We start from the raw sequence: 130,449 nt of genomic DNA, 5'->3' as shown, positions 1-130,449 counted from the left end.
TTTATGTGTGGTACAATTTGAGCCATACATTTTGTATGGCTCAAATCGCCCCGCATCCACACCAAAAGAGTCCAGTACCCTTCTTTTTGTCCGCACCAGAATTGGATTGCATGAGTGTTCACCCCATATGATCTGATTTTGCACATTGCACCGCATTTTGCGAACCAATTTCAGGGTGTTGGTAACTTAAAATACACACCCGCAGCGGTTCGCATGAACAGGGTGCAATTATGATGTGCGGAAATTGCACAGAAACCGGTGTGAATTCCGCACCGCATCAGTGTGAACCAGGGCTAAAAGCCTTAACAAGTCACCACTTTAGATTTACAGAGGAGGTCCAGTGCTAGAATTACTGCCCGTGATCTGTCGTTCGTGGCAATACCTCATACGTGGGACAATCGATATTTGCACGCGTGCGGGACTGCTGTGTGCATTTGGCTTTGCATAAGGGAACGGGCACTTTAATTTATTTTTTTTATTATTTAATATTTACTTTTTTTTTATCTCCTTTATTTCAATCACAAGGAATGTTAACATCCCTTGTGACAGCAATAGGCACATGACAGGTACTCTTTATGGAGCGACCTGGGGTCTATAAAACCCCAGATCCCTCCTCTGCCCTCAAAAGCACCAAGATCTGTGTTTTTGGAACTCTTGATTTTTTTAAAAAAGCGCAGATGACGTCCGGGTAAACTGGAAGTGATGCAGGTCACCGATACTGGGTTACCATAGCGGAGACCCGATCAAAGCCAATCCCAGATTTGTTCAGGTGTCCGACCAGCCAGTGGACATGCCACCTGGTTGCTCAGGTTTCCCGTTGGAACGGGAGAGCCTGAGCGAGCGGTGGGTAACATCCCCTCTCGCTGCTTGTACAAGCAAATGAATGGCTAGTTATTCACTCAGATTGTCTGTACAAGAGAGCCGACCACTGACTCTGAAAAACGGTACCAGGGTAATGCCTGCAGCTGCAGGCATCACCCTGTTATAACCACTTGAAGTCAAGCAACGTACCCACACATTGATTGGCGTCAAGTGGTTAAGAAGTGACAGTGCTAAAGCCGTGAAATTCTTCTATATTCAAATTCATGCAAAACACTCTGTGCTCCTCTCTTGCCCACCACACTCACCAGAGCTACATGGCACCCTATGCAGCATAAGTGGGTCTCAAGAGCTTTCAGATGTGTAATCCTGTCAGGAACCATAAACAAGGTGGAGACAGAAAGTGCAGTTAAAATCACACCTTTAATGAAATAGCAAAATAACACAGTTCAGGAACGTAGTCAAAAGCAGAAGCCAGGGTTTGGATACCAGAGTAGGTAATCAGACGAGCCGGGGTCAAGAAACCAGAAGTTAGCGTAGCCAGGAGCAAAAACCAGGAATAGGAATCTTAAGAGAAGTTAACTAGACCGAGTTGTACACAGGAATACACTGGAGTTCACAGACCATGCAAGGGCAAGGAGAAAATGAGCTAAGCTGCTAAAATAGCAAAAAGAGCTGGCTGTGGGTTGGACTAATGAGGCAGGTAATGGTATTCAGGTGAGTAAGGCTGGCCATACATTATACAATTTTTTTAAAAAATTTGCTTTAGATTTACCAAAAACCATATAATATGAGCTCAAACCTAAACAACACTTTCAATTGTATCCAATTAGGCAGGCCCTTGCACTATATAATTGAAGGTAAATCTATAGGAAATTGGACAGAAAATTGTATAGTGTATGGCCAGCCTTACTGTGGAGATGAGTAGCTGGTAATTAAGAGACAGTTGAACAGCTTCTGAGCACTAAAAGAAAAGAGCTGCTCATTGAGTAGCAGGAGCCCAGCCCTGACAAATCCCTCCTACATCTTGCTCCAGTGTCACCACTGTGAAAGGTCTCTTCACAGTTTACTCTCTAATTTCCATGCATAAAAGAGATATAAAAAAAGAACCAGAAGGCAGCCTCCAATAGAGTAATTCTGTTTAAAAAGTAAAAACAATTAAAATCCACTTACTCCACAGTAAGTACAAGTACAAGCTAACAGCGCATGTATTACTTCCTGGAACCAATTGCATTCCACCGACCAGAAATACAAACCTGGAGGTGGCATAACAAGCCCTACCCAAAGCATTTCATCACACTGACTTCAGCAGCAGCCTTATTTTTTGGTAAAGGTGAACTAACCCTTTAACAGTGTACATGAGCAACCCTGAACACAGATAGTGTGTTCTTGGGGCTGCTCACCTGCAAATCTGTCAAATAAAGACAAGCGTCTGTGTCCATGCAGCTAATGCGTCCTTGTATATTTACATCTGCCTACATGCAGTACCTGGTGATTCAAGCTATATAACCGCACAGCTCATTCACAGAGTACGGGTCTCAGTGCCTATGTGAATGAGGCCATAGGCAGCCAGTTCAAATGAATGGACTGTCTTCATGCACAGTATGTTAACGTGTTATGTTATTGCACCGCAATACTGTGAACCCAGCCTTAGGTCACATGCACACATGTTGAGGCATAAACTATGACTAGCTTAAAAGGTTCATTAATCTTCACAAAAAAAATGCATATACAGATGTAGCCAGGTGCCCTTACAGCTCTGCACCTGCTCTCCCCACTCGTACCCACCCTTGTGGCAATTACTAGTTGTTGCCACTAGAGTCTAAGCCATTAGGAACTACCCAACCAGCTACGTTAGAGCCCTATAACTGCCAGCTGAATTAAGAGATTGGATCGCAGATACCACTTGGAACCCTGCAGCGCAAAAAAAGCCAGTTCCGCCAAGGGCTTTCTGAACAGGTAAAGGATGAGCTTGCCAGAGTAGATATTCCTAATGATCTTGAGTAATTCATCCAATTGTGTATCCGAATCGATCAAAGACTTACAGAAAGGAGGAAGGAGAGGCTGGGAATGTTTGGAAGTAATAAGGGCATGCATCTCTCTGCTAGTCCATTTGTTCAGCTGGATCAAAAGTCTCTCTGGGTTCTAATACTCCTGAGCCTATGCAGGTTGATGCTATTAAGAGGTCCATTTCCATTCAGGAGAGAGAGAGAAGACGTTCAGAGAACTTATGTCTATATTGTGGCGACTCTGGTCATTATGCAATTAATTGTCCTAACAAGGTTAGAAGCACAATTGCTGTGACTGATATGATTGTGCCTGAACAAATAAACTCTATAAGCCAGTCTGTCTCCCCACTGATTCCTAAGGAGAATAAAGTGAACTCACTACTCTCTCATTTTGTCATCGCCATTAAACTTGTATCTGAGGGCCGTGAAATCTCCTGTTCAGCTATGCTGGACTCTGTGGCTGGGTGGAACTTTATGGATATAGAGTTTGCCCACAACAATAATATTCAAGCAAGAAATACATTTACCCCTATTGATATGGAGACAGTTGATGGGTCACCCTTATCTTCAGGACCTGTTACCCATAAAACGGTTCCCCTGGTACTGTTGTTTGAGGCTGACCGTTGTGAGACCATCAGCTTTCAGCTGATTACATCACCCAAGTTTCCCATCATCCTGGGCATTCCTTGGTTCTCCACTCACAATCCTTCCATCAACTGGGGAGCACGGACTATAGATTTTACGTCCTCCCACTATGAAAAATATTGTAAAAAATTTTGCCAACCAAGTTCGTCACCGGCCAAGCAATCACAAAGTGATATAGTGGCTATTCAGTCATATGACAATTTGCCCCCACAATACCATGAGTTTCGGGATGTCTGTGACAAGAAAAATGCAGATCAATTACCCCCTCATCGCCCATATGATTGCCCCATTGAGCTGCTCCCAGGGGCAGAAATACCTTTTGGCTGCCTTTTCAATCTGTCAGAACCTGAATTAAAAGTACTCAGGGTGTGGATCGATGAGAATTTAGAGAAGGGCTTTATTAGACAATCAACATCTCCTGCAGGAGCAGCCCTGTTCTTCCTTGAAAAGAAAGACTCCACCTTGCGTCCATGCATTGACTACAGAGACATGAATAAAATCACTATTAAAAACTGCTATCCATTACCCTTGATCTCTGAAATGTTGGAAAGAATTCGTTCTGCAAGATCTTTACAAAACTTGATTTACAAGGGGCATATAACCTTGTCCGCATTTGTCAAGGAGACAAATGGAAAACCGCCTTTAGAACCAGGTATGGGCATTTCGAATCCTTGTTGATGCCGTTTGGACTTTGCAATGCCCCTGCAACGTTTCAGCATTTCATCAATGATGTTTTTCGTGATCTGTTGGACCAATTTGTAATTGCCTATCTGGATGATATCCTTATCTTTTCCAATAATTGGGAGGAGCACCGCAAACATGTTTGCACTGTCTTTGAAAGATTAAGGAAGAGTAGACTTTTCATTAAATTGGAGAAATGTGAGTTTGAACAAACCCAGATCCAGTTCTTAGGCTATATCATTTCTCCAGAGGGAGTGAGCATGGATCCTGAGAGGATCAAAGCAGTGGTAGATTGGTCAGCCCCTGGAAATGTTAAGGAAATTCAACGTTTTATCGGGTTTGCCAACTTCTACAGAAAATTTATAAGAAACATTTCTAAAGTGATAGCTCCAATCACACAGCTGACAAAGAAAGGGGTACACACAGGCTGCGTTTCAAAAGCTGAAAACTCTTTTCACTTCTGCACCAATTTTGGTACATCCCGATCCTGAAATACCCTTTATAGTGGAAGTGAATGCTTCCAATTCTGCCGTGGAAGCTATCCTGTCTCAGCGAAGTGATGAAAAAATGCAGCTTCATCTTTGTGCCTATTTTTCTCGTTTGATGTCCTCAGCCGAAAGGAATTACAACATTGAGAATAAAGAGCTACTGGCAATTAGGGAGCCTTTTCTGAATGGAGACATCTGCTAGAAGGGGCTAATCATCCTGTAACTGTTTTCACTGACCATAAAAATCTGGAATTCATTCGCTCGGCCAAGAGATTGTCTTCTAGACAAGCACGTTGGTCTTTATTCTTTTCCAGATTCAATTTTATTATTTCATATCAACCTGGATCGAGGATTGGTAAGGCCGATGCCTTATCAAGGATGCTGTCTGAGCCTCCCCAGGAGGACAACTCAGAATGTTCAATCTTAACTCAAAAGAACTTCCTAGGGGCCACAAGTGCAAAGACATTCTTGAGTCTTCTCAAAGAGCGGTATGAGAATGACCCACTTCTCAGTGATCCTTCTAGGGACATTAACCTTGAGAACAAGAACGGCTTTTGGACTCTAGCACATCATCTCTATGTACCTGAGTCTGCTCGGGTGGAAGTCCTCAAATTAGTTCATGACTCCAAACTTGGCGGGACATTTTGGGATTTCAAAAACAGATGACCATCTGTCACATTCCTTCCGGTGGCCTAGATATAAGAAGGATATCAAACGCTACCTGGCCTCGTGTATGACGTGCGCACGTCATAAGACACCCTAAACTTCTCCTTTGGGGTTGCTCCAGCCACTTCCTGTTCCATCAAGACCTTGGGGGTCAATTTCTATGGACTTTGTAGTCAAATTACCTCTACTATCTTGGTAGTCTTCGAACGCCTTATTAAAATGGCTCATTTCATACCTGTTAAGGGGGTACCTTCTGCTGAACAAACTGCGGAGTTGATGGTTCAAGATGTTTTTAAATTACATGGAATTACTGATGATGTGGTATCTGACAGAGGAGTACAGTTTACATCAAAATTTTGGAAAAGCTTTTGTTCAGCTTTAGGGGTAACAGTTAACCTGTCCTCTGCTTTCCATCCACAGTCTAATGGTCAGACCGAGAGGACCAATCAAACTTTGGAACAGTACCTTCGGTGTTTTGTCAGTTATCTTCAGGATGACTGGGTGGACTATCTACCTACGGCAGAGTTTGCCTATAACAATGCCAAACATAGCTCCACCTCCCAAAGCCCCTTTTTCCTCAATACAGGGTATCATCCAGTTTTTATTCCTGATCTCCCTATTGCAACTCAAATTCCTGCTGTTGCCAACAGATTAACTACATTGCAGGAGATTCAGGCGAAGTTGATCGAGACCTTGGGGGAGGCTCAGGAATAGTATAAAAGGACTGCTGACAGTCATCGCAGATCACTTCCTACCTTTCATGTGGGTGACATGATTTGGCTATCTACCAAAAATCTGAAGGTTCATGTTCCATCTGCAAAGTTGGGCCAAAAGTTTGTGGGACCTTTCCAGATTTCTGCTCAGATCAACCCAGTCACCTTGCGCTTGAAACTTCCTGACAGTATGAAGATTCACCGTTTTTCATGTATCACTTTTCAAGCCATTTCATGAAAATCCTTTCTCTGGAAGAATTCTTCAACCTCCTCCACCTGTTGAGGTACAAGGTGAAGAAGAATATGTGGTGGAGAAGATTCTTAACTATAGGATGTTTAGAGGAAAATTGCAATATCTTGTCCAATGGGAACGATATGGGCAAGAGGAGAATTCTTGGGAGCCTGAGGAAAATGTTCATACTCCTAGATTAACAAGAGAATTCCACCAGAGGTTTCCCCACAAGCCTGTCCTAAGACGTCAAGGGGACATCCTGTGAGGAGGGGAGTACTGTCAGAGCTTGGGTTCGAACCTGGGCCTTCTGCGGTGAGAGGCAATGTTTCTTCTTGCTGAGCCACCTGGAATGCTGGACAGCTCCATTGACAATTATTTGGATGATCCTACCTTGAGACCTTGTTTATCTTGAACCTTGAACCCCTTGCTCCTCCCATGAACTTCCTGATAAAAGCCATGTCTCTGCATTTCCTGTTTGTCAGATTATTGTGCCTTCTCCAGCCAATATCCTGCTTGTCTCTCCTGCTGCCGTCTATATCTTCGCTACCGACCTTTGGCTTGTGCCTGGACTATGATTCTGCCTCATCCTCATCTACTACCGTTTGTGACCGACCCTTGGCTTGTTGACTGACTCCGCTTCTGCTTGATCCCTAACCTATTCGATCTGCTATTGGATTCCGGCTTGCTCATTCCCTGGTGGGGTGATCCTGAGATCTGCGACTTGGTACTAACACGCAGCCAAATCCATCTCCACCATTAGGAGCCTTCAGGTAAGCCTTAACACTGCTATAGCAACTGGTCTCTGAACCTAACCCAGTCCGTGACAGCAAATTTAAATACTCCCCTTGATTTTTTGGAGCTGTTTTTCACAGAAGATCTGTATGCATTGATTGTGGATCAATGCAATTCATATGCACAACAGTTTATCGCCTCCAGTCCAAATTCACACTTTGCCAGACCATTTGCATGGAAACCCATTACCTTTTCCGAATTTAAAGTTTTTTTGGGCCTAACCCTCAACATGGGCATTACTAAAAAAAAATGAATTGCGGTTTTATTGGCCTGATTTATCATATGCCCGTGTTCTCTGCTGCCATGGCCAGGCATAGATATGAAAGTATAATGCGTTTTATGCAATCCAACGACAACACACTCTGTCGTCCTCGGGGTGATCCTGAATTTGACCGGCTCCACAAAATTCGGCCCCTCATAAATTACGTTAACCAAAAATTTGCAGATGTCTATACTCCCCAGCAAAACAGCTGCATTGATGAGTCCCTCATTCATTTTTCTTGCTGCCTTGCATTCAAACACTTTTTCCCCAACAAGCGTGTCAGATATGGGGTCAAGATGTATAAGACCTGAGAGAGGGCAACAGGCTATACATATAAGTTTCGAATTTACGAGGGAAAAGATAGTCCAAGGAGTCCCACCGGATGCCCAGACTACATGGGGAGCAGTGGCAAGATAGTTTGGGACTTGGTGTCATCCTTATTCAATATGGGGTACCACTTATACGGACAATTCTTATTCAAGCATGCCACTATTTAGACATTTGTACAATCTTGGAATTGGTGCATGTGGCACCGTGCAACCTAATCGCCGAGGCTCCCCTCAACGGCTTGTAAATACCCGTCTTAGAAAGGGGGGAAAAGCCTGCTTGAGAAATGAGGAATTGCTTGCAGTGAAGTGGAAGGACAAACGTGAAGTTTTCATCCTGTCTTCCATTCACGCAGACACTACCATCCAAATTGCCATGGCAGTTGGTGTTGTAGAGAAGCCCCTCTGTGTCCACGACTATAACCTTAACATGGAAGGGGTGGACTTCAACGACCAGAGGATGAAGCTGTAGTTAGTTTCCCGAAAAGCCAGACGCTGGTACAAAAGAGTGTCTGTTTATTTTATTTCAATTGGCTTTGTATAATGCTTTTGTGCTTTACAAAGCAACTGGATGAAGTGGATCCTTCCTAAAATTCCAGGAAGAGATCATCATGGCCGTTTTGTATCCAGAAGGTGCTGTGGCCCAAACCCCAAACCCAGATGCAGTTAACCGACTGCATGAGAGGCATTTTCCCGATGCCATTCCTGATACCCCAACCCAAAGGACATCCCAAAAAAAGATGTTGTGTCTGTAGCAGACATGGAATTAGGCGTGACACCCGCTTTTTTTTGTCCCTCCTATTGCAACTCAAATTCCTGCTGTTGCCAACAGATTAACTACATTGCAGGAGATTCAGGCGAAGTTGATCGAGACCTTGGGGGAGGCTCAGGAATAGTATAAAAGGACTGCTGACAGTCATCGCAGATCACTTCCTACCTTTCATGTGGGTGACATGATTTGGCTATCTACCAAAAATCTGAAGGTTCATGTTCCATCTGCAAAGTTGGGCCAAAAGTTTGTGGGACCTTTCCAGATTTCTGCTCAGATCAACCCAGTCACCTTGCGCTTGAAACTTCCTGACAGTATGAAGATTCACCGTTTTTCATGTATCACTTTTCAAGCCATTTCATGAAAATCCTTTCTCTGGAAGAATTCTTCAACCTCCTCCACCTGTTGAGGTACAAGGTGAAGAAGAATATGTGGTGGAGAAGATTCTTAACTATAGGATGTTTAGAGGAAAATTGCAATATCTTGTCCAATGGGAACGATATGGGCAAGAGGAGAATTCTTGGGAGCCTGAGGAAAATGTTCATACTCCTAGATTAACAAGAGAATTCCACCAGAGGTTTCCCCACAAGCCTGTCCTAAGACGTCAAGGGGACATCCTGTGAGGAGGGGAGTACTGTCAGAGCTTGGGTTCGAACCTGGGCCTTCTGCGGTGAGAGGCAATGTTTCTTCTTGCTGAGCCACCTGGAATGCTGGACAGCTCCATTGACAATTATTTGGATGATCCTACCTTGAGACCTTGTTTATCTTGAACCTTGAACCCCTTGCTCCTCCCATGAACTTCCTGATAAAAGCCATGTCTCTGCATTTCCTGTTTGTCAGATTATTGTGCCTTCTCCAGCCAATATCCTGCTTGTCTCTCCTGCTGCCGTCTATATCTTCGCTACCGACCTTTGGCTTGTGCCTGGACTATGATTCTGCCTCATCCTCATCTACTACCGTTTGTGACCGACCCTTGGCTTGTTGACTGACTCCGCTTCTGCTTGATCCCTAACCTATTCGATCTGCTATTGGATTCCGGCTTGCTCATTCCCTGGTGGGGTGATCCTGAGATCTGCGACTTGGTACTAACACGCAGCCAAATCCATCTCCACCATTAGGAGCCTTCAGGTAAGCCTTAACACTGCTATAGCAACTGGTCTCTGAACCTAACCCAGTCCGTGACAGCAAATTTAAATACTCCCCTTGATTTTTTGGAGCTGTTTTTCACAGAAGATCTGTATGCATTGATTGTGGATCAATGCAATTCATATGCACAACAGTTTATCGCCTCCAGTCCAAATTCACACTTTGCCAGACCATTTGCATGGAAACCCATTACCTTTTCCGAATTTAAAGTTTTTTTGGGCCTAACCCTCAACATGGGCATTACTAAAAAAAAATGAATTGCGGTTTTATTGGCCTGATTTATCATATGCCCGTGTTCTCTGCTGCCATGGCCAGGCATAGATATGAAAGTATAATGCGTTTTATGCAATCCAACGACAACACACTCTGTCGTCCTCGGGGTGATCCTGAATTTGACCGGCTCCACAAAATTCGGCCCCTCATAAATTACGTTAACCAAAAATTTGCAGATGTCTATACTCCCCAGCAAAACAGCTGCATTGATGAGTCCCTCATTCATTTTTCTTGCTGCCTTGCATTCAAACACTTTTTCCCCAACAAGCGTGTCAGATATGGGGTCAAGATGTATAAGACCTGAGAGAGGGCAACAGGCTATACATATAAGTTTCGAATTTACGAGGGAAAAGATAGTCCAAGGAGTCCCACCGGATGCCCAGACTACATGGGGAGCAGTGGCAAGATAGTTTGGGACTTGGTGTCATCCTTATTCAATATGGGGTACCACTTATACGGACAATTCTTATTCAAGCATGCCACTATTTAGACATTTGTACAATCTTGGAATTGGTGCATGTGGCACCGTGCAACCTAATCGCCGAGGCTCCCCTCAACGGCTTGTAAATACCCGTCTTAGAAAGGGGGGAAAAGCCTGCTTGAGAAATGAGGAATTGCTTGCAGTGAAGTGGAAGGACAAACGTGAAGTTTTCATCCTGTCTTCCATTCACGCAGACACTACCATCCAAATTGCCATGGCAGTTGGTGTTGTAGAGAAGCCCCTCTGTGTCCACGACTATAACCTTAACATGGAAGGGGTGGACTTCAACGACCAGAGGATGAAGCTGTAGTTAGTTTCCCGAAAAGCCAGACGCTGGTACAAAAGAGTGTCTGTTTATTTTATTTCAATTGGCTTTGTATAATGCTTTTGTGCTTTACAAAGCAACTGGATGAAGTGGATCCTTCCTAAAATTCCAGGAAGAGATCATCATGGCCGTTTTGTATCCAGAAGGTGCTGTGGCCCAAACCCCAAACCCAGATGCAGTTAACCGACTGCATGAGAGGCATTTTCCCGATGCCATTCCTGATACCCCAACCCAAAGGACATCCCAAAAAAAGATGTTGTGTCTGTAGCAGACATGGAATTAGGCGTGACACCCGCTTTTTTTTGTCCCTCCTGTCCTGGCCAACCTGCCTCACTCAAGTGGAATATTAGTATAGGGTACAGCATAGAACAGTTCAGGGCACATATTTACACAGGGTCTTGAAAGATGTTAGGTAGTCAGGAAACTGGTCATCGCAAAAAAAAAAAGGTACAAATCCCCTCCAAAATTAAAAATTTTAAAAGTCAAAATTATAGTTTTTTTTGTTGTTGTTACTGTTCTACTGTTACAATTTTACTGTTTTGTTGTTACTGTTTTATTGTTAACGATTGCTGTTTTCTTTGCAGGAATGCCATTCAGCTGCAGCATCGACTTGTTTATTCTGACAGCAACAGGGTCTTGCTCTCAGAATATACATAAGTAGGTGTGTGTAGTGCTGTTGGATGAGATTTTTCATAAAAAGCGCATATATGCCAAAGCATGGGGGCCTGGGGTGGCCGCTGGGTGTATAGCCGCTATGCTTCGGCATATATATTTTATAATATTTTTTGGCACATTTAATGTGTGCCCACCATTAGAAGTGGGTGGATGCAGGGCGGTATATTCTAATGGTGGGCATACCACACACTTTTCCTGGCAGAGATTTCTTCCCTTTTTTTTCATTCAGCCCACAGGCTGCATACAAAAAAGAACATAGTATATACACCCAACAAGGACCAGCGACGTACTGGTACATCACTGGACTTTGAGTGGTTGTACCAGGATGATGCCTACATCTTCAGGCATCATTCTGGTATCGTTTTTTTCAGCCAGCGATCAGCAATCCTAGTGGCTAGTTAGCTGCAGGATTGTTTTTACAAGCAGCCGGAGAAGATGCCCCCATCCCCCGCTGCCTTCCACGGCCTTCTGGGGCAGTCCCATCCCATCGGGGGAACCTGAGAATTCAGCCAGTGTTTCTTTCAGCTGACCATAGAGCTGATTGGAGTTCGGAATGGCGTCAATCATCTCTATAGTCTAAGAAATCGGAAGCTACGAGCATTTCATCACTTCTGTTTTGCAGGATATAAACGGCTTCATTTGTAATGGGAAAGCATCTGATCTCACTGATCTTGGTGAGATTAGATAATGTAAGGGCAGAGGAGATATCTAGAGTCTGATAGACCCCAAATTAAAAAAAAAGAATATATGACAATGCCCATTGAAGTTATAGGGGATATTTGCATTCCCTATGATAACATTAAAAGTGGTCAAAAAAATGAAAGGGACAGTGTAAAAATAAGAAAAAAAAAAAAAAACTTAAAAAAATAAATAAAAAGCACCCGCGTTCGTGTGCACCTGCGTGCGCAAGCGTTGACCCCATGCCAGTATGTAAACAGCAGTCGCACCATGCATGAGAGGTATCGCCACGAATGTCATATCAAGGGCAGAAATTCTAGCACTAGACCTCTGTAAATCTAAAATGGTAGCTTGTAAAGGCTTTTAAAGCGTTGCCTATGGATATTAAAAATGTATGCAGTTTGTCGCCACTGCATGGGGCATGTGCAGTTTTTTGTTTTTTTTTATATTAACAATTTTTATTGGTTTTCAAGTAAATCAAGTGTTACAGAAAACAAAGGGAAAATAAAACAAGCAAAACATAGAGGTACATCGATGGCTAAGATTACATTTGGTCAAGACCAGTGGACTCATATAGTAGCAATGCAAAAAAAAATCATGGTCTTACAATTTGGGCTGGCATAGAGGAAGAGAAGGTATCCCACGGGAGCCAAATCATCTCAAATACAGCAAACGAACCACTATGTGAAGCAGTCAAACACTCCATCTGTCTTACATCGGTAATAAGTTTATACAAAGTTGGCAATGAAGGTGGGGTAGAGGATAACCAACACATAGGAATACTTCTCCTGGCCGCGGTTAGCACATGTGCAGCAAGTTTTTTGGCTAGTTTAGATAGACCCGGGAATGGCAAGCCCAGCAAAAAATGCAGTGGGTCAAATGGGAGAGAAACTTGCAACAATGATTGCAACAAGGAGCGGACCTCTTCCCAAAAAGGAGCAATGGAGCTGCAGGTCCAAAAAATATGATAAAGAGAGCCAGAAGCTCTACTACAGTGCCAGCAGGCAGGAGAAGCACTCGGATTATAAACATGAAGAACTTCCGGTGTTTTGTACCACAACATCATAATCTTGTATATGTTTTCCTTAAAAACCACACAAATAGAGGATTTAGATGCATTATCCCATATTTTCTTCCACGTTAATAAGTCAATATCACGTTGTATAAATTGAGACCACCTACGCATATAAAGGTGAGCGTCATTGGACAAAGGGGGGGGCCTCCATAAGAAGTTTATAGGTGCTAGAGACAATATCCCTTTGATGGGGACCTTCCATACATAGACGTTCGAAGGGGGTAGGTTTCCCCAAGCTCAATGAGGGTGATAGAGTAGAGAAAAAGTGGCGTATTTGAAGGTATATATATAGATGACGAGAGGGTAGAGAGGCTTTCCTCTGGAGATCCGAGAATGAATGTAACTTACGAGTCACCGGGTGTACCAGGTGACGTAGTTGAAAGAGGTTAGATACTACTCAGAGAGACATCCGGGACATGGCCATATTGTCTGGAAGATTAGGGTTATAAAGGATATTTGTCAGTGGGGAGCATTGAGAAGCCAATGTGAATTTAGCCTTACATTTCTGCCAAACAGTCAATGAAAAAAGCATGGGGCCTAGGAGTAAGTGGCGAAAAGAATGGACATCCACCGCCGAGGTCGACCAGAGAAGGGAACACGTATGAACTGGGGACAATTGTAAAGACCCGATCTCAGTCCATGTATTGGGAGGGTAGTGAATGGACCATGACATAAGAAAGCAAAGGGGGGTTGCAAAATAGTATGTTATTATATCCGGTGCTCCCAAGCCTCCCCTAGAACGTGGGGAAAGCAGAACAGAACGAGCAATCCTGTGCCGCCTGTTGTGCCAAATAAAATGTAAGAAAGATTTCTGAAGGGAGTGAAGCTTGGACATAGGAACGGGTACGGGGAGGGTTGCAAACAGATATAAAAGTTTGGGTAGCACGGTCATTTTTAAGACATTAATACAACCGAGGAAAGAGATAGGCAAGGCATCCCAGTGTTTCAGGGAGCGAGAAATTGTTATAAACAGTGGGGGAAAATTGGCCTCGTATATGGATTGGTAAGAGGAAGTAAGGTTGGTGCCTAAATATTTTAAAGAGTGGGTGCACCACCGGTAGGGAAAGGTTGCCTGAAGGGAGGAAAGAACAACAGGAGAAACATGTATTGGAAGTGCCTCAATTTTGGACGTGTTGACCTTATAACCTGATAAAGCCCCAAATTGTTTCAAAATTTTGTGCAAAATCGGTAAAGAGGTGTGGGGACTCGTAAGTGTGAGGAGGATGTCATCTGCAAATAATGATAATTTGTACTCATGAGAATGGGATTGTATCCCCCAGATATCCGGATTCGACCTGATGGCAACAGCCAATGGCTCCAGACAGAGAATGAACAGCAGGGGAGAGAGTGGACATCCCTGACGAGTGCCATTTGACATCTGAAAGGGGGGTGAGAGAAAGGAAGCTAATCTGACCTGTGAGAAGGGGGATGAATAAAGGGCCTTCAAAGCTGCTACAAATGAACCCCTAAAACCAAATCTCTCCAAAACCATGAACATGTAAGGCCAGCTTAAACGGTCAAAGGCTTTTTGGGAATCCAAGCTCAATAACACAGTAGGGGTAGAGGAACGGTTGACCAGATCAACCAGATCAATAGATCTCCTGGTGTTATCTGCAGCCTGTCTGGCAGGTACAAAGCCCACCTGATCTCTGTGTATGAGCTTGGAAATAATACCGGATAGTCGATTGGCCAAGATTTTAGTAAAAATCTTATAATCGGAATTAAGTAGGGCAATAGGGTGATAGTTATCTACGATAGAGTGATCCTTATCAGGCTTAGGAATAACCGAGATATATGCACGGGAGAAGTCAGTCTGGGGTATGATTCCCTTAAATAGATCTCGGTAAAGGGATAGGAGATGAGGGGCCAGAGTACCAATAAAAGATTTATAGTAGGAGTAGGGCAGTCCGTCCGGTCTCGGGGCTTTACGAGAAGGGAGGTGTTTAATTGTATCCAATAATTCCTCTAGCGTAATGTCCGCATTAAGAGCGTCAATGTCTAAGGGTGATACTCTCGGAAGTAGCAAGGGGTCAAAATATCAAACAATGGTTGTGTGAGAGAAGGGTGAAGGTCCGGGGTCAAACAGTTATACAATTTGCCATAGAATGAGCCAAAAAGGGTTGCCATGGCCCGAGGATCATAAGTAGAGCTTCCATCTGGCTGTATTAGAAGGTCGGGCATCGTGGAGGGGGAATGGGCTTAGAGTAAAGTATGTATCGAGTCCCCGTGACAATTCATCCCTAAGATGGTCTGTGGAAAGAAATGTCTCATTAAGGCGCCAGTGACACGGTTTGGGCATAGCAGGGGGAAACAAAAGATTTAAGGTCAAAGAGGCATGGTCAGACCAAGTGATGGGATTGATTTCAGAGGAAACCAGAAGTGGGAGCAAAGAGGCAGAGATGAAAAAATGATCTAGGCGGGAATAACTACGGTGAGGGTTGGAGTAAAATGTAAATTGTTTATGAAGAGGGTGTTTAATCTGCCAAGCGTCAAAGAGACGATGCTCCCTAATCAATTTACGGAAAGATTTTGAAGAGGAGCATTGCCGCTTCGAGGGGGTGGACTCAAAAAGCACTTTCCTGTCTTTATGGGGGGAAACAATCAGATTAAAATTTCCCCCTACAATCACCTGTGAGGTAGTAATAGAGTCTAGATTAGCGAGCATTTGGGATAGGAATTGCAGTTGACCTGTATTGGGAGCATATAAATTCAACAGAACAAGGGGAGTCTCGCCATGCATACACTCTAAAATAATAAAACGACCCTGATGGTCAACCTTGGAGGAAACAACCCGAAGGGAGCAGTGTGACCCAATAAGGATTGCCACCCCGGCCTTCCCAGAAGGATTAAAGGCCGAGTAGGCTTGGGGAAAAAATCTCGAGGCAAAACGAAAAGAGCCAGTTGATTTAAAATGGGTTTCTTGGACAAAAATAATGTCTGCTCCAGAGGATCGGAATACCCTCAAAGCCATCCACCGTTTTTGAATGGAGTTGAGGCCCTGGACGTTATATGACAGAAACCTCAACGCCATTATGAAACAATGACAACTGACCTACATGTAATAGCATTAAAAATGAATGGACTACCATCGATGTAATATAGTGAAAAACAAAAAACATAAACAGTTGAATAACACAGTACAGTGCAAAGTAATAGTATAAAAAACAAAAAACAGAGAACTAACACTAATAAGTATCCGCAAGGATATAAACTCGGGGGTAACAATGGGACCCAAGTCGTCTAGGCCTATGGCTAGACAAAGTCGGGAGCAACACGACAACCAGGACATCGGAAAGGTCGTCAAGCCCGGCCAGAAAAGAAAAACAAACATGAAAAACACCCGACAATTTGGCCGGACAGATAAGGTAAACCTGTGGGAAACCTGTGGGAAAATTATGTAGAGACAAAAAGAACCAAAAACCCAGGAGGGAAGGTTCATCACCGGATTCAGAAGGGCGCCCCAGAGAATCGTCAAGCAGGTGGATCAGTTGACCCACGTTGTGGGGTACGGGAAAGTCTCTTCCGACCTCTGCGAACTGGGGTCCAGATCTTGTTGGGGGTGGCGGATGGACGAGACAGAGTTGGTGGCAGTGGGGATACATCTTCAGACAGAGGTGGAAGTCCCAGGCGTTTTAAGAAGGAGTCCGCCTCATGAAGATCACGGAGCACAACTTGGGTATTGTCCCTAGTTACGATCAGCCGAAAGGGAAACCCCCAGCGGTAAAGGACACGGTGTTGTTGAAGGTGTGTGGTGATCGGTTTCAGATCTCGTCGTTTAGCCAGTGTAATCGGGGACAGGTCGCAGAAGAGTTGGAGTCTGTCCCCCTGAAATTCCAGAGACGATTTATGGCGAACAGCAGAAAGTAGAGCTTCTTTGCTTTGAAAAAAATGAAAGCGAACAATAACGTCGCGAGATCTGGTGCCTTCAGCAGGTTTTGGGCCCAAGGAGCGGTGAGCCCTATCCATACGCCAATCTGCCTCTGGAACCAAGGGGGCAGTCACGGTAAAGAAGGACAGAAGATGATGGTGCAACTGTGCGTCTGCAATAGACTCGGACATACCGCGGATACGGATATTTTGACGCCGTTCCCTATTTTCCAGATCCTGTTGCTGGAGCTGCATTTGGGACATGGAGTGCTTCAGATAAGCGTTATCTTCCTCCAGCACGTGGACGCATTGTACCAGATCATCAAACTCATTTTCCAGTCTGTCCGTGTGGTCTCCAATCTGGGTAATTTCCCCTCTAAGATCCAAGGCCAGCTTTCCAATTTCAGCGGATATGGAAGCGGTAATGTTACGCAAAAAATTTTGTAGCTTGTCATCCAACGCTGACAATGTGAGGGAAGGTGACTGGGTGGCCTGTTGAGATGCCTGGGTGGAGGGAGGATGCTTCTCTGAGGCAGAGTGCTCCGCAGCCCTTGCAGTAGCATGGTGGGGCTCATAGTCCTCCAGCAGGGAGTGTGTCAGGGCAGAGGCTGGAATGTCTGTGGGTGCAGTACCCTCCGCGACCACCGGGGGGCCGCGATCCCTCCCTGGGCTCTCAGTCATACTTGAGGCTGGGGATTGTGGCCTGGAGAGGAACCTCCGGAGCGGCGAGGGCCGTGGGTCACGTGGTTGCGGGGAGGGGGGCCTCCAGCGCCCTATCTTCCCCATCAAGCCTCCTCTCAGGTGCCGGGCCGGGTGCAGAGTACGGGTGACTCACCCGCAGCGGAAGAGGAGCGGAGGCGAGTTTTGGGTGAGTCTTCGCTGGCCGGGATGAGCGGAGCTCACTTAAAGTGCGGCCGCCATCGTCCCTGGCCGCGCATGCGCCCCCATGTGCAGTTTTAAAGTATGTCATGTTTGGTATCTATTTACTCGGCATACCATCATCATTTTATATTTTACCAAATAATTGATCAATATATTGTGTGTTTGTGCATTAAAAGTAAAAAAAAGTGTTTTTTTTTTTTGTTTAACTGCGTTTGAAAAATCGCTGCATGAGTACTATGTGACATAGAAAATTGCAGCACCCACCATTTTATTCACTAGGATGTCTGCTTTAAAAATCTATATAATGTTTGGGCAGTTCAGAGTAATTTCCTAGCAAAAATTACAGATTTTTAGCATGTGAACAAAAAGTGTTAGAAAAGGCTTGGTCTTCAGGTGGTTAAAAGCGTGAGTGATGTGTGGCATAAACTTCTAATGCTGGGCATAAAATGCCCCCACCCCCCAAAATGACCCCTTTTTGGAAAGTAGACACCCCAAACTATTTGCTGAGAAGCATGTTGAGTCAATAGAAGAGTTTATTTTATTACCACAAGTTTTGGGAAAATGACAAAAAAAAAGTTTTGTTTTTTTTACACAAAATTGTCAGTTAAATGATTTATTGCTCACACATGCCACGGATATATGTGGAATTACTCTCCAAAATACATTCTAATACTTCTCCCGAGTATGGGAATACTACATGTGAGAGACTTTTTGGCAATCTAGCCAAGTACAGGACCCCAATATCCAATAAGCACCTTCAGTCTTTTAAAGGGTTTTATTTCCTCATTACACTTCCCGACTACCTATCACAGTATAGCACCAAACCCCCACCAAATGACCCCTTTTTGGAAAGTATACACCCCAAGTAATTTGATAAGCATGGTGAGTATTTTGCAGATCTTGTTTGTTGCAACACGTTTTTGGAATATGAAGAAAGAAAACAAAAAAGCACTGACACTGTACTAATGGCACTGGGCAGAAAGGGGTTAACATGAGTGGCCATCAAAGGGTTAACTGTGTGCTGGGAGTGTTTTACTAGGGGGCGGTGTCAGTGTGCTTCACTGTAATTGCACTGCTTTGGATGGCTGTGCTGTGCCATCCAAAGCAGTGTGCCCGAGCTGACAGGGAGGAGAACTGTTAGTAAACATAACAGTTCTCCTCCCCGTCGGAGATTGTCAGAAAGCGCTGGGTGCCGGCGAGTAATCACCGGTCAGACTTGGTGATTGACAGCTGCGAATGGCGGTGCGGGTAGGGTGCGCATGAGCCCCCTACCTGGAAATGCAAAATCACGTACAGTAGATATACGTGATTTTGTGCACTCGTGCCACCCTGTAACAATATTTCTGCTATAGGGCGGTCGGGAAGCTGTTAATTAAGAGGTCATGGATGATTGATGAGTGAAATATATTGTCTTATGGTGGTGGAGCACAAAGGATCTGCATGGAGCAATTTATTTGGCACTAGAGGATTATGCACCATTGTTTTTTATCTACAACCTTGTGTGGGACTTTTGTCCTTGTTTTTGTTCTTGATTTTTAACTAACTAATTTATATCACTTTTAAAGGTCTTTTATGTTTCTTTTATTATTATTATTACTGTATATCTTGTATTACTTTTTTACAAAAAAGAAAAAAACACAATATAGCAAACAGTTTAAAAATACAACTTTTACATAGATTTACCTCATCCCTTACCCTCCACCCTCATTCCACCACCTCCCTAATTGAATTTCCCCATTCCATGTTCTATATTCACTTCCCTCATTCTTACCTCTACTCTCTCTAACCCTCCTACAAAATATCGCTGCAATCTCTTTAAACTCTCCCTGTACTTTATACTCCGACCACCTCCAGGTATCTTTTGGATCTTTTAAACTCATACCATCTACGCCATACTTTTCAAAAGTTTTTAAATTTATCTTCATCTATATGATATAATTCCTCCATCTTATATATATATATTCAACTCTATTTATCCAATCCTTTATCCTAGGGGGCTCTTGTACTTGCCAAAATTTGAGGATAAGTCCTTTAGTGTTAATTACATGATATAGCACCCCATTCTTGTTTTGTTTCACTGGGATCTCAGATTTATGAAATAAACAGACCCATGGATTTATGAAATAAAGAGACCCACGGATTCTGTATGATGATCCCAATTTCTACTGTACTGTACGTATTGAATTATTTCTTGCCAAAACTTATGTATTTTAGGACATTCCCACCATATATGTGGCATTGTTCCCTTAATCCCACACCCCCTCCAACACAAGAATGAAACTTCTGATCGTTGTTTATATGGTACATTAGGTGTAATATACCGTTTCACGAAACATTTATAATTCATTTCAACTGTGTTCATATTCATCACCCATGTGTTAATTTAAATATTTTGTTTTTTTGTTGCTCATTCAATTTTGTTCCAAGCTCCTTTTCCTATTTCTCTAAAAACAGTGGAGGATCAGATCCAGCCAATTCAGGGACTGATAGATCCTAGAGGTGACATCTTTGTGAATTGTATTTGAACTCAACTTCTTTCAAATGGATACATGTCCTCAGCCGTCCTCAGTGGTTCTGGAAGCACTGCAACAAAATGTCCTAGTTGATAATACCGCCACTCATGTGAAAAATAAATCTTTTTTACTCTTTAAATCATGAAAAGAACATAGTTTCCCCTTATCTATTATATCCTTTAAACATGCATTTCTATCTTTTATCCATTTCCCTGAGATATTATCTTTCCCTGGTGGAAAAAACACTGTCCCCACCAGAGGAATTAATATTGAATTATACTTCCATCCCATTTACTTGTGCATTGCATCCCAAACCCTTAATACCATCCCTGTCAAAGTGCTAGTATTTTCATCCATTATACGAAACCTATGTGGCAACCAGGTAATCCTCTCTAATTGTGCCTTACTTAATGTACCTTCCATTTTTACCCAACATTTCCCTTGTGAATTATGTGTCCAATCTACTATTCATGATAATATCACCAAAATATAATATAATATAACTAAAATTAGTAAAGTTGAAACCCCCTTTCCCTTTATCATTACACAAAACTTCATATTTAACTCTTGGTTTCTTATTTACCCATATAAACCTGAATATAATTATTTTTAATGTAATATAAAAGGTGCGGTGCTAAAGTAATGAATGAATCAAATTAAATACTTCTATAACATGTGCATATACATAAATAAATGATGATAAGGTAAATTAAAGTAGCAATAGGATGAATAGCAGCAATATTAAAAAGCAGACACAGTGAGGCGCTCTGATCAGCGCTACCAGTCTAAAGTGTGAGACTTCATGAATTATAAATATAGCACTAATTAAGTGTTCTTGCATGGCAAGACCACTTACTGTTATCTCACATATATATTCTTATTATTATAGCCATATTTACCACCCTAACTCCTCCCACAGTTTTTATACTACATAGACAGTAATATACCGAAATGTGCGGATTGTTCCAGATTGGTGTGCTATTACTTTGTGGAATGTTTCGCCGAATGGTTCACGAAATATTGGCGTTTTTGTGGTGAAATTGGTCCCATAGGAATGAATAGCGGAATGTTCAAAACTAGAGTGGGAGCTGACAAAAGCTAGAGTGTGAGCTGAAAAATCAGGACATGATTTCTAAACTGCCTGTCAGGGATGCGGTTGTGACCAGAAGTGTGTGGACTGACACAGGGAAACGTAGGCTTCAGATATAGTAAATAATATAATTTATTGAGACTAACAATACAAATATAAACGCAGTGCACCAAACCCCAAGCTAACACAAATACATACAACAAGGTGAAGCAAACCCAAACCTAAACTGATATAGATACACAGGTACATACACATATAGAGCACAACGTAGTCAGGCAGGCCGGGTCGATAACTATCGGGCAGGTAGGTACAGGAGGAGCAGGCGGAGAGAATGGTCAGGGTCACAAGCCAGGGATCAAACAGGAGAAGTCAGCAGAGGTCAGGATCAGGCAGGGTCGGCAACAAGTCAGGCAGAAACAGGAACAGGAATGCAGGTTACAAGATACAGGGGCCCATGGAAAAACACACACCAAGGCCCTGACTGTGAGTCTGGCCATTCCTTAAATACAACCCCTGCAATCCAAGTGTTTTGGCTGACTGCAGGGGTGAGTCTCTGATTGCTGAGAGCACCCACTGGCCAGCCCTGGTACTGCACAAGGCAGGTGAGTCCCACCGTTATTGGCAAGTCCATTCCTGACACTGCCATCACTCCCTCATTTTCAAGCCCACCTACACAAATGTTATATCAAAATGTTCAGCTATCCCTGCTGCCACGGCTAAGCCATAATCCTGATAGTTTTCACAATATGACCATTTGTTTGCAACTCACGCCACCCATTGACATTCATTGAAACTCCACTCTAGCCACCTCAGATTTGAAGGGCAATTTCTAAACTGCGACTGTGCCTTCATTTTTAATATTTCAGAGACATACTATGCATCAAAATGTAGGTCTGGGTCTTATATATATAAAGCTCTTCACTGTAGGATTTATAGTTTTTAAAACTACGACCATTTGAAGATGCCAGTGAAGTGAGCAATTTGCAGCAGTTTGTTTTTAACCGCTCTTCTCTGCCCTATTTGAAATGTAAATTTTGAATTCGTGACAGTTTGGCCGGCTTCTGGTTAAAGGTTTGGAAATAAGTTTTTTACAGTAGAGAGTATTTGAGGTGATAATGCTGCTAATGTTTTTATAAATGTATGTTTTAATGTAACTGTGAAGCACTTTGGGCAACAACATTGCAATAAATGTGCTATATAAATAATTAAAAGTTGAAATGCATTTCTCACTCTATCAAGCTTGCCATGTGCACTTTTTAAATTTGATCAATCAGTTGGTTAGTGTAATCTATACTCACTCCAAACACTCCACACAGTTACTCTGCCCACTCCATAAAGTTACTCTGCCCAGTCCAACCTTTTCACAGTTACTCCAGCCACGCCAACCACACAACAGTTACTCAAGCCACTCCACCCAGTTACTCCGCCCACTCCAGTTGTAGACTACTGGTGGAGGCAAGAACACTTCACACAATTTCCCCAGAAATTGTAGCTTTTCTAGTTAATATACTGATAAGTGTAGTAATGGTATCTATGACACTGAGTGGTCAGCATTGGGTGATATAAAATAAATAGTGACTTATAGTGAACATATATCAAATGACACAATCATTGCATCAGCAAGGGGGGTCCTCCTCTGTATGTACAGCCTCTTCCTCTTCCGCAATCCCTCTTTGTTCTCCTGAGCCTCTCGGGACTCCAATTACCGTCACATGGACGGTCACATGGGTGCTCCCAGCGTCTCTCTCTCCTCGGAAGCCGCTGCCTCCTGCTCCTGGTCCACCGGGGCTATGGGATTCCTCCAACCACCGGCTACTGAGGGCTCCATACAGGCACACAGCACAGCACCTTACCAACCGGGACTTCCCATCTCAACTTGCCTCCAGAGGGGCCCTCAGTCCACGGGTATACACCGCCAAATAGACCGGGTCAGGTAGGTTCCAGGTATTTCTCATCTGGACCTAATGGCGGGCCTCACAGCTCCATGTTCAGGCCCCTCCCCTGGCAGTTGAAAAAAAGCTTTATGTTTTTTTATGTTTCTATCACAGTTGGAATATTGTTCTTTTATTATGTATGTTTAGCACCATACCTTATTATATGGCCACAAGTGATTTCTCACTCCAAGGGGCAACTAACATTTTTTGTATTATTTTTATTTTTGTTGGCACACTAAATGCTTGAGTAATTATTTATATTTTATTGCATAGAAGATACACTGTTTGTGTAAGGTAGCATATATTACTTTTTGCATGTAAAGTTTCTCACTAAATTATTATGGTTACCATTTCCTGAATGCAATTCCCTTTTCTCATCACAAGATGGAGGTTCATTGGACTTTTGATTCTTTCAAGCCGGAACACTGAATGTTGGGAAATGTAGTTTGGGCCAGGAGAGATACCAATACTATTGCAAGCAAGAGAAACTACAGGACCTAGTGTGCCTGGAGGCAGGAGGAGCCATATAAACAGAAAAGGCCAGGAAAAAGCAGGGGCAGTTGGGAAGTAGCTGATGATGACTGAAAAAGGGAAGGACTTGTTGCAGAGAGCAAAGAAGACTGGTTAGAGACTGAGTGCTGTACCAATAGTGTGACTTATCAGTTACAGAGAACAGGGTGATCTGCTGCATACCACTGGACTGAGTTAGAGATGGAGTACTATTTACTGCTGTGGTCAAGTTCCGCATCAAGGCCTATCACTTGTGTCATCAGGGGATCCAGCGCACAGAACCCAGAATAGCTGATTGCTCTCACTGCTACATAAGGCCAAAATGGAGATCACTGATAATTCTGCATTGCAGAATTCACCATCCATCTGATTGCTGCAGGAAGCCATCTGGAACCAACATCATCTTAAAGGAGGCCCTCCATGAAAGGAAGTCTACTTCAACAGATACAGTGGAGCTGGTGAGTGGATCATAGATCATTGTTTGACTTATGCTTATTCATCTGGAGAACTTTATTGATCTTTACCTTTACTGACATCTCTCATTTGCTTAATACTGAGCACTTCTAGTCCTGCTGGCCAGAGTATACATCTGTCATCATATATCAGAGTCTTAACTCTTGTCTGGCACGGATATCCCTCCATCCAACAAGGGCCCCAATGTAGCTGGCAAAACACCAGACTTAGAGACTGTACATCGTTTACCTGCCATTGAGTACAATACTCATCACCTTACCAATTATCTTTTCAAAGTCCTAGGCTTAGCATCCTTATTGTAAGAGTCCAAAGGCAATGTATCCCTAATTCGTGTTTGTCATGGGCTGTGTGAGGAGAGCTACAGTTTATGCTGGTCAAGTCCAAATTGCCTGATTACATCAAGTGAGTCTTTGTCATGTTATATGCTACAGAGATTTTAGCTGTTATGATTTGCTCGTCTGAGTGTTATTTGACATTATACTTTATTTGCCACGAGGTCTCGAGTCTCATTTCAGGGTGACCCTAAGGCATCAACCAAACACAATTAATAAATTATCTCAATTACTGTGTGTACCCAAGGTGTCAGTGGTGCTGAGGCATTTGCTAAGGTCAAAGTAGGAGCAAAGGACCTGGCATAACCAGCAGTGTTAATTTAGTTGACTAATAATTTTTCGTCAGTTTTCGTCAATTACCGTTTTTTTCAGTGACTAAAACTAAATAAAAATTTATGGTCATTAAAACTATAACAAAAATCTATTGACATTTTTGTCAACTAAGTCCTCATGCACACTGGACGTTTTGATAACGCTGGTAATGTTAGCTGTGTAAAGTCACGTTAAAAACTTGAGTTTTTCAGCTTTTTTTTAGCGTTTTTGCATTAGCGTTTAGTGGTGTTTTCCAAAGTTTGCAATATTTAGTGGGTTTTTTTAGTAAAAAAAATGTCCAAAAGCGCTGGTTTGCGGCGTTTTATTACGGTTTTCAGCATTGGAGCATTTTTACAGCTAAAAAAACTCCTCTAGAAACCCACTAGTCCTGGGTTTTTTTTTCAGCCAAAAAACATCCCAGCCTAAAAACATTGATTACAGTCTGTGTGCATGGACACATAGGATAACATGCTGGGGGGTTTACTGGCTGTACAAAAAATGTCAAAAGACAAAAACAGCAGCTGTAAAAACGTCAAGTGTACATGAGGACTAAAATGTCCTCCTCTTTGGCAGGTACCCCCCCCCCCCCCCGCTCCCTCCGCACAGCATTTGATTAACAATGGCGGTAGCTATTGGCTCTCAATCTGCCCAGGGAGGAGGGAGAGCTGCTGCTCTCGTGCACACTGTTGGACCGAATCTGGCTCAGGCAAGAATAAGGGGGGCTGGAGGGACTGTGCAGCACAGAAGATTTTTCACCTTAATGCATAGAATGCATTAAGCTGAAAAAGCTTAATGCTTTAGAACCACTTTAAGTCTGTGTCTGTATTGCTTGTTCAAACCTTAATAACATAAGTAATAACAGGTTAGTAGATATTTACTCCAGGAATATATCATAAGATTGGAAATTCTAGGGAAATGCTTAAATAATGCATCACACTTTAACTAAACCTATTCGATTTTACTTGACTAAATCTACTGTAGATTTAGTCGACTAAAATCATATATTTAATTGACTAAAACTCGACTAAATCTAAAAAAAATTAGACTAAAATGTGACTGAAACTAAATGCATTATAATCAAAAGACTATTACTACAACTAAATCAAATTTAGCTGTCACCACAATGAAAACCAAGGGCTCATAAGTGGTCACCAACCCTCTGTTCTCAGTTGCACAGGGAACTAAGAGAGCTGGGGGAGGGGAAATAGCAGTACACTAATCTTCTAAGTCAATGGCTGTGCGGCCTGTACATGGGGGGGGGGGGAGGGGTGATTATTGGAGGAGATCACAACCAGAAAACTGAAAACTGACCACTCTCTGCTCTCATGCCTAGTGTGGTATGGTCAGTTTTTGATAGGAAAGAGCTGGCAGGATCACCAGATATTTCAAACAAAGGAAGCAGTACAAAGAGAATAGGATTCTTTTTCATACAAGTACATGGTACAGAAGGCACATATCAGGAATACGAAATGTTAAGTTAACATATTCTTTAAGCTGGCCATAGATTGGTTGAAATTCACCAATTCAGCTGAGATCAGCCAAATTTTGATCTATGTATGGTCATTCCCACTTGACACTGTTGAACAGGAATGTTGGAAAACTTTTGCCGATCAGCTAGTGCCACCAATGATCAGCATATTCTGACAGAGAAGTCCCACTGTTAGAATACAATGGCACAGCGGAGGAGATACCTAGATCCATCTCTTGTGTGGATGGAGGAATTCAATTGTTTTTTGTTTACTAAAATATAATTGCAGCACCATTCCAATACTGTACCAATGTGCTTGTAAATAAATATACATAAAGTGCTAAGTGTCTGTTGGACAAAAATTAATACAAAGAAATGTATATACGGTAATAATCAAAAATAAAGTGCTAAATGTGCAGTTGTGCAATGATTAAATCTTCAAATGGTGACAAACCAGTGAAACAATCACTCAAAGTCACTGTAAGTCTCTTGGTGTGCAAAACATAAAATAACAATAGTGATCTTGTATCTGTGTCATCCACCCCCACAAGCATTCAATCCTGATCTGCAACCAAATCTTCCAGTGTATATCCCGAAACCAAAATCGAGTGAATGCAACACATACCAGAGCTATAAGTGTAAAGCACCCACAAGTAATCACTGGATGCCTTCAACGCCTCTCCTCCATTCCACCATAACAGAGGGATTTCCACATCACAGGTATGCTGTGATATGTTCCTCATATACAAAGAAAAGGAAGCATGTCCATAGTGCTGTATCCTTTATTGTAAACTCATAAATTACATGTAAAAACATGTGCCATAAAAACAATCTGTGTACCTCACAGAACAAGCCACTGTCCGTATCCAATGACAGCTGCGTGAGGTCAGTGCATAAGCTCTGCTCAACACATTTCATCTGAAACAATGTCCTCAGCATACCTGTGAATGTGGGAGACATCTCTGTCCCCTACCCCTGGCTCACTGCAGTCGAAATGGACAACTGCCACACACTAAACTGCTGAGGAGACTTCTGCAGGGTGACACCATCTAGCAGCCCTATAATCTCGGTTTCTTTAGAAGTTTAAAAGATTGACACAATCTCAGTAGAAATAGTGTTACAGATTCCTCCCCATGCTGGTAAGCAAATCACCAATTCTATCAGCGTAAGATACAGTATATGGGCAGATACAGGTATATGTCCCCCTATGCCCAACTAGCCATCCTTATTTACAATCTTCTGTTCCCTGCAGGCATCACAGATTCAAATCACTTTCATTGGTGGGTTTCATGGGGGCTTTGGTTCATGAGGCCTTAGATTGCTCCTTATTGACCCTTGATAAATTTGTGGCCCAAAATATGTAGAGGGCCAGAGGCTTCATGGAACCCAATATCCCCTCTCCGCATCTGGTTTTCCCATTTCCGCCCCTTTGGGTCTTTGGTGGAATTAGTTTTTCCTCTTTATGCAGCTCTTACAAAGCCCCAGCATTGGAGATCTTCCTTTAATTACAAGTTAGGTACTTTTTCATTTGCACTATCATTAATTTTTTTTCCTTACAAGTCTCAATGCCATTTGACCATATCTGCTGGGTCATCATATCTACTATTCATAATTCATTACTTTAAGGTTAGACCTCTAACCCTGTTCCGTACATGTAACATTTTGAGAGGGATTTTGGGGGCGCTGCTGAATCAGGAGGATTGGAAACAAATTTGAAAAAATCAAAGCCCATTGTGAATGTGAAAGAATGTCAAACACACTCCACTTGGCTGTTTATGCAGTATTTTTAATAAGCAATGAACTGACTTTCCCTATCTTTTTTAGCAAGCCAGGGGCAGTTAAACACATCAAGGAAGGTTCGGTTTTAGGTGAAGATATTGTTGTTATTAAAAAAGACTGCAAGAAAAGCTAAGTGGAGTGCATCTGACTTTCTTTCAAAATCTCAATGGAGAGTCAAGATGGACTGCTATGGCCAGCATCCAGGTTGTCTATGTACAAGAGAGGCCAGTCTGGAGCAGAGCTATGGATCTGTGTGTAATAAGAAATAGTGTCGCGCTCCTCTACAATTGCAAAAAAAGTATAAATAAATAAATAATGATCCAGCTTCACAAATATGCATAACGATATCTCTGCAATTATATTATTGCTACAAACATGTCCTTATTAAATCCTTGATTTTGACACTTCTCCCAGTGCTGCTATACAAAATTATTAACTGTGCAGTTCAGCAATCATAAGAAAATTTTGTACACCTTGACCGGTTGTGCTCTCACCTGGTGTATATGACCAAACCGTTAAGTGAGGTCATAAAAGACTTGTATCCCTTTAATGGGACTAAGTGATAAATGAATGGGATGATCCCTCTTTCCCTGGGATGGATGGATGAATGAACGGAGTGTTCCCTCTTTCCAGCAGGAGGTCTCCTTGTTTCCTTGTGGGTTTTCCTGGAGCAGGATAGGTGGATGGGAGTATCCCTCTTCCCACTAGGGGGTCTCTTTGCTTCCTTAGGAACTTTTCTCCATAGGTATAATGGCCATGGAATGTAATTAAAAATATAGTGCCTTATCCTTTTTAAAACAAAATTTATTAAATATAGTAGTGCACTCACATGTATTACAAGTTAAAACCACATTGAAATGTTAAAGTTCGAATCCACAGTAAAGTTTTCCAATCTTGTTAAATACTTGCTGTATGTTGCTTTAAGCGTCGTGATGTCGCATTATGCACATTTGTGAAGCTGGATTGTTATTTATTTATACTTTTTTTTGCAATTGGTAGTGGAGCACGACACTATTTCTTATTTCATTTTCTATGACACAATGTTATGAGTATGTGTAGAATGTAAGCGAACCACTAATTTTCACATATTTATTACACTATTTTATGATATTTTATTTTATTATTGATTTTACTACACAGCATTGGTATTATTTTAAAAAGTGTAGCATAGACCATAGTAGCTCACAAGACCCCACATTTCAGTATGGATCTGTGTGTGTTTCTACCACAGCCTATTTCCCCATCAATGCCTTAGCAGTGTAGTCCACCTAAAAACTGCTTATGCATTGATAGGTTGTTCCACGTCACCTGACAATGTTTACTCTCACAGCCTCCACCTCATGTTTCAGAATATCCCAACCTCCAGATACAATACCTCCATATTAACATATGGTGAGAATGCCCCAAAAGTAGAAGATATTGTACCAGCTTATATCAATTGGTCTGCACTCTCCTCGACAATGGCATCATGAACTGTCTCTTAAATCTGAACCCAAGTAATGTACCAACATCCACATTCCTCTGTTAACATTTCTCTTTACTGCAGCAGAGTAGTTGCACCCTAAAACGTGGTGGTCCTCATCCGCAGGATAACAAGTGAAACAAAAGATGACATAAATTTCCATTATTGAAAATAATGGCTATGATTCTTAATTACTCAATGCACATATTTGAATGCAGTTAGACCCCCTAGACCGAACAATATTATTATACAGACTTTATATAGCGCCAACAGTTTGCGCAGCACTTTACAATATAAGGAAGACAGTACAATTACAATATATTTCAGTACAGAAGGAATAGGAGGGCCCTGCTTGTGGAGCTTACAGTCTAAAGGAAGGGGGAGGTGGTATAAAAGGTGACAGCTGTAGGCGATGTTCTGATGGAGGTGGCTCCAGTACAGTTCTTAGGTAGAGGTGGGGTAGGCTTCCCTGAATAAGTGAATTTTCAAAGATCGCCTAAAGGCAGACAGGGTGGGGACTGACCAGACATGCTGTGGTAGGGAGTTACAGAGGATGGGAGAGGCTCTGGAGAAGTCCTGGAGGCGAGCGTGGGAGGAGGTAACGAGGAAGCTAGAGAGCAAGATGTCTTGAGAGAAGTTGAGGAGGTGATTTGGACACTATCTGCGGATAAGGTTGGTGATGTAGCTAGTGGCAGTGTTGTGGATGGCTTTGTATGTTGTGGTTAGTATTTTGAATTTTATATGTTGGGTTAGTGGAAGCCAATGAAGAGATTGGCAGAGAGGGCAGCAGTCACTGATCGGTTGGTAAGGTGTATGAGTCTAGTAGCAGCATTCATAATAGACTGAAGGGGGGATAACTTGTGTAACGGTAGACCAGTGAGGAGGGAGTTGCAGTAATCAAGGCAGGATAAAAGCAAGGCATGGATAAGTTGTTTTGTGGTGTCATTAGTCAGAAAGGGGCAGATTTTGGAAATGTTCCGGAGATTGAGGCGGCAGGATTTAGCTAGTGATTGGATGTGGGGCCCAAAGGAGAGGTCAGAGTCTAGGATTGCACCTAGAACCCTGGCATGAGGAGAAGGACAAATGGTTGTGCTGTTGATCTTAATGGTAAAGTCATGAGTGGGGAATCGGGGAGGAGGAAATATTACAAGCTCAGTTTTGGAAAGATTGAGTTTAAGGTAGTAGTGTGACATCCATGCTGATATGTCACATAGTAGATTTGTTATACGTGAGTTGATTAAGGGGGTGAGCTGGGGGGGAGGAGAGATAGATCTGGGTTTCATCAGCATAGAGGTGGTATTGGAAGCCATCAGAGTTTATCAATTGGCCCAGGGAGGAGGTGTAGAGAGAGAAAAGTAGGGGCCCAAGGACAGAGCCTTGGGGTACCCCAACAGAAAGAGGGAGAGGAGCAGAGGAGGAGTTGTATGTGACACTAAAAGTGCGCTGAGAAAGGTAAGATGAGAACCAGGAGAGAGCAGAGTCAAGGAGGCCACGGAGTGGAGTTTACTGAGGAGGAGCAGGTGGTCGACTATGTCAAAGGTAGCGGAAAGGTCTAGGAATATGAGTATGGAGTATTGGCCATTGGATTTAGCAGTTAGTAGGTCATTAGTGATTTTTAGTAGGACAGTTTCAGTGGAATGTCGTGGGTGGAAGCCAGACTGTAGGGGATCAAGAAGGTTGTTGTCGGTGAGGTAGCAGTTTACATGGTTGTGAACAAGGTGCTTGAGAAGCTTGGAGGCAAATTGGAGCAGGAAGATGGTTCTTAAGTTATTTAAACAGGTGGGGTCCAGTGAGGGTTTTTTAAGTATGGGGGTAACCAGTGCATGTTTGAGCGGGGAGGAAAAGGTGCCCATGGAGAGTGAGAGCTTGAAGATGTGGGTTAGAGAGTTTAGAATAGAGTAGGAAGAAGGCTGCAATAATCGTGAGGGGACAGGTGGTGAAATAAGCCTTGGAAAGGAGTTCGGTAACTTCCTTGTTGGTAACAGGGTCGAAGGAGGAGAGTGTTGAGCATGGTGTTGAGCCTGGTATGTTGGTTGTAGGAGGAAGCCTGACACTGGAGATTTCATCACAAATTGTGTCAAACTTGTTCTTGAAATGACTGGCAATCTCCTGTGCAGTAAGTTGGTGGGTGGAGGCAGTGGGGGGGGGGGGGTGGAGTAAGGAATTAAGGGTAGAAAAGAGTTGACGAGGATTGGATGAGAGGGTTTTGATGAGGGTGTTGTAGTAGGTTTGTTTAGCAGCATGGAGGCCAGAGTTGTATTTGAGAAGGGCGGATTTGTAGAGGGTATAGTCTTTCAGGGATTTCAGGGAGGCTGCGTCTCTTGAAACTTCTGGTGTCTGCTTGCCAGGGTTGTGACAGGTGAGGCCTGGTTCTGTGTGTGGAGAGAGGAAGAAGTGGGTCCAGGGAGCATGAGAGATGGTTGTTGTAGAAAGATGTGGCCAGGTCTGGGCAGGACAGGGGTGCAATTTTATCATAGGGGCACTTAGTAGCAGAGGGAAGAAGGTCAGGGCTGAGGTGATGGAGGTTTCTACAGGTAGCGGTTTGCTGGTTAGAAGCATAGGAGGTAGGAGACAGAGAGAGTGTGAGGCTGATAACGTTGTGATCAGAGAGAGGTGTTAGAGAGGTTACAGGGACTGCATAGGTGGGAGAATACAAGGTCGATGGTGTTGCTGTTAGAGTGGGTGGTGGATTGTTTCTATTGGGTTAGATTAAAAGAGGAAGGTAAGGTAAGTTAAGTTGAGTAGTTGAGAAGGGGCTGAGGTGTTAACATTGACTAGGATGTTAAAGTCATCGAGGATGATGGCAGGCACCTCAGAGGAGAGAAAGTATGGTAGCCATTTCGAGAAGTCATCAATAAAGCGTGAAACTGGGCCCGGAGGCTGGTAGATGATTGTGATACTCAGACAAACAGGAGAAAAGAGACGAATACAATGCACTTCAAAAAAACAGAGGGACAGAGAGGGAGGCGCAGGAAGAACCTGAAACGTGCTTTGTGGGGAAAGAAGAAGTCCAACTCCACCCCCTTTTCGTCCACTGGGTCTGGGAGAGTGAGTACAGAGGAGGCCACCATGGGAGAGTGCAGAGAGACAGAGTCGGAATCCTGCAGCCAGGTTTTGGTAATAGCAAGTAGGTTGAGGGAGTGAGAGATGAAGAGGTCTGTGATAGTTGAAAGTTTGCTAGATTTGCCAACAGACTTTGATTGCTCCTTATTGGCCATTAATACTCTTACCCTTTGGGGAACACCATATTTAGAAAGCCAGGGCCTACATGGTAGATACATGCTAGATACATTGTACTTAGATTAAAAAAAAAAGGACACTGAAGGGTAGACCTCCCTGAAACAGTTTTCTGCTACTTGATCTTTGTATGTGATTTGTGAGCAATGAAGAATGACCCTTACAGTGGTGGTCAAATGGCAACCTTACAGACAGCTAAAAAGATCATTGGTGTTATTCTGCTGGCTGCACCTTGTAGTGTTGGACCCAGAACTATGCAGCACCATCAGATGGGATGTCAATCAGCCACAGTTCAAGAACCCCTCAACAGCCTATGGAGGAACTATAGGGTTCTATGGAACCCTAGTTGAGAATGACTGATCTGTATTTTTATATTGTAACCTCTTATGAGCAGGGTCCTCCTAACCCATTTGTCTTGAATTGTTCTGTAACTGTACTGCTTCAATTTATTTTGCAAACTGTCCATGCTATGTAAATATTGTATTATAATAATAATAAACTCCTGTTTGCTCCTTCCCCAGCAGCTATGGTACATAAAAATTTGTGTAGATTGTAAGCTCCAAGGAGCAGGGCCCCCCTAACCCTCTTGTATTGAATTGCATTGTTGCTGTATTGTCTCCAATTATAGTGTAAAGCGCTGAGCGAACTGTTGGCGCCATATAAATCCTGTATAATAATAATGTAGGGAGGTAAGGGGAGGGACAGAGGAGCTGGGCTAGCATAGAAATATATAGACAATTTTTCCTTAGAGTTTATATTGTCATTGCTCTCTAATTGTTTACTCATTGTTTTCTCCCTTTTTGTTTTTTTTTTGTTTGTTTTTTTTATATACATGGCACTTAAGTATACAGTTTAATTCTATGTCTCCCCACCAGTACATATTCTGGAATATTCCTCGAATACCTTGTATGTCTTATTTTTGTTGGTCAATGCATTTGTTTTTGACTGATTCTTTGCTCCTATCTATTCTATAATAAAATTCTTTGTAAAAGAAATATCTAGACACACTGAGAAGGCACATAATAATTTTTATAATAATTCTTGGAAAAGAAAAACATATATATTTTTCATGGTAAGGACTCAATCACACTAGCGGTTGGGGGAGAGCGTTAAAATGCTAAGGCTTAGCCATGCTTTTGCCGCCACTCAACTGCTATCCCCTTTGGCTGCAGAGGCAGCAGCCAGGGGTGAACACATGCCTTGCACCCAGTGCTTTGCTTTGCAGCTGTGGCATTCAAGTGAATGGAACCACTCTGCAAAAGCCCCAGAACCAAGTGCAATGCATATAGTTTTAGCACACAAGAGCATGGCTCTAGTGGTTAAAGCAGGCAATACAACACCTCCTCACTGTCTGTCAACTGCAATTTGGAGAGCAATCTGAACACACAGCCCTGTAGTCTATGGGGGCAACGCACTCCAGTCCTCCTCCTCTCCCTTCTCCAAGCTAACAGACTGGCTGGAGACTGTACTGTCAATTGTAAACTCTTTCCTGTGATGCCCAAAAGATCAGGGAAGCAGCACTGGAAGAGTAGGAACCAAAATCATTGAAAAGTTGTAAACTGCAAGTGCTGGGGTAAGAATTTTTACAAATAGTTTACCGAGGAATGTTTATTTTATTGTGATCGATGTGTTGAACTAAAATATGTTGAGGGTTTAATATTACTCTAAGGGTGGTTTTGATTGTGAAAAGGTGGAGCTTTTCTAAAACATGATGCTGGGGACACATCAGGAAGTTATTCATGTAGACTAAAAGTTACTGAGAACAGGTCCATTTTAACCACACGCTACACAACGATGGACCTGTATGTCACTGGGTTTGAGTGGTTATACCAGGGTGATGGCTGCAGCTGCAAATCTGACCCTGGTATCTTTTTTTTATTTAAACAGTGATGCTCTACAACAATGTAAAAGTGATCTGAGTGGCTAATTAGAGGCTACCCCTTGTGCTGCCTTCCTTCCACTCTCCTGTTTCATATTTTATATTTTACCAAACAATTGGGTATTATATTCTGTTTTTTTGCATTAACCTCCTGCCTGGGCCTTGACGCCGAGCGGCCGCACATTTGCGTGCAATTAAGAAAAACATATGTGCTGAGAGCGTGCACCCTGCGCGCTCCCGACACACATGTCCAGTACTCACGGAAAGGTCCTGATCTCTTGCGATAGGGACCTTTCCCGATCATGTGACTACCGTGACAGCGAATCACGGCGGTCACATGACCCTAAAACCCAACCCCGCTTCGCAGCTTCTGAAACCCTTAAATGGCCGGGAGGTGCCAGCGCCAAGGGGTCAAAGTTAATTAAAGTGTATTTTTTCAAAAGAAAAATTGTGTTTGAAAAACAGCTCCACAAATAACGTGTGGCATAGAATATTACAACACCAACCATTTTATTCTCTCAGGCCTCTACTTAAAAATATATAATGTTTTGGAGTTCTAAGTAATTTTCTAGCGAAATGAAATACTGATTTTTTTACATTTAGAAGAGGAACATCAGAATTGGCCTGGTAGGCAATTGGTTAATTATAGAGGGTGGAGCTTTTCTGAAACATGATGGTGTTGATACATCAGGAATTTATTGATGTAGACTTGTAAAGTTACTGATGACAGGTCCACTTTAATACTCACAATAACTATAGTAAAGCCAATAACATAACACCATATATCATAGCACACACTACGTATATATATTAAACTCATTTAGATAAATTTACATGTTAACAGTTGTGGGATAATACGAGAGGTGGATTAAAAAAATAAATTATGCAGGTACAGTCAGCACCAATATCTAGTCACTGCTAAACTAGCTCCTGTATCTTCCCGCAAGGTTTGCAGTGAGCACTCCATACATTAGAGGGCGCTGTTGTGACTAGGCGTCATTCGCACATGCCACTCTCGTATAGGGTTGCAGTGAGCACCTCACACGCTATAGAGGGCGCTGTGTAACTAGGCGTATTGGCACATTTTTATGTAGACGAGGTTTGCAGTAAGCACTACACACATTAGAGGGCGCTGTTGCGACTAGTTGGCAATCATGAGCACCTCACACGCTGTAGAGGGCGCTGTGTAACTAGGCGCCAACTTGTATTAGCACATTTTTATTTACACAAGGCTTGCTGTGAGCACTTCACACACTAGAGGGCGATATTGTAGCTAGGCGCACAGCTTTCCTATAGTACGTCTGTCAACACAAGGCTTGCAGTAAGCACTTCACATACTAGAGGGCGCCGTGTCTCTATGTAAACTCACCTATCAACCATCCAATCCTTGCTAGGGAAAGGCTCAAGTGACGCGTCAGAGGAAAGAGGACAACGTCACGTGGGCCGGCAATTAGGTAGTGACGCATCCGGGTCCCGCCCCCCGTTGTCCTCCATTCATTCGGTGTGTGAGGAACGGCGGGAGAAGATGGTGGAAAAAGAGCAGGCGGTGATAAGCGAGGAGGAGGCCGCGCAGTACGACCGCCAGATCCGCCTGTGGGGGCTGGAGGCGCAGAATAGGTGACTGGACCGAGAACACTGCACGACCAGTCTTCTAGTACTTTACATCAGTACTAGTCGTTGTGCTGGGACTACAACTACCAGCATTCCCTGCGGGGCTCAGGTCCTGAGTTCTGTGCTCTGGCATGCTGGGAGTTGTAGTTTCACCTGAACAGAGCATGCAGAGAATGGTGATCCTTCCAGAGGGGGACAGTACAGTCCAGGCTGGGACTTGTTTAACATGTGAGGAGTGTTCTCCGGAAAAGCCCAGCCTGGGAGCATACACCACCAATGGTCTGTCCCAGGAGAGCCTTGTGTGGAGCAGTGTGTTCACTGATTTAGGTCTATTTTGTTACCTCTCTATATAAACTTGGTGTCATGGCTGAGCTGTGCCACCTGCCATTGTACTGTCCAGTCAGGTTACCTCAGCAGCCGGTAGAGACACTCTGATTGGTCAGTGGGTGGCGCTTAGCCTTGAATTAGTTGCAGCTTTGAACTAGTTAACCACTTGCTTACCGGGCACTTTTACCCCTTTCCTGCCCAGGCCACTTTTCAGCGCTCACACTTCGACAATTGTGCGGTCATGCAACACTGTACCAAATTTACATTTTTATCATTTTTTTTCACACAAATAGAGCTTCCTTTGGTATTTAATCATCATTGGATGTTTTCTTTTGTGCTATAAATGGGGGAAAAAAGAGCAAACGGTTTTCTTTTTCTATTATAAAATTTAGCAAACAGGTAATTTTTGTTCTTCACTGATGTGCATTGATGAGGAGGCACTGATAAGGCGGCACTGGTGGGCATTGATGAGGAGGCACTGGTAATGCTGCACTGAAGGGAACTGACTGGCACTGCTGAGCACTTTTGGGGCTGTACTGATAATCAGTGCCGATGTCTGTTTTGTCGGTTACTAGCAGTACTTTCCTCACTCTGTGACCGTGTGAGGAAAGTACTGCCGATAACCGGCAAGTGTGTTAACATAGTGATCAGCTGTGATTAGAGTGTGTGCACACTTATGCAACCACATTATTTTAGTTTTTCTCCCCCCCCCCCCAAAAGATTTCATTTTATTTTTCAATTGAGCTGTACAGTTTATAGGTCACATTAAAGTTGAAAAAGTTCTGACATGATTAATGTTTCTCTTTTTTTTTTTTTTTTTTTTTTTTTTACACACCACAGAAACCTGACATTTTAACGGGTGTGTAGACTTTTTATAGCGCGTGTGTGTGTGTGTGTATAGATAGACACCTACCAGCATGTCTTTGGAGTGTGGGAGGAAACCAGAGTACCTGGAGGAAACCCATGCAGGCACTACGACCCTTGTACTGCCAGGTGAAAGTGATAGATATAGATAGATATCTCTCTATCTATAAGAGTATTGGATTCAGGTGTTCCAATCGCCTCCATGGCCACGGGTATATAATATCAAGCACCTTAGTGAATCAAGCAGTGAATTCATGCGTGGTACTGTGATAGGTTGCCACCTGTGCAATAAGGCCATCTGTGAAATTTTCTTCCTTCTAAATATTCCACGGTGAACTGTTTGTGGTTTTAGAACAAAGTGGAAGCAACTGGGAACAACAGCAACTCGGCCAGGATGTGGTAGGCCACGTAAAATGATAGAGTGGGGTCAGCACATGCTGGAGTGCACAGAAGTCACCAACTGTCCGCAGAGTCGATGGGTAAAGACTTCAGTACTTCGTGTGGCCTTCAGATTAGCACAACAGTGTGTAGAGAGCTTCATGGAATGGGTTTCCATGGCCGAGCAGCTGCATCCAAGCCTTACATCACCAAGTGCAATGCAAAGCGTCAGATGCAGTGGTGTAAAGCATGCTACTACTGGACTCTAGAGCAGTGTTCTCTGGAGTGATGATTCACGTTTCTCTGTCTGGCAATCCTATGGACGTGTCTGGGTTTGGTGGTTGCTAGGAGAACGGTACTTGCCTGACTGTATTGTGCCAAGTGTAAAGTTTGTTGTAGGGGGGATTATAGTGTGGATTTTTTGTTTTTATCAGGGGTTGGGCTTGGCCCCTTAGTTCTAGTAAAGGGAACTCTTAAGACATCATCATACCAAGACATTTTGGACAATTTCATGCTGCCAACTTTGTGGGAAGAGTTTTGGGATGGCCCCTTCCTGTTCCAACATGACAGTGCACCAGTGCACAAAGCAAGGTCCATAAAGACATGGATGAGCAAGTTTGGGGTGACCCAACCAGATAGAACACCTTTAGAATGAATTAGAGCAGATGCTGTAAACCAGGCCTTCTTGTCTGACATCAGTGCCTGACCACACAAATGCACTTCTGGAAGAAAGGTCAAACATTCCCATAGACACACTCCTAAACCTTGTGGACAGCCTTCCCACAAGAGTTAAAGCTGTTATAGCTGCAAAAGGTGGGCCAACTCAATATTGAACCCTATGGACTAAAACTGGGATACCGATAAAGTTCATGTGCGTGTAAAGGCAGGCGTCCCAGTACTTTTGGCAATATAGTGTGTCTGTGTGTATATGTATATACATACATACACGTTTTAACTTTCATCTATAATTTTAAACTGAATGGGTTGTTTTGCATAGTGAGGGTTTACATATAGTTTAAAGTACAATTCCAGCCATTCCCCACCCCTTCCTTCTTTTTTTTTTTCTTTATTTATTGGAAGTAGAGAATACATGAGATTCTTGACTGTTTCTGGCGATGTCACAATTCCAAGCAATGAAGATTTTAGCATGTGCCAAAAAATGTTTAAAATTGCCCCTGTAGGCAAGTGGTAATGTTCTCAGTGTGCTAAATGGCAATCATGAGGTGTTTGTATTATTTCAGGAAGCGTTTATGTACAGAAAGTGTTTATGAAGTCTGTTTTTTACCATTTACTTTTTGTTGTCCCCCTCTTTTAGGCTTCGCAAATCCAAAGTTCTTCTGGTTGGCATGAGAGGTTTGGGTGCTGAAGTGGCAAAGAATCTTATCTTAGCAGGAGTTCAGGAACTGACTTTACTGGACCATCAGCTGGTGGGTGATGCCACAAGTGTGAATTTTTTTTTCTTTTTTAATTGTGTTTTTGTTTTTATTTTGTATGTTGTATTTTTTTCCTCAGTACTTGTGGCCTTAACACTTGTGTGGCTGAAGTAATTTTCTGTTCTTACCAAGAGCCTGCAAAATGTACATTTAGCACCAGGACTCTCTCTATTGGGAACTTCTGTCAATTGACTAATTGCAGTGCAGTAGTAGTAATGCAGCATTTAGACTTTCAAGACCATATCTTTGACTAGCATTTCTGGCTTTGCAGCCAAATTTACCACTCATACTACCTTTTAAAAGCATTCAGAGAGGGGTTAGAATGACTGGGAATTTTATTACCACCTTTGTCCACTTTTGTGGAGTTTTCCGATCCCTTCCAGTATTAAATCCAAAAGCAAATATTTATTATATTGCAGCTTACCAATTCTTATATGTGATGAATGCATTCATTTTTCTTTTTTAATGCAGACAGGGGTTCTCACATCGATCAATTTTTATTTAAAACCTTTGTATCAAAAAGATAGGATAAAATGTGAAACATGTTAATTTTTGCTATAGTGTAAAACACTTATAGGTCTCTAGTTATCAATGTTTTCACACAGCTTTCAACCATGATTCACACATTTTTCTTATTAGGTTTATTTAGAAAAATGTGGGAATCTTGTGTGAAAACTATATAAATAGACCTCGAAGGCATTTATTTCTAGGTAAGAGGTTAGACATTTAAACGTTGTTTGTAATGTTCTCTCTACCTCCAGTTAGAAAATTTGTAATGGTGAACCAAGAATTTTGCTTGAAGTTAACACTTGCTTAAAAATTGCCCAAAAATTGTATACAAATCAGCAGGTGGATCAAGCCTGCCTTTTAGTTACACAAAGCCATAGGTTTTTATTGTGAACAATTACAACCTTCAAGCCGCCGGCGTCCTAACAACCAATGATGCCATCAGTTAATATGGAGGATGTTGGTCACCTGCCCAATCTGATGGTATGTACATCCAAATTGGAGGAAGGGTTTAGGAATTACAGCTCTTAAGAGTAGCCGTCCATCCCCCTCTTTTTCAAGGGACCAAAAGTAATTGGACAATTGAATCAAAATCTGTTTCATGGCCAGGTGTGGGCTATTCCTTCGTTATTCTTCAATTGAGCAGGTAAAGGGTCTGGAGTTGATTCTAAGTGTGGTATTTGCATTTAGAATTTATTGCTGTGAACCTACATCATGCGTTCAAAGGAGCTGTCCATGCAAGTGAAACAGGCCACTGTAAGGATTCAAATATGAAACAAATCAATCAGAGAGATAGCAACATTAGGAGTGGCCAAATCAACAGTTTGGTACATTCTGAGGAAAGAAGAATGCACTGGTGAGCTCAGCAGCATAGAAAGGCATGGATGTCCACGGAAGACAACAGTGTTGGATGATCGCAGGATCCTCTCTATGGTAAAGAAAATCCCATTCACAACATCCAGACAAGTGAAGGACACTCTCCAGGAAGTGGGCATATCGTTGTCAAAGTCTACAATCAAGAGAAGACTTCATGAGAGCAAATACAGAGGGTTCACCACAATGTGCAAACCATTCATAAGCCTGAAGAATAGAAAAGGCATATTAGACTTTGCCAAAAAAAAATCTAAAAAATCCAGATCAGTTCTGGACAGATGAAACTACAATTAATCTGTACCAGAATGACGGGAAGAAAAAAGTGTGAAGAAGGCTTGGAAACTGTTCATGATCCAAAGCACACAACCTCATCTGTAAAACATGGTAGAGGCAGTGTGAGTGCATGCGCATGCATGGCTTCCAGTGGCACTGGGTCATTGGTGTTTATTGATGATGTGACAGAAGCAGCTGGATGAATTGTGCAGTGTTTAGAGATATACTGTCAGCCCAGATTCAGCCAAATGCAGCAAAGTTGATTGGACGGCACTTCACAGTACACATAGACAGTGATCCAAAACACACTGCAAAAGCAACTGAGAAACTTTTGAAGGAAAAGAAGTGGAATATTCTGCAATGGCCGAGTCAAGCACCTGATCTCAATCCAATTGAGCATGCATTTCACTCGCTGAAGGCAAAACTAAAGGCAGAAAGACCTACAAAGGACAACTGAAAAGAGCTGCAGTTAGAGCCTGGCAAAGCATCACGAGGAAACCCAGTCTTTGGTAATGTCCATGGGTTCCACACTTCAGGCAGTCCTTGCCAGTAAAGGATTCTCAGCAAAATAATAAAAATGAACATTTTTTTTTTCTTTATGATATTCATTTGTCCAATTACATTTGAGCCCCTGAGAAAGGAGTGACTGTGTATAAAACTGGTTGCAGTTCCTAAAATGTGTACTTTATACTTATGTTCAACCCCTTGAATTAAAGTCTGCACCACAAATTCATTTGGATTTTCGTTTTAATTTATTCTGGTGGCATACAGAGCCAGTAAGTGGGAAAATTGTGCCTGTGTCCAAATAAAAAAAAAAAAAAATAATATTAATATATATATATATATATATATATATATATATATATATATATATATATATATATATTTTTTTTTTTTTATATCGCATATACAATTGAGACACAACTCATATTGTAATTGTGTACAGAATGCCCACCAGAAATGTAATTTCTTGCTTGAGGCTCACTGATTTTCCCAGAAGCCTGCACTAAGATACAAGTCAAATTTTGGGTAGCCCCTGCAACAAACATGTCATTTTTGGTGATTTACTCCTAAAGGGAAATCATGTCTTAAGGGATGCAGACCCTGCCACTTTCCTCATTAAAGCCCTGCAATTGCAGCATCTGATAATAGTCAATTACATTAACTTTGCACGTGGAGACAGACAAGCAAACAGCTGTTTTTGCAGAATAACACAATTTAGGAAACCAACAAAATTTTGTTAAAACCCTACAATGTACATAGATCACCCAGAGGAGAATTTTTTTTTTTCCTCAACAAAATTGGAGTTACTCTTTAAAGTTCAAACAGCCAGGGAAATTGTATTATTATTATTTATTTATTTTTTTAAGGGGTAAAGATTAACAATGCACATTTCTTTTACAAAAAGTGCACTGAGTGAAACCTTAATCCTCAGAATACGTACTTAGTGTTAATAAAGGCAAATATGTTTTAATTAAAATAATAAACATGTTCTGTTCACCTGTTCTGTGCAGTGGTATTGCAGAGAGGCCCTAAATCTCCTCTTCTAGGGTCCCTCGCTAGTGATCTAGGCTCCTCTTCTGTGTTCCCATAGTAAGTCACTTGCTATGGGGACACACAGTTTGTGCTCACTACTGAGCTGCGTGTCTATGGAGCTTTAGTTATTTTTGGACTTTATTACTACTTTAAAGCGTAAATCTGCCTATATTTTTTTCCCCTCCCAGCCCCACCTCATTAAGATATTAGTGAAGTTATGAAATCCTTCTGTTTTTATTGCATACCCAATGTTAAACTCAGTCATATCATCACTGGGTCTCTGCGCTTCTCTATGCAATCAATGCAGTAGATCATGGCTGGTGGAAAGGGCTGGTAGGATCCTGCACATAATTTCCTGAAACGGGAAACTGCTAATGCCCATATGTGATGCTGAGCCTCTATAATTGAAAGAATTGAGATCTAGTGAATGAATGGGTCATTGACAGAAAGGTTAGTCACTAGAAAGTGCTAGATGGTGCTGAGAGTCTTTCAGGCAGGAAATGGCGTGGACTCTATCTGACTTGCAGCAACTCCTAATTTATACTATGGGAAGCACACTATATCTGCAATGAAATGAGAGCAATGTCAGAAGAGTGGAGAAGATTATAGAACTGCAAGACTGGAGGTGAGGCTGGAGTTCGCCTTTAACTACCTGCCGAGCGCAGATAGCCGAATGATGGCTTCACTGCGGCCGGCCAGTTCTGAGTGGACGTCATATGACGTCCCCCCAGAACGCGCTCTCCTGCGCGCCCCAGGGGGCGCGCACCCGGCGATCTCCGTGATCGCTGTGTCCTACGGACACAGCTGATCACGTGATGTGGTAAAAGGCCAATCACAGCGGCCTTTTACCACCTGATTAGCGGTGTCCAATGACACGCTGATCAGAGGGAAATGCAAGTGCCGGTTCTCGGCTGCACTTTCCTCACGCTGTCAGATCGTGAGGAAAGTACTGCCGAGAACCAGCAGTTGTCAGAGCGGGGATCGGCACCGATCATCAGGGCACTGATGATCAGTGCCCTGATGATCGGTGCCCAGCAGTGCCACCCGCAAGTTCCGCCCACCTGTGCCCAGCAGTGCGCCCACTAGCTCCGCCCACCTGTGCCACCCACCTGTGCCACCCACCAGTGCAGCCCAGCAGTGCTGCCAGTCAGTGCCACCAGTCAGTGCCCAGGGGTTGTGCCAGTCAGTGCCGCCAGTCAGTGCCCAGCAGTGATGCCAGTCAGTGCCGTCTATCAGTACCCATCATCAGTGTCACCTATCAGTGCTGCATATTAGTGCCGCCTATCCGTGACACCTCATTAGTACTGCCTATCAGTGCCCTTTAGTGCTGCCTATCAGTGCCCATCAGTGCTGCCTCAACGCACATCAGTGAAGGAGAAAAAATGCCTGTTTGAAAAATTTTATAATAGAAACAAAGAAACTTTTTTTTTTTCAGATTTTTTGCACTTAACATTTCATTGCATTTATAGCGCAAAAAGTAAAGCGCCCAGTGGCGATTAAATACCACCAAAAGAAAGCTCTATTTGTGAGAAAAAAATGATCAAAATTTCATATGGGTACAATGTTGCATGACCGTGCAATTGTCAATCAAAGTGCGGCAGCGCTGAAAGCTGAAAATTGGCCTGGTAAATAAGGGGGTATAAGTGCCTGGTAGGCAAGTGGTTAAAGCACATTCTCCCATACCTGTCTTGAAGACAGTTTGTACACCCACATCTAATTCCTAGGGACATCTATTAAAGTGTTACTAAACCCACAACAGTAAAATCAGTCTGTATATGCAGTAAAGCATGCTTGTTATACTGTGAAATCACTATGGAACCTGAGGGATTAATCCTCTGCATTGTGTAAAAAGGCCATTTGATCCTGTTATAAGTGATTTTGTGTTTCTGCGTAGGGGGCGTGCGCCCTACCCGTGCCGCCAGCCGCGGCTGTCAATCATCGGGTCCTGGCCGGTGATTACCAAGGTTCTCTGACGTGGAAGAGGGCTGCTTTGTTTACTAACAGTCCTCCTCCCTGTCGGCTTGGGCGCACTGCTCTGGATGGCTGTGCACAGCCATCCAGAACAGTGTGCTCACAGTGAAGCACCAACACACCGCCCCCCAGTAAAACACTCCCGGCACACAGTTTACCCTTTTGATCGCTCTCCTATTAACCCCTTCCTGCCCAGTGCCATTAGTACAGTGTCATTGTTGTGTGTTTTTTTTTTTTTGTTTTTTCCAGCACTGATCTCTGTATTGATGTCAGTGACACCAAGTCAGTTCCCCCCGTGTCAGAATGCCTGCCGCAGTCCTGCTATAAGTTGCTGATCGCCGCCATTACTAGTAAAATAAATAATTAAAATCCCAGTGTATATATATCGCCATTTGTGAATGCTATAACTTTCACATAAACCAATTAATTTACACATATTGGGATTTTTTTTTTCTTTTTTTAAGCAGATGTGTAGCAGAATACATTTTGGCATACATTTTTATGACTAAATTCTGATTTTTTTTTTTTTTCTTTTTTTTGTTTTGTGTTTTTTTTTTTTTTACTGGACATGTTTTAATAACAAAGTCAAAAATAGTTTTGTTTTTCTCATATTTGTCGGTCTTTTTTTTTTGTTGTTGTTAAAACGCACAGGCAATCAAATTCCACCAAAAGAAAACTCAATTCGTGGGAAGATAAGGATGTAAATTTAATTTGTAGGCAGCTTTGCATGACTGTGCAATTATCAGTCAAAATAACGCAGTGCAGTAACGCAAAAAATGGCCTGGTCGGGGAGGGGGGGGTAAATCCTCAGGAGGGCCAGTGGTTTATTTGTTTCTACCTGATAAACATTTCATCTAGAAAACCACCATGGAATATTTTTTTGTGCCAAACTTAAAGCGGAGTTTCACCCAAAAGGGTGGGACGATCGGAAGCGGAAGTTGTCATCTTACCCTCCCTCCCCGTAGTCTTGTGGGACACGTGACAGGTCCCAGAAGACGATGGAGCCATTCAGTAACCACAGCACTTCTTGCGCATGCACAGTGGGCACCTGGCTGTGAAGCCACAAGCTGTCACAGCCAGGTACCCACACTGAAGATGTCGGCGCCTGGAATACAGGACGGCCAGTGAAATGGGCTACGGTTGGGGCAACTCAGGATCGTGGGACAGGAGAGTGGTTGTTAAAGTCAGCGGCTACAGTTTTTGTAGCTGCTGACTTTTATTTTTTTACAGAGTGAGTGGAACTCTGCTTTAATTATTGCATTCAGAATTCCCAGCCATAACGAAAGACGATGAAACCAACCCGGGCCTTGAGTTTAGCCAAGAAATTAATACTTTTTATAAGATAAAACCTGTTGATTTGAGAATGCAGTTCTCCTTTTTGCTCAACTGATTCAGGTCCTTTTTTACCTGAACCAGATGAATGTGACCTGCAGTAATCTTCAGCACCTCTGGCCTAATTCTTACTTGCCCAAGCTGATCCTTTCCCTGTCAGTCCACATAGATGTCTGTGGGGCTGTCTCACGATACAGGAGATGCTGAAAAGAGAGCCCAGTAAAAGTATAGTATGCCCAGGGTAAAGGAAGTGTTCTTCCCAGGTTCTGAAGATCAGCACGCTACTCTGCATTTGCTTTTTTTTTTTTTTTTGTTTCGACAGGTTTTCAACACTCAATCCCAAGTAAAGTTTTGAGACATTTCAATTCATTTCCTGTCCCATAGCAAAAACAGGAAATCCCACCAAAGTGAGGGAAAGCATGGTTGTCACCAGAACTAGTGTACCCATTGGAAGATTCCCCTACTTCTGTTTTGGTGACAATCCAAAAATAATTTTTCACTCTTGGTGATGATGGTAAACAGGACAAATAGAGAGTGTTAATCTCGCTAATGGGGACACAGACAGCAATAAAAACCTCACTGGTGTTTTAATACCCCGTCCACTCTATCAAAAACTAAAATGTTGGTTATACTTTAAAGTGGAACTTGGGTCTCTCAGTCAGCAATGACTATTTTTAATCCTTATGCCTCTATCATTAGTAAATAGAAAGATACAATGTTTTATGTTTATTTGTTTGATTTATTTATCTCTTTTTTACATTTAATCAGTTACTTCCTGGTCTCCATGCCTAGGCAAATGCCATGCATCCCTAGAGACTTCAGGAGGGGTTTTCTAATCTAAGCACACCCTCCTGCCTGCATTGCTGAGCTAAGGGCAGATGGATTCCAGGAAGTAATCTATACGAATCATCTACATTTACCCAAGTTGGCCACAGGCAAAAATGCTATGGGGTGTTTCTCAAAGTGATTTCTCATGAAGACCTGAATCGATAGGGAAGTTTACTTTGGATATTAAAAATGAATTAAATAGCATTTTTTGTTTGTCGTGTTTAGATGTAGTATAGTTCCACTTTAAAAAATTAAGATGACCTATACAATATTTGGGCTCCATGTGGGTTTTTTTTATTTTTTTTAAATAAGCTCAAAAAAACAAGCTGGATGAAAGATGCTAATAGTGTTCTTGTGCCAGCTTGTAGTCATGTTTTTACAGTACATGTAAGAGAGAGGGGGGGGGGAAGCTGTTAGGTGAGTGTGTGTGTTTCTGCTGGGAAAAAAGCTCCTAAAAACCTCTAAAAATACATTTTTATTATTTTTTTTTTTTCCTGCTAAATGCTGAATCTTGAAAAACTCTTAATAGCCTAAAATCGTGTCCAAGGACACATAGGATAACATTGTTCGCTTCTAGGAACCTAAAGAGAAACCAGTGTGCATGGAACCTTACAGATACTGAATTTCTGTGATGTTTTTTTTGGGGTTTTTTTTTTTTGTTTACTGTAGAATATCCTCCTATAAATGCGTACTGTCCCACCAACAGGTTATGTTGTTTGTGAGGTTTAGGTGTGTATAGACCTCCTAGGTGCATTTACATTCAGTGGTTGAAGATGTCTGTTGAAGAATGGCCATTCTGCCAAGACCCTGTCTTGATCTCCGCATATGTGCCCAATATAAGAGCTGGTGAATACAACGCAGTCCAGGGCATGTCGTCAATAAGGGTTGTGTAACTACAGTGTGCCATTGCCTTTTTGGTGCTGCAGAAGGACCAATGTTTTTCCACGTACACATCCTTTAAAAAGGAATTCCAGGTGTAGGTATAATATACAGTTACATTGGGCCAACTTGGACCAGTGTAACTAAGTAGACACCACTATTTCAGTGTTATCCACTTCTGGGTCCCTTGCTGAGCTGTGACAGGGTCTACTTTGCTTATTTTCAACTTCCAGGGGATCAGTCAGTTATGCTATACAGTTACAATTGTCCAAGCTGGACCAATGCAACTATGTGTAGTATAGACGTGCCTGAAGTTATCCTTTAAGGCAGGGGTGTCCAACGTGTGGCCCAACACAAAATTGTAAACTTGCTTAAAATGTAGATTTTTGTAAAAATGCGTTTATGCTTAGTGAACACATGCAGCCAAAGAAAAATTTGACAGTGTCTCTTTTAATGGACTTTTTTAGAAGCTTTATCTTCCCATAGAAAAATCTCCCACTCTTCACAATCACATCTTATTCATGTCCTCCGTTTTTGGCAGCACCTATATTTGTGAGCAACTATTTTCAAGGATGAAGCACGCGAAGGGCAAAATTAGAACCAAAATATCTGATGAGCTCAGAGGAGAACATTTCTATACTGAATCATTGTACTGTATACTTTTAATTTACTGGCCAGTGCAGAGTTCCCCTAGTTGTTTTGTGCATTACAAGAATACGCACTGCCTTCCTTTTTTTGCACTATTTACTTCACATTTTTTAACAAATGCAGTACTTGGCACACATTCAATATTTTACTTGAATTTGACACTTTTATTATTTCATGCAATATTTCTGAAAAATTGGTCATGTGACCTTCATAACACATGCAAAATCCTTTAGCAAATCTGTGTCAGCGATCATTAACTTGTGATCTGTCAGACATTTTCTGCTCCTGAGCTATCCTTATTGTTAGTGTATTTTATGTGTGGCCCAGGACAACTCCTCTTCTTCCAGTGTGGCCCAGGGAGGTCAAAAGGGTGGACACCCCTGCTTTAAAGTGATACTAAAGGTCCCAATATTATAATAAAAAATACACACACACACGTACACCATGGTTGCCGTACGTTTTGGTTTACAAATTAAAATCCATTGAAAATAATGCCTTGGTTTATTAATTTTTTTTTTTGCAAAACGAAGTGTATCTCCGTGCCAATTTTTTAAATGCAATTGCCGGCTTTTTTTTTTTTTTTTTCTTCACTATAGCTCACAGAATTGGTTGTCACTTTAACCGGAGCTAAAGGATACTTTTCGGCTTTTTTTTTTTTTTTTTCTTCACTATAGCTCACAGAATTGGTTGTCACTTTAACCGGAGCTAAAGGATACTTTTTCTTTTATCTCGGGAAACAAACTAAAAGGGAACTTTCTTTCTTTTAGCTGGGGGGAAAGTGACAGTTGATTCTCTGAGCTATAGTAAAGAAAAAAAAAAAAAAAAAAAAAGACGGTAATTACATTTAAAGACCGGCACTGGAGCAGCCCTGATCTTCCTTTTCTCAGGTCCGCCGCCGGCACTCTTTGTGCTAGCTTCAAAGCTGCCTCTGTGTGTCTTTATAAGAGGGCAGCTTGGCCCCGCTCCTTCACTGAATATGACTGACAGCAGTGGGAGCTGCTACTGCTTATGGGTGTCAGCCAGTGAGGAGGGAGAGACCCCGGAGAGCTCCTGCACATCGCTGCTTTGAGATTGGGCTTGGGTAGATATAAGAGGGGGCAGCTGCACACTGCATAGAAGGTATAAGGTAAAAACCATCATCCTTTAGAACCACTTTAAAGCAGAGCTCCACCAAAAAGGGGAAGTTCTGCTTTAAATCTTTTGTCCCCCACTCCCCATTAAGGATTGGCACCTTTGGGGAGAGGGTACCCACTTCCGCTGCAATTGCCTCAGGCGATCGTAAGTGTAAGTTGTCTCTCCCACCCCCCTCCCTGTAGTCTTCTGGGACACAACAGGTCACTTCTCACACATGCGCAATGGGCACCTGGCTGTGAAGCTGCAAGCTTTCACAGCGGGGTGCTCACACTGGAGATGCGGGAGCCAGGGAGAGAAGACGGTTGGTTAAACCAGACGTGGTGGGGACACCGCTGGACTGAGGGACAAGTAAGTGACTGTATTTTAAAAGTCAGCAGCTATAGTTTTTGAAGCTGACGACTTTTTTTTTTTTTTTTTCAGCTGGAACTCTGCTTTAAGGAATCTTCTTTTTCTACTGTACAATAATGCATTGCAATTGCATTCTGATTACCACAAGGTGGCAGTCAATCTCCCTTCTGTAGATTTTTAAGTGACTTAATTTTTTTTTCTTACTACAGGGCAATGAAGTCATACAATAAACCTTATGTGACCCCTTTGCCCACCTTGGCATAATTGCATTTCTGTAACAAAAACGAATATACAGTTTGTTTACGGCACCCCAACCTGCACAGGCTGGGCATGTTTTTAAATCATATGAAAGCCAGACACTTAGGATTAAAGCACTGTCTGACCCTGCGCAGGCTGTGTTAGATTCAGCATTCAAAGTTTGTTCTGGTATTTCTGAATACACTAATGAGAAGGAAATGGGGCTAAATAAGTGCACTTGCCCTTTATAAAAGGCTTTCTCATTTTTAGGACACCTGAAAAACGCTATATTTTTTTTTTCTCCAGGTGTCAGAAGACGACTCTCGGGCCCAGTTCTTAATACCTAATGGATCACTTGGTAGCAACAGAGCAGAGGCTTCTGAAAAGCGGGCTCAGAATCTCAACCCAAATGTCAAAGTGAAAGTGGACACAGAAAACATTGAGGCTAAATCTGAGGACTTCTTCAAACAATTTGATGCTGTGAGTATCTTTACAAATGTGAGAACTTGGAGATAGCCCCACCCATAACTGTTATTTAATTCCTTGGTTGGTGCTGGCTGGTTGAACCAGTTGGCAGATTTTTGTACCTTTTGCAGACTATAGTGACCAGATGTTGGTTTTTGGATTCCTTGGCCTGGCTGTGTCATGACATCAGTTCAAAGACATCTTGTGTAGTCTATGTACACACTGATCTCATTTGATGAACTGATTGTTTTTATGAGCGAATTTAGCAAATATTGATGGCTTCTCACTTCTGCTATCTTTTTTAGAATGATTTCACATCGAATTAAAGTATAACTAAATTGAAAGCAAAAGAAAACCACAGTTTTTGGGTTGTCTCCAGAAAAGTAATGGGGGTGAACTTCTAATGGGGACACTAATTCTGCTGACCTGGGGGTCCCTAAAAGATTGCTTTAATTTGTAGGGATTTCTTCTCACTTGCTGTTTTGGCAATAGGACAAGAAGTGAATGTAAATCTCCCCGAAGGGACAAAGAGGGCAAAAATAAACTTTACAGGGGTTATAACCCTGCATTACAGTTGCAAGAAAAAGTATGTGAACCCCTTGGGATTACGTGAAGTTTTGCATGAATTGGGCATAAAATGTGCTCTGAACGTCATCTAAGTCACAACAATAGAAGAACACAATCTGCTGAACATAATACTACACAAACATTAGATGTTGCCATGGTTTAATTGCACATAACATGTAAACATTCACAGTGCAGGGAGGAAAAAGTATGTGAGGCCCTAGCTTAATAACTTCTCCCAGAGCTAATTGGAGCCAGGAGTGAGCCAACCTTGATTCCAATCAGTGTGATGATATTGGATGTGTTGCCGACAGCTGTCCTGCCCTTAAAAAACACACACCTGTTTTGGGTTTACTGGTTTCAAGAAGCACTGTCTGATGTGAACCATGCCTCGCAGAAAAGAGCTCTCAGAAGACCTACGATCAAGAATTGTTGACTTGCATGAAGCTGGAAAGGGTTACAAAAGTATCTCCAAAAGCTTTGATGTTCATGTGTCCACGGTAAGACAGACTGTCTACAAATGGAGAAAGTTTAGCACTGTTGCTACTCTCCCTAGGCGTGGTCGTCCTGTAAAAATGACTGCAAGAGCACAGCGCAGAATGCTGCATGAGGTAAAGAAGAATCCCAGAGTGTCAGCTAAAGACCTACAGAAATCTCTGGCACATGCTAACATTTTTGTTGACACATCTACAATAAGGAAAACATTAAACAAGAATGGAGTACATGGGAGGACACCACGGAGGAAGCCATTGCTGTCCAAAAAGAATATTGCAGCACGTTTGAAGTTTGCAAAAGAGCACCTGGATGTTCCACAGCACTACTGACAAAATATACTGTGGACAGATGAAACCAAGATTGAGTTGTTTGGGAAGAACACACAACACTATGTGTGGAGAAAAAAAGGCACAGCACACCAACATCAAAACCTCATCCCCACTGTAAAACATGGCGGAGGGAGCATCATGGCTTGGGGCTGCTCTGCTGCCTCAGGGCCTGGACGGATTGTTATTGATGGGAAAATGAATTCCAGAGTTTATCAAGACATTTTGCAGGAAAACGTACGACCATCTGTCCGCCAACTGAAGCTCCCCAGAGGATGGGTGATGCAACAGGACAATGACCCAAAGCATACCAGTAATTCAACAAAACAATGGCTGCAACAGCACAGAATACGCCTTCTGGAGTGGCCCAGTCAGAGTCCTGACCTCAACCCGATTGAAATGCTGTGGCATGACCTTAAGAGCGATTCACACCAGTCTTCTCAAGAATATTGCTACACTGAAACAGTTTTGTGAAGAGGAGTGGTCCAAAATTACTCCAGATCGTTGTGCAGGTCTGATCTGCAACTACAGGAAACGTTTGGTTGAGGTTATTGCTGCCAAAGGAGGGTTAACCAGTTATTAAGTCCAAAGGTTCACATACTTTTTCCTCCCTGCACTGTGAATGTTTACATGTTATGTGCAATTAAACCATGGCAACATCTAATGTTTGTGTAGTATTATGTTCAGCAGACTGTGTTCTTCTATTGTTGTGACTTAGATGACGTTCAGAGCACATTTTATGCCCAATTCATGCAAAACTCCACGTAATCCCAAGGGGTTCACATACTTTTTCTTGCAACTGTACTCGATCCGAAATGGGGTAAAAAATGTTTTTCCTATAGTTCTACTTTACCAGTTACCGACCGCCGCATATTTTATATCATATACTGTGGCAAGTCAGCCTCTCTGCATTGGATCACGTACATGTACGTGATCCAGCCCTTCTGGGTTTTCTGTTTTTTTTTTTTTGGTTTTTTTTTCTGTGCAAAGCAGGAAGTGAAAACACCACACCCTAAACACATTACACATTGTTAGGCACCCACAGTTGACCCCTTTGATTGCCCCTGAATATTAACACCTTCCTAGCCAGTGTCATTAGTACAGCGACAGTGTATATTAGCCCTGATCACTGTATTGGTGTCGCTGGTGATGTCAGTTAGCTAGTTCCAACAAAGTGCCAGATTGTCCGCAGCACTATCACAGTCCCGCTATAAGTTGCAGATCGCCGCCATCACTAGTAGTATTAGAAATTAAGGTATATCCAGTATATATCCCATATTTTTTTATAGATGCTAAAACTTTCACGTATACCAATTTATTTAGGTTTATTGGGTTGTTTTGGGGTTTTTTTGTTTTGTTTTTTTTAATAAAGGTATGTAGCAGAATACATTTTGGCCTAAAATTTATCAAGAAATTTGATAATAATTTTATTGGATGTTTTCTAGCAGAAAGTTAAGAAAAGTGATAGAGAGATATATACCGTATTTTCCGGCATATAAGACGACTGGGCGTATAAGACGACCCCCTACTTTTCCTGTTAAAATATAGGGTTTGAGCTATACTCGCCGTATAAGACCACCCCTCTTCCAACGCACACCAAATAAAAATGAAAAAACATCCGATTTGATTTCAATATGGTATGCTATTTCAGTAAGGTATTCCAATGATGGGGTGCTATTCCTCCCACTGACACCAATGATGAGGCACTACTCCTCCCACTGACACCAATGATGGGGTACTATTTCATCCACTGACACCAATGATGGGGCACTATTCCTCCCACTGACACCAATGATGGTGCACTATTCCTCCCACTGATACCAATGATGGGACACTATTCCTCCCACTGACACCAATGATGGTGCCCCATCATTAGTGTCAGTGTGTGAGGAATAGTGCCCCATTAGTCAGTGGGAGGAATAGTGCCCCATCATTGGTGTCAGTGGGAGGAATAGTGCACCATCATTGGTGTCAGTGGGAGGAATAGTGTCCCATCATTGGTGTCAGTGGGAGGAATAGCGTCCCATCATTGGTGTCAGTGGGAGGAATAGCGGCCCATCATTGGTATCAGTGGAAGGAATAGCACTCCATCATTGGTGTCAGTGGGAGGAATAGCACCCCATCATTGGTGTCAGTGGGAGGAATAGCGCCCCATCATTGGTATCAGTGGCAGGAATTGCGCCCCATCATTGGTGTCAGTGGGAGGAATTGCGCCCCGTCATTGGTGTCAGTGGCAGGAATTGCGCCCCGTCATTGGTGTCAGTGGCAGGAATTGCGCCCCGTCATTGGTGTCAGTGGCAGGAATTGCGCCCCGTCATTGGTGTCAGTGGCAGGAATTGCGCCCCGTCATTGGTGTCAGTGGCAGGAATTGCGCCCCGTCATTGGTGTCAGTGGCAGGAGTTGCGCCCCGTCATTGGTGTCAGTGGCAGGAGTTGCGCCCCATCATTGGTATCAGTGGGGAGAATAGTGCCCCATCGTTGGTGTCAGTGGGAGGAATAGTGCCCCATCATTGGTATCAGTGGGGAGAACAGTGCCTCATCGTTGGTGTCAGTGTGGAGGAGGAATAGTGCCCCATCATTGGTATCAGTGGGGAGAACAGTGCCTCATCGTTGGTGTCAGTGGGGGAGGAATAGTGCCCCATCATTAGTGTCAGTGGGGGAGAGGAGCGGCTGCTCCTTCTTCCAGTTCGGCCGCTCGATTTTCGCTCCGCCTCCTCGCCGGTGATTGGTCGCCTGTGTGCCTTTCCAGTGCTGGCGCCCAATCACCAGTGAGGAGGCGGAGCCGAGCGGCCGCGTGACCATCGAGCGGCCGAACTGAAAGAAGGAGCAGCCACGCTTCCTGGACCGGATCGTCGTGGGACCGGAGCCAGGTAAGGTACAGCAGCCCCTGTGCCCACCCCTGTACTTAGTGTCCGTTGGAGGAGGAGGGGGTGCGGCGCCGCGCCACCCCTCGAAAAAGTGCCGCCCTGACGCCAGCTCGCACCGGCGTATAAGACGACCCCCGACTTTTCAGAAGATTTTCAGGGGTTGAAAAGTCGTCTTATACGTCGGAAAATACGGTAGATGGAGAAATTTAGGCTAATAAATGGGGCTGTTTTTCAGCATATGGTACTGGCAGACTTCATATCATTGAAGGAAGGATAAATGGAAAAATGTACCAAGACATTCTTGATAAAAATCTGCTGCCATCTACCAGGATGATGAAGATGAAATGAGGGTGGACATTTCAGCAAGACCATGATCCCAAACACAAAGCCAAGAAATTCTCAATTGGTTTAAAAAAAAAAATGAAACTGCTAGAATGACCCAGCCAATCGCCTGACTTGAATCCAATAGAAAATCTATAGAATGATCTTTAGTTCTGAGTTCACAGAAGAGACCCACGAAACCTTGAAGACTGTGTCGAAGAATGAGCCAAAATCGCACCTGAGCAATGCATGCTACTAGTTTCTTCATAAAGGAGTTGTCTTGAAGCGGTCATTACCAACAAAGAATTCTGTACGAAATATTAAATGTCATTTAGCATGTTTAATACGTTTGCCTCGAGTCATTCCATATTGCACATTACTTAATTTCTGAATTAAGAATTACATCGGTTGTTACCGAGCTGTGGTAAAAATTTCATCTCAATGGCACCTTATATTTTTTTTTTTGTTTTTTTTGTGGTGTTTTTTTTTTTTTGTTTTTTGTAGAGGATCTGCCAAGAGGAGTGGGCCAAAATCCCTCCTGAGATGTGTGCAAACCTGGTGGCCAACTACAGGAAACGTCTGACCTCTGTGGTTGCCAACAAGGGATTTGCCACCAAGTACGACGTCATGTTTTGTGAAGGGGATGAAATACCGTATTTTTCGCTCCATAAGACGCACTTTTTTCCCCCCAAAAAAGGGGGGAAAATGTCAGTGCGTCTTATGGAGCGAATATGGAGCGGCCGGTCTGGTATTTCCACCGCCGCCGTGCAGAATACCGGGCCGGCCGCTCAGCTCTGCAGCGGGACCTTATAGAGATGACTGCTGACCTTTGGGGAGGGGGGGGAGCGGGTACCTGAATTTGACAGGTACCCGCTCCCACTTCCGTGGAGTTGTTCTTTCATCTTACCTGTTCCTCTATCCAGCGGCGCGCTGTCTTCCCGGCTTCTGTAGTGTAGGCATGACAGCCGGGTGCCAAGTGCGCATGCGCAAGAAGCGGTGCTTTTTGTGAATGGTAAGGCGGCACCTGGGACACATGACAGATCCCAGAAGCCGCCGGACCAATCACAAAGCGCAAGTGCTTCTCGCTCATGCGCACTGGGCACCCGGCTGTCATGCCGAGCGCCATTACAGAAGCCGGGAAGACAGCGCGTGGCTGGATAGAGGAACCGGTAAGATGAAAGAACAACTCCACAGAAGTGGGAGCGGGTACCTGTCAAATTCAGGTACCCGCTCCCCCCCCCTCCCCAAAGGTCAGCAGTCATCTCCTGTGCTGTCCGCAGTCTCTGGTCATCCCTGTGCTGTCCGCAGTCTCTGGTCATCCCTGTGCTGTCCGCAGTCTCTGGTCATCCCTGTGCTGTCCCCGCAGTCTCTGGTCATCCCTGTGCTGTCCCCGCAGTCTCTGGTCATCCCTGTGCTGTCCCCGCAGTCTCTGGTCATCCCTGTGCTGTCCCCGCAGTCTCTGGTCATCCCTGTGCTGTCCCCGCAGTCTCTGGTCATCCCTGTGCTGTCCCCGCAGTCTCTGGTCATCCCTGTGCTGTCCCCGCAGTCTCTGGTCATCCCTGTGCTGTCCCCGCAGTCTCTGGTCATCCCTGTGCTGTCCCCGCAGTCTCTGGTCATCCCTGTGCTGTCCCCGCAGTCTCTGGTCATCCCTGTGCTGTCCCCGCAGTCTCTGGTCATCCCTGTGCTGTCCCCGCAGTCTCTGGTCATCCCTGTGCTGTCCCCGCAGTCTCTGGTCATCCCTGTGCTGTCCCCGCAGTCTCTGGTCATCCCTGTGCTGTCCCCGCAGTCTCTGGTCATCCCTGTGCTGTCCCCGCAGTCTCTGGTCATCCCTGTGCTGTGTCCGCAGTCTCTGGTCATCCCTGTGCTGTGTCCGCAGTCTCTGGTCATCCCTGTGCTGTGTCCGCAGTCTCTGGTCATCCCTGTGCTGTGTCCGCAGTCTCTGGTCATCCCTGTGCTGTGTCCGCAGTCTCTGGTCATCCCTGTGCTGTGTCCGCAGTCTCTGGTCATCCCTGTGCTGTGTCCGCAGTCTCTGGTCATCCCTGTGCTGTGTCCGCAGTCTCTGGTCATCCCTGTGCTGTGTCCGCAGTCTCTGGTCATCCCTGTGCTGTGTCCGCAGTCTCTGGTCATCCCTGTGCTGTGTCCGCAGTCTCTGGTCATCCCTGTGCTGTGTCCGCAGTCTCTGGTCATCCCTGTGCTGTGTCCGCAGTCTCTGGTCATCCCTGTGGTGTGTCCGCAGTCTCTGGTCATCCCTGTGCTGTGTCCGCAGTCTCTGGTCATCCCTGTCCTGTGTCCGCAGTCTCTGGTCATCCCTGTACTGTCCGCAGTCTCTGGTCATCTCCTGTACTGTGTCTGCAGTCCATTAGTTCAGAATTTTTTTTTCCTGTTTTCTGCCTCTAAAACCTAGGTGCGTCTTATGGTCAGGTGCGTCTTATGGAGCGAAAAATACGGTACCTATTTCCCTCATGAACATGCAAATCAGTGCAGAATTTGTTAGACGTGCATTTCTTTAAAATTTTTGTTGCTATTCTGTCTCTGTGTTAAAATACACCTACCATTCGATTTTTAGGCTGTTCATTTCTTTGTGAGTGGGCAGACTTTCAAAATCAGCAGGGGATCAAATACTTATTTCCGTGTGTGTGTCTCACACCCACTGCTCAGCATAAATGAGTACACCCCTTTTAAAAAGTAAGATTTGACATAACTGAGTTTTTTTTTTTTTTTTTTTTTTTTTTTTGATTTTTAATAGAACATTTGTTTAGCTCATTACATGAAAGTAAGATTGTGTTCTTGCATGGCAAGACCACTTACTGTTACCACCCTAACTCCTCCCACAGTTTTTGCACTATATAGACAGTAATATACCGAAACGTGCAGATTGTTCCCGATGGGTGTGCTATTACTTGTGGAACGTTTCGCCGAATGGTTCACGAAATATCGTCGTTTTTGTGGTGAAATTCCTCCCATAGGAAGGAATGGCGGAATGTTCATAACTAGAGTGGGAGCTGACGAAAGCTAGAGTGTGAGAAGAAAAATCAGGACATGATTTCTAAACTGCCATCACTCCCTCATTTTCAAGCCCACCTATACAAATCTTATATCAAAACGTTCAGCTATCCCTGCTGCCACTAAAAATGTCCACGGCTAAGCCATAGTCCTGATAGTTTTTACAATATGACCATTGGTTTGCAACTCACCCCACCCATTGACATTCATTGAAACTCCACTCTAGCCACCTCAAATTTTGAAGTGCAATTTCTAAACTGCAACTGTGCCTTCATTTGTAATATTTCAGAGACATACTATGCATCAAAATGTAGGTCTGGGTCTTGTGATTCTCACAAAATAAAGCTCTTCAGTGTAGGAGTTACAATTTTTAAACTACAACCGTTTGAAGATGACAACTGCCAGTGAAGTGAGCAAGTTGGAGAAGTTTGTTTTTAACCGCTCTTCTCTGCCCTTGCTGTAGAGTGAGTTGCCATAGGAACCCAGGTGTGTGAGCAGGCAGCAGAGTGACAAGCCACTCCACCCAGTTACTCCGCCCACTCCAGTTGTAGACTACTGGTGGAGGCAAGAACACTTCACACAATTTCCACAGAAATTGTAGCTTTTCTAGTATAATTTAGATTACAAAATCTTAAATTTTACTAAAATTATTCAATGCAAAAATGAATACACCCCACAACAAAAACGACTACATCTAGTATTTTTTATGACCTTCATGATTTATAAGGACAGCACCAAGTCTTCTAGGCATGGAATGAACAAGTTGGCGACATACTGCAACATCTTTTTCTGTTCAAGGACGACCTATTTTAGAGCCTGGACGCTGGATGGAGAGTGATGCTCAACTTGTCCCTTCAGAATTCACCATAGGTGTTTGGGTCCAGATCAGGAGACATGCTTGGCCACTGAATAACTTTCACCCTGTTGTTTTTCAGGGATGCAATAGTGGCCTTAGATGTGTGTTTTTGGATTATTGTCATGTTGGAAAAGTGCATGATGACCAAGGGCACGGAGTGATGGTAGCATCTTCTCTTTCAATACAGAGCAGTACATCTGTGAATTCATGATACCATCAATGAAATGCAGCTCCCCAACACCAGGAGCACTCATCAGCCCCACAGAAGGACACCACCATGTTTCACCGCAGGCACCATGCATTTTTCTTTGTACTACTCACTTTTGTGACGTCATACAGTTTTGAAGCCATCGTTTCCAAAAACATTTATCTTGGTCTCATCACTCCAGAGTACAGAGTCCCAGTAGTCTTCTTTTTCAGCATGGGTCCTGGCTTTTTGTGCATGAGCTTTAGGAGAGGCTTCCTTCATGAACGATACCCATGCATGCCATTCCTCTGCAGTGTACGCCATATTGTGTCACGGGAAACAATCACTCCAGTATTGCTTTCTACTTCTTTGGCTAACTGCAGTAAACTTGCATGGAGATTTTTCTTTAACCCTTCTCATCAGAAGATGCTCCTGTTGAGGTGTTAACTTCCGTGGACATCTGTGTGAGATGGTTGCTGTTCCATCTTTGTTAAATTTTTGTATCACTTTTGCTACTTTTTTTTCTTAGGCCTTGTGACATTTTTCTCCCATGTGGTGCCATTGCTGACAGCATGAAATGGAAAGGGGTTTTCTTTAAGTAACACCCTTTTATAATCAATAAATATATAATCAATTTATAATCAGGTCTGCTGGACACCTGTTTAATGAATAATTAGACTCACATGTTGTTGAATTCTTAATTAGAATTTTGTAGTCTAAACTTTATCTTTGCTCCTAAGGCTGGCCATACATTACACAATTCTCCTGAGATTTTTGCTTTAGATTTACCAAAAACCATATAATATGAGGTCAAACCTAAACAACACTTTCAATTGTATCTAATTAGGCAGGCCCTTGCACTACATAGTGGAAGGTAAATCTAAAGGAAATTGGTCAGAAAACTGTAAGAAAATTGTATAGTGTATGGCCAGCCTAAGACTTCATTAGGATGTATTCATTTTTGCAACATGGTCTTGAATGAATTTGTTAGAAAAAAGTTTTTTGTGTGTGCAGATTACCAAATCTTGCTTGCTGTCAGTGGCCCACATTTGTGGAAGTATGTTGTAATATACGGTCTCATTAAAAATGTGGATTTTGAAAGGAAAGTAAAGGTTTTTTGACAAATCTGTAGGGGTGTTTGTTTTTCGCCTTAATCTGGTCAAGTGTCTTCAGTGAGAGGAGGCGACAATGGCTGCCCAGAATTCCTGTTGAGCGCTACCTGAGAGGGAGCCGTTGTTGCAGGTTCACTGGCCTGTGTGTGTGTGTGTGTGTTTTCCCCTGCCTGGGTAGCTTTTTCAACATAAAGAAACCAGTAACAGGATGTTTTTGAAGAGCATGTCTGCATGAGTTAGGTCTCCAGGGAGTATCAATGCACTCTGCAGTACGAGTGATCGGGGAAGTAATTGTTCTGCAGTTGCTCATTTTTTTTTCTCTGTATTAAGTGAAAACAATCGTGTCTACACATTGTTGTCACAAAAGGAAGAATAGTTTCCCGAGGCCGTGCAGGAACGTGCTGTATAAGTGTTGACATGGATGCCTTAATAATATAAGCTGCTATTGCTGGTTCTGCTCGGTGCCAGTGTTTCTGTGTCTATCAGGAAATACAGAGTAACAGGAAGCTGCCTCACTGGGAGAAATTGTTTTTCTCTTCCTAGCAGAAACTTTTTTTCTCTTTATATATCATTGTGTGTTGTGTGGTGTTTTCTTTTCTCTCTCTCCTCATGGGCTTTTTTGTACACTCATGGCATTGTGTCTGGTGTTGGACCTACTGAACTTTGATGGCTGTCTACAGTCTTGCCCTCATGCGTTCAGATGAAGAAAAAAAACAAATACTTATAAATGCTATTCTGTTTTTCTAACAGTCTTGAGTTGTCACGTGCTAGCTAAAACTTGAAATCTCACAAATATTGGAGGCTTGACAGAGGTGGGGTTTTTTTTACCTTTCTTGTGCCATACATCAGAATTGAACTCTGCACTCCTTCAGCCCCGCTACCACTGAGGAAGTCACCAGGGTCTTCTCTGAAGCCCGCCTCACTACCTGCCCCCTAGACCCTATCCCCTCTCGACTCCTCCAGTCACCCCCCTCTTCCCTCATCTGCTCCCTCACCCACATCTTCAATCTCTCCCTCTCTACCGGCGTATTCCCCTCCCCCCTAAAGCATGCGCACATCACCCCCATACTCAAAAAGCCCTCCCTGGACCCCTCTGACCCAAACAACCTCAGACCCATCTCCCTGCTGCCACTCACTTCCAAACTCCTGGAGCGCTTAGTCTACAACCGCCTAAGCGCCCACCTAACTGACAACAACCTCCTTGATCCACTACAGTCCGGCTTCCGTCCCCTACACTCCACCGAAACCGCCCTCCTCAAAATCACCAACGACCTACTTACCGCCAAAGCCAAAGGCGACTACTCTGTCCTCCTCCTCCTCCTGGACCTCTCCGCGGCCTTCGACACAGTTGACCACCCCCTCCTCCTTAATAAACTATTCTCCCTTGGCATCAGAGACACCGCTCTCTCCTGGTTCTCCTCTTACCTATCCCGACGCTCCTTCAGCGTTTCCTACAATGGTGCCACCTCCCCTTCCCTCCCCCTCTCTGTTGGGGTCCCCCAGGGCTCTGTCCTTGGACCCCTTCTCTTCTCCATCTACACCTCCTCCCTTGGCAAACTCATACACTCCCACGGCTTCAACTACCATCTCTATGCTGATGACACTCAAATTTACCTCTCCACCCCTCACCTCACCTCCACTTTCTCCGCCCGCATCACTCACCTCCTAAACGACATCTCTGACTGGATGTCGCTCCATTTCCTCAAACTCAACCTCTCCAAAACCGAGCTTCTCGTCTTCCCTCCTGCCCGCGCCCCCCCCCCCCCCCATCCTATCCATCACTACTAACGTCACCACCATCAATCCCGCCCCGCAAGCCAAAGTCCTTGGGGTCATTCTGGACTCTAACCTCTCCTTCCAACCTCATGTCAAATCACTGACAAACGCATGCAGGCTCCACCTCCGCAATATCGCCAAAATACGCACCTTCCTTACCCCAGACACCGCTAAACTACTTGTGCACTCCCTGATTATCTCACGCCTTGACTACTGCAACTCCCTCCTCACCGGCCTACCCCAGTGCAAACTCTCCCCGCTTCAGACCATTCTGAACTCAGCTGCCAGACTCATCCACCTCACCAGCCGCTCCACCTCTGCCACCCCCCTCTGCCTCTCCCTCCACTGGCTCCCTATCGCCCAACGCATCAAATTCAAACTACTCACTCTGACCTACAAAGCCATTCACAACACTGCCCCTAACTACCTCACCGACCTGATTCCCAAGTACCACCCTACCCGTACCCTTCGCTCTTCACAGGACCTCCTTCTATCTTGCTCCCTGGTCTCCTCCTCACACGCACGTCTGCAAGACTTCTCCAGGTCCTCCCCCATCCTCTGGAACTCACTACCCCAATCCATCAGACTGTCACCTTCCCTTCTCACCTTCAGGCGCTCCCTGAAAACCCACCTCTTCAGGGAAGCCTACCCCACCCTCACCTAACTGCTGCTCTCCTTCATTCCTCCTACCACTCCATCCCCCACAGCCACTTCCTCCTGTACCACTACCCCCTCCCTCCCAGATTGTAAGCTCGAAAGAGTAGGGCCCTCTTACCCCTCGTGTGCTGTTCGTAGCTGCTGTAATGTTTCATGTACTGTCCCCCCCTCTATTGTACAGCGCTGAGCAAACCCTTTGGCGCTATATAAACTCAATGTAATAATAATAATAATAATTGGGGAATTCTAGGCAGATATTTGTTTTAGCTGTTTGCCTCTTTGACTACAACTGTACTTTTAATGCAAATTACAGTAGTTTGGGTCAGTTTCTGCACACTTGCTCATAATCTTTGATTGACAAACACAAAATTTGAAGACAAGGGATTTCCAGAGCACTATGGGGGAATCCAGTAACTCGGCTGTACCATTTTTCTGACAGGAATCCATCTTGCTGAAGTGTTAATAAACCCACAACAGTAAAATCAGTCTTTGTATGCAGTAAAGCATGCTTCTTATACAAATTGTGTAACCTAAGGGTTTAATCCTCTGCATTGCGTAAAAAGGCTGTTTGATCCTGTGTTCTCTGATCCTCCCCTTCTTCCACAGCCCCCAATCCATCTGCTGATAGTACAGAGCCCTAGGAGGCACTCTGCACATGCTCAGTTTGGTGTTTATTGCTAAAGGGGGTGCATGTGATCAGCACAGGGCCAATCAGCACTATCCAGACAGAGGGTCAGGGGTTATGCAACCTCATAGGACAGTCAGGAGAAGGGAAAACTACCCCTACTAGCTTTAACCAGTGCTCAGCTGGACACTGATAGAAGTCATAAGACTGCTATATACTGCTGATGAGAAAAGGTATTTGGAAGTTTACTGTGGGAAACCAGATATAATGAATGCAGGGTCCTGGGTTTAGTAACACTTTAATGTATTCATGAATTATTTGCAACCCTTTTGGTTCTGACAGCTTCTCATGCACCAAATTCACATAGTTGTAAAATTATATGTTGCATTGAGTGCACCAAATGTAAAAGTGCAGCTAATTAACTCATTTGGCATACAGAGAAAAGCTGTCTTGACAGATTTTGCAATAGTGCCTCCATGCATTCTAAAAGTGGCACAGCGGGAGCCAAATTCAAGTACAAGTTCTAGACGGGTACATGAATTTGGCACATTCTTCACCACTTTTTTGAAAAGCATGAGAGACACTTTAGCAAAATCTGCCAACTCCAGTCTTTATGAATGCCAGGGTATGGGTTTTCTAAAGAGAATGCACTGCAGTATTTAACACTTTGAGGCACCAAGTTTTTAACATAATTCTACCTTGCATTTATACATTATAGTATTTTTACATAAGCCAAAATATTTTGGGTTACTTAAAGTGGAACTTCGCTCTCCCAATCAACATGGATTATTTTTAATCCTTATTCTGCTAGCATTTGTAATTTGATTGGAAAGTATATCTCATTTACTTGTGTTTTTAAACTTTTTTTTTTTTTTTTTTTTTTTTTTTTTTTACATTTCTTTAGTTAATTCCTGGTTTTCATGCCTAGGCAAATAATGTCAAACATCCTAGCAGTCCTCAGGAGGGGAAGGGGGGTCCCCAGCTAAGGCAATGCCTGTGCTAAGGGCAGAGGAATTCCTGGAAGTAAATGCTACATGAATTATCTGCCCTTTACTGAAGATGGCCACTGCCAGAAGTGCCAGGGGGTGTTTTTCAAAATAATTCTTCAGCAAAATAAAATATGGAGACCTGGATGGATGGGCGAGTTTTCTTTGAATATTAGCTTAGAATTGCTGTTCCACTTTAAGGCAGATTTATGTTAAATTATCCTGTTATGTATTAATGATACTGTTACAATTGCGTCTACATCATAGTATATCCATAATATCGTTTTATTTTCACATTGACAACATACCATTAGACTACCTTTCTGTAATTCATTGCCACTTTGAGACGAGGTTTTTCTTGTATGTAGTGTATATACAGTATGCGTGATTGATGTTTCATGTTCTTTATTATGTACCCTTTATTATCCATCTGATAATACTGTGTTAGAATACCTCTTATATACTATACAGTATATTTCTTATGTGTAACTACGTCCTTTATACTTGCACTATGTTACATCCTTTTATTTCAATCCCTGAGGAAGAGGGAGTTTTGAGCTCCCTAAACCCATTGGATATTTCTTTTTTTTTTTTCTTTTTTTTTTTACAACAAAATTGACTGGGCTCGTACTAGTCAATTTTTTCCTAAATTATTTCAAGTACTTGGAAACCCTTAAGGACTTTCCAGGTGATACTTGCTTTTTGCTTTGGAATCGGAGCTTCTACTATTCTTCCAATACCTGGTCCAGCACTCTTAACACAATCTGTTTGGCTCAGATCTCCAGAACAAAGGCTATGCTATGCTCTTGTTTACTGGCTTTGCTGACAAATGTGCTCACAAGACCCATTCAGGCTGCAGAAGACTGGCTTCCTCCTACTGGTCCTGTATAAGTGCTGATAGGAGGAGGGGCAGTGGTAACAGCATTTCGGAATGGCTGAGAGAGATGCTGCTGACAACCAGTTGAAAAGGCTATTGCTTGGTGAAAATACATTGCTTGGTTACTGTATATATCAGTAGTAGTATTTGGTGGCTGGGGACCATCCCCCAACAAATGGGAACAAATGGCTTTTGTTCCAAACCATTTTCATTAGTGAATTATGACTACATATAAATAGTCCCCACATGTACGTATCACCTGCATATGGACTCTGGACAAGTGCTTTTTGTGTAATAGTTCTGAACCATTTGCCCTCCAGACGATTTACCCCCCCCCCCCCCTTCCAGACCAGGCCATTTTTTGCGATACGGCGCTGTGCTACTTTAACTGACAATTGTGCGGTCTTGCAATGCTGTACATTAAATTTTTATGTCCTTTTTTTTTTTTTTTCCCCTCACAAATGGCTTTCTTTCAGTGGTATTTGATCACCTCTGTGGTATTTTTATTTTTTGTGCTATAAACATTGAAAAATACCGACCAATTTTGAAAAAAATAAAACCTTTTTACTTTTTGCTATAAAAAATGTAAAAAAAAAAATTAATTTCATCATAAATGTAGGCCAAAATGTATTCTGCTACATGTCTTTGCCAAAAAACGCTATAGCATCTACAAATGGCAGAATATATCCTGGAATATTTATTTATTTTTTTATACTAGTAATGGCGGCGATCAGTGACTTATAGTGGGACTGTGGCGGGCATTCTGACACTGGGTGGGAACTGACTAACTGCCACTGATGTCCCCAGTGACACTAATACAGTGATCAGTGCTTATAAAAAGCACTGATACTGTACTAATGACACTAAATAGAAAGGGGTTAACATCGGGGCCAATCAAAGGGTTAACTGTGTGCTGTGTGTGTTTCACATTATGTGCTGTTTTACAACGGAGACATGCGGCTTTGTATTTCTCTGCTGTGCACAGAAATACAAAGCAGCATGTCCTTGCTGACAGGAGAGAGACGTTTGTTTACACACGGGTCTCTCTCTTGTCAGCTTTCCCTGACTATCACTGAGTGCTGGCGGGGAATCGCCGGCCAGGACCCGGCAATTAACTTCTCTAGCTGCCAGTGACCGCATGGGTAGGGTGGTGCACGCGCCCCCTAACAGTAAATGAAAATCACGTACGTGTATGTGTAATGCGTGATTTTGTGCAGCCCTGCTGCCCTGTAGCAGTACTTCTACTATAGGGCGGAAGGCAAGTGGTTAACAGGCGGTCGGCTTACACGCTGCAGAATATCTTGGAGGGAAACTGTTCTGTAACTCCCCCCTAGTGTTTTGGTCTGAAGGTCCCGTCTGAATTTTATTGTTTAACCACCTCCCACCCGCCATATAGTAATATGATGGATGCAAGGTGGTTCTCTTGTTCTGGGAGGATGTCGTATGACGTCCTTCCATTCTCAGCGCGCATGCGCAGCTCAGGGAGCGCGCAGCGATCGGCGGTGCGCTGTGTCCCTAGGACACAGCGGATTACCGATCACGGAAAGAGCCGAAGATGTCGGCTCAGATGTCAGCTCAGTCATGTGATCAGCTGTGTCCAATCACATCTGATCACATGTAAACAGGGAAATGCCGGTTATCGGCATTTCTCTCATCTCGAGCTGTCACGCTGACAGCTCAGGAGGAGAGCCGGTAACCTGCTTTCCGCGGAAGGAGACATGTACACTGATCATCAGGGCGCTGATGATCCGTGTAGCCCCAGCAGTGCCACCTGTCAGTGTCCATCAGTGCCTCGTGCCAGTGCCACATCAATGCCACATATCAGTGCCCATCTGAGCTGTCTTTCATTGCCGCCTATCAGTGCCAGTCTGTGCCCTTATCAGTGCAGCGTCAGCGCACATCAGTGAAGGAGAAAAATCACTTATTTACAAAATTTTATAACAAAAACTAAAACGGGTTTTTTTGTTTTTTTTTTCTAAATTTTCAGTGGTTTTTGGTTTAAGAAAAAATAAAAAACCCAGAGTTGATTAAATACCTCCAAAATAAGGCTCTATCTGTCACAAAAAATGATAAAAATGTCATATGGTTACAGTGTTGCATGACCGCGCAATTGTCATTGAAAGCTGGAAATTGAGCTGGGCAGAAAGGGGGCATAAGTGCCCTGTAGGCTAGTGGTTACAGACCTATCAAGTATTCCAACCTGAATGTTTGTGTTTTTTTTTTTTTTTTTTTTTTGTAAAATAAATGTAGATGTATATGGGGGGAAAAAAAGAAACTAAAGTTTAAAATAAATGTTTAGAGAAAATTTGACAAAGTGTTGTGTTTTCCCTGTAAATGTTGAATGTTTCAGGTATTCAACTTCTTCCTCTCTTGTTGCTCCCAGGTATGTCTGACCTGCTGCTCAAGAGACTTGCTCGTAAAAGTTGACCAGATCTGCCATCAAAACAGCATCAAGTTCTTTGCGGGAGATGTCTTTGGTTATCATGGATACATGTTTGCTGACCTGGGAGAGCATGAATTTGTTGAGTAAGTTGATAGGCTGACTTTCATGGCCTCTCCTCAGCTTTCCTAGTACCTGCACACTGGAGTTAGTGATGTTTGCATATGACACATTAGCCTTGGACCAGTTTTTGTTTTTAACCTGTTCCCAACCGCACTATAGCCAAAGGACAGCTACAGCTCGGTTGTGTAATCCAGGGATAACGTCCATGGACGTCATTTCAGAACACATCCCCCACCCCCGCGCACCCCCAGTGGCGGTCACCCAGTGCCGCCGGTGATCACAGCCGATCACGTGATACAGTAAACGGCCAATCACTGTGGCCTTTTTACCACGTGATCAGCTGTGTCCAATGACACAGCAGTTCACAGGGTAAATACAGTTGCCGGTTATCGGCTGCACTTTCCTCACGCTGTCACAGCATGAGGGCAGAATTGCCGAGAACCGGCAATTGTCATTGAAGGGATCGGCACTGATGATCCGTGCCGCCTCATCAACGCACATCATTGATGGTGAAAAATTACCTGTGTGCAAAATTTTATCATAGAAACAAAGAAACTTTTTTTTTTTTTTTTCATATTTTTTGTTTATAACGCAAAAAATAAAACACCCAGTAGCAAGTAAATATCACCAAAAGAAAGCTCTATTTGTGTGAAAAAAAATTATAAAAATGTCTTATAGGTACAGTGTTGCATGACCACGCAATTGTCATTCAAAGTGTGACAGCGCTGAAAGCTGAAAATTGGCCTGGACCGGAAGAGGGTATAAGTGCCCAGTAGTCAAGTGGTTAAAGTGTTTATGGAGAATACAAGTGCAATGTACATGTGTATACTACAAGTTAAAGCAAGCAGAGATAAGGTACTCCTAATAAAAATGTAAGTGCACTGCGCAGTGTACAGGAAGTTAGATCGCAGAGGAACAGTGAAAGAGGAGAGGTCTGTATGTAAACACAGATCTCTCCCGTCAGCAGGGACAGGCTACTTTTGTAGTGCTCTGCACAGCAGAGCAATACAGAGAAACTTGTCTCACTAGTAAAACACACACAGCAAACAGTTAACCCTTTGATCGCCCCAGAGGTTAACCCCTTCTTGCTCAGTGTCAGTACAGAGTCAGTGCTTTTTATTAGCGCTGATCACTGTATTCGTGTCATCGAGATGTCAGTGGCAATTAGTCAGTTCCCCCCAGTGTCAGAATGCCTACCGCAGTCCCGCTATAAGTCGCTGATTGCTGCCATTACTACTATAAAAATAAATAAATTCCAGTGTGTATATATAACGCCATTTGTAGACGCTATAACGTTCACATAAACCAATTAATTTACATGTATTGGGATTTTTATTTAGGAAAGACGTAGCAGAATACATTTTGGCCTAAATTGATGATGAAATTTAATTAAAAAAAAAAAAATAATTTTTAATCTGTTTTATAGCAAAAAGTAAAAAAAAACTGCAGAGGTAATCAAATACCACTGAAAGATAGCTCTATTTGTGGGAGCAGCACTGTATTGCAAAAAAAGGCCTGGTCAGGAAGGGGGGTAAATCCTCTGGAAGGCAAGTGGTTAATTAGCATAGTACTGTTACTGTATATCCCACAGTGCTATAGAGAATCTGCCCTCTGAAGAAACATACAATTATTGCCAGCTTTTTGTAGATACAAATGTATGGTTTCCTGTACTCCTTACTGATGAGGCTTTACCACAGCAATTTGGCTAATCCAAATGCCAAGATGTGGTAGTCTTTGAGCTGTTGCCCAGCTTCACCTTCCCCTGTGATTACTGACACCTTGACAACAAATAAGTACTTGCTAATTTATTCCAATTTGAACCCTTCCAACATGTGAGAACCATGGGTTCAACTTTACATATGAAAATGTGTTCTGTATGTTGAGTCGGTTGCAAAATTTAACTTGTTAGTGACCTATTGCTAGGACAGTCTTGTGTTTTTATCTAGAGTTGGGAAGGCCTGGGAAAAAACAAACATTGGGGGGAAAAAAGTTTTGTTTTGTTTTTGGTTTTTTTTTTTTTGTTTCAAAACCACTTTTTCTGGAAAAAGTGAAGAGTGTGGAATATGTTTACAATAATAAATATGACCTGGTACTCAAACTATATAACATGAAAACCTTAATGAAACATTTCTGAGACTTTAAAGTCAAATTATTGCAAGTTCTGTCAACCGAAGACAAGCAAATCCTGGAATACAATCGAAGTAACACTATACTTCTCAGTGTAGGTCTCAGATGAGAAATATGCATTTCTGCTGCTAGGGGGGCACTGAAGGGGAAAAGCATCAGTTGAGTTTGCTTGTAGGCTCCATCTTGTACCTTCTACAGTTCAGTGCTTGTTAGGATACAGTAGTTTCTGTCGTCCTCTCAGGCCTTATTTGACCAGTAAGAGGGTAAATTTGTCTGACAAATTAGTCTATCCATAAATTAATGTTTTTTGTGTTTTTTTTCTTCAGTATAATGTTTGCCTATAGTCTGCTCAGTAAATTGATTTTTCTTTTCTTACTCTCAGGAAAATGGTGAGACCAACATCTAGAGTTTGGGAACATTTCTACTGTTCAATTTCTACTGAGAGCACAGCTGCAATTAGGAAATATTGTTAGAAGAAATATTTTCCAAATGCTACAAGGATGACAAAACACATCCCTTGCATGCCAGAGATGCCCTAAGTGCCAGTTCACACTTATGCAAATTCTATGCAGATCAGATGCGATCCAAAAAGCATAGATTCTCATGTAATCTGTAAAAGCATTATTTCCAATGCAGGCTGTTCACATATATGTGGTGCGTATTTGATTCTGTCCTGGGCAGCACAGTGGCTAAATGGTCAGCACTTCCACCTGGCAGTACTAGGGTCGTTGGTTCAAATCCCAACCACAGCACTACCTACCTGGAGTTTGCATGTTCTCCTTGCCTGTGTGGGTTTCCTCCAAAGACATGCTGGTAGGTTAATTGGATCCTGTCTAAATTGGCCCCTAGTATGTGTATGTATGAATGAAAGTTAGGGACATTAGATTGTACGCCCCTTGAGGGTTAGGGACTGATGTGAATGTACAATATATATGTAAAGTGCTGCGTAAATTGATGGTGCTATATAAGTACCTGAAATAAATAAATAAAAAGGATCCTGTTTGATTTTAGTGGGGGTGTGGTCCGAAATTCATCTCCTGCTATGCCTAGTCCCCTCAGAAATCGCATTCAGTTCTCACATGTCACAGCAGAAATCACACTGTGAAATTGCACCAGATTTGCACTGCATCAGTGTGAGCTGGCACTAAAGATACTGTTGTTTTTTTTGGGGGGGGGGTTTTCCCCAGTTTTTCCAAAAATGTCATAATTTAAGGAAAATTTAAATCTCTAGTTTTTACCTAAAACTGGCAGTTTTGATGTTTTGTAGACCTCCGCATACATGCCTGACTGCTAGGTAACTGAAAATGAAGGGTACCTATCATTTGGTTTGTGTCTGCCTTGCGTGTAAACATCCATAATTATATGTTACAAGCATGAGGGTCTGTTCTGATCTGTAAAAATTAGTCACATGAAAATCTTTTTTGTCCCCCCCAAATGTACATCTTTTAAAGTGCAATTAAAACCTGCTATTATTTTTGATAACCAGAAAAGGTGTTTCCATTCTCCTTTTCTGATCCTGGCCTTTTCTATGGGCTTGACTTTGGACATAACCCTGTCCTACAGCAGGCATGCCCTGTCTATTGAGCATCTAATTTAGTTCATAGGATAACGGTAATGATTAGACTGGACTTGATTCTGGGGAATGGTTGTTAGCTCTAAAGTTGAGGAAATGGAGGAGTCCTTAGTTACAACTGAAACCAGAATAAGGGTGCACACAACAGACTATTTGATAAAGAAATCACAAAACATGTAGTGTCTGCCGTTTGGGGAATACATCTATTTATTATAAAATGCTTATGGTTTCATATTTTGTGATACGGTATATAGTATTTTCCTCTGTGAATGAGTTACACCATTCTGTGTGTGGGGGTTTTTTTTTTGTTTTTTTTAACTGTATTTCGTTTTTGTTTCAGGGAGAAGATGAAGGTGACAAAAGGTAATAAGGAGGTTGAAGATGGTCCAGAGGCTAAGAAAACAAAGATTGATAATACAGAGAGTACAATGATTAAAAAGGTACCACATGGGGGGGGGGGTAGTTTGCTTCGGGTGAGGAGCTATGAATAGAGCTTAGTGTACGTTATGCTTTTCTTCAGATAATATGCATTAAAGGGGACTCCAAGGAAAATGGGATTTCCCTTCTTGATTGCTGGCCCTTTGTGTTGTAAGAAGAGGTCCTGACCTCTCTGCTTGTGTTACCACGTGGAGGGGTCCTGAGCAGACAGGGGATTTCCAGTTTTCCTAAAAATACTGTTTGAAGATCTGAATTTTGTAAGTAATACATATTAACACATTCTCTGCAAGATCAGTATGTCATGCGGACCTGACAGTGGGGGGTTTTATACACAGCCGTTGTGTGTGTATAAATTGAGGTCTTCCCACCCTCACATATACGCACGTGTGAACGTAAATGCACACGTCAGGGCGCCTATGCATGAAAACATTGATTGTGATACACCTGTTACATCTAGTACAAAACTTCCCCCTAAACTGATGACCTATAGGGGCTTTTGAAGTGCTACCTATCTTTTTATGTTTTACCCAAATTTTGGTAATTTATTGTGTTTGGCTGCCCAAAAAATTTACTTTAGTTTTTGTTTTTTATAGAAATTGTGCGTTTTCATAGACATTTAAAAAATTGGAACTACCACTATTTCATTCTCTAGGGTGTCTGCTTTGAGAAAATATATAATGTTTTGGGGGTTCTGTGTAATCTTCAGGCCTAAAATGAATACCAGGTGTGAAAATATATTGTCAATGTCATGTGAAGACTAATATGATCTTGTGTCACCTGAAGCCCTCTGTGGTTATTAATCAGCCTTACCTGAGAACCCATCCAACGATCCTGGCTCTGGGCATAGAGATCATTGAAGGAAAGATGGACTCCACTCATCTCTATCCCCTTGGAGAACCAGATCAACTTCATAACGTCACTTCCGGTTCCAGCACCTTGTAAACAAGGCCATTTTTTTTTCTTAACTGCTTTCCGCCATGTACTGCGGACGGGCAGCATCTACAGGCATGGGTACGTCGCTCTGGCTGTGCGAACACAGTGGGGACACTGTCTGCCCGATTTGGCCCGCAGTGCTCCCCACCTGCGACTGTTGTGTCCGGCGGACACAGCGTAATGAAGATCCCGGTGAATGGGACTCGGTGAACATGTGATCGCTATGCGATCACGTGAGCACAATGTTAGCAAAGCTGTTATGAATCAATCTGATTCATAACAGCTCTGTTTCTCTTCCTAGTGAGCTGTGATTTGCCCACAACTGTCACATGATACATGGGCCCATTCACAGCACCTGGTACCATGAGACTAGCTCCAGCCAATCACAGATCACTTTCTTGATCTGTCAAAAACCTAACTTATTCATGACCGCAAGCTTCACATTGCAAGAGAAATTACCGTATTTTTCGCTCCATAAGACGCACTTTTTTTCCCCCAAAAAAAGGGGGGGGGAAATGTCAGTGCGTCTTATGGAGCAAATTTACAGCGGCCGGTCCGGTATTTCTGCCGCCACCATGTCAGAATATTGGGCCGGCAGCTCAGCTCTTCTCTCCTGCAGGACCTTACCTGTTCCTCGCTCCAGCGCTGTAGTCTTCCCACGCTGGCTTCTGTGACAGCCGGATGCCCACTGCGCATGCGCGAGAAGCGCTGCGCTTTGTGAATGGTCTGGTGTCTTCTGGGACACATGACAGGTCCCAGAAGGCGCTGGGCCATTCACAAAGCTCAGCGCTTCTCGCGCATGCGCAATGGGCACCCAGCTGTCACAGAAGTCGGCGCGGAAAGAAGAGTGAAGGACAACTAGGTGGGAGCGGGTACCTGTCAGATTCAGGTACCCGCTCCCCCTCCCTCCCCAAAGGTCCGCAGTCTCTGGTCATCTCCTGTACGGTGTCTGCAGTCTCTGGTCAGTAGTACAGTGTTAGTATGGTAACATTGTACTATTCTGAGAAAAGTATTTACAAAAAAATACATGAAAAATACCGTATTGAGAATTTAAAAAAAAAAAAGTTTAAGGTGTTTTTTTTTTTTTTTTTAACTACTTGCCGACTGCTTACCTGCATTTTGCAGGTGAGCAGCGGCTCTGGCCAAAGCAACGTAATCTTTCGTTGATTTCTATTTTGGGGTGCATGCTGATGGTCCGGGGAGAGAACGAATACGCCACCAAGTAAAAGCACTACACACACATACGTTACATTAGCACGTATAACTCTGAGATCGCCCCCTATTAACCCTTTGATCAACCCGTCACCCAGCCAGTGCCATTAGTATGGTGTCAGTATATAGCGACATCAGATAGTGTCTGGGTCAGTTAGCACCCTTCCAGCCAGGGTCAGCTAGCGTTAGATTGCCCGCACACTATCGCACTCATGCTATAAGTTGCTGACCACCGCCATTACTAGTGTAGTGTTTGTATGGATCAATATAATGATCATGAACAGAATTATACTAGTGCCTCCTTTGTATAGTGTCCCCAAAAAAGCAGTGTTAGCAGGATCAGACCTGTTTGTGGCCAGCACTAGTGTTTAGCCCCTCTGCTGTTTTTCATTGAAGATTTGTACCAGTTGATTGTGGACCAAAGCAATTTATACACACAATACATCGCCATCCACCCAAATTCAGCTCTTGCCAAACAATTCTCATGGAAACCTATCGCGGTGTCTGAATTTAAAACTTTTTAGGGCCTAACCTCCAACATGGATATTACAAAAAAGATTGAATTGTGGTCATATTGGTTCACAGACCCGATTCATCGTATGCCCATGTTCTCTGCTGTTACATATGTGCCCAACATAGACAAGCAATGTACTGGTATGTCGCTGGACTTTGAGTAATTATACCAGGATGATGCCTGCAGCAGCTACAGGCATCATCCTGGTATCGTTGCAGACTGGCTGTCTGCTTTCATGTAAAAGCAATCCTAGTGGCCAATTTGCTGCTGGATTGTTTTTACAAGCAGTGGGAAGGAACAGTCTACCAGCCATCTCCTCCACCCCCCCCCCCCCCTTCTTGTTGTGCTGCCCTGTCCCACAGGGGAATCCGAGAATGCAGCCGGAAGTACTGCTGGCTGACCATAGAGCTAATCAGAGACCAGAATGGCTCCATTCATCTCTATGGTTGAAGTGACTTGAAGCTACATGCATTTCATCATTTCCTTTTTGTAGGATATAAACAGTGCCATTTTTAAATTGGTTTAAGGGCAGAGGAGATATCTAGAGTCTAATAGCCCCCATATTTCTCGGAAAAGAGTACCTGTCACTGCCTATTGCTATCACAGGGGATATTTACATTCCCTGTGATAACAATAAAAGTGATCGAAAGAAGAAAAAAAATCACCCCTGTCCCTTACTTATGCGCAAAGGCTAACGCAAGCGTTGGTTCCGTGTTGGTATGTAAGCAGAGATTGCACTATGCATGTGAGGTATCACCGTCAACGACAGACCGAGGGCAGTAATTCTAGCACTAGACCTCCTGTGTAAATATAAATTGGTGACCTGTAAAGGCTTTTAAAGCTATTAAAAATGTATGTAATTTGTTGGCATTGCACGGGCATTTGCATGTGCAATTTTAAAGCATGTCATGATTGGTATCCAGTTACTCAGTGTAATATCTTTTATACTCTATCAAACAATTGGGCTATATAGTGTGTTTTTGTGCATTAAATTCAAAAAATTGTATTTTTCCCAAAAGATTTGCGTTTGAAAAATCGCTGCAAAAAAAATGTGTGATTTCAACACCCACTATTCTCTAGGGCCTCTGCTTTTCAAAAATATATAATGTTTGGAGGTTCATAGTAAATTTCTAGCAAAAAAAGTTTTTTTTCATGTGAACAGTGTCCAAAAAGGCTTGGCCTTCAAGAGTGGGCGGTATGTGGCATAAGCTTCTAATGTTGGCTCTGAAATGCCAGGATACAGCATAATAGATTCCTAACTCCCCCACATATGTGACAAAAATGATATCCGTAAAATACCATGCCTCGTATCGAATTCCTTGGGGTGTCTACTTTCCAAAAAGGGGTCATTCTGGGGGGGGGGGGGGGGGGGTGTTTGTACTATCCTCGCATTTTAGGGCCTCCCAATTTCTGATAGGTAGTGAGGAAGTGATATGAGGAAATATGCTCTTTGAAACCCTGGAGGTGGTCATCTAATTTTGGGAGCCTGCATATAGCTAGGCTGTCAACAATTGTCACGTGTGGTATCCCCATACTCGGGACATGTAGCAGAATGTGTTTTGGAGTGTTATTCCACATATACCCATGGCATGCATGAGCAACATATCATTTAAGTAACAGTTTTGTTACAAAAAAAAAAATGGTCATTTTTAAAAAAAAATTGTGGCAAAAAATAAAACTGACTCAGCATGCCTCTCCGCAAAATTCCTGCGGTGTCTACTTTCCAAAAAAAGGTCATTTTTTTGGGGGGGGGGCTTTGTACTGCTCTGGCATGTATTGGGATTCTATTTATTTTTCTTTTTTTTATTTTACCAAAGACATATAGCAGAATACATTTTGGCTAAATTTATGACTTTGAGTTTATTGGATTTTTTTTATAACCCAAAGTGAAACATATTGGTTTTGTTTTTCCCCTCCCAGTCTTTCAGGACAGCACCTTGAGAGACCTCGGCTCCTCCCCACCTGAGTAAACCTCTCCACCCGGAATAAAAGTGCGGCCTCCCCCACCGGCCTCAGTAATGGTGTTTTCTCCGGTGGGGAGACTGTCTTAGGCGGTCAGAGGATCGCTCTGTACCTGTAAAATGGGGGGAGGGCTTGGACCGGGTGCGGACCATCTGGTGTTCCCCTGTACCCCCCCCCCCCCCCCTTTGCGGAAGGAGGGACTGACCTCGGCATGAGGGGTGGTATGTCCCTTACCTGCATCTTGGTCCAGCTGCCACCAGGTAAGGTTTGGGGTGTCTGGCATTCACTTTTCGGCGTCCAGGGGGACCGAGGGAGAAGTACCACCGGCAAATGGAGCCCTGGTCAGCCCAGTTGACGGGGGATGTCCCTTCCGGCGGAGGGGTGGGGACTTCCTCCTGAACGCGGCTTCCGGCCGCGTCCCTTGAAGTGTGGACCAGAGTGCGGCGGTGCTGAGAGCTGCATCCTGCAGAGGTGGGTGATGCAGGACCCCAGGGCGGACCACCACCTTGAAACATGTCCGGAGCAGAGGCGCCCAGACCAGGTGACGCCAGCAGGTAGGTGGCTCAGAGGAGCCTTTTTTTTCCCTTATCTGTGTGGCCCCTAGCTACACAGATTGTCCTCAGCTGTCCTGGTTGTCGGAGGGACTAAAGCTGGGGGCGAGACGGGGTCTCACCTAGGTCAGTCTCTGTCCTTGGTTAATGGGAGCCCTGGTTTTGTGTGCTCTGTTTGCAGGTGAAAGTCACGGAGAAGCCCAAGCTGCACCACGGGGCTAAAAAGAAGTGACCCTCAAAGACTCCTGGACAAAGGTACTGTGTGAGTCTTGTGTTGAGGGCCTGATCAGGGAGGAAGTTCCTTCTCAGGGGGACCTGGTTAAATTAGGGAACCGACGGCTACCTTTTGATTCCTTTAGGTCTCTGGTTGAGAATTTCTCTGCCTTATACACAGACTGCACTCCCCACGCCCCCCTCCAGGAAGTCAAATAGCCCAGTTGGTGGAGGAGGTCCCATCCCCGGACTCGTATTTCCAGGCAGACTCTGAAGGGGAGGGTCCCTTGAGCAAGTCCAGAGGCGCCTCTAGATACAAGTTGTCCCTGGAGGAGATTGTTGACTTACTGGAATTTATTTATGCTACCTTGGAGATTAAGGAAGATAAGAAGCCCCTCACGTTGCATGATCAAATGTATCAGGGTATGGAGGAACAAAAGCATACAGTCTTCCCTGTCCATGAAGTGCTAGTAGAAACCATAAAGAGGGAGTGGCAGGATCCGGAGAGAAAGCCTTTGCTAAATCTCTCAAACACAGCTTCCCGTTTTTGATGAGGAATCGTCCACGGTGTGGAATAAAAGCCCCAAGCTGGACACTGTATTTTCTCATGTACCCAGGAAAATGGATCTTGCCTTTTGAGGACATGGGAATCTTGTCTGACACCATGGATAGAAGGGGCGGATTCCCTTCTTTAAAAGTCCTGGGACTCCACACTATCTAACCTAAAGCCTGCTATGGCCACTACAGTGGTAGCTCCAAACATAGAATATTGGCTCACACAGCTACAGGCCCATATCGTAGCAGGATCCCTAAAGGACAAGATATTAACCTTTTTCCAGACCTTACTAGTGGAGGTCGGCTATATTGCGTATGCCTCAGAGGAGTCAATAAGAATGACGGCGAGGTCAGTGGCCCTAACTAACTTTGCCTGCAGAGCCCTGTGGCTCAAGACATGGCAGGGGGACATCACCACCAAAGTTAAACTTTGCGGCATCCCATTCACAGGGGATTTTCTTTTTGGCCCGGGTCTTGAGACTGCTGGAACGCACCGCAGACAGGAAAAAAGCCTTTCCCCTTAAAAAAAAAACAAAAAAACCTCCATGCACAGGGGGTGAAAAAATTTCTTCCCCAGGAGCGGGTACAAGCCTGGAATTTCGGAGACCGCCGCCACAGAGTTTGTTAGTGATGGAGCACCCAAGAGAAGGCCTAGGCCCTGCTCTCTTCTTTGCAGGAATTGGAAGAGCAGAGGGTCGTCATCAGGGTCCCCACCGCAGAGATCGGCAGGGGTTTTCTATGCCCACGTTTTCTGGTCCGAAAGCCTTCTGGAAAGTGTGGGCTCATTCTGAACCTCATGCCCTTGAACGAGACCATAAAATACAAGAGATTTTATATGGATTCCATTTTCTTGGTCAGGTCCCCCCACGCTTTCTGGCCTCAATAGACATAAGAGACGCTTATCTACACGTTTCAGTTGCTGATGCTTTTTAGAAATTCTTCAGGTTGGCGGTACGGGCCCCAAGGGAATCCTTCACCTATAGTTCTGAACCTTGCTCTTTGGGCTTTACACCTCACTCAGGATTTTTACAAAGATCATGGCTGAGGCCCTGGTGTCTTTGTCTAAGAGGTGTCTCACTGGTGGCTTACCTGGGCGATCTCCTATTGTTTGCAGACTCCGAGGAACAGCTGTTGCGGGACATAACCTTGGTGATGAGACACCTGGAGAGTTTAGGTTGGCTAATAAACTTACGTAAGTCGAATTTGGTCCTGGCCTAAAGGATGGTGTACCTGGGCTATGAACTGGATTCCACCCTTCAGAAGACCTTTCTACCCCAGGAAAGGGGGTACCAAGCCATCATAGGGGAGTGGGGGATTCCACCCATAGACCTTTTTGCATCCGGCCAGAGTTCCAAAGTCCCGGTTTTCTTCTCCCTAAACCGTTGGGATTGGGCGTTGGCACTAGCGCAGCGGTGTGACTTTTCCCTGTGGTTACGCCTCCCCCCCCCCCCCACTCTCCGAGCAAACTTCCCTGATACTGATAGCCCCGCACTGGCTTGATCTTCGACCCTGGTGGCCCTGGCTGTCTACCCCCCTTGGATATTGCCGTGCTGAGGGGGACTTGATTCTCAGGGTCCGGTCCTTTGTCCCGAGGTAGACAGATGGAACCTAGCGGCCTGGTTTCTGAGGAACAGCTGCTGAGGAACAAGGGGTTTTCAGCTTGGGTAGTATCCACCCTCCTAAATAGTAGAAAAGAGGAGACCCGTTCTATATACCTTTTTTAAGGTCTGGAAGCTTTTTAACAGATGGTGTGCTCAGACTTCCTCAGAGGAACATAGCTTAGCTTCAGTCCTGGAATTCTTGCAGGCGGGGGCCGACCAGGGGCTAGCAGTGAGTATGCTGAAAGGCCAAGTGTCAGCTGTTAGTGTATTCCTGGTGTCTCCCTTAGTGAGGGATGAGTTGGTGGCGAGATTCTTTAAGTTCTTGACCAGACAAAACCCAGTAAGAGGCCCTTTCCAAGGTGGAACCTGACGACAGTGCTTACTGTGCTGACAGCCCCCCCCCCCCCCATTGGAACCTCTGGATTCAAGATCCCTCAAAATCCTGACCCTCAAGACAGTATTCCTGGTAGCGGTTACTACAGCGAGGAGAGTAAGTGAATTGGAAGCCCAATCAATTAGAGCCCCCTTCCTCCAGATTTTTGTGGATAGGCTAACGTTTAGGATGGACCCAGCCTTCTTGCCCAAAATAGCCTCGAGGTTTCATCGAGGCCAAGAAATTACTTTGGCTTCATTTTGTTCTAACCCCTTGTGTGACCAGGAAAGGAACTTTCACACATTGGATGTTAGAAGATGTGTCCTTTATTTAGATGGGACCAAAGGGATCAGGAAGTCAGATTCCCTTTTTGTATCCTTTTCAGGAGCAAGGAAGGGTTGTAAAGCTTCTAGGCATGCTTTAGCTATGTGGCTAAAACTGGCAATTAGACAGGCATATCTGACAGATGGTCTTGAAGTTCCGGAGGACATCGTGGCGCACTCCACGCGGGCCATGGCGGCCACATATGCTGAGCTGGCTGGTGCAACCCCAGGACAGATTTGTAAGGCTGCTACCTGGTCCAATTATAACACCTTCGTTAAGCATTACAGACATGACCTAGTCTCATTAGAGGAGCAGGCCTTTGGACGCAAGGTTCTACAAGCGGTGGTCCCGTCCTAGGGGTGATTGCTCACGTATCTTCTCAAGGTGCTGTCCTGAAAGACAGGGAGGGGAAAAATCAAAGTTAGTCTGGCCATAGACGGGCCATTTATCGGCCGCTAAAAAATAAACGAGAAAATCCGCGAAAAACGGCCGATGGGCTGGCCACACTAACGGCGTGAATATCGGCCAATTTTGCGTGCGGACAAAAATTTGGCCAATAAACGACCCGTCTATGGCCTGAGTGCGGTGGGGGAGGCTGCACTTTTATTCTGGGTGGAGGCGTTTCCTCAGGTGGGGAGGAGCCAAGGTCTCTCAAGGTGCTGTCCTTTTTTTTTCAAAATTTTCGGTCTTATTTTTTTTTTTCTTTGTTTATAGCGCAAAAAGTAAAAAACTGCAGAGGTGATCAAATACCACCAAGAGAAAGCTCTATTAGTGAAAAAATGAACTAAATTGAACTAAATTTTGTTTGGGTACAGCATTGTACAACCGCGCAATTAGTTGAAATAGCGCAGTGCCGAACAGCAAAAAATGGCCTGGTTATGAAATGGGGTAAATCTTCTGCAGGGCAATTAATTAATTGCGGTTTTTTTTTGTTTTTTGTTTTTTTGATCCAATGCTTTACATTGTAGAGCAGAGATATGGGGTCTCATTGACCCATATCTTTCCATAAAGAGGGACCTGTCACTGCTTATGTCTATCACAAGGGATGTTTGCATTCCTTTTGATAGGAATGAAAGTGATTAAAAAAGAAAAAAAAGACAGTGTGTAAAAAAAAAAAAAAAAAAAAAAAAAAAAAAAAAAATTTTAAAGTGCACGCCTGCTCGTGTGCAGTGGTGAATGCATAAGTAGGCCATCTTCATAATATATGTAAACGGTGTTCAAACCACAGGTATTGCCGCAAACGTCAGACCAAGAGCAGAAATTCTAACATTAGACCTCCTCTGTAACTTTAAACTGGTAAACTTTACAAATTTTTAAAGCTTCGCCCATGGAGAATTTTAAGTACCGTAGTTTGGCGCCATCCACCGAGCTTGCGCAGTTTTAAAGCATGACATGTTAGGTATCTTTACTCGGCGTAACATAATCTTTTATAATTTATAACAAAAATTGGCGTATATTTTCTTTTTTTTTTATTCATTACCACTTGCCAACCGTGCTATAGCCGAATGACGGCTACAGTGCGGTTGTCCAATTATGGGAGGGCGTCATATGACGTCCTCCCAAAACGCGCCCTCCTGTGCGCGCACAGCAGGCGAACTCTGTGATCGCTGTGTCCACTGACCCAGCAGATCACCGGGTAAATGCAGTTGCTGGTTATCAGCTGCATTTTCCTCACGCTGTCAATCCGTGCGCGCACAGCAGGCGCACTCCGTGATCGCTGTGTCCACTGACCCAGCAGATCACCGGGTAAATGCAGTTGCTGGTTATCAGCTGCATTTTCCTCACGCAGTCAATGCGTCACAGCATGTTGAAAGTACTACCGATAACCGGCAATTGTCAGAGGACGGTTCGGCACCGATCATCAGGGCAGTGATAATCAGTACCCATCAGTGCTGCCTAGCAGTGCCCCCCATCAATGTTACATATCAGTGCAGCCTCATCAACACATATCCGTTAAGGAGAAAAATGACCTGTTTGCAAAATTTTATAATAGAAACCAAGATTTTTTTATATTTTTTGCTCTTTTTTTTTTTTTTGTTTATAGCACAAAAAAAAACACCCAGTGGCGAGTAAATACCACCAAAAGAAAGCTCTATTTATGTGAAAAAAGATAAAAATGTCATATGGGTACAGTGTTGCATAACCGCACAACTATCATTCAAAGTGTGACAGCACTGAAAATTGGCGTGGGCAGGAAGGGGGTATAAGTGCCCAGTAGGCAAGTGGTTAAAGTGTGGTTTTTTTTTTTTTAAACAATTGCGTTTTGAAAAATATATTCAGTTTTAAAAACTGTCCATTTCGGTTTTAGGCAAGTGCATCATGAATTTTTCGGTTTCAGCACCAGAGTTTTTATTTTGGTGCACCACTCACATCAATGGTACTGATTCGCCATTTGGAGTTTCTGGGTATTGTTGTGGACAAAGGTCGGGTCAGAACGTGTTTCATAGGAAAAACTTCAAACTCTGATTTTGGATTTCAGCTCTCCAGTCCAGGAGTCATTCAGCTGTTCACTTTTGAATGAGCTTCTTAAGCTTAATGGTAGTCTCCTTTGAGGCAGTCCTAACAGTCATTATGGGACAAATTAATCAAGACCCTGGATAAACACATTCATTTGGACCTGAGGACCAGGTTGTAATTGTCCTGGTGGCTTAGGAATCTGGCTCTGGAATCTGGAATTTTTTCTTTCTCATCTTTGGGCAGATTCTCATGACTGAAAGCCTGGTGGGTTGGGAAGGAATCCTGGGCACCTTGTCGATGCAGAGGACTTGGTTGTCAGTGTTGTCTCCCCATCAACATCCTGAAATGTTAGACAATTTGGCTGTCTCTGCAGCATTAAACTATCCTGCTGTAAGGTCATCAAATCTGTATTCGAAGAAAGCCACGGTGTTCAGGTACAACACCTATTACGGAGAAACCAGAAGCCTTGCCACAGCTAGAAAGTTCAATCAAATCCTGTCCTAGACCAAATCCTGTCCTAGATGGAACGTCATGTTCCCATCTCATCTACCATGTACATCCCATGCATAGATGATTGGCAGGCAGACTTCCTCAGCTGATAGCAGCTGAACCCAGGGAAGTGGACCCTACACCGGAAATTTCTCAGGTATGGGACACCACATGTGGACATCCTGGCCTCCTTGTTCAACAACAAACTGGCTGGGTTTGCATCCAGGTACAGACATCCTCTAGCAGAAGCAGTAGATGTTCTGGTGGCTTTGTGGTATCAGTACATCCTGACCTATGCCTTACCTCCCCAGAAGCTTTTTTCCTTATCTGGTCTCCATGATTGGTATGTAGGGCATTCCAGTGATCCTCATTGCTACAACATGTTCCAGGCAGTTGTGGTACACTAAACTGGTAATACTCCTGGCAGATGCTGAATACCATATCGTCTGGATCTTTTGTCTCAAGGACCAATTTTCCATCCTGCTTTAACAATCATTGGATTTGACAGCATGCCTGTTGAAGCCCAGGTTTTTGGAGACTTGGTGCATTGCTGAATCTGAGAATCCTTTGGGGTTAAATACTAGTAAGTTTAATTCTTGTAAGGCCCATAATGGACATGGAGGCAATACTTCACCTGGAATGAGTCTCGGGAGTTTCCTAGGAGTTTGTCCCTGGGACAAAATGTCTCCTCCTTGCAGCTGGATCTGGACTAGCGCCTGCTTTTCAGCACTGTCAAAGGTCAAGTTTTTGTCTTGTTTTGTTTTTGCCTGTCTTGTTTTATAGATTGTTGGTCTCTCACTCTTTAATATGTAAACATTTCATGTTTGTAATATGTGCCTGCTGTACCATTTACTTGTATGTAAATGTATCCTGTTTTGTTCTGTATCCTGTTTTTGCTTCCTTTGTGTGAAATCCCTGGTATTCCTGCCAGTACCTCTGCTTTCCTATTAAATGCTGACCACACTGCTATGCATGAGAGCACAGTGTGGTCAGTTCTCAGCCTGCTTTCCTCCAATGATCAGACCTGTCCTGACACCCCTGCACAGCCATTCACTGAGAAGTCCAGTGAGTCGCTGTTTCTCCTCCCCCAGTTCTCTGAGCATCCTTTGCAGCTGAGAAGAGAGTGTGTGGTCACTTAATAATAAAGGGGACAATGTGCTTTATATGGTTTTTTTAAATCTATACACAGATCTATTGCTTTTTATTTCTATTTTAATGAGGATTTACAATCACTTTTAGATCTTTTGTACAGGAAGTCTCCTGACAAGGTGTACGTAGTCGTAACATCTGTGAGGCAAGTGTCCTAACCACTTGCCATCCAAAGACATCCCTGTACTTTCTTGAGTTGCAGTGGTTATACTGGCCACCTGCACCCCCGCCACCTCCAGTTGTCTTTCCAGGCTGACCAAGTTATTTTGTCACTTCTGGTTTCGTCCGTTCCTTCACTGGGCCGAGGTGTAGAAGGGGCAGAAGCAGCTTGTTCAGCCACTGCAGCTCGCTGAGAGGCTGAGCCAGCTGCTTGTCAGGCATATGGGTGGATCCCAGATGTAAAGTTACAATCTTTCCTGAGCCTGGATTGGCTGAGCGATGACAGCCAACAGAAATCTAACCCCCGGCTCACATATATGCAGCCGTGCAGGCCGGGCGTTGTTGTTTATCAGAATACAGTATTTTCAGTGATTGTCAGAATACAGTATGACTCTCAAAGGAAACTGAGCGCTTTCACTGCCCAATGGTGTTCTGGTGTATGGATCTCAAATGTTTGTTGACAGGGAGCAAGTAATTCCAAGGAGGTCGTTGTTTATCATCAAAAAACCAAGTGTTACATGGGGTTTAACATCCTATAACTGACTGTCTTGATCATTTACTTTTACAGGGGTTTTTTTTCAGTCTAAATACAGCATTTATTTAGGGCATTCTTGAATGCGCTGTCTATTGCAGCCATTTTAGCTTCTTCTTTTTTATATTCTAACCTATGAGAGCACAGAGGGAGAGAACCTAGGCATTCAGGTTTTTCAGGCTTTGATTATATAATAAACTACACCTTTGTTTATCCAGAGGGTTTAAGGATATCAAATACTTTGTGAATTAAAAAAATGAAAATGTTTGGGGGAACATGGCATTATTTTTCAGCATCACAGCACTTTCCCTTTAATGTATAGATGACTTGAACGTTACATGGTGATATCATTGTGTAATCTGCTCGTGCTGCTGAGGACAGGCCCGCCCCTTACATTAATTTATTCCTCTCTGACATAAATTAGGATGCCTTAGGTGCTCACACGCGCTTAAGTGTTGCAAATGGGACTTCGTTTTTACTTGACAGACTTTGCAAAGTGACATATTTAAATTAGAAAATGCTTGGGGGATGTGTGTGTTTTTATTCCCTACTGGTGAGCGAATGCACAGCCGGGAAGAACACAATAGTGTCTGAACATTTTGCAATTTAGCTTAATGTCTCACCGGAGCCTTAACTCCCTCGGTACTTGAGCACTTGAAAAGGCTGGCAGTCTCTCAGAGTATCATGTTCACTAGTGTGAAACATTGGCCCAGCCTGGGGTATTCAGGTGTGGCAGAATGCTAAACTGTATAGAGGGTTATGCTAAGCACATTTGACCTGGAATTGGGGAACTTTGGCAAACCAGAACTGTTTAAAGCTAAATGAAGGCATCTTGGAATTGTAGGTGAGGAATTGCTATAATTTTGAGAAGTCTGCCAAGTATGATCCAAGTAATGGTACAGATATCTTAAGACGCCTTAAAATGTTTAACTCCTGGCAACTGTAAGGGGTATAAATGAATTTAGCTCTAAGTTCATTACATTAGCATACGTATGTCATTCTCATCCTTTGAGAGGCACAGAATGTCAACTATCTAAATATATCCAGACACTGTAAACAAAACAAAAATGTAAACCTGCCAAGGATAACCCCCTCCTATGACTCACTTTATTTGCTTGTGTCCTAAGAGGATGGGGTCTCCTCTCCAGTTCTGTGGTGAAAAGTCTAAAGTTCCCCTACCCCCCCCCCCCCCCCCCCCCCATTTTTTTTTCTTTTTTCCTTCATTTCTTCAATGACTTCAATGACTTCCTGGTTTCCAAGCCGAGTCTTCGGGAGGGGTTTTCTCAACTAAGCATACCCTTCTGCCTGCATGTTTGTGCCAAGGGCAGATGGATTAATCTGCCCATACTCAAGATAGCCATGGCCAGAAATGCTAGGGGGTGTTTTGGCCAGAAATGCTAGGGGGTGTTTTTCAAAGTGAAAAATAAGTAAAATAAAGCATGGAGACATGGATGGATGGATGGATGGCCTTGCTTTGAATAATATAAATGATTTAACTAGTGTTTTCAATTTGTGGTGTTCAGGTGCAGTGTAGTTCCGCTTTAAGGTGACCATAAGGCGGTTCAGCATTGAGTAGACAAATTTCGACCCATGCATGGGCAGGCTGGTTGTACACAAATTGATTTATTCGACTTTTGTAAAACCGGCCTGTTTAATTTTTCCTGACTGATCAGTACCGCCGGTTAGTCGGCATGTGCTACCTACGGTTTTTTTTTTGTTTTTTTTAAATCCATAGCCCACTTTCACACTGAGGAGTTTTTTTTGAATTTTTTGCATTAAAAAAAGCACCTGAAAAGCTCAAGAAAAATGCTTTCCTATGTTTGTGTGTCTATGTATGTTTTCACACTGGGGCATGGCGCTTCCATTGCAGTGTAAAAACTCCTGCTTGCAGCATCTTTGGAGCATGTTTGTTCAGCTAAAAAAAAAATGCCTCAAAAGCACCTCTTCCTATTTAAATCAATTAAAAATGCCTCAAAAACACCTCAGAGCAGTGTTTTTGGTGCCGTTTATAGTCACATGTCCTTTAAAAAAAGTGCAGAAAGCATGTCAAAAACGCATATGTGTTTTTGCGGCGGATTAGTGTGGAAGTAGCCTTATTGCGAATTTCAAACATGGGTATCAAAACACGTTTTTTTAAAGAGGATTTCCAGGTAGTTATATTTTTGTCCAGCTTGGACCAAAGTAACTATGTATACCATATGTATTTAGTGGTGTAGCACTAAATAAATACTAAACAAAAGCATCAATGATGCTTTTGTTTAGTATTTATTAACGCTACACCATTGTTTTTAGATTATCTATTTACTTTGTGGTCAAAGGAGGGTGTGAGCATTTTAGGGTAGGGATTATCCATTTTAAGCGCAGGGGGTTTTTCCTTATATTCTTATGTATCAAGGTATGCGACTAGCATCCCGTCTTTAACCACACCGGAACATTTTTCACATCTTTAAAAAGCAGAATTTTTTGCTAGAAAAAGCCCAGAGGGGACAGGATTGCCTTTCTTTCCTTTTTTGTTTAACTTTTTTTCAAAGTATGCAATAACATGGCCAGGTGGCAGGTCTTTCTGGAGACAACAGCAGAGGGAGGCAGTAATCGGCCTTTTTCACTACCACAAATATGATCAGGTGGCTGTAAAGACCCCCTGATCACCAGCTGAAAAAAGTTGATGTCAAGCTTGTGGCCGCAACCGTAATATTGTTATAACTACTTTTAATCCAGAACATTTTATAAACGGCCTAAGGACATCAAGTGGTTAAAGAGAAATTACTTCCCCCTTTTTAAAGGCAGGGCTCCCCTGACTGTAAAATACTCATTGCTACTGGGTGTTGGGGAGCAAGTGATCTCCTCCTACGATGCTGTGTTTAGGCCAAAAACACTGTTGCATGATAGAGGACATCGTGATCAACCCTGTGCAAGTTTGGGCACCATCCAACATGGAGCTTTTTTAGGGTATTTTTGCAGCAGCTTTACCTAAAGCAGCAGCAGGAGATGGGAGTATAAAAGTGGGTTTAGGGGGTGGGCTAGCAAGAGAGCATCACTTTGTTCTGAATAGCAACATAAACTTGGCTATAGAAAAGAGTATATGCTTGTTTAAACACACAAAAAAACACAGATCTATGCATGTGTTTAGAGAACTGTATGTCAAAATGATCAGTAGAACATTGAGAATATGGGCAAAAAAAAGTTATATGCAAAAGTTGAACTTGGCTCCTGCCTCCCTATTTTTCAGTGAGGCAATCTATCGCTACCTGTTCTGGAACGCTAGAATATAGATGAGGGAATAAAGGTTCATCCATGACATGGACTTCCAGAAGGTGGGAAGAGATATCCCAACCAATCACAGATGACTGGACTAGACTTAGAACCAGCTGTTTCTCATAAGTAAACTGTTGTGACTGCATAGGAACTTAAGCTACAGGAACAGAGGAAGGGTCTGAATCAACTTGAGAATAGAATAGGGTGAGTAACTTGGCAAAGAGGACACTACCAATTTGTGGTTTTTCAACGGCTGAGAAGCATCCAGCCCTTTGCAACTGATAGGAAACAGCTCACATCATTGGATGATACAAGGTCTGGATGGACCTTGAAGAAACCCCAGCCAGGAAGCTATTCCCACTAGAACCCATGTTAACTGTGATTTGCATAAGTGGTCATCTGAGAGTCCCACAATGTAGATGTCATACAAAGGCATTAGGAAAAACACTGGAGGAGGCTTAAGGTGCAATGGTGAGACTGAAAAGTAGAGGCTGAGAGGTAACGGTGAACCATCCTGGCTGTCCATGAAACAGAGGATACTTCTGGAAGGTGTTGTGGGACCCAGTGCCCAAGGTTTATCTCCAGGCTAGCCCTACAGTGTTCAGTCCAGCAGGATTTGGGAACAACTCTCTAAACTATGCTGAGGGAAGGTCAATATGGCTAGCTGTGATTTGTTGAGACCAGCTCGGGCAATGATGTAAAAAAACTTCTGCATTAGGAAAAAGGTTTGAAGAAAGTAAATGATATACTTTCCTATGTATTTACAAATGCTAGCAGCAAAAGAATTAAAAATAATTGTTGATTGGGAGAGTGAAGTTTCGCTTGAAAGTTTCCTTTAAAAAAAGTATTAAAAGATACTTTTGTTCATCCCTTTAAAACTGCCTATGAAAGCTTCTATTCATATATATCTCAACCTGCCATCAATTCTGAAAGCGTGAAGCCTGTCAAGTGGGGGTCACTGATGGGTAAAGGTTATCACAGGTTTTTCTACCATTATTCCAAGATCTAATGACAGCTAATAGCCCACTTAATGCTATGACCAGACGTAATTCCCTTGAGCCTTATTTTGTTACATAGCTTTACTTATATAATCTTGACCTTACCCTTGAGCGTGTCATTAGTTCTGACACAGACTCACCTTTCCCCATTCCATGGATTCATTGTGACACTGACAAGACAGGTCTGGACTGGCTCTCCTGCAGGCAATTGTCAGACTAAATGAAGTTTTGGTTTTTGCTTCAAGTAGACCCGTTGTTTGCAGATGTCAAAGGAGGGCATGATGCTCAGACGGTCTAGATCATTTTTTTTTTTTTAATCTACAGGATATGAGTCCAAAGGTCGCACTGCCCTGGGGCTGATATTTATTAAGACAGAGGTGCCTTTGTTTTATGGGAAACTGCGTAGTTTGGTTTGGTCTACCTAAACATGAGGCAACAAACTTTATAGCAGAATTCCGGTTTGGTTTTATTTTAACTTACCTGGTAGAGCAGTGTGTCCTGTTTCCTGTTCCACATCTTATGTCTTTCAACACTTCTACTTCTCTATTCAACTAGGAGCTGAAATGTGGGCACACAACTATCATTAACATAACATGCCTCTGTAGTTCTTTGGACTGCAGGAATGACATGATGCAATTGGTGCTGTTACCAGTACTACCAGCATAGAGGTGCAATACCTATTGTGACATCTAGGCCCTGAGCTGCACATACCAATATCGCTTTGTGGCCTGGTAATCCTGCCTCTACGGTTCTGAAATTCCATGCAGTGTGTCACCTTGGCCTGGCCTGAGGATCCCTCCAGTGGATTACAAAATGCTGGGTTATGTAGTCCAACAACGCTATTTGTGATTTCAGTGCAGTGAAGGCAGCTTTGTCAGCCCATAATAGAATTTAGGAGCTGATTGGCTTTCTTGCAGGCTCACCGCTTTTCTTGCAGCATTTTAAAGAGGCAGAATATGGCAAAATGTGTACTCGCACACAGGCAGTCTCAACCAGCTTAAAAGTTGCAAAATGAACGGAAATAATCAACGTTGACAAACACTAACAATTTGGAAACTTTCACAGTTTTGAAAGAACCTCTTGGTGGTAGATTGCAGTCATTAGTTTTGTTGCCTTTTAATGTACAGCTAGCTGCCCTAAACAGGTAGTGTGTAGCCAGCATTGGCACTCAAAAATCTGGTGCTTCCTTTGCGCCCTTGTGAGACTTTAGCTGACTGCACACATTCAGATTACTCTATCCATTCTAAACCGCTCATATGGAGGGATCTCCCACTGTAGCTTTTGTATTTTGATAGCCAGACCTGCTAGCTGTCAAAATGCCCAAACAGTACCTGCATATGATTAGATAAAGGCACTGTTCTACTGACCATTTTTTCCACTTGGCTCCTTTCAAAGAATGTTGGATAGGATGGTACCACCAGGGCTACTCATCAAAGATGGTTCAGCCGAAATACAAAATCTTTGTGTATGGTCCACATTATTGTGTACTACTTTGTGGGATGGAAAGGAATATTGACAAGGCTCATTGGCGGTATTTGTATGCGTTTTTGAAAGGGCTGAGAAATGGTGTAGTGCTGTTGGTTTGTCTAGGAATCCATTACAGATTCCAAAAAAAAAATATAATTTCTACCTGAGTAAAGTTGAAAAAACATGAGAAGTATTCTGAGAAAGTAGAGCACAATGTCCTCAGCAGCTGGAACACTCAGTCTCATTATCCACAAGTGACATTGCAACGGCCCCAATCAATGTTCCTCTCGCTGTCTAAATGTTTTAAAGAGCTGGAGGGGTGGGGGCTGAAAGGAGGGAGGCGGGTTGTTAAAATGACAGTAAGTTCAACTTTTCCCCGAGTCTGTATTCCCATTGCGACTCAAAACTTCTACTGTTTTGTCCTTGTCAGAAAATAGACTTCTGCTGCTTGAAGGACGCTTTTGAAATTGACTGGAGCAGCGAAAAAGCAAAAGCTGTACTAAAGAAAACACCTGCCGACTTCTTCCTTTTGCAAGGTAAGAATTGTGTAGAAAACTTAGGGGTCTGTGTGTAAGAGCAGATCCTGGAACATTTGTTGGTGCACCCTAGCCAGATTTATTGATCTTCCAGGCAAATTTGGATATTGGGGTGATATGCACTTAATACAAAAGTTACAAGAGAGCAAAAGAGCCGTGCAGGGTTTTCATGGGTAATTATTGCAAATAGTTACCTGTAGGCAGGAATAATATCACACCTGGGAGCTATGAGCAGGCAGAAACGCTATATTGCAAAAATTATTGGGACGTCTGCCTTCCCACGCACATGAACTTTAATGGCATCCCAGTCTTAGTCTGTAGGGTTCAATATTGAGTCGGCCCACCCTTTGCAGCTATAACAGCTTCAACTCTTCTGGGAGGGCTGTCCACAAGGTTTAGGAGTGTGTATGGAAATGTTTGACCATTCTTCCAGAAGTGCATTTGTGAGGTCAGGCACTGATATTGGACGAGAAGGCCTGGCTCAGTCTCCGCTCTAATTCATCCCAAAGGTGTTCTGTTGAGCTGAGGTCAGGACTCTGTGCAGGCCAGTAAAGTTCCTCCACCCCAAACTTGCTCGTCCATGTCTTTATGGACCTTGCTTTGTGCACTGGTGTGCAGTCATGTTGGAACAGAAAGGGACCATCCCCAAACTTCCCACAAAGTTTGGAGCATGAAATTGTGCAAAATGTCTTGGTATGATGACGCCTTAAGAGTCCCCTTCACTGGAAATAAGGGGCCAAGCACAGCCCCTGTAAAACAGCCCTACTCCATGATTCCCCCTTCCACCAAACTTTACACTTGGCACAATGCAGTCAGGCAAGTACCGTTCTCCTTGCAACCGCCAAACCCAGACACGTCCACTGAATTGCCAGACAGAGAAGCATGATTCGTCACTGCAGAGAACACATTTCTATTGCTCTAAAGTCCAGTGGTGGTTGTCCTTTACATCAATGCATCCGATGCTTTGCATTGCACTTGGTAATGTAAGGCTTGGATGCAGCTGCTCGGCCATGAAAACCCATTACATGAAGCACTGTTGTGCTAATCTGAAGGCCACACAGTTTGGAGGTCTTTAGCTATTGACTCTGCAGACAGTTGGTGACTTCTACACACTGTGTGTTTCAGCATGCGCTGACCCTGTTCTGTCATTTTACGTGGCCTACCACTTCGTGGCTGAGTTGCTGTTGCCAGTTGCTTCCACTTTGTTATAATACCACTAACAGTTGACCGTGGAATATTTAGTTGCAAGAAAATTTCATGGATGGACTTATTGCACAGGTGGCAACCTATCATGGTATGTAAATAAACCACACCCCACTAAGTGGAATTTAAAGTGATACTGTGACCCCTAAACCACTGTAGTAATACTTCCACCCTGGAAGCTTCAGATCTTGATTATAATGAGTAGCGGTCGCCGTGAAATAGAAGTCCAAAACACACGAAAACGTCTAACATACAAGTCCCAAAAAGTTCTCAAGGTTCTCCATATACCCTGGTTAAATCTTCTTTTTATCCACCCATTCTCAATTTTTCTCAACCGATACATCTTCCACTCTTAATACCTCAAAATAAATAAACTATACATAGTGCATTATCCTTATAATATAACGCAAGTACTAGTGATGTGCACACATCAAAGTGTTCAAAATAAGTGCCCCAGTGATCATGTATACATCCAGTGACTGTAATTCCTACCCTTCCCCAGAGTAGGTAACAACTTATAAAACTCAGGTGGTTACACAATCCTTCATACACTGTGAATCAATGCCATGCCACACATTAACTTGTGATCATACAGTGAAACATCCAAATGGTATGACACCTGTCAACCCATGTACCTTACCAGATTGACAGGTAATGAAGGCTTTACTCAGATTCCTAAGCTCCAGGATCCTGATATCAATGCTCCGAAACCAGCGGTGGTATGTACCCAGAATGAAAGTGAAGAATCCTCGTGTAAAACAACCTGTTGGCGCGTTTCGTCATCACGACATTTTCAAAGGATGCGTCCATCATACTGCGGCTGGCCATATGTACCCTTAGACTCCTTCCTTCTCAAGTAATCGTCACCATCTTAGGAAAGGGAAGGATGCCCATCAACACTGCAAACAAGTGATCTCGGCCACTAATAGATGAAAAGGGGCCGAACCAACTTAAATTAAGTGTACCTATCCTCTGGCTTCTCTGCTGACATCTAGTGGAGAGATAGGAAATTCCACCCGAAAATGAAAAGAATAGATACTACACTAAGACACATAACATTATAGGCATAACTTCCTAGGAAAAGTAGATAAATGCAAAATAACCTACATGGCTGAGAGTAAAAGAGGGGAAAATGATAAATAACCTGGAATATGGCGGATACCTATGATCATCCTATTCAGGATGATCCAAATAGATCAAGCCTAAACTATAAATAAACCAAAGAGGGGAAAATGGGGGATGCCTTGTCCCAATATTAAATGACCCAAACTAACCCTTCCATGACATAGATAACCCATATCCAAATGATGTTGATCAACATAGGTGAGGGTCCTCTGTGCAATTCAGTACTATAGTTAAATATACTTTGTGTCCCTAAAATAAATAAAGAAAACCACTAACGTATACTATCCAAAACATGGGGGTATCCATCCCTCAGAAATAGGGGAAAGGAGGAGGGAGGCAGAGAGAACTGAAGGGGGACAGATGATGTAACATAGGATATGCAATAAATGGTAAATACACTCATCTATATCAACCCATATTGACCTCTTTTTTTAGGCATTGTAAATGAAACTATTTAAGTCCAACTCAACATTTAGTCCCCTTGGTTTCATTCTGTCAATTTTATAAATCCAAAACGTTTCTGACTTTTAGTTGCTCTCCAATGCCCCTCAATCCTGTCAATACCACAAAATTTCAGCAGGGAGGGATCACCTTTATGAACTTCCTTGAATGTTTGGACAAATTGTGTTCTTTTTTTACCCTTCTTGATATTCCTCACATGCTCCCTTACCCTAATATGTAATGGTCGTGTGGTACGACCCACATACTGAAACTGGCAGGGACATTCCAGCAGGTAAGTCACGAAGGAGGTGGTACATGTATTAAATGTATTTATATTGTATTGCCTACCCGTTGACTGCGATGTAAATTTTTCAATCCTCCTTGCTTTTCGTGCTGTTATTTTACAAATGTTACATTTCCTACAGGGAAAGAAACCTTTCAGATCAAACATGGAACAAATATTCTTTATAGGTGGTGAGATGATGCTCTTAACCAAACGATTACGCAAATTAGAAGCTTTCTTTAGATGACGGGTGTTTTTTTTTAGGGAGGAGCACTGTGCGCTTCAGCATGCGCTGACCCCACTCTGTCATTTTACGTGGGCAACCACTTCGTGGCTGAGTTGCTGTTGTTCCCAGTTGCTTCCACTTTGTTATAATACCACTAACAGTTGACCGCGGAATATTTAGTAGCAAGGAAATTTCACGGATGGACTTATTGCATAGGTGGCAACCTATCACAGTACCACGCTTGAATTCACTGAGCTCCTATGAGCAACCCATTGTGTCACAAATGTTTGTAGAAGCAGTCTGCATGCCTAGGTACTTGATTTTATACATATGTGGCCATGGAGGTCGCTGGAACACCTGAATCCAATGATTTGGAGGAGTGTCCAAATAGTTTTGGCAATATAGTGTATTTGTCCCTTAACTAAGCCAGGAGTGGCTTGGTACTCTCATGTAGAGTGGCCACTACGTTGTCTTAGTGAAGACGAAGTTGCTTGCTATTTGGAAAAAATCTGTCAATAGTCCCTTCCGCTGTTGGAAGCTGTTGTGTTGGCCCTCTTGTGACTTGCTGCCTGCGTGCCTTGGTTTAGCTACCAGGCAAGAACATTATTGATTGATGGAAATGATCAGAAAGGAGAAGTGAAAAAAAGTGCTTGCTTTTGGAACCCTGCATTTATTATTATTATTATTATTATTATTATTATTATACAGGATTTATATAGCACCAACAGTTTGCGCAGCGCTTTACAATATAAGGGAGACGCATTTTTGCTTTCTCTGGAAGCTGGTATGTAGCTGTCATGGAGTAACGGGCAGTAGACAGTATTGTACTGCTTGATGGTGGGTGTGATCTGGAACCTTGATACAAGGGATTATAATGCTCCTGTCTGCCTGTCTTTCATGATACTGACCCCATTCTGTACTTTTCCCAGGCTGAACTGATATTGTGCATTACATATTCGTAGAACGCTGATGCTGGTGGAAACCAACTTTACTAAAAAAAAAAAAAATTTCTACAATTCGTAATGGCAAAGCTGTTTACATTTTCAAATATAACCTAGTAACAATGCTGTTTGTTGCTGAAGCTGTGAAGGCTGCCATGACAAATTAGTTGATCAGACCCTGGAAATAATTTTGGTGTTTTCCTGCCAAGCTTTTGAGATCACTGTAATTCAGTGGCAGCCATGCTGCTTCTGACTTAAAATGTCTATTGCTTGCTTAGTGGCAGACTTCCCATGTGTATTACTAGTATAGGCATTGGGACCTTGCAAGTAGTCACATTGAATGGACATACTGTACATTTTGTTGTAAATCAATGGTGCTAAAAATGCATTCTGGGTGCAATGCAGGTAAACGGGTTGCATGTGCAATCATGAAATCATTAGCTACATGAATTTATTATTTATTACAGCTACTTATATAGCGCTGTCAATTTACACAGCGCTTTACATATATATTGCACATTCATATCAGTCCCTAACCCTCAAGGGGCGTACAATTTAAGGTCCCTAACTTAAAATTATCCATACACATACTAGGGCCAATTTAGACGGGATCCAATTAATCTACCAGTATGTCTTTCGAGTGTGGGAGGAAACTGGAGTACCCACGGAGGAAACCCACGCAGGCACAGGGAGAACATGCAAACTCCAGGCAGGTGGTGCCATGGCTGGGATTCGAACCAACGACCCTAGTACTAGTGCTAACCATTTAGCCACTGTGCTGCCCAGCTTTTTTTTTTTTTTTTGCTTTTTTTTGGAACATTAACTTCACTCTTTGTATATGGTACTTTATTTTGATTAAAGTGGACCTGTATTGGACAGTGCAATAGATTAACTTTAGTATATTGGGATTAACCTAAACTCTGCCGTTCATCTTAATATCCTATATAACAGTACCTGTGCGTAAAGGCTGTTGTATTCTCTTTAATGCTCTCTCTGTCAAATCTCTAACAATCTATAGAAAGCAGCTGTGAAAACTTAGTAAAAAATTAATTTTGCCTTCAGAAATCTGTCTGTTTAGTCTGCCTGGATACAATGACATTCTTCAGTATCTGACTTGCTGGAATTTTGTTTTGTTTTTTTATTGTTTAACATAAATTTCCAATGGGGAAATGAGGGATAAGTGATGTAAAAGTAGATAACTTTTTTTTTTTTTGTATGTTTATTTTAACACGTATGTTGTAAATTTTGTTACCTGGAGGGGTTGCTAGAAGGCTTTGACATGAGCGAAGGAGTGGTTAAAGTGCTTACCACAGCTTCTATGCACAGGTAAACTTAGGGTGGCAAGAGGACTAGCATGTGGTAATTGTGAATGAGGCTTACAAGTGAGTTTTTTACTTTCTGGAAATGTGAAAGTTATTCCACTATTTTACAATAAATATCACTAGTGAAATGGTCAGTAAGCCACCAATTCAAATTGGTGTGTTAGGTTCACTTAAAGGGCTCGTTCACACCATGGTGCAGAGATGTCATTTTTTTTTTTTCTGCACGCGTTCTGCAAGGGCACCACAAAATCAGTTGTTCTTTTGTGTCCTGTTCACACCACAACACTAGTATCATGTGCAGATTTTTTTCTGTGCAGGAATCTGCAACATGTGTACAACACATTGAAGCTTGTATAAAAACTTATGTAAACTGATGTCTCTACAAGTGAAATCTGCACGTCAGTTTTTTTTCTGCATGTATGGTGTGAACTAGGTCTAAAGGAGGACTTCTCCTATGGATGCAGTTAGTTTTCCACCTGTGATCCATTTTCAGCCGACAGTTCTCTAAAGCCCACTATCGGCTGACATCACAAAGCCGGTCCAGGCTCTGAAAAGATCCTGACCATATGGTCGGCAGCTGGCTCCGCCTCTTTGTGACTTGCTTAGAGCCTGAGCCAGTTGCTCCCACCACCATCAGTGGCCTTTGATCACTCAGTTCTCAGTCTTAGAAGCATGGGGGGCAGATTGGATTTCTGCATCCACCTAGGGGAGTATGCTTGCTTGTTTTTTTGCAAACCCATATTTCTCTTTTAATTTTAACCACTGCAGTCAGCTTTAGCTTTTAAAGATGGTTCATGCTTCCTGCATGGTAAAACTGCCTGTCTGTTTTGGTTTTTTAAAAAGGCACTTTTTTTTTTTTTCTTTTACTTTGTGTCAGTGGTGACATGTCATTCATTCCTATGCACCACAAAAACGAAGGAAGAAATGAAGCTGCGGGTCAGCTGTGGTATAGGACAGAATAATGCAGACATGTTGAAAATTTCTGCATCTCATCTGACCTGTAGGCATCATCTAGGTGTGAACAGGACACAATGAATACAATTGTTTTCCGTCTGCCCTTATGGCTTGTTCACGTTTATGCAGAGACCTTTTTTTTTTTTCTTCTCCTCCTGTGCCCTAAATGTATGGATATGCAAGTATATCTATGTACTTGTTTTTCATGGTAAAGATTTTAACATCAGTAACAACTCCCTTGCTGTTTTGCCACACTTACGAAAAGTAAAAATATTGCACCCAATAACTGTCATTCACTGACCCCCAACCTCAACCTAGTCCAAACTAACCTTATTATGTTGACCGGTATAATCCAAAGGTATAGTGCAACAGAACAAATCTGCGACCAAAGCTTATTGCTGTCTGGCAGTTTTGTTTATTAACACATGAAAAATTGATACCATTCCATCTCCGTTCCGGAGTTACTAGTTATTTGACTTTTTTCTTTTTTTCATACATTTTTCAAACCCATTTAATTTTTTATTCTGAATCGTAGCTGTATTTTCAAGTTTCTTATTAGTATTTGGACTTATAACTTTGACATTGATTGTTGTAAGTGGGATATACTGCATCATCCTCACTGTATAAGTTTCTAAAGTAAAGGGATATATATTTGTAATACTGGATTACAGGCATTTTTAACCAAAGTGTCTTGCATTGTTAAGATGCCTTGCTTGATTTGTGACTTTAATCCAGATCTGGGATTGAGCCCACACGAGTACCCCTATAGCAAGTGGTTGGTTTTGACAGGAACCAGCTTCCACCTCCGGTCAGATCGCCTCTGTGATCCAAAGTGGAAGTTGCCCCCCACCCCCCTTTCCCACACAGTTTTCTGGGACACATCACAGATCCCAGAAGACAACAGGTCTATTCACAAAGCAAACTGCAGCTCGTGTATGCGCACTGGGAAACCAGCTGTGAAGCTGCAAGGCTTCCTGCCAGCTCCCTGGACCCGAAGCTGATTGAAGAATTGGCTCGGGTGAAGTCAGCGCTGGATTGTTGGACAGGTAAGTGTCCTTGTATTAAGTCAGCAGCTACACCACTTGTAGCTACTGACTTTCTAATTTTTTTTTTTTTTTTGGGGGGGCGGTGGGGTATTGGAGAGCAGCTTTAACCACTTCCCGTCCGGCCAATGTATATAAACGGCCGGGCGGGGGCGTGCAGGGACGGGTTCCCGTTCATAAATTTTGTGTGCCCGCAATTTTGGACTGTGCTCTCCGTGGGAGCGCGCGGCACCACGATCTGGTGCCCGCTGTGTCCGGAGGACACAGTGGAACACCGATCACTGTACGACCTCTGTGTGAGGTCCTGATCATGTGATCACCGATTGGCAAATCACTGATCACATGAATAGTAAGCAAGATGTCACTTCTGACATCATTGCTTACTACGTGTGAAATCTGTGAATTATCACAGAGATCACATGGTACAAGGCTATTCACAACAGCCTTGTACCATGTGATCAGCTGTGACCAATCACAGCTCACACAGTATTTCTCAGTGGCTACAAGAATGCATCCAGAGAGAAGGAGAAATTATTGCTTTTACAGCCTTTATGGGTATAAAACCAATCAGTGTAAAAAAAAAAAAAAAATCATCACCCCCCCCCCCCCACAAGTAGTACAGTGTCACTATGGTGACACTGTACTGCTAGGGTGATAGTATGTTAAAAAAATATATATATATAGATATATATAGTGTAAAAAAACATTTTTTGAAAAATTATAATTTTTGGTTATAAACTAATTTGGGTTATATTTTTTTTTTACTAAAAAGATCTGAATATATTTTGGCCAAGATTTATGAAGAAAGATTATTTATTTCCAAAATTTTATAAGAAAAACACGTTTTTCTAAATGTTTGGACTTTTTCATTTATATAGAAAAAAAAAATAAAAATCCCAGTGGTGAATAAATACCACTAAAATAAAGTTTTATCTGTCTCAAATGCTAAAAAATTCATATGGGTACAGTGTTGCATGACTGTGCAATTGCCATTCAAAGTGTGACAGCACTGAAAATTGGCCTAGACAGGAAGGGGGTAAGTGTCCGGACATGAAGTGGTTAATGTCTGCAAAAGGAAACACTGCAAGGCCACCAAGGGCCTGTTACTCAAGCAGTAGTCCATTTAGTGGCCTTGAAAAATTGCCTTCTGTTGGTGACATTTAAAATGTCCTGTCTGTCTGAACACGGTGATATATCTTGGATTGGACATCATTATACACACACTAAACTCATGATTGGGCCTTGATTTCCTTTTTACTTTTATTCCTGAGTGTAACTTTATTGGTATGTTAACATCCTCATTTGTCCACCCAAGATTTGGATCATTATGGCAAATATGTTTTAACTTTCTAATAATGACCCATACTTGTACAACTTCCTTCCTGCTGCATGAGTTTCAGGCCCACTCCCCACCCCCGTGCAACAACTGGGCAGTGAAAGAGAGCCTGAGGGTGTCCATACTGCTCCACTTTCTCCTTGGGTGTGGTGTACACCTGCTCTGCTATTAGTTATCCTGTGACCTGCATTCCTCTCAGTCTTTGTATATGCACTTTTCCTGACACTCATGCACATTAGTATATTTCTGCTGAAGGATCTATCTTCACTTTTAGAATATTTTAACTATGTGGCAGGAGTTGATGACCTCAGCATATTCATTGTTGCGGATCGGTCGTCTTACACAGTGGTTGCTATTATGGTCAGAGGACTCATTGTTGCCATGTTCTCTTGCACAGCTTTATGTTATGTTTTTTTTCAGATGTGGTGGACTGCCCTCTACACACACTTCTGGCAATGTTGCTGCCTGCTTCTGATTTCCAAGTACAATGTTATGTCTTCTCGGTAACTTAATTGCAATTGTCCTGATTGGTATTGGTTATTGTGGTGTATTTTTTTATCTTGGCTCTTACAGCTGATTTCCGTGTTTTAGTGAAGGTCCCATAGTTTGTTTAGACCAAACTGGTCCAAGCAATTGTGTACCTTCACTACTAGATGTGCCCTCTGTGTGCGCTGTAGAATACTGTATGTATCCTCAGCTACAAATTGTATACAGCGCTTTGTTTCAGCATTGAAACAAAGCTTCCTAAACTCAGGTGCTCAACCTTTTGAAGAGCAAAAGACCACTTAAGTGATTTGGTAAATGGTCATGGGCCACAATGAAATTAAATGGTTCAGAATTTCAATTTTGTTTTTAAATTTTGAGTAGTATAATGAACTTTTTCCTCTTGTAGCTGCTGAATGTCGGCAGTAAGGAGAGGAGGAGAAGCTAGATTTCAGTTGTTGCAGGAAGAAAATTGAGAGGATTGGTTCCTGTATATGTCAAACCTTCTGTCCAAATGTAAAACAAAATGTGACAAGGAGGCCGCACAGGCCCCCTGGAGCTTTTGGGGCAAGGTCGCCATTGTGACCCCTGATGCTACACCAGTGGTTGGGGGGGATGTGCTAAAAACATGTCTTGACAATAGGGTTTTACTGCCCCCAACCACAAAGCCGGCTCTATGCACTTTGGTGCTCTGGGATGGTGGGGCCACAAGCCCAGATCACAATCAACGGGTTACCAACCCTGGGAATGCGCTTGCCTAGTTTGAGGTCGAGGGCCACAGGTCAAGTACCCCTGCTCTAAAGCCTCCTAATTGCTCGTTTGTCTGGACAGCTTGATCTGTTAGGTTGAAAAATAACAGACCTATTGGCTGGATCACCAGGTGAAAATGAAGGGGGGGGGGGGGGGGACGACTAAAAAAACAAAAACAAAAAAAAACCCAAGAAAACAGATGCGCAGCCAACACATCTAAAAACAGGTTTATATCCAAGTTAGATGTATGAGCTAACCCTTGGAAATCTTTCAGCCTGAGCTTGGACCAATAGGGAGACCCAGAGTTGCATAGTGAAGGGCAGCACAGTGGCTAAAAGGTTAGCACTTCCGCCTGGCAGTACTAGGATCGTTGGTTCGAATTTCAGCCACAGCACCACCTGCCTGGAGTTTGCATGCTCTTCCTGTGCCTGCGTGGGTTTCCTCCCACACTCCAAAGACATGCTGGTAGGTGAATTGAATCCTATCTAAATTGGCCCTAGTATGTGTATGTATGAATGTGAGTTAGGGACCTTAGATTGTACGCTCCTTGAGGGTTAGGAACTGATGTGAATGTACAATATATATGTAAAGCGCTGTGTAAATTGACAGCGCGATACAAGTACCTGAAATAAATAAATGCTTGATTTGTACAACAAAAATCAAGATTTATTTATAGTTGTCTGTATCTTTTAGGTTGAATTGTTTACCATATTGGCTTTACTATCAGCAACCTCTACCTTATGCATTTTCTTCTATATATAATTGCTTCAATTTCCTATTCAAGTAACAGATTTGGTTAGATTTCCCATCTATTATTTTAGAGAAAATTCTTACCCCACCCCCACGTCCTGTCCTGCTGATGTCCATTGCACCAAAAAGGATGTTGAAGTAAATCTCCAATATGAACACAAGTAGAGATAAAAATTCTGTTTTTAGCAGAAAAAGGGGAAAGACTACACTACTACCTTCTTTGCTGTTGTACGTTTATGTTTTGTTTTTTATTTTTTGGTGTAACCATTGTCAAGGCGATAGAAACTGCAGAAAAATTATTTCTAATGGAGCCCCAGATTATAGTAAAGCAGGTTCTTACCCTTTCCCTCTGTATACAATACAAAAGCGTGGAAGTCACAATCTTTGTGTGTGGTGTTGAAGAGATGTGAGGGCCATGTTTTGCCCACATGGCATGCACAGATGCTTGTACATTATAACATGCAGGCAGTCCCATTTACTTCAGTTGGGTCACAGCAGCTGCAAAGACACAGCCACTGCTCTCAGTTGACATCCATGTGGTTGCGTGTTCCCAAACCCGCACTGTTTGCATTTGGGGACACATACCCTTTTCCACACGGATGCCAAATTGGGAAAATCTTATGTATCCCAGTTGACCTGAATCAGACAGATGCATACGGAACACCTGTGTATCCCATGCAGGCAAAACATGGCCACACACACGCTTATGTACATCCATATGAATGAGGCAGCCTAATAGTTATATTTATGTGCTCAAAATTGTGTGGGTTGTGTTTGCGGTTATTGAACTTGTAGATGAAGTTGTGTGTTTGGTTTTTTTTTTTTGTTTTGTTTTTTTTTATTTTTTGGTTTTTTTTTAACTTTAGGCCTTTACCTAAGCACTGTGCATAATTTGTCTCTCTGCTGTATAATGTGAGTTGAGATGGGGAGCAGAGTTCAGCACATTTGTGCACCTGCTACCAGGCCAGGACCTGCCCCTTTTGGAAGACAAGCCAGAGAAAACCGGTGTTATTTTTGGGTCTGTTGCCTCAGCCTTAGGGGAAGCTAAGGAACAGATGCCACCACTCCCTGCCAGTCTACACTTCTACTTTATTTGCTTTGGATCTGATTCCTGACCAGGGATTTTACTTGTTCTCCAGCAATGAATATTGTTTGGCCCCGGTGTGAATGTCAGGAATGTGAAAAGTCATTACAGGTTAAAATATGGGGTGGTTGCCTACTTTGGCTTCCACAACAGGAATAAAGTAGATTTTGGTGCCAGGCAATAAAACCTGGGAAGTGGCTGGAGGTAATGTGCTGACTAACAGGCTGCCGAAAAAGATGTAAAGTAGTCTTTCCTTACTATATGTAAACTTTAATCTGAGATGCTAAGATATCACCACTAAGGATTGTTATATAGATTCCTAAGGCTACCATAGACATTAGAGAGCAGTTTAAAGAATTTCAGCCCAGACTTTCCAAATCTGAGAGCGAATCTGGTTTGTAAGAAAACTTAAAATACTTTCTTAAAAATAATCTCCTTTAGTACTGGCATGTTGTTCTTACTTTTTATCAAATAATCCTTTACACTTCAGTTTTTATCCACATATCCTGCCTAGTGCATGTGCATTTCTTGGGTCTAGAAGATCAGTTATTACTGTATATTATCCGCCATTTTGTATATGTATTTTGCCAGTGAAGTCAAGGAAAGAATCAGGAAGTAATATTACAATTTATGGAAAGTTTTTTGTTTTTTTGTTTTTTTTGTGTTTGTGAAATTTTTTTCTTGATCTGAACTACAGCTAGGCCAAATCTTTGCAGCTTGTCAGTTGTCAACAAATTGACTTTTGGTTGTTTCCATTCTGCTCCATGGGGGGAGCGTTAAAAATGCACATGCATTTTCTGTGTTTTCAGTGCGTTTTCTGGTTGGCATGTACCTGTTAAACATGAACATGTGACACCAAAACCACAAACTTGATGCTTTTTTGACAAATTTTTGACATGTTTTCCATTTATTTCAATGGGGAGCTGCTTTTTTGAGATGCAGCATGCAGGACTTTTCAATATGCACTACTGCACTCGCAGTAGATTAATGTGGAGAGTCCATAGGAATTAAAGAGAAATATTTTTATTGCATTTTTAGCAGGGAAAAATGCAGACAAAACGCATGAGTGTGAAAGGGCCTTTAGGACAAAAGCAAATTCTTTTACAATCTGATTGTGCCATAGACATCCACAGTAAAGAATGGATACCGCTGCACACCACAAAGGTACACCACCACAAAGCAGATTAAGTTGGCCAAACACCTAAACTTTCAGCTTTCTTCTCTCATGTTTTGACTGTGGAATACTTCCATATTCATACGTTGAGAAACATGAGCATAAGCAGAGTTTGCAATCCTAACATAATTTTTGACCCTTATCTAGTAAGTACACGCCCTTACAAGACTTAAGTTGGCCATACACGTATAGATTTTCGTTTCAAGAACATTCGTTTGATTTTCCAGTCATTAGTGGTGTTAAATTGATGTTCGTTTTCAACAGCAGTGACTGGAAAATTCAAAGGGGTAGGAAGGAACAATTTTCTTGATCAAACAAATTTTTTGGCAGTGTATGTGGTTATCTTTCAGAAATTACTTTATTTTAAAATCGAATGTTAAAAGAAAAAGACCATTTTCAAACTACATTTGTCCATTCATCAGATGTGCAAAGATTTTCATACGACTTTTCTTACGAACATACTTGTCTAAAAATCTACACATGTATGGCCAGCTTAAGTCATAGTTCCTACTATATTAAATTTGCCAGTAAGGAATAATTTAGATTTATGTTTAATCTGTTTTGTTTTTTTTAACTATTGCATATACAGGTATAATTTTGATTTAAACCTGATCAAGTATGTAGTTTAGAGTAATATTTTTAGTCTTGGTGCTGCATTATGCTCAACTCACGTTAACACTTTGGTAGTATCTGTCATCACATGCTGTGTTGCTTTTTTCCACATGTCCAGTGGGGGGCAGTGCAGGAAAGAGAATTGAGAAGACTGTGTCTTCAAACAATGTTTACTTCATCAACTGGTAGTCTTGGTTTTGTGATGGCTTTCTCATCTAAAATGTCTTGACCCATCTATCCTTATTATCTTTACAGTTTTATGGCTGTATACTACAACTGTTAAAGCAATAGGTCAGTTGTGTCCTAGTCAGATTTAAAAACTAGTCTGAAGTAGAGTGTAGGCATGAGCCAGACGTTAGTCATCAGAGCAGGTCAGCTTTGTGGTCTAGATCTAATCGGGAATCAAAGTGATCAGAGCTTATCTGCATTGCTTTGAGACACAGAAGCTAAAACTGATGAAAATATGTCTTATCCAGTGGAGACTTGGGTGAATGATTCTTGACCACAGCTAGTCTCGCTCGTGATACTATAAACGCCCAGAGTGGCCATAGATATCTCTTTCCTATATGTGTCACATGTCTCTTCTCTTATTTAGCAGGTGGTAAGAATGTTCTCTCTGTTTTCCAGTTGTACACAGCACTATGTTCTGTCTCAGCCAATAAATATGTACAGCATGCATGACAAAATTTTATACCTCCGCAGTGGACAAGAGAGTGGTCAAATGTCATTTGTGGAAATATTTTTCCTTATTCTGAAAAACTTCTGCATGTGATAAACATCTATTACTGGGCTGTAAAGGCTTGTCTTTGTCTGGAACAGGCTTGGACATATCTTCCCACAATCTAGGACCTAGCTCCAAATAGTTGGGAGCCAGCTACATTATGGCTAATATGACACCGCTATGTGCAATACCTTGAAAAAGTATTCATACCCCTTAAAACGTGTCACATTTTGTCATGTTACAACCAAAAATGTAAATGTATTTTCTTGGGATTATATGTGATAGACCAACGCAAAGTGGCACATAATTGTCAAGTGGAAGGAAAATAAATGGTTTCCAAAATTTTTTACAAATAAGTATCTGAAAAGTGTGGCGTGCATTTGCATTCAGCCCCCTTTATTCTGATACCTGTAACTAAAATCTAGTGGAACCAATTGCTTTCAGAAGTCACCTAATAAGTAGAGTCCACCTGTGTGTAAATTAATCTTAGTATAAATACAGCTGTTCTGTGAAGCCCTCAGAGTTTGTTAGAGAACATTAGTGAACAAACAGTCAAGGAACACACCAGACAGGTCAGGGATAAAATTGTGGGGAAATTTCAAGCAAGGCTAGGTTATAACAAAAAAATAAATATAGCTATATAGAGCTATAGAAATAAATATATATATATATATATCCCAAGCTTTGAACATCTCACAGAGCACTGTTCAATCCATCATCCGAAAATGGAAAGCGTATGGCAAAACTGCAAACCTCTAGGACATGGCCATCCACCTTAACTGACAGGCTGGGTAAGGAGAGCATTAATCAGAGAGGCAGAGATCCACAGCTCAGGTCGGAGAATCTGTCCACAGGACAACTATTAGTTGTGCACTCCACAAATCTGGCCTTTATGGAAGAATTGCAAGAAGAAAGCCATTGTTGAAAGAAAGCCAAAAGAAGTCCCATTTTGCAGTTTACGAGAAGCCATGTAGGGGACACAGCAAACATGTGGAAGAAGGTTCAGATGAGACCAAAATTGAACTTTTTGGCCTAAAAGCAAAATGCTATGTGTGGTGGAAAACTAGTACTGCACATCACCCTGAACATATTATCCTCACCGTGAAACACGGTGGTGGCAACATCATTTTGTGAGGATGCTTTTCTTCAGCAGGGACAGGGAAGCTGGCCAGAGTTGATGGGAAGATGGATGGAGCCAAATACAGGGCAATCTTAGAAGAAAACCTGTTAGTCGGCAAAAGACTTGAGACTGGGGTGGAAGTTCACCTTCCAGTAGGACAATGACCCTAAACATACAGCCAGAGCTACAATGGAATGGTTTAAATCAAAGCATATTCATGTGTTAGAATGGCCCAGTAAAAGTCTAGACCTAAATCCAATTGAGAATCGGTGGCAAGACTTCAGACACTCTCCATCCAATCTGACAGAGCTTGAGCTATTTTGCAAAGTAGAATGGGCAAAAATGTCACTCTAGAGCAGTGGTTCTCAACCTTCCTAATGCCGTGACCCATTAATACAGTTCCTCATGTTGTGGTGACCCCCAACCATAAAATTATTTACCCAGTAATTATAATTCATGAGTGTCGTTTTTACCTCCAATACTGCTGCTTTCAACACAGCAGCTGCTTTCAACACAGCAGCTGCTTTCAACGCAGCAGCTGCTCTTTACACATCGGAAATATGTGTTTTCTGATGGTCTTAGGGGACCCCTGTGAAAGGGTCGTTCGACCCCCAAAGGGGTCGCGACCCACAGGTTGAGAACCACTGCTCTAGAGTGAGCTGATAGGGACATATCCAAAAAGACTTGCAGCTGCAATTGCAGCGAAAGGTGGTTCTACTAAGTATTGACTCAGGGGGGCTGAATACAAATCCACGCCACACTGTTCACATATTTATTTGTAAAAAATTTTGTGTTGGCCTATCACATAAAATCCCAATAAAATACAATTGTTTTTGGTTGTAACATGACAAAATGTGGACAATTTCAAGGGGTAGGATTATTTTTAAAGGTACTGTATATTGTAACAGCCAATAGTATTCATGTCTCATTCTATGCAGCAGTAGTCTCCAAACTGCAGCCCAGGGGCTGAATGTGGCCCTTTGCTTGCCTTTATCTGGCCCTTGGGGTACTATTCCACCAACTGATGCCAATGATAGAACACCATTCCTCCTGTTGACACCATCAATGGCACTTCTCTTCCCATTGATACCAACAGTGGGGTCTTATTTTCCCCCCCATTAGAGCCAATGATGGGGCATTGTTTATGCCAACTGATAGCGGAGCATTTTTTACTCCAATTGGCCACAGGCCAGACCTTCGTAAAGCCTGAAGGACAGTAAACTGGCTCTTAGAAAGTTTGGCGTCCCCTGCTATACAGCATTATGTACATTCAGAAATCAGTACTGTATATACACGTTATACAGCTGATGTGAAACACAACTCTGTATATCAGCTAGTTATATTCCTTTTATCTCCTATTGCACTATATCTATCTAGAGAGACACTGAAAACAGCCATCTAGATTATAAGGTCAGGCTAAGTTCACACTGATGCTACATGCAGAGAGAGTTGCTATGCTCTGCTTAAAGTGTTGCTAAACCCAGGATCCTGCATTCACTATACCTGGTCTCCCACAGTACGCAGAACATGGAAATGCAATTATTTTAGTAAAATATAAACTGCTAAATTCTTCTCATCAGCAGTATATAGCAGTCTCTAGCAATGCACACTAGGCTGAGCATGTGCAGAGTAACTCCTAGAGCTTTGTACTATCAGCAGATAGATTGGAGACAGTAGAAGGGGAGGATCAGAGAAGGCGGGATCAAACAGCCTTTTTAAACAATGCGACTGGTTAACCTCTTAGGTTCCACAGTCAGTATAACAAGCATGCTTTACTACATATACAGACTGATTTTACTGTTGCGGGTTTAGTAACACTAACAACAATTCTCTGACGCAATCATCTTCTTTTTCTGGCCAGATCATCAAAGGAGCCCTTCATTGGTGCATTGAGGCTTGCAACCTGTTTTCACCATTCTCTATGCAGTGACGCTAGGAATTGGGGAGAGGTTACATATCTCAATGTCTTCATCATTCGAGTTCCACCAAGGGTGGTAAATAGAAGCGGGTTACAAAAGAAAAGGAGGTTCTACCTGCAGCCAGGAAATCACTTACCCCTGGTAAATGCGGCCGCATTTTGCATGGGCACGAGAGCCCATTCATTTGAATGGACTCCCATGCCCCTTGACACGCAGGGAAGAAGTCCCTGCACTTCTAAAAATGCAGCCTGCACGGGAACTTCGGTTCCCAGTACGGTTCCGTTGTCCAGTACGGGCGGTGTGCCATTAGAACTAATGGCACCCACCCACAGGTCCGATTCCCTCTGTTCGGGTGGTGCGGCTGCACGGATTTTCTTGCAGATCTGCAGCAGCACCACATGCACATACTGTATGTGAGCCAAAGCTTATACAGACAGCAATGCTGCTGTGTCCTTCCTGCCAACCCTTACGTTTTTTTTTCTTATTTTTGCAGCCTGCATCACATAGCATTCCAGTTCTAAGTTAGAATGCAAACTATTATCGGGGTGAGGAGACTGCATTACCATGCATCCAAAGCCCACTTTTTTTCTTTTTTTTTTATTTAAAGCGTAGACAAGGTTATGTAAACTCTAACAATAAATTTGCTTTATTTGCTCCCTTTTTGGTTTGTTATAAAACAATTTAACTGTATATTTATCTGTTCAACAAGTGCAAAAAATAGCTGGCTGTTCAGACAGAAATCTAGTGAGCTGATAACTTCCTGTACTCTCCACCTGTGGACTGTTACCAGTTAGCATTGTTCCCTGCTATCTACATGGACCCCAAAACCGCGCTCACTGTTATACAGAAGAGGTGTTATGTGATCCTTATACACTCCTTGTCTTAGGATAACACTTCTCACTATGGTTGTCACTGCAGAACAGGAAGTGTGTTAATGGCAGGATTACCAGGTTAAAAGAAGAGAAAAAAGTGTGTAAAAAGAAAACTGCTAAAGCAGTCACCACATCGAAGGGACCTGTAAGCTGCAATACTATCTGTGTTTTTAGGTTTAGACTTGCATTAATTTGTTTTGTTTATGTAGATTTACCTTCACTTCCTGTCCCATAGACACAGCAAAGGAAGTAAGAGATAATCTCTCCATAGTGAGAGACCTCCCCTTAGTTATCACCACAACATGTGTCCTAATTGGTAGACTTTCACCAGTTGTCTACCAGGATGGCTTGAAAGAGGCTCCTCCCACCTAGCACAGGAAATACAGATCCACATTAGCCTAAAACTAGGCGCAAGTCCAGGGTTCATCAGTATTTGTTTTCTCCGGGCCAGACAGGATTACCTCAAGCTTTTTGTTTTGCTGTCAGGCCTCCGTCCTAGGTAGCGCTGTTTCCTGACTGTAGAACTCCTTATACTGGGGCAGTGTTCCTATGGGGGTTATGGTGCTTGGGAGAGGGTATGGAGATCCATTCTTCTGCAGGTTTTTGTCCAGAGAGGGCTGCCACAGTGGGTGGCAGACCAGGTCCCTGTGAGGTGTTGTGGTGGCCGGTGAGGCCGGGAATGCTGAGCCGTACGTCACTTCCGGTCATTCGATGATGCAGTTCCGGCATTTTCCTTCACTCTTGGTCCAATAACAATAGATACTAGGACAAACCTAACAAGGTCGCTTACCCTCTTCCACTTTATATAAATCAACTATGCTTAAAAAACATCAATTTTTATTATAAAATATAGACAATTATAATATACACCAATGAATAGTTAATAATGAATTTCATATATCTGTTTTATCTCTGTGCATTCTTGGAAATTCTCAATTTCTTTGGGAAAATAAAGATTGAGATACGCACTGATCAGCCATAACATTTTGACCACCCACCTAATATTGAGTAGGCCCCTTTTGCAGTAGGTCTATCTTTTGTACACAGACTTGTGGCAGCTTACTTCCAGCAAAGATCCTGTTCTGCTGCTCATTTGAAGTATTCTGCCATCATTCTTGATTTTTAATACTCACTGAGGTTTATTTGTGCAAGTCATCTTAAATTTTTTTTTCATTTGCTCTTTTTAAATTTGTTTATTTATATTATTCATCTGGCTTACAAAAGTTTGCCACCTCATGCATGGGCATATGAATTTATGCTATATTTCTTTTTTTTTTTCCTACCAGAACGTTTATGCAGAAAAAAAAATGTCTCAAGTATGCGGGTATGGCGTTGAGCATAAATACTTTACTGGTCAGGATATTAATTTATTTTGGCCATTGGAATACATTTATGCACATGTGCATGTAAGTTATGCTCATAAGCTCCTGTCTGAATGCACCTTTTTTTGGCAGGTTTTTATTTCTGCCTGTAAAGGCTCCTCTTAAAGTATGCCTGTAAAAACCTATGTGTATATATCACTAAATAGGCTAACATAGAGGTGTGTTTACAGGCTTAAACAGTGAACGCCTGTATAAGCAGTGTTTTTTTTTTTTTTAAAAGACAAGTTCACCTTTTGTAACATGTTACACCTCTATTTAGGGTGTAACATGTTACTTAAGCACCTGCCTGTACCCACTGTCACAATTTTAAAAATCGAACAGCTGTACAGTGCTCCACTCACACAGCCACGTTATTTATTCACACAGGTCTGTGAATAAATGAATTGCAAGTGCCGTAATGAAATGCAAAGGCACTGGTGAGCACTATGAGTTTGATTCTTCCTGGACTTCGGTAACTGTTTGCCTGTATGGGAGGTACAGGTGGACAGCTGTTCTGAGACTGCAGGAGACTGACTTTCCACCCGCAATCTGCTGATCTTGACTTATTGACTGGTACACTTCACATGTTCCACCCTAGTCTGGCGTGAATTTCAAAGTGAAGTGTTAGTTTGGTTTCGTCTTCCTGTGGCTTCAGTAATGAACACTACAACTGTAACGTGTCCAGTCTTTTACTGACACCTGGCTGGAAGTTTTGTTTTGTTTTTTTAACGTGTTCATAGGATATAAAAACAATTAAATTTTTCTTTAACTCCCTGTCAGTGATACACAGAATAGCTGTAGAGGTGGGGAAGGAATGAACCACATAATGTTTCGTGTCTGGTATCATTTGATTTCCTCCTATTCATAAATTGAGTGTAGCACTGATAAATCTCCTCTCTCCACAGTAATAATGAAGTTCCGTACTGACAAGGGGAGAGACCCGCAGCCCAGCACATTTCAGGAAGACTGTGATCTCTTGCTGCAGATTCGCAATGATCTGCTGGATTCCATGAGTGTTAACCCTGATCACCTGGAAGAAGACTTTGCTAGGTAATTTTGATATTTTTTTGGATTTTTTTATTTTTATTATAATTGAACGTTCATTACAAAACGTGATACAACATTGTTGCCATGCTTTGTTTGCATAAATGTCAATCATAAAACAGTAAGAGCTTGATCACAATTGACTCAAAACATACAGTCATGGCCGAAATTGTTGGCACCCTTGATATTTTTCCTGAAAATCAAGTATTTCACACAAAAAAGGTATTGCATTAACACATGTTTTGCTATACACATGTTTATTCCCTTTGTATGTATTGGAACAAATATAAAACAGAGGCAGAAAAGCAAATATGACATAATGTCACACAAAACCCCAAAAATGGGCTGGACAAAAGTATTGGCACCCTTAACTTAATATTTGGTTGCACACCCTTTGGAAAACATAACTGAAATCAGTCGCTTCCTATAACCATCAATAAGCTTCTGACACCTCTCACCCGGAATTTTGGACCACTCTTCCTTTGCAAACAGCTCCAGGTCTCTCTTATTGGAAGGACACCTTTTCCCAACAGCAATTTTAAGATCTCTCCACAGGTGTTCAATGGGATTTAGATCTGGGCTCATTGCTGGCCACTTCAGAACTCTCCAGCGCTTCTTTGCCATCCATTTCTGAGTGCTTTTTGACGTATGTTTGGGGTCATTGTCCTGCTGGAAGACCCAGGATCTTGGACGCAAACCCAGCTTTCTGACACTGGGCCCTACAGTGCGACCCAAAATCCTTTGGTAATCCTCAGATTTCATGATGCCTTGCACACAGTCAAGGCACCCAGTGCCAGAGGCAGCAAAACAACCCCAAAACATCATTGAACCTCCACCATATTTTACCGTAGGTACTGTGTTTTGTTCTTTGTAGGCCTCATTCCGTTTTCGGTAAACAGTAGAATGATGTGCTTTACCGAAAAGCTCTATCTTGGTCTCATCTGTCCACAAGACGTTTTCCCAGAAGGCTTTTGGCTTACTCAAGTACATTTTGGCAAACTGTAGTCTTGCTTTTTTATGTCTGTGTCAGCAGTGGGGTCCTCCTGGGTCTCCTGCCATAGCGTTTCATTTCATTTAAATGTCGACGGATAGTTCGCGCTGACACTGATGCTCCCTGAGCCTGCAGGACAGCTTGAATGTCTTTGGAACATGTTTGGGGCTGCTTATCCACCATCCGGACTATTCTGCGTTGCAATCTTTCATCAATTTTCCTCATCCGTCCACGACCAGGGAGATTAGCTACAGTGCCATGGGTTGCAAACTTCTTGATAATGTTGCGCACTGTGGACAAAGGCAAATCTAGTTCTCTGGAGATGGACTTGTAACCTTGAGATTGTTGATATTTTGCCACAATTTTGGTTCTCAGGTCCTCAGACAGTTCTCGTCTCCTCTTTCTGTTGTCCATGCTTAGTGTGGCACAGACAGACACACAATGCAAAGGTTAAGTGAACGTCTCTCCTTTTTATCTGCTTTCAGGTGTGATTTCTATATTGCCCACACCTGTTACTTGCCCCAGGTGAGTTTACAGGAGCATCACATGCTTGTAACATTCTTATTTATCCGCAGTTGTGAAAGGGTGCCAATACTTTTGTCCAGCCCATTTTTGGAGGTTTGTGTGACATTATGTCGAATTTGCTTTCTTTCCTCCCTTTTTTTGTTTTGTCCCAATACACACAAAGGGAATAAACATGTGTATAGCAAAACATGTGTTAATGCAATACGTTTCGTGAGAAATACATGATTTCCTGGAGAAATATCAAGGGTGCCAACAATTTCGGCCATGACTGTACATAGCGTTAATGCTAATAGGTGTGTTTGGCTGGCATTTAACATGCCTTAAAAATGCTCCCCAAACACCCTTTGTAAGTTTCTGAGACCTTTGACTAGCCTTACAGGTGCATTAAGCCTACACCACAAACACCTATAATTATCTGTAGTGTTAATGCGCTGAAAACACCTGCCAGCATGTTTGCAGAGCATTACAATAGACTTTGATGGGAGGCGTTGAAAGGCTTCAGGCTCAACATGAGGCTTCCATTTTAACGCGAAGCAATGTTAACGCTTCATGTTTTGATACTGTGTGCTGTCCATATCATTTGCATAGGAGTTTGAGGAGCATTATAAACACCACTCAAATGCCTGCTTTCAATGCCGGTGTGAAATAGGCCTAAAGTGTGTGCACAAAGTAGAAATTTATGTGAGTATACCACAAAACGTAGGCCTAGGCTCAATTGACAGCTTTACAAAAGAAAATAAATCTTTATTTCTCTTATGTTCATTCAAGGAGACAGCTCTTTTATTCTCGACCATAGGATTTACAGGAGTTGGGCACTAGGCAGAAAAAACACAGCACCACCTATGGGCAGTCCTAGTTGGTATATAACCCCCCTCTCTGCTATAGGCAATCCTGTTATTTCTGCCTAGTGTCTTCAGGAGTATGGACCTGGATCGATGCTGGAACCTGTGGTTCCAAAACCTTTTTTTTTTTTTTTTCTTTTTTACATTTTTCTTGGGATATTTCCTGTGGAGATCTTCAATCAACAGCTGTGCTGGGTGACGAGCTGCGTGATCTAGGTCCAGTGGTCATCCCAGTTTAGCCAATGAGCATGCACAGACCGCTAGCTCTACCCCATCCTGGACCAGGGCAGGCCAAGGAGTTAAACATCTCGTGGGGAACGCATATGACCAGGCACCGAATCCGTGTTATCCTGGCCAATAGCCCCCCACTTTGGTGGTGAGGTGAATCTGTCTTTGGAGTATTACCTGCAATCTCCATGGAATTAGCAAGTGGATGGCCTCCTCCCCTCCTAGGAGGGGCATGGGTCCTCCCTGGGGTAGTCGGTTCCGATTCTCTGCCTCCCCCACAGGGTCAGTCTCTTCTACCCCCCCCCCTTTCCCCCTGAACTCTCAGGGCAAATTAATAAGGTGCTTTGTGCCCTGTTTCTAGTCCTCCTGGGCCCCAAATGACATGGGGCATTGCTGCTGGGCTGTATGTGCCTGTGCGCGGTTCCCCTTACCGTGAGCCATGTGTGTTCCCCCCCAGAGGTACACTGCTGGATGGCCTTGGCTTGCTAGATAGTGGGGGGATGACTATGTTCCCTTCCTTTGCTGGGTGCATTTTTTTTTTTTTTAAATATATACACGCTGTTAGGCTCCCCATAAATTTAGGCCATGGCTTTGCAGCCTCCTGGACCTGGTGGTGGTGTCAACATTTTGCTTATGGGCATTCGCCCTTTCTGCAGCCTGATCCCATGGGTGAGGTGGAGCCCTCCTTTGGCTAAGTGGTGCTGTTGGAAGGTGTGTGGCACCATTTTGCTTTATTGCTCTTGCCCTTTCCCTCTCGCCTTCCTCCCATGGTAAGGAGCTCTGCTCAAGCATGTGGGCAGAGGTTACCAGTGGCACTATGGGTTGGTGTTGGCTCAAGTAGGCACTTCTAGGGGTGTATGTCAGCCCACCTGAGGTTCTCCTGTCGCTGTACAAGCATAGGGGGCTTTGGACCTGTCCGACTGTGAGATGCTCCTTCCTGCTGCTCCCTTGGTTAGTATAGCTGTGTCGTGGTAGGCAGACGTGGTCTGAGGCACCGTGCTTGGCACTGACTGCTTCAGCTCCACAGTTCAGTATGGAAACAGCGGCCTGGGTTGTCGCCCACTGCTTTACTGTAATCTGGAATTCTGTTTATGGATTCTTCTGCAAGAGAGGTGGAGGCCTCTGCTTGCTCCCAGGAGTTGGGCTGATGGCTGCACTCTTTCCCACAGTGTGGGGAATGTTACTGGGTGAAGCTACCTCTGAGACTCCTGGGACAGTAGCTGTCCCTTTGAGTGTGCATGTGTTGGCTAAGTAGGGAACAACTGAAGAGTCCTTTTTTGTTTTTTATGTTGTGCTTTGCAGTACATTGCCCCTTTTTTTGCAGGGGTCATTCTGGACAAGTGGACCTCTCCTCCTAGGGTAATCTCTCCTTCTTCCAGGTCGTCTGGTAACTGGATACTGGTGGAGGAGTCTCCCTTCCTTAGCCACTTGCCTTCCAGGCACTTCTACCCTCTTCCTGCCCAGGCCAATTTTGACAATTGCGCGGTCATGCAACATTGTACACGTATTACATTTTTATAAAAAAAATTTCACACAAATAGCTTTCTTTTGATGGTTGGTATTTACGTGCCGCTGGTTTTGTTTTTTGCGTTCTAAACAAAAAAAGAGCAAAAAATTTGAAAAAAAAAAATTCTTTGTTTCTGTTATGAAATTTGGAAAACAGGTAATTTTTCTCCTTCACTGATGTGCGTTGGTTAGGCCGCATTGATGAGCAGCACTTGTGGGCGGCACTGGTGGGCACTTGTGGGCGGCATTGGTGGGTGCCACTGCTGGGCACTGATCATCACTGTCCTGATGATTAGTGCTGATCCCTTCTCTGACAACTGCCGGTTCTCGGCGGTACTTTCCTCACGCTGTGACAGCGTGAGGAAAGTGCAGCCGATAACCGGCAGTTGCATTTCCCGGTGGTCAGTGTGTTGTAGGACACAGCGATCATGGAGATCGCCAAGTGCGCGCCTTGGTGGCGTGCAGGAGAGCGCGTTCTGGGAGGATGTCATATGACTCCCTCCCAGAACTGGCCGGCCGCAGTGAAGCCGTCATTCGGCTATCTGCGGTCGGCAAGTGGTTAAAGATCCTGCAGACTTCTGGGCAGCATCTGTCTTCCTTTCCTTCCTATAAGTGGCCGCTTCGTTCCTTTGACTCTTCTGACAAGGGTTCCATGGCCTTCCTGTTTTCCACGGATAGCGCCTTGCGCCCTTGGATCCAGAGGTCCACATAGTCTGCTGACAGTTTTCCTCTCATTCCAGACAAGTGGGTCCATGATATGGTAGCATTCGGCTACAAGATTATATTTCATTATCTACTGGAGAATTCCTTCCCTCCCTCTTCGCCTCCCATCATTTTAGTTTTTGGGCCTTGGAGGGGGCAGTACAGGATCTGCTAGTCCAAAGTGTGTTGGTCCTTTGTGCCTAGGACAGAACGGCTCTGGGGCTTTTCACTCTAACCTGCATTCTGCAGTCTCCAATGGATGCATACTTGCTTGTTACTGTTTACGAGGGACATTAGTGGTCTCTCTGCTTGGGAGTGGGGGATGCACACTATCATTTTTGGCCATTTGTCTTCCAAGGGCAGCATAGTGGCTAAGTGGTTAGCTCTTCTGCCTAGCAGAAGGTTTTAATCCCACGCATGGCATCCCTGCCTGCAGTTTGCATGTTGTCCCTGGGAGTTCCTTACACATTCCAAAGTGGCCTTGGCTCCCCGGATGTTCTCCAAGATGTGGGCTCCATCCCTGGCGTGGCGGAGATACCGAGGGATTAATGTGCCGGATTATCTGGATGCCTGCTCTTGTGGGCTGTGTGAATGGACACCATGGAGATCATGATGCTTTCTTGCTAGTGTTCAGATTGTCCTGGCCTTCTGGCAGTCTGCCATGGCACCTGACCTGGAGTCTGGGGTATTTGTGTCTGGTTCTTGACTAGGACCAGGCCAGGGCGTTTCTTCTGGTGGACAATCTCCAGAAGCTTTGGCCTGTGCTCCAGTTGCTCTTGTTCTGCGGGCAGTCGTCCTTGCAGTCAAGCATAGAGGCTCTTGATCGGATGGTGTCTAAGAGACAGTTCCGTCTGCGCAGTCTCCTGTTAGAGTTCTGCATAGGGTAATTCCCTTCAAGTGTAACTTGTCTGTGGCCTCCTTTGACAACCAGATGTGTCTGGACCAGTTAATAAGAGCCTCCCTCATATATGGCTCTGGGCTCTGACCCTGCCTGCTGGAAGATCCTTTCTCCCCCTCCACTTGACTGCTGCCTCGGTGGACACTAGCCTTTTTGGCTGGGGAGGAATCTTAGCTCTGCGATCAATGTGGGACCGTTGGTCACTGAGGGGAGGCTTGCCTACCCATCGATGTCATGGAGCTACAAGCGATCGGGTTGTCCCTGGAGCACTGGATAAATCTTCTCCGGGGGCCCCGGTCAGGATCCATCTGGATAACACCATCACAGTGGCCTATATCGCTCATCAGGGCTGTATGAACCATGTGGCACTGGACACATTTTGCGTTGTGTGGTGTGTGAGGCAGGTCATTCTGGCTTCCTCTGCCATGCACACCACCACCATCCAGAATCGGCAGGCATATTGTCTTGGTTGTCACAGGCTAGATAAAGGTGAATGTTCCCTACACGTGGACAGTTTGTCATCAGATCTGCCTGTGCTGGGGGACCCCCAGCAGCGCTCCTCTGGTGTTCTGTATGCTTGAGTGGGTACTACAGTTTGTGACAAGAGCGTGGGACTCCCTTGGCAGTTACAACATCTGTTTTGTTGAAACCATGGCCTGGTATTGCCTATCGAGTTGCTCAGTCTCTGGCTGCGCTGGATAAAGGAAGGGGGAGTTCTGGTTGCCCTAAGCCTCGTCGTCCGTGGTATGTCGCCATGATGTAGCTGGTTGCAGACACTCCCTGGTGGTTGCCTGTTTGGGAGGATCTCCTCTCCCACGTTCGGTTTAGCACCTTTCTTCATGTCTCTGGCTAGAGGCATGGCTATTACAAACTGTTTTTGTGGGACACAGGATTGTTGATTCAGTGATCCCTTCAGGTTGCAGGCGCTCATGTCTACCCTTTGGAATGTGTGTCCTGCACCTGGAAGGCTTGTTTTGGTTGCTATGCTGCTCTGGATGGCTATCCACGTTCATTCTCGTTAGCTCGGTTATGGGCCGCCTTTGATGGCGCATTAATAACCCCTTTAAGGTCAGGTTGCTGTCCTTTGTCAGCGTTCAGTGGCCATGCACTTTTTATTTGTACCTTTTTTATTGTGCAGGTTTGTCATGTGGCACCCCTTGTGCATCCCTGTCGCCACCATGGGGCTTGCATTTGGGTGTTTTTTTTTTTTTTTCGTTCAGGATGCCTCCCTTTAAAAGTATACAGATATTCTCCTGTTTTTCTTTTCTCACTAGGTTGCCTTCTGGTCACCATAGTCTGCACTGCTGGTGCCAGTGCTGGCAGCCTTGTCTTGCACTTCATCTTATCCATCTTGTGTCCGCGGTTGTCCCATTCTATGGTAGTTGCGTTGCTGTCCTTGGATGTGATCTTGGCGGTTTGGTATGTACCTGTTTGCTACTGCCTCCTTCTGGAAGTCGGCTTCCTTTGTTTTTGTGCTCACAGATGGCCCAAGACAGGCCTGATGGCTGCTGCTGTCTCTCGCTACAGTTGTGTCCAAAATTATTCAACCCCCACTGAAATTGAGTGTTTTGGCCAGTTTGACATTGCTTTTGATCATTCAGTCATCTTGCTTACATTTACATTAAAGAGGCACTTGTAGGTCAGACAAATATAACATAACAGTTATAATGAAATAACCACAAATGTCTTTTCTGTGCTCACAGCATTATCAGTTTTATTCAACCCCCAAGTGACATTCAATCTTAGTACTTAGTACAGCATCCTTTTACAGTTATAACAGCTTTTAAACGTGAAGCATAGCTTGACACAAGTGTCTTGCAGCGATCTACGGGTATCTTCGCCCATTCTTCATGGGCAAAGGCCTCCAGTTCAGTCACATTCTTAGGCTTGCGCACTGCAACTGCTTTCTTTAAGTCCCACCAGAGGTTCTCAATCGGATTTAAGTCTGGTGACTGCGATGGCCACTCCAAAATGTTCCAGCCTTTCCTCTGCAACCATGCTCTAGTGGACTTGGAGGTATGCTTGGGATCATTGTCCTGTTGAAAGGTCCAACGTCTCCCAAGCCTCAGGTGTGTGACGGACTGCATCACGTTTCCATCCAATATCTCCTGGTACTGAAGAGAATTCATGGTACCTTGCACACGCTGAAGCTTCCCTGTACCTGCAGAAGCAAAACAGCCCCAAAGCATGATTGACCCTCCACCATGCTTCACAGTAGGCAAGGTGTTCTTTTCATCATAGGCCTTGTTCTTCCTCCTCCAAACATAGCGTTGATCCATGGGCCCAAACAGTTCTAATTTTGTTTCATCAGTCCACAGAACACTATCCCACAACTTTTGTGGTTTGTCCACATGGCTTTTGGCATACTGCAGTCGACTCTTCTTATTCTTTGGAGACAGCAAGGGGGTACGCCTGGGAGTTCTGGCACGGAGGCCTTCATTACGCAGTGTGCGTCTTATTGTCTGGGCTGAAACTTCTGTACCCACATCTGACAAATCTTTTCTCAGTTCCTCAGCAGTCACACGGGGACTTCTCTCCACTCTACGCTTCAGGTAGCGCACAGCAGTCGAAGTCAGCATCTTCTTTCTGCCACGACCAGGTAGCGTTTCAACAGTGCCCTTTGCCTTGAATTTGCGAATGATGCTTCCTAAGGTGTCTCTTGGTATGTTTAACATCTTTGCAATCTTCTTATAGCCATTGCCCTTCCTGTGAAGAGAAATCACCTCTTCTCTTGTCTTCCTGGACCATTCTCTTGCCTTCACCATGTTTGTAACCACACCAGTAAATGTCTAGAAGGAGCTGAGTATCACAGTCATTTTAAAGCTGCCTAATTGGTGCTTATTATGCTTGATTGCTGCTCGGTGACATCCACAGGTGTTTTCAATACCTGATGGAAAGCACCTGTATGAACCTCTGTTCTTCAGAGTGGTAGTCTTTAAGGGGTTGAATAATTGTGGCAATGAAGAAACCACATAAGAACCATTTACTACTGTATTACATAAACAATTGATGTCATTTTAGTTGCATTTGGGTAGTTACAACGTCCTTGTAGGATTTGATTCTGAATACAATTCCAAATGTACACTATAGTCCCTAAACCCCTTTACAGCATTGGGGGTTGAATAATTTTGGACACAACTGTATATTCGATAATTCTATGCCATGTGGGTCGGGCTCTTTCCTTAGCTGTTGGGCATATTCCACCAGCGCGCCTAGCACCTTTTGTAAGTTCTGTTTTCAGGAGTAAGTGTCTCAGGTTTGAAGGTGGCTGCTGGTTTTTTTGTGCATAGCTTTACCACAGTTTTTGGAGGTTGGTGGGTTTTGTTTCCTGTTTTGGCCACAGATCTTGCTGGCTTCTATTTACAGCTACTTGTTGACCCATTGGGGTGTTTTCGGGTGGTTGGCACGCTTGCTTGGTTGCTACGGTTGTTTGTGATTTGCCCAACCCTCTTTGAGGCACTGCTTTGAGATGTCCCTATGGTCGACAATAGGAAGAGCTGTGTCTGTCAATGAACGTAAGAGAAAACAGGATTTTTGTTACTCGCCGTAAAATCCCTTTTGCTGAGCTCATTGATGGACTCAACTCCCACCCCTCTATTGGAAATATACTTCTGACACTGCTTTGTAACTAGACTGCCTATAGCAGAAAGGGGGTTTTCTACCAGCTATTACTTGCCCATAGGTGGTGCGGTTCTTTTTCTGTTCAGTGTCCTACTCCTGTAGGTGGCACTATAAACCCTATGACCAAGAATAAGAATAGCTGTGTCCGTCAATGAACTCAAAGGGATTTTACACTGAGTAACAAAAAAAAAATCCTGTTTTTTTTTTTGTGTGTGTTTTTTTGTGCCATGTGACCAACTTTCAAATCTTGTTGGCTTTTTTTTTTTTTTTTTTTTTTCCAGTCAGGATTTTTGTCCTGGCATATTAGCATTGTATATTAAAGTGTTAAACCCAAAAGCAAACATTTATATTGCAGCCTACCATTTCTGAGATGTGAGGTCTGCATTAGTTTTTTTCTTTTTTTTTTTTTTTTTTTTTTTTTTAAGCTTCTTATTTTTCATCCTGTGATCCAGCCAGTAAATATATTTTTGAATCGAACAAGCTGTCATGCACATGTATCTTTTTAGGAGGGTTAAGACAAACCATTCAAAACTGACAGCGGTGCTTACAATGATCTACATTTGATTTTTTGATTTTTTTTTTTTTAATGTAAAACCTTTATCCATTAAACTTCTTGCTGGAACTACTTGTGTGAGCTGAAGTTTGGCTTCATGTTTGATGGATTGGCATATTTAGATACATTAACACTCCCCTCCTAGACTGATAATGCTGCTGTACAAAAGTGCCCACTGTGCTCCTTCATCCATAGTGGGGGCACTTTAGCCACCTCCTTACCTGGCCAATTCTGACACTTCTCTCATATCATATGTAAAAATCAATGGGCTTTTTCCTAATATACATGTCCCCATTGCCCCCCCCCCCCCCAAAAAAAAAATTAAAAAAAAAACATTTTTGGGGAAAAATACACTTTAATTTAAAAAAACAAAAACAAAATGTATAACACAATTTTTTTTTTTAAATATGAAAGATGTTACGTCGAGTAGATGTTACATCGAGTAAATAGATAACCCAACATGTCATGATTTAAAATTGCTCACACCCGTGGAATGGCACCAAACTACGGTACCTAAAAAATCTCCATAGGGTGACATTTTAAACATTTCTACAGGTTAACAGTTGCAATACCTCACGTGTGGTTTGAACACTGTACATATGTGGGTGTGACCTAGATATGCCTTCACTAATGCACGGGGGGGGACAAGGGCACTTTAATTTTTTATTTTTTTTAGTCTTATTAGTTTTTTTTTTGGTTTTTTTTTGTGTACACCTTTTTAAAAAAAAAAAAAAGTTTTTTGATCACTTTTATTCCAAACCAGTAAACAGTGACAGGTCCTCTTAATGTAGAGATCTAAGGTCAATAAGATCCCATATCTCTCCTCTACAATGTAAAGCATTAGATATATAAAAAAAGTATTTATCTAATGCTTTAAAGAAGAAAAAAAAAGGCAGGAACCAAAAGTGACATCATGGTCCTCCTAGGCCATAGAGATGAGTGGAGACCATCTTTTCTTCTCTCATCTCTATGCCCAGCCGCCGCAATCCTCATGTTGCTTCTTGTGCTCACCGATCATCCAGATAAGCCCAAGAACCACTGGAAAGCAGCAGGGGGGGGCCTAAAAGTGTTTTAGCGGCAAATCCACCGCTCAGACCACTTTAAGCAGTAAGTGAATCGCCGACTGAAAAAAACAATACAGGGGTGATGGCACCTTGCTGCAGCCATAACCCCGGTGTTACACTTCCAACCGAAGATGTATTTTTTACTATGGCCCGGTTGGGAAGTGGGTTTAAAACAGGAGGTGTGTTACTGGCCAGATCACAAGGTGAAGACCGATGAGGGGGAAAAGAGAAAATGAATGCAGTCACCACATCCAAGGATTAGTAAGCTGCAATAGAATACATGTTTGCTTTTGAGTTTGGGTTTAATACCACTTTATCCCTTCTGCATATTGAAGTTCCTTTTATAATCTTCCTAACTTTTTTTTTTTTTCTTAATTACGTCTTTTGGCGTTAGACAAATATTTGCTAAAATATGGTTGACAAACGGTTGTCTCTTCTCTACTCAGGATACATTTTTCAGTATAACCTTATATATAAGAAGCCAGATGAAAGGGCAATACAAGCGCTCATGTATTGTGCATGTTTGAAATACAATGCCACTCAATACAGTGCAAGGTCCCCTAGTAGGCATACAGTGCATTCATAAAGTATTCAGACCCCCTTCACGGTTTTCAATTTTATGTTGCAGTTTGATATTTCAGTTTAATTTTTTTTCTCATTAATCTACACTCTGTGCCCCATAATGACAAAGTAAAAACAGAATTTTAGAAATGACTGTGAATTAAAGAAAAAACTGAAATATCACTTGTACTTAAAGTGGTTGTAAAGGCTCAAGGTCTTTTACCTTCATGCATACTATGCATGAAGGTAAAAAAAAAAAAACCTATGTGTAGCAGCCCTCCTAAAGCTTACCTGAGCCCCATCTCAATCCAGTGGTATGCATCAGAGCCTCGGCTCTCCCTCCTCATTGGCTGAAACAGCAGTGGTAGCCCTTGGCTGCCGCTACGGTCAGTCAGTGAGCCAATGAGAAGAGAGCGGGGGTGGGTCTGAGCTGTGCTCCATGTGTGAATGGACACACAGAGCAGCAGCTCGTGAGCCAGTCATAATATGCTGCTTACTATGGGGGCACTAGGCAGGAGGGGGTCCAGAAGCGCTGGTGGGGGACCCGAGAAGAGAATCAGGGCTGCTCTGTCCAAATCACTGCACACAGCAGATAGATATGACGTGCTTGTTTAAAAAAAAAAAAAAATCTGCCTTTAATATCACTGAGTATTCATATCCTTTACTCAGTACTTTGTTGAAGCACCTTTGGCAGCAATTACAGCCTCAAGTCTTTTGTATGACACAACATGCTTTGCAAACCTGGACTTGGGGGAGTTTCTGCCATTCTTTTCGCAAATCCTCAAACTGTCAGGTTGGACAGGGATTGCCATTTTCAGGTCTCTGCAGAGATGTTCAGTAGGGTTCAAGTCAGGGCTCTACCAATCCTGGTACTGTTGTCCAGAAAGGGTTTTATTTTTACTGCACAGTCCCACTAAAGGTGGGAGAAGATCACCCATACCTATTCTTCAAATATTTCTTGGAGGAGAAACCTCCACAACCTGTTAGCACTGCCTTTTTTCCCCAACTAGGAAAATTCCTTTTATTTTGGTACTAAAAAAATCTATCAAACTGATGTTCAGCAAGGCAGTTGGTGATGTATACTTTTCTTCTTTTCCAGCTATTGTTTTTCTGAGATGGCACCTGTCTGTGCAGTGGTGGGTGGTGTTTTGGGTCAAGAAATCGTGAAGGTAAGTATAACATGCAGTAGGCATACACAATGTGTGTTTTTTGTTTTTTCACATCCTGACAATGTCTTTTATTTCTGTTTTTATCCAGGCCCTGTCCCAACGAGATACCCCACATAATAACTTCTTTTTCTTCAATGGGCTTAAGAGTAATGGCATTGTTGACTGTTTAGGTGGCAAATGATTTGGAGGATGCTCGTTGACTGTTTTGGAGAGTGTAATGGGATATTTGCAAAGATTGGACCAATTTAATGGCACTATTCATATGCTTTACCTCACTATTAAAGGACAGCTCCACCCAAAGGTGAAATTGTATTTTTTTTTTAGATGGGCACTGGTGTGTTAAATTACCTGGCTGCTTCATATTTCTTTCAGGGTTGCTTTTGAGAAGCAGTGAATTATTTTTCTACCCTTCTACAAGTCCATAATGAAGGTGCCACTCTCACATCTGACCACCTAGGTGTTTGTGTCTCACAACAGGATCAGTGAAGGCAGTGTCACTCAATCATTTGGCATTTTGTCTGATGGGTAACTGGGAATTCTGAGGAGGATATCTCACTAATGGAGTCTCAGATATATACAAGTTGGCATATTCAGTTTGCCAACAATTGTGTAAACTGATATCTGTTTTGGGTGGATTTGTCCTTTTAATGTAGATGAATGGATTTGTGAAGAAGGTAAGCAAATGAAATCGGGCTTGTTGAAGTGGGTATTTCACCCTTACCTGGGAATTGTAATGCCAAACAGTCAATAATCAAGGCTGCTCCATTATTCTGTGCATGCTTTATGTACAATGGTTACATAACTCCTTTGTTGCCATTGGACATCTGTTTAAAGAGATCCTCATTATGCAGCGGAATTCTCTTAGAGGCACACCATTGTGACTATGTCAGCAGTTTACTGCATGACAGCAAGCAAAAGTTAGGCAATTACTACTGTTATAGTGTGGGATCCTCCAGATCCAGTACTGCAAAAGCAACTGGATAAGCGGTTATGTCTAAAACACCTACTTGGTGTTTTAAGCATAAGCCCCCCCCCAAAAAAAAAGTGTTTGACTATTGAAATCTTGGCAGATTTATTTCTGCTGCCTGACTGATTCCTGCTTTTCCTGGAGAAACCTTGCTCTTTGGGGCATTTTACATAAATCGTGAAGGACCCCAGCCAGGTTGATTTGAATAGGACAATTTGGGTTAGCAGACCCGAGATGTGTAGCTTACAGTAATGCTTCTATCGCACATCAATGCAATAGATCTGGTGTGGACGAGGTTCTTAATAGAAAAGCTTCATCTTCCTGTTTTGCAAATTGAGTAAAATGTAGTCTGGGGTGCACATGCACATACGAAGGCACCCACAGGTGGTCTTGCTTTACACATTTTGCAGCTGTCCTTACGGATTACAGATGACTATCAGGTGAATCTCGTGCTGTTGAAGGCCTGTGAAATTTTTTCTTTTTTGTTCAGGTTACTGGGCAAAAAAGCGTTTGGACCGAAGTGTTCTGGCTCTATTGCTGTGCTTAAGGTTCAGTTTTGCCTTATCTGATTCACCCACAAAAAGACAACGCCACACATAACTGTGTGAGAAATGGCCACTTAAATGAACTGGAAGCTTCTGTTTTGGAGATGCCAGCTGTTGACGTTAGTCTCTGCCCCTTCCACAAGCTTACAGTGTAAGCATCACCTCCTTGCAACTATGCTTTCTAAATCTTTTTTAATTATGCATTATAGAGAATCCAATGGGGGGGGTGACAAAATCAACTGTTACAAAGCCACTGGTGCTTTCAACAGAAAGAAGGCAACGTGATTCAATTTCCCTGTAAAGCCACATTTGTCTGTTCTGAGTTGGGTTTGCTTTTTAAGGCTGATTAATGAATGTTGAAGAGAAATATCTGTTGCTCTAAGAAAACAGCAGCGTTTGGTGTGATGGTAAAGCTGGAATTTAGCTTCTTTTTCAAGAGGCAAAAACCATATTTGAATACCCATGCCGTTGCCATTCAGCATTGTACCACCAGCCTGTTAAAAGAATGATTGCAAGTAATGTGTAATGTTTTGGTCTGATGTCTTTTTGTAATGACATGTTAAAAGTATATTTTTTTTTTTTTTACATTTTTTTTATCTTTAATAAATACTTGTTTGTGACGTGTGGCTTTATTTTTTTTTTTAAGATTATAACTGTAAATACTGTAGGAATCGCACTTAAAGTGGAGCAAACAAGTCCCCAATTCTTTAGACCCCTTCACAAGGTAGTGGAACAGCAACAATCCAGAAAGCAACAGTTTATTAAAGCATGGACTATTAATGCTGCAGTTTACAGCTTTAGGGCTCATTCAGATGTGTGTCTGCATGCAGTTGACCTATAGAAGTGGATGCAGACCCAGCAGCTACATGGACACAGCCTTATGTAAAAATCTGACAATCGTGCAGAAGCGGGTGCACGGAAAAGGATGCAGAGATCTTTCAGGTCTATGCACCCAATCCTGTTTGCAGCTTGGGTCGGATTCAAACAAAAAAAGGCACATGCATGAGGAATTGATGTCAGCGCCCATCTAAATGAGCCTTTACAGTTTAGTCCGGCTCTGTGAGCTGACACGCATACAAGCTGAGCAGCCTAGCTTGGTCCAGCCAAGCCTAATCAGCAAACTTGTTAGTTAGAAATCAAAACGTGGTCTATGGAATTGGGAATCCACCTGCTTGTCAGGATTCCAAGTGAAGCCAGCCCCAGTACAGGTTTTATAAAGATAAAGCTGCCTCCGCTATAAGGACTAGATGGTTTTACTGTGAATTGAATATTTACATAGTGTATGATGTTTGGTCATAAACCATTCCAGTCCACTTCAATAGATTATGCAGCCACCATATTATAATACACATGGAACCAAGCGGGTCAGTGCATACCCTGGGCTATCCAGTATAGTAGGCTGTAATGCTATTTATACAGATGCAAAGAAATTTCCCTTAACACAGTCAGTTGGTTATGGTGTAGAAGGAAATGTTTGGCACGCTAGGATGGCGGACATGCAATTAGTCATTGGGGGACAAAATGAATTGCAGCTAGCCATGTTACTATCGGTCACTTCAGCTTACTAAGGGTCGAAGACTTTACTCTACCCCATGTGACAGTACCCCTAGACAGTATAGCTAGATTGATCAAAACACACCCTCAACCTGCTAACTGGACGATGAAAGAGCAGCAGCACACTGATGACGTCATCTATCACTATGAATAGACATTAACTGAATATACAGTCAGGTCCATAAATATTGGGACATGGACACAATTCTAACATTTTTGGCTCCATACACCACCACAATGGATTTGAAATGAAACGAACAAGATGTGCTTTAACTGCAGACTGTCAGCTTTAATTTGAGGGTATTTACATCCAAATCAGGTGAACAGTGTAGGAATTACAACAGTTTGCATATGTGCCTCCCACTTGTTAAGGGACCAAAAGTAATGGGACAGAATAATAATCATAAATCAAACTTTCACTTTTTAATACTTGGTTGTAAATCCTTTGCAGTCAATGACAGCCTGAAGTCTGGAACGCATAGACATCACCGGACGCTGGGTTTCATCCCTGGTGATGCTCTGCCAGGCCTCTACTGCAACTGTCTTCAGTTCCTGCTTGTTCTTGAGGGCATTTTCCCTTCAGTTTTGTCTTCAGCAAGAGAAATGCATGCTCAATCGGATTCAGGTCAAGTGATTGACATGGCCATTGCATAACATTCCACTTCTTTCCCTTAAAAAACTCTTTGGTTGCTTTTGCAGTCTGCTTTGGGTCATTGTCCATCTGCACTGTGAAGCGGCGTCCAATGAGTTCTGAAGCATTTGGCTGAATATGAGCAGATAATATTGCCCAAAACACTTCAGAATTCATCCTGCTGCTTTTGTCAGCAGTCACATCATCAATAAATACAAGAGAAGCAGTTCCATTGGCAGCCATACATGCCCACGCCATGACACTACCACCACCATGCTTCACTGATGAGGTGGTATGCTTAGGATCATGAGCAGTTCCTTTCCTTCTCCATACTCTTCTCTTCCCATCACTCTGGTACAAGTTGATCTTGGTCTCATCTGTCCATAGGATGTTGTTCCAGAACTGTGAAGGCTTTTTTAGATGTCGTTTGGCAAACTCTAATCTGGCCTTCCTGTTTTTGAGGCTCACCAATGGTTTACATCTTGTGGTGAACCCTCTGTATTCACTCTGGTGAAGTCTTCTCTTGATTGTTGACTTTGACACACATACACCTACCTCCTGGAGAGTGTTCTTGATCTGACCAACTGTTGTGAAGGGTGTTTTCTTCACCAGGGAAAGAATTCTTCGGTCATCCACCACAGTTGTTTTCCATGGTCTTCCGTGTCTTTTGGTGTTGCTGAGCTCACTGGTGCGTTCCTTCTTTTTAAGAATGTTCCAAACAGTTGTTTTGGCCACGCCTAATGTTTTTGCTATCTCTCTGATGGGTTTGTTTTGTTTTTTCAGCCTAATGATGGCTTGCTTCACTGATAGTGACAGCTCTTTGGATCTCATCTTGAGAGTTGACAGCAACAGATTCCAAATGCAAATAGCACACTTGAAATGAACTCTGGACCTTTTATCTGCTCATTGTAATAGGGATAATGAGGGAATAACACACGCCTGGCCATAGAACAGCTGAGAAGCCAATTGTCCCATTACTTTTGGTCCCTTTACAAGTGGGAGGCACATATGCAAACTGTTGTAATTCCTACACCCTTCACCTGACTTGGATGTAAATACCTTCAAATTAAAGCTGACAGTCTGCAGTTAAAGCACATCTTGTTCGTTTCATTTCAAATCCATTGTGGTGGTGTATAGAGCCAAAAATGTTAGAATTATGTTGATGTCCCAATATTTATGGACCTGACTGTATACACTCACTGGCCACTTTATTAGGTACACCTGTTCAATTACTTGGTAACACAAATTGCTTATGACCCAATTACATGGCAGCAACTCAATGCTTTTAGGCATCTAGATGTGGTGAAGACGACTTGGTGATGTTCATTGAACATCAGAATGGGGAAGAAAGGGGATTTAAGTGACTTAACATGGCATGGTTGGTGACAGACGGGCTGGTCTGAGTATTTCAAAAACTGCTGATCTACTGGAATTTTCATACACAACCATCTCTAGAGTTTAAAGAGAATGGTCCGACGAAAACGAGAATCCCCAGTGAGTGGCAGTTTTTTGGACGAAAATGACTTTGTCAGAGGAGAATGGGCAGACCGGTTCAAGATGATAGAAAAGCAACAGTAACTCAAATAACCACATGTTACAATCAAGGTATGCAAAATACTATCTCTGAATGCACAACACGTCGAAACGTGAAGCGGATGAGCTACAGCAACAGAAGACCACACCGGGTGCAAATGTACCCTACTTCCAGCAGGATAATGTCCATGTCACAAAGCTCAAATCGTCTCAAACCGGTTTCTTAAACATGTCAGTGAGTTCACTGTACTCCAACGTCCTCCAGTCACCAGATCTCAATTCAATAGAGCACCTTTTGGGATGAGGTAGAGCGGGAGATTCGCATCATATATGCAGCCGACAAATCTACAGCAACTGTATGATGCTTTCATGTCAATATGGACCAAAATCTGAAGAATGTTTCCAACACCTTGTCAACAACTTATTGAATCTATGACATGAAGAATTAAGGCAGTTCTGAAGGCAAAAGGGGGTCCAACCCGGTATTACCAAGGTGTAACTCTTAAAGTGGTCGGTGATTGTATATATGTGTACGTGATTGTGTGTGTGTAATAATAATTTTTTTTTTTGCTCTTATTTAAGGGGTGTTGTTCTACAATTATAAGTTACTGGCTGTCATTCTGACTGAAATACAAGTCACCAGCCTTCAACGTGTGCATGGATATTGGCTGTTTCTTGGTTTCAACCCATCTTAACAGAATCTGAAGTTAATGCTGCCATTTCCATTTTTAACACTTTTGTGATTATCAACATCGAGTAGGTAGTAGTATCCAGTATTAGTCGAC

At 42.9% G+C, this 130,449-nt stretch overlaps 1 protein-coding gene across 1 annotated transcript; it reads left to right on the top strand.

Moving 5' to 3' along the window:
* Positions 1-36,248: 36,248 nt before the first annotated feature.
* On the top strand, positions 36,249-126,566 carry SAE1 (SUMO1 activating enzyme subunit 1). Its single transcript, XM_089652012.1, has 9 exons — positions 36,249-36,411; positions 39,290-39,401; positions 50,280-50,453; positions 67,473-67,615; positions 71,633-71,732; positions 90,905-91,010; positions 111,636-111,780; positions 124,365-124,434; positions 124,523-126,566. Exons 1-9 carry the CDS (start codon positions 36,320-36,322, stop codon positions 124,613-124,615), a joined length of 1,035 nt encoding a protein of 344 aa, XP_089508138.1. The 5' UTR covers positions 36,249-36,319; the 3' UTR covers positions 124,616-126,566.
* The last annotated feature ends 3,883 nt before the right edge of the window (positions 126,567-130,449 follow it).

Source organism: Staurois parvus, unplaced genomic scaffold, assembly GCF_062004578.1.
Source record: "Staurois parvus isolate SC_StPar_1 unplaced genomic scaffold, SC_StPar_1.0 ptg000668l, whole genome shotgun sequence".
NCBI classification, from domain to species: domain Eukaryota; kingdom Metazoa; phylum Chordata; class Amphibia; order Anura; family Ranidae; genus Staurois; species Staurois parvus.
This window is presented reverse-complemented; position numbering and strand designations above follow the sequence as displayed.

Bases quoted from the DNA above. Each gene is read 5' to 3' on its own strand.
- SAE1 (XM_089652012.1), top strand. From the start codon at position 36,320: ATGGTGGAAAAAGAGCAGGCGGTGATAAGCGAGGAGGAGGCCGCGCAG. The intron at 50,454-67,472 runs GTGAGTATCTTT...TGTTGCTCCCAG, and splicing joins TCTTCAAACAATTTGATGCT to GTATGTCTGACCTGCTGCTC. The intron at 91,011-111,635 runs GTAAGAATTGTG...CTCTCTCCACAG, and splicing joins CGACTTCTTCCTTTTGCAAG to TAATAATGAAGTTCCGTACT.